This window comes from Neopelma chrysocephalum, unplaced genomic scaffold, assembly GCF_003984885.1.
Source record: "Neopelma chrysocephalum unplaced genomic scaffold, ASM398488v2 Primary Assembly neopelma1_62, whole genome shotgun sequence".
Classification (NCBI taxonomy): Eukaryota; Metazoa; Chordata; class Aves; order Passeriformes; family Pipridae; genus Neopelma; species Neopelma chrysocephalum.
Window position 1 is genome coordinate 1,992,690 of NW_020897719.1, and position 144,179 is coordinate 2,136,868.

At 38.4% G+C, this 144,179-nt stretch overlaps 1 protein-coding gene and 1 long non-coding RNA gene across 4 annotated transcripts; one reads left to right on the plus strand and one right to left on the minus strand.

Annotated features, from left to right (window-relative positions):
* Positions 1-34,984: 34,984 nt before the first annotated feature.
* Positions 34,985-39,030, minus strand: LOC113967012. The gene is made up of 3 exons (XR_003534050.1): positions 38,732-39,030; positions 38,591-38,649; positions 34,985-35,503 (listed from the first exon to the last, which is right to left on the minus strand). It is a non-coding gene; the product is annotated as an uncharacterized LOC113967012 (long non-coding RNA).
* Positions 39,031-39,250: 220 nt separating this feature from the next.
* LRIG3 (leucine rich repeats and immunoglobulin like domains 3) lies at positions 39,251-83,692 on the plus strand. 3 transcript variants are annotated; one of them, XM_027682257.1, is made up of 19 exons: positions 39,251-39,651; positions 46,804-46,875; positions 47,143-47,217; positions 60,831-60,965; positions 61,597-61,740; positions 63,941-64,084; positions 64,401-64,544; positions 64,960-65,103; positions 66,400-66,480; positions 67,147-67,218; positions 67,575-67,646; positions 70,191-70,354; positions 73,058-73,378; positions 73,927-74,208; positions 74,663-75,115; positions 75,318-75,476; positions 76,550-76,693; positions 76,780-77,055; positions 79,453-83,692. In XM_027682257.1, exons 1-19 carry the CDS (start codon positions 39,470-39,472, stop codon positions 79,695-79,697), a joined length of 3,309 nt encoding a protein of 1,102 aa, XP_027538058.1. In that variant the 5' UTR covers positions 39,251-39,469; the 3' UTR covers positions 79,698-83,692. The 3 variants fall into 3 exon arrangements, with proteins under 3 accessions (XP_027538058.1, XP_027538059.1, XP_027538060.1); XM_027682258.1 differs by lacking the exon at positions 39,251-39,651 and adding an exon at positions 41,775-42,098; XM_027682259.1 differs by lacking the exon at positions 39,251-39,651 and adding an exon at positions 48,697-48,797 and having other exon boundaries at positions 46,858-46,875.
* Positions 83,693-144,179: the final 60,487 nt, after the last annotated feature.

Genomic DNA, 144,179 nt, shown 5'->3' on the forward strand with positions numbered 1-144,179 from the left:
GCATACCCATATTTAAAGTTCCTATTTACCTTTCCCTTTGTCTTCTTAACAGAGATAATTTTGAGCTTTGTCCTAGCAATATAGATGCTAATTTTACTATCTGGGAAAATCACAACCTGTGACTATCAGGTCACACAAAAAACTCCACTCCTACTTTCCTATTGTTGGCATTGAAGATAAAATTTTGCGAATAATTTTCTTTTTTCTGTCTTCCTCTGACTATATACATTCATATTGCTAATGTTTTTCCTTCTTAGCACAAAGTAGAGAAAAATATATGAAAGCTGAAATTACAGTAGGAATCTGGAAAAGTTGCTTTATCTCTACAAAAGAAAAATATATCAGGTGGTCCCCTTGTAAACATACTAAAAGTTTTTATCAAGAAGTCTGTAACCTAGAAGTTACTTAATGGCCAGTCTTCGCGAACGAAGATTTGGGGAAAGGTCTTTTTACCTTTCCAGCCTACGCAATGGATTTTTTAGGCAAACCGAAAAATATACACTTAGAATTTACTTCAGGATGATACCTTCTTCTGAAATTGCTTAATACTGGAGAGATATAGTCTCATGTCAGCAATAACCTTGCTGGCACACAGAACTGATGTTGCACTTTCCATTCTAGCCAAAGTTAAGATTGTTCATAATTTTATAGTCACCTATTGCTCATTTTACTCCAAGCTCCACCTTCTTGTTCCATTACACCCTCCAGATCCACCAAGATAAAGTGTTTATGTAATTAATTTCTAACCCTGTTTGGTCAAAAAGATCCAAGTTATATGGCATTTAATATGTTGAAACTGATGTCTGTCTGAGTGAACTGGGTTAAGAAGCAATTGCACAAGCAGTTGTGACGATGGATCTGGGCTAGCTGCTGCACTCCTGATACACACCAACCAATCCCAATTCCTCTATTATCCCTTCCCCAAGCTTCTCTGGCAGAGGAGCCAGAGGAGAGGACAGAATTTGTCGAAGCTCCTAAATCTGCAGAAAATAGCCTCATGCAGATCTGGTAAAAGGGGCGTGACTGAGTAAGTAACTGAGAAGAAACAGGAAGGAGAGGAGGTGACGTTTAAGGAGGAAGCCAGATTCTGCAAACAACAGAGGTTGCTGTGGACAGGGACCTTCTCAGCCTGCCTGCAGGCATCCAGGATACCAGATGTGACAGACTGTGGAGCACCTGTCCCTGCATTCCCTAATCTCATTCCTGCCATATTGAGGGGCTTTTTGGCAATAGTTTCAAGAAGACCAGAACTGTACTCCAAGTGAGCAAGAAAGAGAGTGTACTTGGAGAAAGATATGATGAGGTAGTGGACTATTACAAAGAGGAATTTAGGTGCGTCCAGCGGCTTTAAACCTATTCTGCCATTGTTTCCACATGGAGTTCTGGAATAAGAGGAGGAATCTCCTGCCTGAAGTATTTTTAGCTTTGAACTCCCTCCTAAAGTGAGGACAGATATTGTCTCTCTTCCCTAGCTGGAGATTCCTGCCCTAGGCCACCTGCGACTGACTCAGTCGGTGGGGCAACTCCCTACCTCACCCCAAGAAAATTCAGCCCAGTTGATGCCAACAATCTGCACTTTTTGAGCTGATCTCCGTTGTTGTGCCTGAAGCAAATAAGTATGTTTGTGTTGACAGTCTGAATAAGGGTAGGGATGAGCAGCTGCTGTGAACCAGAACTGGCACCCTTGGACCCAGCAGAAAGAATCCATCCTTAATTGCAGGTCCCTAAACCAACCCCTTTCTCACAAAACACAGGAGGAGGAATCACAGAATATCCTGAGTTGCAAAGGACACACAAGATTACCTTTCTCTTATTCTACTAATAAGACATTCTACTAATGACTAAATCCCTCACCTCAGGCTGGGGAGACAGAGGTTTAATGCTTTTCCTGCAGAGGATAATGTGCATCTGCATGCTTTGGATGTTTAGTTTTCAGACTACTGAGCATTTCAGAGAAGGATACTTTGTTATTCCCTCTGCAACAAAATCTAAAGCAGAATACAGAAACCCTTACCACCATTTAGCAAAATTATTTTCATCTAGAGCTTGGCATGTTCACCCAGAATGGGAAAGATCAAGAGCCCAGGCTCTCCCCACCTCTCCAGTGAGCACTCACTGTTGTGTTTAACTTGAACACAAGCCTATTCCTACTGTCCCAAAACATTCCATGGAGAGCAGTTGATTGAAACAGCTCTCTATCAGAACAAGCTCCTCTTCATTAGCTTGCTAAGATAAGCAGTCAAGCAGAGAAGGAAATTAACTGCAGGATAATATTGTAATACTGTAACCACAAAAGTAAAAGGGGTATTATGTCATCACTTTAAATGAAGGGCAAAAATTAAGATTTGATCTGAGCCTGTTGACTGGATTAGACTGCGCCAGGCAGGCAGGCAGAGCGACGTCTGATTCATATACCTCAAATATGTTTGAAACCTAAGCTAAAGATGGTCACGTGATCATGTTTTGGCAACTCCAGAGTATGAACAGTTGCAAACACTTATACGTGGAAGAAATTTAACTGATAGAAACTTCAGTCCTTATAATAATCAACCTCTGCAGAGTGAAATGACAACCTAGGAGACCCGTTGAGGTTACGTATTTTAGATCTTCACAAACTTGAAAGGCACCCAGATAACTGAATCTATTTTGTATATAAATAATAAAATCCAATAAGCAGCTTTGGGCCTAAAGCATGGTCTCACCACCTTAGAGGACAGTGGCTGTATGACAGCTACCCTCTGGCACACGGTTTCAGGGAGGGTGGGGGTAAGGAGAGATCTGGGAGATCTCACTAGTGCAGTCCATCCTGCAGGAGATCTGACTGCCCAGCTCCTGTCTGCCTTGGTCCTTTGCTCCTTCACAGACAGTACTTGAAGTTGCAGTGACCTACAGTAATCCCACCCTTTGGATCTGGGGTTGCGCATGAGCAGCTCATTTACTAAACCTACAGCTCAGGCTTACTTTCTGCTGCCAGGATTTGGGGGCCTGTTTTCCACCAGCATTCATTAAGTTATCATACAGTGTGCCAAGTTTCTGTCAGCCCAGCAAAAACTTTCTCAGTTCCAAACCCTGTCTACACTCTATGCTGTAGACTTACTGAGTTGAGAAATCTATTTATCAAGTTAAATTTTCCTAAGAAGTTGATGGGAGCATACACACCTTAATAAGGCAGAAGATTAGTGGCCACAGGAACTAGTGTTTTTTAAAATCAAAACAATGTGGTGGGAAACTGTCAAACCTAAAAAGACAGCCACAAAAGCCCCAAACTATAGACATATATAGAATTTTGGACAGAGAGACCCAAGGCTTCAGGTCCTACAAATCCAAATCCTAATCCTAACATTGTGATCCTGAAACTGGTTTGCTTTTCATGAAAATCAGTGAACCAAACCTCTTCAGGTCTTAGAACAGAAATCAGTGTCAATAAACATTGCAAATAAAAATCTTTCTTTCCTGAAGGTTGGATATTTATTTTGGCAAGCTTCAATCCTTTTCAGCACATTCTGTGAGTATGCAGGTATCCGACTCCCAGCACAATTAAGTGAGTCTTTAATTCCTGTCCACTGAAGTAAACAGAGGTGAAGTCACTGATTCATCTGGGTTCTTAGCTTGCAAGGATGTGACTGTAACGACTAACTGCCTTACTAATACCTAGTTGTTTCATTTGTGAAGGGAAAACTGCTCAGAGGCTGTTCAGTGGGACAAGGTAAGTGTTCTAAATAAAGCAGAATTTCATGATTTTTTTTACTACACAGAGAAGATCTAGAAATCTGCATCGTGTTTTGAATTACGCAGCACACTTAATGACAGAGCATAATTTTGCAAAGAGAGCTGGAATGTCTTTATCAAATAGGAATAGCTAATATTTGAAACTGTCTCAACAACACAGCAATGAGAAATAGTTAATGTGACAAAGATTTTTAAAAACTTTACAAAAGAGATTAAGGAACTGCAGACTAAGAAATCTTGCATTCATATTAGGAAAACTGGTAGAAGCTTTTATAATATATCACATCATCAATCAAAAAGTGATAAACATTTTATAATAAAGAAAAGTGGACAGTACTTTTGAACAAGGAAGTCATACCTCACAAATTTACCAGTGATTTTGAAAGGTGCTCAAGAGCAGGCAGATGTGGGAAATACAGGTTATGTAGTGAGTGCAGATTTTAAAATAGTTTTAATAGCATTCATCTTCAAGAAACTAAGCTGGAATCATAGCATGGAAGATCCCCTCAAAAATTAAGATCTGATCCAAGTATAGAAACCAAGAGAAGGGAAAAACCAAGTGATTTTACAAAAAAAGGAGATGCCCAGGATCTGTATTAAGGCTTGCATTGTTCAGTATACTAATAAATGATTTAGAAAAGGAAGATTATTTTAAGGAAATTACATTTTCCATTAATTCAAGGTTTTAAAAATGAATATTCATATTACTTGCTGGTTGGGTAATGAACTGTCAGGGGAAATGTAATGCATAAAAATGCAAGATCATAAACAAAACCAGTCCTAATGAGATCTATGCAGTGGTGGGCTGTAAACTAAATGTTACTACTGTAGAAAGATATCTTGGAATTAGTGAATAAGTCCGTAAAAATCTGATCAATGCTCAGTACTGGTTATAAAGATAAATAGAGAAAGTCTTAGACTACAGAAAAAAAGCAAAATTGTTGTTATGCAATTATCATAAAACTGATAGATCACCATTTTTATTGTTATTTGCTATTCATGTCAAAAGAATACAGGTACAGAGGCAACAATTCTAATCAAAAGTATAGATTTCCTTCTATATCAGCAGAGGTTAGGTAGGCTAGAACTAGTAAGTTTGGAAGAGAGAAGACTCAACAGATTATGCTAGAAGACACTGGTGATGATTGTAAGTCAGAGAAAGTGAACAGGATGCAATTATTCAGGTGTTTATAGACAAAATTAAGGTGCAACAAATGAAGTTATCAGACACTAGTGCGGAAGCAAAAGGAAAGAGGGGTACCTGCACTGTATGTAACTGCTTAAGTCATTCAATTCACCGTAAAGAATGGTAGAGAAGCCCAAATCTGTACTGGTTAAAAAGTAATATTAAAAAAATACAGTAAAATAATAGATCCATGGCCTTAAATTACAAAGATACAGATGTGAGTTCAGGAAATCTGTGGACTGAAGAAGGCTGGAAGAAAAGGCAGGTGAGGTATCACATCATGATGCCTTCTCCCAAGCCATCCACTGCTGTCGTCAGGGAGAGACAAGGTGCTTCACTCTGACCCACTACTGGTTGTTCTAACATTATGTGCTTAATTGTATCATGCCAAATATCTGACCTTCTGTGGGAATCACATAAAAAAATAATTTCCTTCTGACAATAATCAAACTTTGAAATCTCAAGAAATGACTCAAGTCAAAACATTTTTTCTTGAACTTCTTATTGAAGCCACATTCAGATAAATTCCTTTTCACTAAAGGCAGCAAGAATACTTCTAGTGATTCCAATGCAGATGTCATAATTCTCCCTTTAGCATTTTTATCACACATATATCCACAATACTTTAAACAATACTGAATAGAGAAGGCCCTTCCTGGAGCCTTTTACAAGTCAGAGACAAAATTCTCATTGATTGCTGTGGGTCCAAACATTTTTACTCAATAGGAAGGGATGAGCTTTTCAACAATTGATTTAAAGACAGGGAACTAGAATATGCAGGTGTTTACACTTCATTGCTAGTTCTGAGAAACTATTATCATAACATTTTACTACATTGCTTTCTTATTACTAAGTGTGGGCAGAAGTACAGAGTGCCTCAAACGGTATGACGCTTTCCCACAAAAAATTAGCATTGTTCTTTTTCTTATCTGGGAGCTTTGCCACTGGTTCCTGAGCTGATAACTCCACAAGCACATTCTGTACATTGCTCTTATTAACCAAGGAGTAACATTTAAGGTAGGAAGTTTACTAGAATTACTTCTTCAGTCATGCCAACAGATTTACCAGATTTATGAAGAGGCTACCCCATATGGACGCATTCTCATGAAGTCTGCATAGGTGAGGAGACTATTGTAGCATAAAGCTAACATTGAAATACTATAATCAGACTTGAACAGCTTACACTAAATAACTTCTGTTCTCCTAGCTATCTAGCCAAGACTGAATACCAAAGAGTAATCCCACTAAATGTAACTTCCTTTCCTATCATTTGAGGGATAGCTTCTTACTCTCTGGGACAGGCTACCTTTAATGTTGACAGCTGTGGAGAAAAATCTCAACCCAGTCTTGCATCCAAACTCTTTGACTGAGTGCCCACAGTGGGCTGAACTTTTCCTAGGACTCCATGAGACCACCACCACTATGCAAGACTTATTTTGTGAACCCTGGAATCTCACACGCCAAGCAGTAAAGCACTGCATGTGGCAACATCTGAATCAGCTGAAATCAGTAAGGGTAGTTGGTGTCTCTTCACCAAGGTATGACTGTAAGGACTTCATGAATGATGTTGAAGAAGCTGATCCTCTGAGTTCACACAAGAAATTTTGTAAGGATTTTGGGAAGTATTTATCTTATAAAGTCATCTGTCTCATTAAAATAAATAAAAAAAGATAACTGGCTGAAAACAATACTCTCTGTGACTCAATTTATATTCTCACGATAAAGAAGATGTAATAACACTGTACTATGCTGTGCAGTGGTTTTAGATTCAGTGGACTTTACTTAGGTCTTTCACATAAGAGAGAGAATTATCCTATCCAAAATTGTAACGGTCATGTGAATTGGATGGGAGCAGCTAATATTACTGTAGAGTGAATGTAGCCACTAGCTTGTAACTTCACAATATTTCTTTACAGAGATAGCAATGTTACAACTGAATGCATCATAAGAAACAAAACGCATTGTAAACGAGGTAGGAAAATACTTTATGATCCTAGAAAAGAAACCTAATTCATCAAAACTTCTTCTTTGCAGCATCTTATTAAACATAAAACTGTTTACAAAGTACTCAATCATGCATATTATACAAAGGCATGGTGATTTAGAAGACTAAGGAATGTTCAGCTAAGACAGTAATTCTCATTTGGAAAAAGTAATGGGGAATTAAGATCAGGATCTCTTTTCCTGCAGACAGGCCACACTGTGAATATGTATTATATAAGATAGGAGATATCCAAAACTCCAATGAATTACAGAAGGGCAAACAGAGAAAGGGTGGACTTGTATCAGGGGGCTGATCAACAGCTCCCATCAGTTCTTACTGCAGCTGGTTAAATTGTGGCTGCTGTCAATCCGCTACACTTCTCTGCTTCATGATAAAATGGCTGTTTCTGTTCAGACCAGATTCTTACTCCTTGTGTTCACAATCTAGTAGGTCTGACCAAGTTCAGCAGAATGAGTCATGTTCTCTCCCAGGGACCTTGACATAGTTGATTGGCCACCATGCGGCTTTTATGCTGGAGAGTATCTCTTATTTTAGGACAAACAAACACAGAGAAAACAAGCCATGAGACAGTCAATGGTTTGCACACATCTTCAGCTTACTGTTAAGTGTGCCAGTAGCTGTAAACACAAATTCACTAAACTGCTCTAGTCTTCCTCTTTTCCTGTCCTCTCCATTCCACTTCAACCCAGAGATCTGTCTCCAGCCTACCTCTTCCAAAAAATTCTATGTTTATCTGGATTTGTGAACCAGGGCAACTTTCCCAGAGAATGGTGTTTTCCCAGACTTGTTTACCTGTCTGGGGAATTTGCACTAAACTCTCACTGCAGTGATCTGACAATATAATATGTAGAACAGCATTGAAAAGAGAACTTTTTTTTTTTGAGGTGAGAGGTGGTGAGGGGGAGTGTATTGGGTTTGGGTTTTTTTTATTCGTTTGGGGATTTTTTTTCGCACTTGCTGATGTTCTAACATCTAAGACATCTAACATCTAAGACATACTTTTTGAAGTTTCCAGGTTTCCTAGAGCTCCCATCTGAAACAAGTTATCACTATTTAATACAGATAGCATAGAAACACTTAAAGGCTGTGGAGAATAGGATGAGAGTTCCTGTCTCACTACCCATTACTATCTGCTTTTTTGTGAGGAAGCAAGGGTTGCAGCCAGGAGACTAAACCATAGATGTATGAAGTTTTAAAGCATAGCAGAAATCTGAAGTAACAATATTAAGATATCATATTATTACAGGTAACATGCATTTGTAAATCTTGGGGGAAAAAATATAATATTATTAATATTTTCCATTGATTCTCTTCGACATATTCAGTCAGAACAAGTTCTATCTAAAATTTGAAATGGATGTCCAAATTTTGCCACAGTCTCAGAGAGAAGTACAGTCTGTCCTAATTTCCAGGGCTGTCTCATGTAAACTACATAAATTCATTAGGTGACACCCTTCTTAGCTTAAATACTTCCAAGGTATTTACCTTTAGTCTCCCATGTATACCCAGAAGTGGAAAAATGGATGCTTATCCCTCACCTACTCCTCTCATTTAATGGGTTAGTTGGATTGGTACTTGAACTCAAACGTCCCCAGAGAAGACTCAAACGTTAATTGTGGCTAGGATTACAACTAACCACATCTGATGCTATGGTAGCATTAAGTGTATAATTGTTTAGTTGCTAGAATATTCACCCAGGAAGTGAGAGGACCAAAATTTAGCTCTTAATTATCCCAAGGGAGCAAACATACATCTCCAGCACACCAATGGCACAGTACCAAGCAACAGGACAACTTAGAGAGGACCCCCTGGGATGTGCAGGCAGGAGTGCCAAGGCTAGGAGAGCAGACTGGACTTGTCCTTGCTGCAGACCATGTTTGAAACTGCTCCCTCGATTAGGAGGGTCTATGCTTGGCTTCTAGCCCCAACTTCCAATGCCACTTTTGTTCACAAAACAGTGACAGTTTAATATAAAACACCTATGCATTTCAAGATTCAGCTGCATAATACCTGTTCTGACCTGACCACTGTTTTAGCATCTGGCACAATAATTTTTCATCTGTTCTTGGTAATATGGAAACAAGAAGATGAAATGGACAAAGACCCATGTTATGTCCACTGAATAGAGGGGCAGAGCTCCAATTCCAGTGAGATCAGCAATCAAACTTAAATTATGAACTCAGATCCGCAAGTTAATGGCAAAAGTGATATTAGAATAGAGGAACAGTTGGTAGGATTTACACACAGACAAACCAGTCATACTTCTGAGACATAACTTCGCTTACACAAAGTTGTGATCAATAAAAACAACACAGAACAATTGGGACTATTACAGTCCTATTTCTAAAATCTAAAAAAATGCGTCCTGAATTTTGTACAGGCCACATGCTTGAAACATGGGTAGGATGCTTTGCAAAGTGCCAAAGGTTCAATTGAAATTCTGAATTCTGAAACAGCAATGTCATCAGAATCCCATTTCTTTTGTTTTACCTATCATGTCAGATTGCAGCCATTATTGTAGGGTCTCTGTGACATTTAGACTTCTCCTTAGGGAGCAGCTCCTTAGGGAGCAGCATAACTTTGATTTTTTTGTACTGTCACAGGGACCTTTTATGCTATGTAAATGGCAAAAAATTAGACGCAATCCTCTTACCTGCTTTTATATTTTCTATTTAATATAAATATGAACAATTCTACACTCAGTATTAGCACTGAATTTCATAGAGAATGAAATTCTCTCTCTCCATAGAGACCTGGATTCAAGCACATACAATATTTGGTGAGGGCATGAAAGTCCAATGTGCTGGATTCCAGAACCTGCTGCAGCAGCATCCTCTATAGAAGTCTGAGCTACTAGAAGGACATTCACAAGATGAGCATCCTTGATCACAGGGCAGGGGTAAAGTAAGACTATGATACTCCAGATGAAAATGTTTTGCAGATGGGTATCTTTGAGGGTCCTTCAAGGTCCAGGGAAGTATAAGTCTAGCTGCAAAGTCATGGCTCCTGTGTTGGTGCAGGACTCCTTGAAACAAGCACATTCTTGCGTGAAATGAAACTGCAGCATTGGTTCTGGAACTGACCTGTGAACATCTCAGTCATCAGCACTGTGGCTGGAAAGCAGGGAGGCAGGAGTGGGTGCACAAATCCTCATACAGACAGTTTAAATCTTGTTATTTAGTATAAAATAGATGAGTCAAAACCCAGAATACCTCTTTTCCATATGAGTGACTAACCACCAGACTTTAAAGCCAGGTTTGCATGGCTCACTGACTTGTGAAATTGCATGCTTCAGCTCCAACAGAAGGGTCTGTGAGCACTTTGTGTGCCTTCTTGCTGCTCTGCTCTTCATTCTCTGCCAGTGTGTGGCCAGGGGGGTTCACATTTCCCTGAGATATGCATATGAATTCTTTCAGGGTGAGAAGCAAAATTAATTAAGTGCTTCCTTTGCAACTGCTATAATCCCCAGACTATTATGTAAAGAGGTCCTTGTCCAGTCAATAACTTTCAGAAGAAAAGCTGAACCGTGCTCAATTACTTAAGGGAATAGTTTCAAGTTTCCACTGTAGAGGGAAGGGGAGTAAATGACAGATTTTAAATAGACAGAAGCACTTGTTGGCAGACATGCATTAAGCACCTCAGAGTATGCCATCTCAATATATATATATGACTTCTCTACTGACCCTGAGCAGGGCTCTGCATAGTATAAGGATTTAGGGTTCCATGGGAAGTATCTGTTTCCCGAGGCCTGTCAGGGGAAATAAATTGAAACTTTTGGATTTCATTCTAAACTTTGGACTCAAAACAGTCAAGTTCTATGGTGCCTCATTTATAAATAACTACCTATTTTCTTCAACTGAGTACTGTCCTCTTTTAGTGTATATCAAGCACAGTGTTTGAAACATTGGTATTTTAGAGAATTAAGACAGAGATAAGATTTAATTCATGGCAATGAAGTAGTTTGCCATATTTTCATTTTGTGAGAGATAGGGAGGGAGAAGATAAAGCCAAATAAGATGAACTGTCAGTGCCATATTTTCATGTAATGTCTTCTAATGCAGATACCAATTCAAGGAAGCAGAATGTGCCACAGATTCTGATTTGTAGGTATAAAATCATAGTTGGGACATGTTTGTGGACAGCATATATTAAAAACAGGTAGCTTTAAATGATGCTGAATAAATAGTAAGCTGCTTTTTGAATCAGAAAACCAGAACCAACAATGTTCTGCCCTTTCAGCTGAGTTTTAAGAGTCACTAGTCAGAATAGAAAAAAAACAGTAAGAGAATCATGTCTTCCAAGTGCTCTATAGACTTGGAATATATTGTCTCAACAACCCTTCTTAACACTAAACTCAGGCTTTTGTTTGATGATATAGTAAACCCAGATTACGGATTTTAGTACCTTGTTCTAAAAATATCTTGGCTACAGTATAAAAAACCCTTTAACATAGCCTGAACTCAACCACTGCAAATTTGCTAAAAACAAAACAAAACCTGGGGTTCTTGTCTGTCAGGCTTTATGCAGAATCGGGTATTGTCTGTTGCTCCACTCTAACTTTGTGCCAGATCAGGTAGCATCTTGCAGCACCTGCAGCTGCCAGAAAGTCAGCATAGAAGCATAAAGTCAACATACTTTGTTTGTTGTGTGCTCTCAGTAATTCAGCACAGATGTGATTATTTCCCCATACCTAATCTCTATCCTATTTGTACTGCTAGGTCACCTGGTAAAGTAGAGGCTCTGTAAGAGTTATCATGAAAGCAAACTCTTATTTATCCAGCAAGGGAAGGGAAAGGAAATACAACAGAGTGTAAACAAAGCAGAAATTAATTACAAAGCCCACAGGAGCTTAAGGACATCTTTTACAAATATCTCCACTCAAAGGTATTGCACTTGTTTACACCTGGTTCACACACTCATAGCTACTGCATATAGGTAGAGAAGGTCCAAAGAATCGATCTTGCCATGTGAGGATATCATGACTGCTTGACACAGCATGTCTGGCACTGGACCAACCACATGCTGACTCTGAGGATCTCCTCAGAACAGCCTTTGCCCCTGGGAGTTACCATGTGGAGAGCACCATGTGAAATACCTTCAAGATTTGCCCTTCACATTTGTGTGGATGTGAAGAGAGAAGTGCTATTTCACTAACTCCAACTCGGAAGAACAATACCTTCTTCCCCTCTTTGAAAAAGGTAGTTAAATGGAGTGGGCAAAAAAAACCAACAACCACATTTTCATAGTTATAAACCTATTAATATCAACTGTGCACTGGTAGAATGCATGTGTTTTTTCCTTATTCTATGTGGATGGCTGTTTTCAAATGCTTTGGAGTCTTGGTCCATTTTTTTCAGAAAATCCTTTTATTTTCTCATCAGGCCTCCTATCAGGGAAATATCTCATTTCCTTCAATTTTTTCCTCCTCTCTCTCTCCCAAACACATCCTAGGATATTTCTTCTGATTAGAGAAGTCAATGCATCACTCCAATGCTCTGGTGTAGTTTCTAATGTGCACAACTTGGAAAGTACCTTAGGCTGGCACACTCCTGGATCTGTTCCCTTCTAGATGAAGCAAATCAAAGTGAGACAAACTTTAATGCCCTGCTGCTGTTGCTTCTGATGCCTCCTGCATTCACAGAAAAACAAAACAAAAATAAACTTCTGCTAAAAGCTGCTTCTGGGTAAACTGAGCAGAGAATATACATTGAAGGCATTAGTGAAGCCAGTCAAAGTAACCTACACAAAAAAAATTTGATTTTTTTCCAGTGTGCTGTATTAATTTGAGGTTAGTGGTTAAATACAGAAGATTTACATCAGCGTTTCCACTTAATGAAATTATTTGTGTGGATGATGTCTGTTTAGTTACCGTTAATAGGGATTTTGCAAGATGTAATTTTCAACAAACTATCTTATTGACTCTATTATCAAAAGTTCATTAAATTATGAGTGTTGATTGTGATACAACAGAATTGTCATTTCTGATTTCTTATGTTTTTTTGAGGCTGGAAGAGGAATGCATTACTAGAGAAACAGATACATCTACTGTTCCAAGAGCAAAAATTGCATCTATGACCTGAATATCCTGTACATATAAAAAATAACCAGCTATATAATCCCACTCCATGGTAGATGTGATAACATACAGGAAATATGAAACTGGAGAAATCTTATGGTTCTGCTCTAATACATTTATTATGGTATCATTAGAGGAGGCCAGACTGAATACAGGAGACAAAAATGAGGAGTCACGTAGACATCTCTTCTAGTTTTGTAGGAATGACTCACAGATGCCAATGTCTGAGGTGTTCAACCCTGACCATCAGGTGGAGTTTCTGCCTTTACACTCCTATCAGCACTACAGTGCTTCCTCTCTTGTGCTTCCCAGAGAGTCAGGCTGCTAATTTGGGGCCTGGTTTAAACTGTTCCTGTTAAAGCCCTACATTGTCCATATTGCCCTCAATCAGATCCTTTTCTTTGTATACTTCCCAGGTTCTTGCCTTGTCACAGCTCCAGGCAGTTTACCTCTGCTTTACCTTCTCTCTACAGAAAAAAATGCCAAGAGGCATTTGTCTGCAACAGCAATTAAGTATTTAATAGGAAGTGAAATTATGGATTTGATAAAGTTAACAATGTAAATAAATCAAATATTATTTGACAGGACATCACATAATGTTATCAACAATAAACTATAACGCTGTAAAGTTAACAGGGCACACAGTAAATAGATTAGAAACCAGCAGATCTTGAAGTGCAGCTATAAACACGGAGTAATTTTTGAGTAAAGTCCCACAGGGACAATCTTTTACCCTAATTTTAATGTATATTTTAATTAACTAATTAAACCAGAAAAAAACCCAAACAAACAAAACCCAAACAACGTAGAGATCACCACAGTTTGCTTTTGGCATTAATGCGAGAGGAATGTTATAAAAAAAGATGCTGGTTTGCTGGCATTGTTTTATTTCATTTGCTTATGTAGTTATACAATTTTTGTCATGATCAAAAGTAAAATCATGTACTTAAACAGGAAGACTAATGACCATTCTCCCAGGACTAGAGAAGGGGAACCAAGAGGAGGGGACTTCTGCATCTGAGCTCCTGGTAAGTTAGACTTCCCAAAGTGATTGTTGTTACCAAAAAAAGGATAATAGAGCTCACTGACATTAAACAAGGGGATAACAGTTTGAAGTGGGAAAATTTCTCTGTGATATGTTGCAGTTGAATCAGACTTGAAGCAGGAATTAATATACAGCAAATTGCCTTTGTCATGTATGAGGTCAGGTGAACAGTCTCTTCTGGTCTTAAAATATATTACTTTATGTATAGGGGAAAAAAATCACCCTCACAAAGCTTTATCCAGACCCGAGAGAATAAGTGGAGAGTATAAGGAATAGTAATTAATTTTCTAGTTATTATTTTAAAAAGAAAATTGCAAAGCAAATCTCAACAATTTTTCAGATAATTCAAGGTTTTCCAAACTGGAAATACCAAAATTTCAACTTTTTAAAACTTTGCATTCCTGTCTTTTCCCTTCCTGCCTCCCTTCAACCAGTGAATGAATGATGCTCGGGGATTTTACTCCATTTCTAGTCCTCTTCCCATCACCCCCTTGTCTCTCTGTTATTCTCAGGAATTCCTCAGTTTTGAAAACGTTACAGAGTAGTTCAAGGAAAACTGAAGGTCTCCACTCTGGAAGGCCCTGGATGTTTTCCCCAAGCCTCTCTCTGAGCAGCATTGCCTCTCACCAGCTGCCAAGACCCACACAGGGAAATGGCAGACGGGCAGCAACCAGACACCCACAGCCCCAGCAACATCTTCTTCCTCCCCTCTGTACCCTCTCTGCTGGCAGCCAGCTGGAGCTTAGTTTAGAAGCAACTCCTGCAACCCACCACCACTTGCACTTTTCCCCAGGGAAAGGGATCTGAAAGTTTTATGGGGTGATTTGAAGTGGCCAGAGCACTTTGGAAAATCTGGGCATCTGCATTTCTCTCCTTTTCCCTCTTTTCTATGAGGTATTATATGGCAAATGCAAATTGTCTTGAACAGAAAAAAAAATTAGGAACCTTGAACATGTCTGTAGAGTGAAATCCAGACTGCCTGACAAAAGGACCAACAATAAGTTAAATGATTGGTATAAACCAGGACTTAATCGTATACTCACAGGTTAAAAAAAAAATCACACTGTTGTCTTCAGACAGTTTGCTAATACCCAGTATGAAAAGCTTTCTTTAGAGTTCTGTGGGAAGAGGGTGGGAGAAATGCAGAGTCTACCATTTAGGAGTAGTTTTATCAACAGTTGGACTATTGAATCTGTGAAAAAAATCACTCCAATCCTTTCAAATTGCTATGTATTTAATAACAGATGAAACATTTAAAAGAAAAAAAGGTATCACAGAAAGAGTTATCTTAAACTAGTACAATCTGACATTGAGGAATTTCGAAGGTGTTTTACATGGATTTTTGTGGGTTTTACCTGGGTGGCTAAAATGTACTACATTAATTTTGAGTCTGCACTTACAGACTGCAACAGAGTGGAGAGTAAACAAATAGGCTTGTTTGCTCTCTGAATTGTGATACTGTGGGTCTTTCATTGATTTAAAGGTATTTGGATCATAGTTTATGCTTTGACAGCACCTGCCAATCCAAGATCTCAAATGCTTTACATCAGTTAGTCAGCGAAACCCACAGAATATTTCTCCCTCTTGAAGCCACATACAGTAATGCTGAAAATGCAAATTCTTTGTGTGTACTAATGAAAAAAATGCATAGTAATGAAAAAAAATCTTTTACTGCGAGAGGTGTTAAGAATACTATTTTGTATACAGAGGTATAAAACAGTTGATAGTCACAGTCAGTTAGCAGCAACGCAACATATAAAAGCTATAACCACTCTAGCAGTAACCACAACTGGGATATGGCTTTTCAGAGGCTCCCAGTGGCCAGTTATTCCTGTGCCTCCTCAAGTAAATGCCCAAATACAAACAACCAAGCTGAAATTTATTTTAAAAGCCATCTGGTGGTTCCCTTTAGCTTCTAAACAAGGTTCCTCCCAGTCAGAGATTACAGGATATGAAAGGCTTGCTTCTGCTGTGATGGTAATAGGAAAATGCGACAAGGAAAGGATGAGAGAGCATGTGCTGCTCCAGGCAATGCTAATGAGGGGACCACTCATTAGCACAGTAGCCTTCCCTGTCATAAATCTGCCCTGATCTGTTAACGTTTGTTAATATGTAGTTTACTGTAATAAATTAGAATAAATTGTACCAGCTAAATTGCCTGTGGAGTTGCAAGACTGAAGTTGCCTGTTTAGTTCATTTGCTTGTTCCATTTGGTCCTGCTCCGCTCTGTGGGGCTCCCTGCCCCAGCTCCCCATTACAGATCCACATGAACCCAGGAGGTCTAAGCAGAATGAAATCCCAACTATTGAGTTTCACTTGGTTTCATTCTGAAATCATGCAACACCAGACACCTTATCTTTAGAGCAGGTACTGAATGAAGTTACAAAAAATAGGTTTCTAAGAAGATTTCAGCCAGCCTGGGCTGGGATTTGAAGTACATGGGTCCAGACTGAAATGTTAAGCTTAGACAGTACTCAAGTACAGAAGTACCTCAAGCTCTTTTACAAGTGGATACAATAAAAAAATTAAACAGTTGCTCCTTAAGTTGTTCCTTTTCTTAGGATTAAGTTTGACATTGCAGACAATAGCAAAAGGAATGTAAAATTACTATTTTTGTTTGGCTGTGAATTTCCTCATACCATCAACACCTACACGATGCACATGAGTGGGTTCAAGAAACCAAACAAGAAAAATTTCTCTTTTCCCCCCACAGGTTCAGTATGCTGCTGACCCAGAAAGCTGAACCAGTTCATTTAAGAGTCAAACGATTCACTCAAGTCACCCAAAACATCAGTGATTATGAAAGAGGAGGTGCCCTGCTCCTCTGATGAAAGAGGAGCAGAAGGAACAAAAGTTGAGTGGTAACATGTCTTTCTGTAAAGAAAAATTGCACCCTCAAAAATCCTATTTGTTATTTAAATAGTCTGCAATCAATGACATCTTTATGTAAATACCATTAATAGAATCCAGATGTAATATCACAGAATCACAGAATATTTGAGGTTGGAAAGGACCTATGAAAGTTATCTGGTCCAACCCTTCTGCTCAAGAGGGGCCACCTAGACATGGCTGCACAGGACCAGGTCTCCAAGGTCAGAGCCTCCACAACTTACCTGGGCAACTTCTGTCAGTGCTCTGTCACCCTCATGGTAGAAGGTGTTTCCTGAAGTTCAGAGGGAACCTTCTGTGTTTCAGTTTGTGTCTATTGCCTCTGGTCCTGTCACTTAGCACCACTGAAAAGAGACAGACTCCTTCTTCTTTGTACCTTCCCTTCAGATATTTGTACACATTGACAAAACCCCTCTGAGCCTCTCTTCTCCAGGCTGAACAGTCCCAGCTCTCTTGGCCTTTATCCATGCGAAACATGCTCATAAAATTCTTTGAGAAAAACTGTATATATTCCTTCTCCCGTGAGGTCAGGTGATAGAAGACAGGATGCAATATGCATTAGAATCTATGATTTGATTATACCGAAGTGTCTCTATAATAATATGAAATCTTACGTATATCATCAATAGAATCAAGGGAGTGATTCATCCTATCTTTAAGTAACTGTCTGAAACAGGTGAGATGAACTATGGTCTAAAATTCCTTTCTTCAGTAAAGGAGAATAAACGTATTAGTGTCATAAGCTACACATAAGCTACATAGACCCCTAAAGGAGAATTTGTTACAACATAAAATAAAAATACAACTGATGTGTTTATTCTGCACTGAAGGTATGCAGGGGGTATTCTAAGGTGCTAAATTAATATCGTCGTCCCTAAAAATGTCACATCATTTTTTAAAAAATCTGTTCTCAACTGCAGAAATCTCATGTCTTTGACACAACAAGATTTACAAACAGACCTCATAAAAATATTCCTGTGGTAAACAAATTTACTACAAATGCCCTATTATTTGGTTCATGGGGAAATGTTACAAAAGTTAGCCTAGACCACAAAAGTTTTTATATCAACTACTGTTTCTGGGGTCATTCATGAAGCAGGATAGAACACAGGATAATTGTTGTTGCAAGAAGGATATTTACTGCATTGGATAATGATCAGCTAGCAACGTATTGTAGAAACTCAGTTTTAGTACACTACTGTATTTGTTTTGCTTAATGAATAGCCCCTGGTTTGTCTGAAACTTTTTGCACATGAAAGAAGCATGTACAGTGGGGAAAAGGAGAAATTATGGATGAGCTTCAGAGGGATTTTGATAGGATACAGATTCAGCTTCCTTTTAATCATCTGGATATCATCTGGACAATCATCTGCTTCTTCACAAAAGAAAACAATTTTGGCATAAGATTTAGGTTGGCTGGTATTAAACAGCAGTTGTAGATCAAGCCCCTTCATAGTAATCCCCCCCCATTATGATCCTAATTTTAAATATTTGAGTTCCATGTAGATGAGATTCTGTACTTCTGGAGACACACTCATGCATTTGTTTATAGAAAAGGGATTGAGGTGAATTAGGTGTGTTTTGTTATTTGAAGACTTATACTTCGCCTGCCAGGAAAGGTTTAGCACTGTAATTAATATTTCCACGAATCAAACACAGGAGTCTAGTACATACAGTGACAGTATTTAAGTAAAATATACGATTGCTCTATCAACTGTTTAACAGACTTCATCAGTTCATATTTCATGTTCATTTTGAATATTAGTGAATCTCTGGTAGTTCTTCCTTTAAAATATCATTGTTGCATTGCATAGGAAAGAAATGTAAACCTATTACTGCAAAGAACAAGAGAGTCTTTTTGATATTCTTCAATTACTCAGAATATTTGACATGGAGTTTAGGCTCAGATATGAATCTGGGATAGCACCTCTAAGTGTGCCTTTTTGGTCCTTAAAATAATTCCACTGAAAACACTGAATGTTGAAACAGCACTTTATACATCCTATTTCCCTTTAAAATATTGAAAATAATACTTAAAGTATTTTTGTTAGTTTACAAGGATATAGCCAAGTAATAGCTTATAGTAACTAATAGCTAATAGTAACTAATAGCCAAGTAGACAAACATGCTTTACTGGAATATCTGAATTCAGGTTTCCAAAATCTTAAGGCTCCGAAAGGAAGAGAAGAAGTTATCAAGATAGTTCAGTGCCTACACACTCTCATTATTGTCAGTAAGGTCTTTGACATGTGGGAAAACTTTAAAAATCCAGATACTTCTGTACACGTAATGAGAAGTGATAGATGTAAAAATCCATTTGATAAAGTGAATGATCTTTCAGTTCAGTTGACAGTCAGTGAACACTAATCAAAAGGATGAATACAGCTTGTTTTGCTCTCACTTGTTGTTCTGTTATCTGCCTGCAAATTGGGTCTTGAAAAGGTTGTGACTTCAGTGTTTCTCTGACATTCGATCTGGAATAACTAGAGAACTCCACAAACTAAAATGTTTCCCTGAGTGAAGAGGGCTGAAATCAGACATCATCTTTCAATATTCTGAAAGATAACAGTGCAGCAGCTGAAACCAAAAGGAATGCAGGAGACCCCACAAGCGACATCCAGAATTAAATGTGTATAGAAGATGTCTTAAGAGGTTCTACCATTCAGAAACGAACCACAATGTTATTTTCTTGATAATAGATAAGTAAAGAAGCATAATAATGGCATGCAGGAAGATAGGGTCATGCTGACAGGAGGAGATGGATTTTAGGAAGACAAGGGTAGGAAAAATATGGTAGATTACAGATAGAAATTAAAATGGAAATCCAATACAGAATAGGAGGAGAGCATTCCTTATTTTACCATTTCAACATTGTTTTCAATGGTTTAAATCCTTTACTCCAGATCACAATGCAGAGTCCAGAAACAGTTTCAATGACAGAGCTGAGGGTATCTCATCACAAATGTACTGCTTTTGAGATGAAGAGTACAGGACTAACTTCACAGACCATTCCTTAGGGTTATAGCAAACAGAGGATGTTCAGAGGTGAAGATTAAACCTTTTTTATTGAGGGAGGAAGAATGACGATGCTTTGGTTTTTTTTAAGTTTTCATTTTCAGAGAAATGTGACACAATTTCAGTTACAATATACTCCATATTTCTAAAGCCACTTTCCAAAAGTATTCATGACTTCACATTAACCAGTTTTGCCACATACATTTAACTCTTTTTTTACTATTGAAGCTATTAACTAACTAAACCGACATTAAATTAAGAAGCTATAAAAAGATGATTTATTTTGAAATGCAAGCTTAATTGAACATATGTTTTTACCCGGATAGGTAAACATATGTTTGTTTACCTGTAGCCACACAATGTGGTGAGATTGCCACATAAATGGACTGGGTAAGTGAACGATGAATTTTGTCTCCAATATTTCTGACCTTTCATTATATCAGTAGGGACAATATAGGCTTATCAGAGGTATAGAGTCAAGTGAACTTATGAAGGAAAAAGCAGTAATGAAAACTGGAAAATAACAAATATATGAAGATTTTAGAACAGATAATAGAAATAATTTCTTTCCATAATTTTTTCCCTACATTCTTTATGATTCTACATTCTAACTACTTTTCAAGGCCAATGATTTAACTCCTCCCATTTTAATCAGGAGAAATGTAAAAACTCTATAATGAAATAAATCAGTTGGGTACCTATTCTCCTCTTTTTCATTCCTACCAGTGAATCTTCTATGTCAAAATAACATGTTCCTTGAATTGAGGAATAGATTTCCTTAACTACACGATGGAGTGATTTGGTATACAGAATAATGCAGAACATTATTCACATTGTATGTAACTTAATCTTTAAAGAAACAGACTTTTCCAAACAACTGTTTATAAACACAAGCCGTTGTATTATTACTCCAGGGCCAAAGAACCAGATTTTGCTCTAAAGTGCATGCGAAATTATTCCCTCTTTTGAAATACGCAGAGTCAACATAAATTTGCACCAGAAAACCTGGGAGTACTTTTTCCCACTGTACAGCACAAAGCTATTGCATGGATATGATCAGACATGTTGAAGTTGGCATTCATGGAGGCACAGCATGCAGAGCTGCCACTGCTGTGTGTGACATGCCATGACACCATGCTGCCAATGGCAGTAACAAAGAAGAAAAGCTTTGATGACCCATGCCTGGATTATTCAAGATCTGTGCATATATACATAAACAACTATGCATCTGCATCTCTTGTGGAAAGAAGAGAAATTTCAGGTCACCTATTTCTCAGGAGTCTAAACATTCAACTCTATGAAAATCTGAGGAGTCAGAAACTAGGGACTGAGTAAATCTTTGTTTAGCTGTCTGCAAGTGAACGCACTTTTTGGGACAGACAGTTCTCTTCCATTATATGTTCCTTGTATGAGAATAGAGACTAATATAAGTGATTTGAATAACTTTTAAAAGATGTTACATTAACTGTAAGAAATTTAGGTTTCTACTTTCAGTGTGTAGCTTTGAATCATACCCAAGCTAGATACTTCAGTCAAAAATCTGCTCTACAACCTCTCTGGGGAACTCATTTTGGATGAAAAAAATTACAAATTTCAGACTTGTGACGGTGGAAAAGTCTCTTCTACAACATAACCAAAGACTGTTGACAATATAATAATTCAGGTTTATTCTGTTATGGTAGCAATAGTGGAAAAGTTATAATAAATGGACCTGAAATTTATTACCATAAAATTCATTTAGAAAAAAGAAAGTGGTTAAAATATTTTTAATTGGACTACATTAACATACCCTCTGTTGCTATAGCAACTGCAGAAGAACAATGGAAAATGGGAAAATACCCCAATACTGAGAGTTTAAATACAATTGGTTTGCATGATGCTAGATAGAAGGAACACAGCAGAACACTATTACACATTGCTCATAAATTGACTTGATTCAGCCACAAAGTTAGCTCAAAAGGGATGTCTTTGCAGTCATTTATTAAAGAAAAATATGTTTTCTACATTCATGCTACATGAGCAAGTATTATGGATGAGTAGATAAAAACTGTTGCAGTACATACTTTGGTGGTGTTTATTTTGGGCTACTTCTACTCTGATTCTGTGGAATAAATGCCCATGTCTCAGTCAAAACTGATAGTCGGTTCAAAATGATAGGAGATGATCATGGAATATCCTGACTTGGAAGGGACCCACAAAGATCATTGAGTCCAGCTGCTGGCCCTACACAAGAAAAACCTAACTCTTGATGATCTGACAGACAAAAATACAGAATGACTGCTCACTCCTCAAAACTTCATTTCCTTAGAAAAATGTAGAATAAAGCATCAAAAACATTACCAAAATCACAGCAGAAGACTCAAAAAGGTATCTACTTTTTCAGAAAATAGCTTACAATTTAAGATCTTTCTTGAGAGAGAAATTGAAGTTTACTGAAAACTTCCCAATGTTCTGGACAGCTAGAACTGCACGTTCTGGAGCAGCATTAGCACCACATGAAAGCCCAAATTCATGTTCTCTGGAAAGGGATGAGTTAGTGGGATGCATGGTCTCATTGCCAGTAACCATCACAAAGAAAACGCCCCATGCTGCAATTCAGATGCTAGCATTACAGCTGCAAGGATAAGGAACAACTCACTAACAGCATTACTAATGAGAGAGATATACATCAAAACATGTCTTCTGGAGACAAGCATTCTTACAGCTCTATAAAACAGAAAATATCCACAAAATAAAATACTTTTGTTTATCTTTTGAGACTGTTGAGAATGGTAGACTAGAAAATTTCATACCCCAGAGACAGCCATAACACAGGAGGAAATGCCTCAGGAAGTTAGTCTCTATGATGGACAAAGTCACAAGATGGAGTTGTGTTTAAAAAGACAAGATAAAGCAGTAGCTCTATAGGATTTGGAAGTTGGCACAAAAGCTTGAAACACATGTGCAAAGACACATTTCAGATGAGTTGAGGTCACATCACAAGCAGAAATGCTAAACCAGTAGTGTACACAGATGTATGCAAAATTAACCCTAGTCAAGCCATCAACAGAACCAGGAGATTTATAATAGATCTTTTAATTATTAAAAGTTACATAAATTACAAGATAGCAGCAGATTAGTATTCCATTTTCTATGAAGTGTGCTGAATGGAGGGCAAAACTAAGGTCACAGTCATAAATGTCTGTATTGCTTATAAAGCCTGTCAACTGGTTGCTCTGGTTGTTGAGACCTAACACTATGCTGACCAAGAGTTACTGCTTCTTTGCACTCCCCTATCATCATTTCTACTTATATGCACTGACTCTCAGTTTACAAATTCAGGCAGAGACTCTTTTGATCTTTGAAAGATGTGTAGCAAACCTGACTCGTTGAGACAACAGGCCTCCATGCCCTACGGTGGAACACAAATCAGTCAGTGTCAATTGGGAATTTAAGCACAAATTATCATCTAATCGTTGCTTTGAAAGCAAATGAAGATAGAGTTCCAAGACATCCTAGAGTGTCACAGTAGTTACCAGCCATACAAGGAAAAGGATGCATCAAAGAACAATGTTTTTGTTTCACACTAGCAGAAGAATGAATGACAGAACAAAAAAAGTGGTAAATTACAGGGGACAATAACGATCCAAAGATCCAAAGCCCACGTACTCAGGTCAGCAGATCTGGGTACAGCCCTCAAGAAGTGGAAAAATGCAAAAACCCGAGCTGCACTGGAACAAAGTGCATGGATGACACATGGCAGATTGCCCTGCAGTAGGCAAGGCAAGCAATGAAGAGTTATCTGTCACTTTGCCATATGCAGTTATGTCAAGGCTAGGATCTGAATTTTACAAGAATCTCAATGATCAGTGACACCCAATGTTTCTGATTTTTCTTTAACATTTGCAAACAACATCAGATAATAGCAAACATCAGAAGGAATCCAGAGATTACATTAAATAGAACCCAAACAATTACACAGAGACTAGAAGCATGATGATATGAAGGGAGAGAGAGGATGGCTCCCTGGAACATCTGCACACTGATGAAGTCTGGCCCCAGCAAGTCAAGAAAGGCTTTCACATAGAACACACAATAGTTACTAAAGGAACTTGTACATACAACTCAAATGGAGGGATATGACCTGGAACTGTTCACAAGTTACATCTTAAACTGTGAAAAGAAGTTCCCTTGCAGCAAAGCTATCAACAAAGTATATGCTAAGCTAGTACTAACTCAGTGGAGATAAGTTATAAACAATATGCAATGAAGACTATCTATATTTTTTCTGAAAAAGGTATTAAGTTGTGCATTCTGCAAAAACAGCATCCTAGAAACACCTTCAATTCAAACTTCATGCTTTGCATTAGTGCTAAAAGAGGATTTTCGCTGGGTCTGTCCATGAATCCACAAGACACTTCTGATGGTCATGTTGGAGGCAGCTAGCACTTTTCCTTCTCCATCCCGAGGTGAAAACAAATAGTGTGGAAGCACCCCTTATTAAAACAAAATAAGATACTATATGGAGCTTTACACTGAAGCAGATTTACAGTAACCAAATGAGGGAAGTGCTGACAGATACAGGGAGATGGTTAAGAAAGTCATCACAAGTTTTTCAAGTGGTGGGTGCAGATGTTTGTCTACGAGTAACTATATTCTGAATCCTTGCTTAGTGAATTAACTCCTTACAAAAAACTCTTCTTAGTGTACTAGGATTCTCCAGCAATCAAAACACAGGCAGGATTTTAATAACAGTAGTCTTCGGATTAGGAACAATTTGAGGTACCTGACTGCTTGTGTGGACCTAAGTCACTTACTCAATGGTGTATTGAAGACAGTGGAAACTGAGTTTTGACTTATATGCTAGAATTCTGTACTGAGGCTATCCTGTGATGGAATGGAAGCTCAGGTGTGGTGGTTTGAAACCCTCAGAAATCCAATTTTCAAGTTTAAGCCCCCCTCCCACAATTTGCCCCAATGTGAGAGAGTTTTCAGACAAAACACAATTATTCAGCATTAGGGGAAGGGGAAAATACTTACAAGGGTTTATTTACATACATATATATATATATAGGTAACAATTATGTCTTCTACAATGAAATAATATATTTACACTAGATTAAATTTTCTCTTTTTCTTCAATTAAGAGTCCAAGAAGAAAGGAGAAAAGTCTTTCTGTTACTTGTCAGGTCACAGTTCCTTCATTTCAGTTTCTGTGATATTAGTTAGTGTCTTTCATTTTTAAGGTAGCAGATTTAAATATTGCAGTCAGGATTTTCTGTTCTTACTGTGTGAAAATTCCAATATCCCTCAAGCCCAAGCCTTCGGGAGACTTCCTTGGAGATTTTCGTTCCTCCTGAGTTAGAACATTTAGGGCAGCTCTCAGTTCAGTCTTTGCCCCAAGTGTCCTACCAGAACTCTTTTGCCCTGTCTCAGTTGCCAGCGTAGCAGCAGCAGCAGCGGGGGGGGCAAGGCCACCTCCTCTGCATTCCATCCTGGTCCAGCTCACAGGACATCTCTGAGTTCTCAGCTCTTCTCTCTCTGTTGCTACTGCATTTCGAGACTCTCTAAAAGTTTGGAAGTTTACCCCTCCTCTCTAGGAGGTTTTCAGGGTTTTGGGAAAGTGATTCAGTCTTACCCCCCAAAACAGCTCTGCTGAGTTTTCTCTGGTCTGTTGTCAGCTCTTGGATGCAGTGGGAGATGCAGGCCTGGAGCTTGTACTCCCTCTCCTGCAAAATTCTCTCTGAGTCTTTGAGCCTGGCTCCACGCCATCTCAGCCGCCGTTCTCTGTTCAGTGCTGCTCCGCTGCTGTTTTCAGTGTCTTCTGCTGCTGCTGACAGTAAAGAAACTCCCCCAGCCCTTGACCATGGGACCCGGTCCAGCTTTAACACTATACCGGGCCTCCCGTAGTCTCAGCTGGGGGCTGGGGGGCCTTGGCCCCCAGTGGGGCTTGCTGGCCCCCTACCTCCTCGTGGCTCAGATCATGGCTACCTACCTTCTAACTATCTCCACTTCCTTCTCTTCCGTTTCTGTGAGTATATAGAAAATATATGTGCAACAGTGTCCTTGGTTATCTTAAAGCAGAGATAAACTCTCTTTGTCTTTTTTTCTGAGAGTGACTTCATTCTATTTATCACTTTTAAGTATGTGTTTTTCTTTTTTTTTTCTTTTAGTTGTTTGGGAGAGAAAGGCAGGGAGGAAAGGAGGGAGAGGAGGACATCAGTAGTTCCCTTTCTAAATAATTTTGCAAATACAGATTTTACTTTTCTGTACATAAAATTTTGATGAACTTGTAACATCCATTTTGCCTGACTCTTAAGACAGTCCTTTCTGCTTATGTAAGGGAGAAAACTGAGACTTACTGGATTTGTATACAGATATCTATAGTCTTTCCTTATGTCTCTTCACTCTGTGGAAGCTTCTACCTTTGGATAACACAATATTTTGGAGACGGAAAGCAGGAGAGGGAATCCATCTGCTTTCAAGAGTCACAAGAGCTTCCCCTGATGACCCCTAACATTTCCAGTTGGAAATCCAAACAAGAGTTTATGACTGCTTCAAAGCATGAGGCCCAGATAACTTTGATTTCACTCTACCTGGCTGCAAACCGGAGCTGCTGGCCTCCTTAGCATCTGGCAGCCAGTAAGACTAGGGTCTAAACTGGACCCTAGCTTTTCTCATTCCTGTGAATCAAAGAATCACAAAACACTTCTCTATGTTTAGACACAAACAAAGCACAATACTCTATTGTTATTGAAATTTGACAATGTTATTCCAAAAATGAACTCACACCTCCACAAGCAATGTGATTCCCAGAGAGCTCTATGTCACTGCTCTGTAAGACCTGATTTATTATACACAGGTATGAGGTAATTACCCTATTTATTACTTATTATTTTATTATGTGTTTATTTTGGAGAGGCAATAGACTATCTGCAATTAGGTTTGCAACCATTACAAAGCTCTTATTTAAGCTGTTTTATACATTTGACTTGCTTTGGCTTGAAAATTACCACATTCATTCTGCAGGCAATGAGGAATGAGTCTCATTTAGTTTGGAAAAAATGTTTAGCGTTTCAGTTACTGAATTTCAACTCAGAAACAGCAAAGGAAGTTACTTTCCCCACTTATTTCATTAGGAAGGCAAAATATATATGGTTTGTCCAGCTTTGACAAATTTTCTATGAAATCAAAAGCCTTACTCCAGCCATGAATTCCATCCTTTCAAAAGTCTGAGAAGTCACAAAATCTGTATGAAGTAAATGGGCATCTGGCAATCCACAGTTCAGCCTTCAGGCTCAGGTTTATGATCTGTTTTCTATTTCTTTCACAGGCATTGTCCACTGTCTGACAGATAGGCTATTTGGTCATAAAACAAGGAAATAAACTAGTTAGAACTGAAGCTCTGCAAGGTCCTTACTGGTACCCATTGTTGCACTTGAATTGTAGGGTTTGGTTTTATGCTTGTTTGTTCATTTGTTTAGGTGTTTGTTTGATTTGGTTTGGTTTTTTTATAAATTATTCTCTTACCAAAAGTTTGTGTGCTCTATTTTTCTTTATTTAAATGCAAAACCTTATTCCCCTAAATAAAGTGTTCCATTTTTGGTGGTAGAGTGGTGAAAAGTGAAACATTTGATTAATATATTCCTTGGTAATTTCACACCAGCATAACCAGAGATAGGATTGGTTTTCATAATAATCTTTTCCTTCAATAACTCTTACCAGAAATACCCTTACTTATCCTTTTCTTATCCTGCCAGGAACGGGCAAAAAACATCCCATGGACTCCAATGAGAGCACGGCCGGACTCCTTCGGCCCCGACGACACCGCAGGGATAGCGACATCGCTCAGCGCGCGGGCCAGACCCGCGGAACCGCACTCGCCCCGCACTGCCCCAGGCATCGCAGTATCCCCACACTGGGAATTAAGTGCCTCCTCCTTCAGCTCCAATTAGTGTTATGCATTGGAAACGGCTCCTGAAAGTTCCTCAATCGAAGGAAACCTCAAAAAGCCAACAAATAGCAGAAAAACAACTTTTTAAAAGCCCAGTTAGAATTATTATTCAGTGTAACATAGGAATGACCTCCCTCTATTTAAAAGCAAACCTAATAACTTGCAAAGGCTTCTTAAGAGGATTGTCACACCCACATCTTCATAGGAAGTTAATAAAAGGAAAATGTCAAATGTCCCGTTGGGTGAAATGAGATCAAACCTTTCCTCTGTGCTGCAGGTCAGCTAAGCAGTGCACTTCCCTGGTCTGCCACTTGTACACCTACTTTTGTCTTAATTTTCTTGCATTCTAAGTAGTCCTGTCTATTGTAATCTGATTTCAAAGTACACTTCTCTATATATATTGATTTAACATTTTGTACGATTAAACTTCAGAAAACACCATGTTTACGTCTTTTGTGACTTTAGATATGGGAGTAGTCTGCTGGAATTAAAAGACCACTCACATTCCTGAAATTAAACAGGTTTACAACTATTTGCAGAACAGAGGCCTACATTACCTCATCTGTATTTCTAATATCTACAAGTTTCATTTATTGTTTGCTGTTATCCATTGTGTTTACAGTCTTTACCAATTATAAATATACATAAAGTACTTTTTTTTCCCATTCTTTAAGGCCAAAAATGAAAACAAGGAATACAAGCCTTGACATTAGGAGTTGGATTTTGGTGATCCTTGTGGGTCCCTTCTAACTCAGGATACTCTATGATTCCATGATCCTACAGGACATTTTTCTTTCTCCAGTGTTTATCCAGACCTTTGTTTGTCTTTCCTGAAGTTTCCAGCTGAAAATTTGATCTGTGACAGATCAATTACAAAAAAAAAAAAAAATCAGATTTAGTGATGCAATGCATTGAGTTCTCTATTTAATTTCCCAGAAGGGACCAAATATGTTCCCAAAATAATTCACCAAATCCATGGCAGCTGTAGAACTGTGTTGAGGTCACTCTAAGATAATATGAGGCAACACTGTACTATTAACTGTGGGGCAGAACAGCATCTTTCTGATGGCAGAGAAATGCCTAGCCTTTTCTTTCATGTAGAGAAATACCAGCCTCTTTAAAACCACGCAGTAAACCACCCATTAGGTTCAATGTTATCCTCCTTACTTGATGGTTGTTTTGGGTTTTTTTGTACGTATGGCAATAACATATATTCCAAGTTTAGCATCAAAGAGACTCAAAGTTGCAGTCCTATAACAATTTGGTGAGTTTGGAAGAGTGACGCAAAGGTTCCTCATCTGGGAACTTCTAATGCCTTAGCAAAGGGGATGTTTCTATCAACACAGCAAATCACAGAAATCCGTGGGGTGCAGCAGGATTTGCAAGTTTTCCTGCCAGGGTGTTGAGCCTGAGGCTGACAGAGAGTCTCAGTTGGAGGTGGCACTAGCTGTGCTTGGAACCTATTGTACTTCTGACAAAAACATATGCAGTACATGAAGTTAAATATCATATGCACAGAAAGTTAAAGAACATATAAAATCTACTTATCTCTACATATGAATTTACAGGTGCAATACAAAAATGGGGGTCTGAGCATTAACTGTACAGCATTCAAATCAAGAAAAGAGGACAAAATCGTGCATTAAAGAACTGTAGCATGCATGTAAACTTTGTGGCTTCAGACCAGCTTTAGACAGCACCAGAAATGGAAGAACTTAAAGTATAAGCAATGATCCACGCTGTTGGGTTTGCTTTCAACTATTTTTCAGTTTTTGAGGCCCTATACGTTACTTACTGACATTATGAATGTCTGCCAGGCTTATGAAAATGAGATCATTTTTCTTGTACTGCAGGTTCCATAATCATTAATATCAGACCTGCGCATTATTAGAGTAAATGGAAGTGCACATTGAAGACAGATCAGGTGTGAATACACAATTGCATTCCTTTGAAAAACAGATAGATCCATTCTGATTCTGCTTAAAGTTAAACCAGGAAGACAACATTTGAGACAGTAAAGCTTCAAAGTCTAAGATGCCTATGGAAAAAATATTTAATTTATTTGAAGAGGCAGAGTGAGTTTTTTTAAGTTCAAGGGACTGTAATGTTCCTAGACTCAGACTTGGCACCCAAAGACTGCATTTACCACCACATTAAATGAGATTCTTCAGGCCACAATGAATTTGAAATGCTCTTTTCAGTGGTAACAACCACTTGAGGTGCACCCAAGACCCTTAATTCCTTGTCACTTGTTTCCCAGTTCATATTATGGCACCTGGCATCATTTGTGGGGTCAAATGACAAACCAAACAAATGAACAAAGTCAGGTTAAAAATAACTCCAACAAAAAAGTAATGATCTAGCTTCCTCTAAGGCACCACAAGCAGCTGTGCTCACACCATGGAAAGGGTGGTTGGGGCAGGTCTGAGCAGGCAGTGTGCTGGGTGGGAAAATCTAAAGCCGCGGCTGTTTGAAAAAATGGTGTGAGGAACTGTTCACAGGAATATTCTGTTTGCTCTACACTACCTCATCCTCCCCACTTGAAAAATTGTCCATGGGTACAGAAAGGTCCTCAGGCCACAGACAAAAGGCTACGCAGGCAGAGCTGATTTGCTGAAGGAGTAGTGCTGGAGACAGCTTAGGGAAACAGGCTCAGAATACTCGCAGCTATAATGACTTTCCCCATCGACTGCTGTCAGGTCACCTTTGTCACAGGTCGCACATTCAGATCCTAGTCCATGAAGGGGTCTTGGTCAGTAAGGGTTCTCACCATTCATCCTTCTGGGCTTTCTGTTCTGTGTCCAAACCTCCTTCTTAAACACATGCTCAAGTGCTTTTCTGAATCAGGTAATGTTACAATAGTCTGTTTCAGCTCTGGAGTTCAGTATATGCTACTAAATAAAGATGACTACAACAAAGGATCATTTGCATTTGCAACGTAGTCAGTTGTAGCTTCTTCGGTAGAATTATTCATTTCTGTGAACTGCTCTTACATATTTTATAATAATTATACACTTAATTTCAAAACATCTGTTTAGGAAAATTAAATCAGAGAATGAAGTATTTGGAAAGCATAAGAGTAAGTTTAAGAGATTTTAAAATGCAAAAGAAGTCAGGCAGCTACACTTTAAAATCTACTACTTCATATTTGTCTTTTGCCATTTATTAGACAGTGCCATATTTTCAAAAGTCATGTAGGAGATTATGGTTTTAGTTTTAACTCTGCTCTCTTCTTGTTGATCTTATTTTAACATACTTTATGGTTTACTTTATATGAAATGCAGTCATATGTGTAAAAAGCACATTTATTTATAATTTATGAGATTAAATTATATATGAACTGAAATACACACAAGGCTAAATTTCTTCGCTTGATTTCTTTTGATACTATTTTTAAATAGTATTATTTTACTAATAAGATGCAAGTCCAAGGGTTTAATGTTGCCCAGGAGAATTACAGTCTCTGAGGCATATATTGCTCACAGCTGCAGTGAAATATCCATCACTGAAGATTTCAGCACTTTTAATTCCATCTCAGTGACATCAGTGGGATAACTGAAATATTACTCACATGTGGTACTCAGTAAGGGCATGTACAATTTTATCAAAATTCTAGAAAAGTAATTTTGTGTTTATCATTAGTAGTTTTTCCTAACAAAAAATCAGAACAAAAAATATTATTATGGATAATGTGGTGTATTTGTGGTGATTTTTTTTCAATACGATTAAAATGTAATTTTCCCAAAGTTTAAAATGATCAGCAAACCTCTTCTTGTTTACTTCAGTTTTTAGCTTCTTTTTTTTCTCCCCCCACCAAAATTGGGAAATTTCTATTGTAGCAGTAGCTTAGCCAACCTTACAGTGACTTTATTATAAATCACTCAAAAGATAACTCAATTATTGAGTGTCTGCAATTCAGTGAAAGCCATGGTTTCTTAATCACCGCTGCCAGACTTGAGCCCAGCCTGATCATGCATGTGGTAGTACTGCTTTGATTTTGTCACTGTTCATGTGGGCCAAGACACATAATACCCCACACTGTGGCACTGTGTCTTCTTATCCACCTAGGATGTGGTAGGATGTTGACATTCTTGTTGATGTCTCTCTAGAAAGTTGCTTTTTCTAATGCTGAGGTCAGTACAATCTGAAGAGAACTGTACACTGAGCTATTTGCCTTGTAGCAATGCTAATGCATTGCAGTCTTTTATCCTATTTATTTCCTCTTCATAAGCTGAGCAGCAACAGAGAATACAACTGCAAGAAGAGTCCCTGAACCAGAAGTTTCTTGTTTGGAGATGACAGCACACAACCAGGAAAGTATTTCAAGAGTCAACATGTGCAACTCTCTGCACTGCTGACTATTTCCTTTGATAGATTGGAGAGGCTGGTGAAAGGGAGAAATGACTAAGAGGAGAAGACTAGGCTTCAAACCTAGGAGGGAAAACAACAAAGGAAAAACTTCACAACTGACAACATTGTGGAAATGTGTGCTGTGGAAAGCTTACCTTATCAGAAAACCCACTTGAAAAAGTTACTGATGGTTAAAAGAAGTGCCATGACCATCAGGAAATGGGCAAACCTCAGCTTTCCAGTGGCAGCTAACAGGGCTATTTGGAAGGTGACATCTGCGTTTCAGAGACTTCCCCTACCGTGTTGCCTGAATGTCAGAGATATAAAAGAGGCCACAGAAAGTTTTGCTTGGATAAGGTTCCCCAAAAGTGTCAGAGCCATGAACAGGATTCATACCAGTATCCCTTGCAGTTTCTCCTGATTCCATACTAACAAGATCAAAGTAAAGAGTGTGTTGCAGACCATTGTTCACCAGTCTGGCCAGCTGGTGCACAGGGCTGGTGTTGTTTGCAACTCCTGCTGGGCTGTAGCTGGCACACAGCCCATCCAGATCTGCACGCTGTGTTTGCTGCTGTCGGATCCAGCCTGCTCCTTTGATGCTCCCGCTTGGAAAGTCAGACTTTATTGGCAAACATAGCTATTGCAAGTAACCACTTGAGCAGCTCTGGAAGTGGTGCAATGTGTGTTTGGCCAACTTCTTACTGGGATAGTGCTTGCTTATTTTGTTTTATATAATAATTAGGAAAGCAAGAGGCAGCAGACAGCAGAAGGGGGGGAGCAAGTCCAGACGACACTACAGTCTACTATGACTCACTGGTTTCCCAATGATGGCAATGGGATAACTTTGTGCAAAATCTCAAGTGTTGCTTGCTGTGTTGCAACACTGGGTGTTCATTTTGTGAGAGCTGGAAACTCCTCCTGAGCTTGCTACCAGCTTTCTGTAGCTCTCTCCGATCCTTTCCTTTTATATCTGACCCCCAAATGGGATATAATATTTCATCTCTGCCCTCACCAGAACATTATTTCTTTCTCTTACATAGAAGACTCCAACTGGTATACCCGAAAAATGCCTTCTATGATGTTTCATTGTTGACACATACTTATATAGTTTGCGATGCATTACTAGATCTTTCTCCACATGGTCCTCATTTTGTATTTGTACATGATACTAATGCATAGCACTCACACTTCCCCTTTGTTTTACTAAATCTTGTAAGATTTAATCTGTTAATAAATCCTTAGTAGAACTTGTTACATCAGTGGAAAACAAAGCAAACTATAACAGGGTTGTAATAAAATTAAAAACTACAGTTCATATTTATGATAAATTTTGCAGTGATATTTAAGGCACCTATGATAGAAAAAAATTTTAGAAACATACTTCTATATTTTTCTATTAAGTTATTTAACATGTATATTTGAAGGCACAGATTGAGAATCATCTGAAAATCCAGAGTGTAGCCTAAACTAGTCCTAGGGCTCTTTCTAGTCAACGGAGAACAAGAAAATCGTCCAGAGACTGATTCATTCTAAATGCTTTGATTGCCTATTTTAGAAAGGTAGTAATCACTCCTTGGATGTTTCTTTCTCCACTGACTACAGAAGAAGCCAAGACAACTGCTTTAGAATAGATACCAAACTTCCAAATTGCTAAAATTACACAAGATGAGTCCCAGCTGCAGCTCATTCTCCCCCTGGAACAGACAATCAGACAATAAATTCCTCAAAGATTTAAGGCCTGACTCCCATTGATTTCTCACTATGATTCTTTAAGAAGTTGACTTCAATGAGTTACACACCTAAACGTGGTGAATACTTAACATGGGGGCCGCAAAACATTGACAAAAATCTCACCAAATTGGCCTCTGACTATTTAAGCAGATAACAACCTTCAAGCACTTTCACCTCTGGCAGAAATTTCAATCCCCGTTGCAGAAAGGAACCTATGTTTGAGCTTCAAGTACCATAACCCACACCCCAAGGAAGAGGAGGAGGGGAACGCTGAAGACATTACTGTCTGGGAGAGCCACTGCTAGGTTCGACAGAGCACCTCTTTCAGATTCCCTTTTTGGCCACTTCTTGATCTCTCTTACCACAAAACGTTTGCTTATTTAAAACCCCCCAACAAACTAAAACAACGGGTAGAACAGACCTGGTAGGTGTTTTATTACAGTAGCACCATCCTGAAATTACATCTCCTTATTTTTATTCAAATTGACAACATTTCAATTTGAGTGTTCCTTAATGACATAAAACTAAGTCTTCTTTTTCCCTCTTTGAAGTTACATCATTGTAGATGTTGACTGTTTAATTGTCCTTGCAATCATGCACTAACTTCCCACTTAGCCCCACACAGGACATGACTTGAAAACATTAACAATCTTCACTAATGTGGATTGCCTTAGGATGTTTTAAGTTTATTTGTAATGGAGGCAAACACTCACTGTTTGGATGAATTCTATAACAGCTGAACATATTCTGCCCTAGGCAAAGTTTTCAGAAAGAGTTCATATGGTTTTTCTGTTTGTAATCAGTGCATTCAATTATGCATAATTTGGTTTTCATGGTTTCACTGTTGGATCACATAAAGTCAAGTATAATTACTACCCAAAATAAATTTCTGTATGCACCGTGGAATATTCACTATGGACTTATGACACACTGGTAGGAGATTCACAATTACTGGGAAATTATTTAAGAATATTTTATTGTTTTCCTTAATACAAGTGAAATTGCAATTGTTAATCATAGGGATTGAAAGAAATGGTCATAAGTCTTAGTGCTATTATAAATTAAAATTAAAATTAATATCAATTGCCATACCAAATGGGCAGAAGAAAAGGAGGGTGGGAAAGCTCTGCATTTAGAGTAATTTCCATGAAAAATATTCCATGATATTGGATGAGATTGTTCTTTACACACAAAGCAAAGAAGTGAAAAGGGTCTTCTACATCCAATAAGGAGTTTTTGTGGGAGTCTCTAGTAACTTCCAGACAGGTGTCTGAGGTAAAACTTCCTTTTGCCTATTGCAGGTTATTTAATGTATGCAAGCAGCCTCCACAAAAAGCATGTCCTGCTCCACTTTTGTTTTTTAAGCAGGATGGGCCTCACTAGTTCATCTCTCCCTTCAGCTGTGGCTTTAGTAAGAAGTTTTGCTAGCGTTAAGATTTTTTTTTTACCGGACTATATTGGAGAACTTGCAATAGGGAGTGATGATCTTGAGAGGATGACCTCTTCATTTCCTTCTCCCAGACAGCCTTAAACATCTTCTTTGACTAGAAATAAAATGGAACTGTGAAAGTTTAGGAATACATTGGCAGTTAATTCTGCCAATACTCCTACAGAATCATTTACTGGTAGGGAAGTCAATAAATGGGCCACTATTTTCTATATCACTCTATCAGAACCGAGATGCGTCAGAGTATAAGTAACATCATTCTCCTTTGCTTCTGCTTTTTGCTGCTGAATACTAACAAAACCACTTTATTTACCCATGAAAAGTAGAAAATCCAAAATGAATACTAGACATAGAATTGGATTACAACATGATCCAGGAGTACAAGGGAAGACTTTTAATTCCTGAGGTGGCCTTAATGGACAAAATCGTTTAGTAAATGTAACTGTTCACTCCTTTTGACCTTCTGACATAAATCCTGCAGATTTAGCTATACATACATACAGCTATATATAATTGTCTGATGTAGTGGCTTGAGACTCCTTTAAAAACTGAATAAAAAACTGTATTTAGATGAATAAAATTCTTACTTGTATTATAAAAGATATTCTAATTTAAACTCAAAAAATGTATAGTATCTTAATTTGGTTTTGTTTAACTTAGCAATTGGTAAATTATTTTTAATAATCTGCTAAACCCAGTCTGATTTAGGGTTGAACTTTTCTGGAGGTAGGTTACTTGAAAGCAGTCCCTGATTTCAGTGCGTTAATGATATGCAAAAAAATCGGACTGCTTCTGGGTGTGTCTTTTGCCTGAAGTGAATACATATTTTAAACAACATATGTTTGGACTTGAATCCATAAACCTGTGTTTATCTGATTTAAAATAATCAGAGACTGAAAATGACATCCCAAAGAATGGTCTACAGATCTCTACACAACCTCTTCTGCTCCACTCCCAACTCACCCAGACTACTATGCTTGGTAATCTTGTGGAGGAAATTAATCTCATTAGCCAAAGAGAGAGCTTGAGGGTCTGGTTTTACAAGAATTTTTCTGTGCAGCCATGCTTCCCCCTCCTCAACATCATCCCTTCAGGCTGCCATGGAAAGGGCCTGCCTTTGCATAACCACCTTCCTTCTGCAGCTACATGGAAAACTGGAGGATGAGGAAATTACTGTAACTCAGAAGTGTGTGTGTGCGCGCGCGCACACAGTATTATTATTTTTTAAGGGAGTTCAGTCAAATCAGTCCCCTAAAACTGTTGAATGTGCATTTACACTAATGTTAATGCCAAACAAGGGTCGGCAGACATCCCTTGCTACGTGTGGAGATAACTGGGTAGAGAAATGGGAGACCTTTTATTTAGATATAAGCTGACTTAGGACAGGTATAGGCTAGCCACACCTGTGAAGGAGGGATTTGTATTTGTTTATGTACAGTCACAGTGCACTCTCAACCTAAAACCAATGATAAAGAGACCCCTGGGATCGGGGATGGCCAGTCCTTACAGTGTTCATTCGAGATGCAGAATCAGTCCCTGAGACTTCTGAAGAGAGCAAATTTCCCTGTGGGAAGAAAGACTTTCTGTCATGGACTCTGAAGTGCAGTATATAAGCATTTTAAGATTCATAATATATAATCAATTTTAAAATGTTTTATTCAGAATTTTGAGAAAAGAAGCTGCAAAGACAAATGGATTTTCTGAATTTATTTACCTTGCTTAATTTAAAACAGCTTCATATATTACCAGCACTAAATATGCATTAGGTTTTTCTTAGGCACAGTATTCCCTGCCTGCATGAGTGGTTTTCAAAATTACAAAACCAGAAGTTCCCTTTTCATCTTTTTTTTCTACCTTTGTTTCTCAGATTCTCTTGTTTCATGGTTCACATATGCACTGCATATATTATTGACTGCTATGATAAAATAAGTTCAAAATACTTTGTTTCTAATTTTTCTTTTCCTTGGATATTAAAATTGGCAGATTAATGACTCTGTTGCCACCTATTAGTGAATCACTGCCCTTGACAAACTCAAGATAAGACAAGCTCACTTTTCCCAGATAATTGAGGCCCTTTGCTGTGCACTCTAGGAACCATAGTACAAGGCTTAGTTACCTCAAATCCACTTTAATTTTAGTAGATTTTTCAATAATCAACCAGAGCAACATAAACATGAAGATCTTCCTCTTGAATTTTTGATCACTTTGCAAAAGTGGCAAGTATGGCACATCTTACCTAAATATGAACAAAACATATTCAAGTGTCTCTGTACCTTGGTGTAATGGTGTGAAACACTTGGACAGCTAGAACAAATGCTGGCACTTTAGAAAGAGAAGGAAGCTTTCCCATTGACTTCGATGGGAACAAGCACAGACTAATGAGGGATAGCTTCAAAATTTGCTGCTGTCCTACTGTCTGTTTAGAATAGTTCAGTGTTTCACAGGCTTTGTTGATCTAATGTCACCCTAATATTTTGCAAAGGAAGAAGGCTGCAAAAGCCACTGAAATATTGACATGTCAATGCTGCCAGGACAGTTTTCATTCACAACAAATAAACGAGAGGAACTTGTAAAGACATACTAACTAATTTTTATCCCATATTTTGTTTCTTTACTTGCTTGCTTTTATAGCAAAAAGAAAAAAGTGTAGGAAAAAAGTGTGCTCCTGCAGTATTTGTTTGTTTTCCCACAATAATTTCCTTAAGGAACACCAGTGGTCAATGGAGCACAAGCTGACAAAACACTGCACAGCTCTGCTCACCCTATGCACCCGGAACAGTGTCTAGAGTGGCATGTGAGTGTTCATAGTTACTCAGGACTTCCTTGCTTGGCTTGCAAATTCATGATTCCTGACTGAAATGTAGTTTTGTTTCTTTAACAAAATCTCTGTGTCCGTAGATACACATGGAAACAATAAAAACAGGGACAAAGTTTCAGCCTTATAGATCTTGATATTGGAGCTGTAAGACTTTGAAGGGTTCAGGTTCACCATGTCTAAGATGCCTGCAATCTTTCAGGTGAAACATACAAACCTGGGAAGGAAAGAATAGTGTCCGTGAGCAGTTTGATGGCTGCTGCTATGGAATAGGGGTGTGTGAAGCCTACAGTAATTGAATCCATTGTAGGGTCCGGCCTTCCATGTGGAACTTGAACAATAGGTATTTACTTAAATTACATAGATTACCTCAGAGATGTGGAATCTGTCCGCCCTGCCCACTCCCCTGAACCTTTGGAGCTGGGATCCTGTGGGGAACATAATGGGCTTAATTACGGTGTCTGGACTAGCCATGTAGAACCCGGAAGGCAGGAGTTAACCTCACTTCACCTTTTACATGCCAGTGACCCCAGGCTTGGCTGGGAACCCTCTGGGGCCTCTGGAGCAGCTTTTGGATTACCATGACATGCGCTAACTGGCGCGACGGCAGAGGGAAATCCCGCACGAGCAAGACCACGGTGCCCGTGCCTTCTCACCTTAGAGCTGCCGCTCTAAGCACCCAGGGCCCGCTGCCCGCTCCCGCCCGCCCACGGACAGGCCGGGGACAGCAGCAAGGTCCCACCGTAGCGCCCGCCGTGATGCGAGGCCGGCCACGTGCCGCCGCCCGGGGCAGGCCGGGACGCCGGGGGTGCCGCCGCCACGGCCGCGAAGCAGCGGGGCGCCACGCCAGCCCAGGCCCGCCACCCGCTCTCCCAGCCCCCGCCCCGCGGGGCCCGGCCGCGGCGGAGCGGGCAGGGGCTGCGGCTGTCACATGGCAGGGGGAGGGGGCTGCGGCGGGGCGGGCGGTGCTCGGGGCTCCCCCGGCCGCGCGGAGGCGGGCTGAGGCGGCGGAAAGTTTGCGGAGTGGCTGGCGGCGGTGGCGGCGCTGCGGTCCCCTCCCGCTTTCTGTCTTTACTTTTTTCTACACCGCCCCCTTCTCCCACCGCCTCCCACCCTCGGTGGCCACTCCGGGGTATGAGCGGGAGCAGCCACCCGCACTGAGAAGCAGGAGATCGGGCCGCGCCCCGCTCCGCTCTGTCGGTGGGGAACGCCAGGGACGGGAGCGCGGGCAGCGGCTCCGAGCCCGCCATGCCCCGCCGACCCCGCGGGGCGCCCGCCGCCCTCCCGGCGCTGCTGCTGCTGCTGCTGGGCGGCCGCGCCGCCTCCGCCCGCTGCCCCGCACCCTGCCGCTGCGCCGGGCACTTCGTCGCTTGCAGCCGCCTGGAGCTGAGCCGGCTGCCCGAGCGGCTGCCGCGGGTGGCGGTGCAGCTGTGAGTATCGGGGCGGCGGGCACCGCGGGGGGCTGGAGGCACCGGTCCGCGCCCGTCCGCCCGCCATCTTCTGCCCCCGGGGCCGCGGTCCCGTCCGCGGGCGGGCTTTGAGAGGCACCGCGGTGTCGTGGCGGCCGCGAGGTGCGGGAGGGGCAGCGCCGGGGGCCGCGGCCGGGCTGTCAACGGGCGCGGCGAGGGCGGCGGCGGCCGCAGCCGCAGCAGGACAGCGTCCCTGCGGCGGGCTGCGGTCCCGGGACGCGGTGGCGATAAGTGCCCGGGCGAAATGGGGCCCGGGAGCGCTGTTCAGTGTCGGAGAGGGCGAGGAAAAAGTTCTGTTGACTTTCATGGAAAGCATTCAATAATCATCAGGCTAACGCTGATTTGTGTGTCAGGAAAGCTGCTATCGCGTTTCCTCGTGTAGCTCTTCGCCCCTGTAGTTTTGGCTCTAGCAATGGTGCGCGCACCGGAGCGCTCCCGCTCGGCCAGCGCCGCGGAGCGACCCAACCCAGGTGACAGCTGCGGAAATCTATTTCCAGTGAAAAACTTTTATGGAAAAAGTATAAATTATGTCAGCTTTCTAAAAGCCTGAAAATAGCTGAGGGACTTGTCACATTTGTTTTTAATCCCTTGTCACTGAATGATCTTCTATATTAGTCGTATTAATTTTCGATTACATTTTCAAAGCAGATTGAGATAAGGGCTTTAAAGTAAACAGGAAGACTTTCAATTAGTTGTGGCTAATTCTGTTCAATTGCCTTGTCTGGAGGTCATGCTGCTTTACTCATGAAATGTGGATGGCTGTATTGACACCATATGGAACTGAACACAGACATGGCTCTGGGAGTTGAATATTTCCAGGGCTGGCGTAGGAAAGTGTGAGAGGAAAGAAACTTTTTTTGTTGGCTTATGTGATTGAAGCTTACGGATCAAACACTGGATCTGCTTTGCATTCAACAACTGGTTTTGCTTCCTATTATATTTCATTCTCCTGTTCTTTTGAACTATTTCAGGATGCTCACAAGTTTTCTGACAAAACCTAAGGCTTTTTTTGATACTAAGCTAAGCTTCATAGTTTAGTTTCTTAGCTTAGTTTACTTTAGTGCTATTAAGTTAAAATCCACGTGTGGTAAACAAAAGAACAAGGGGAAAAATACAAAACTTTCGTTTTTTAGACTTGCCTTAAAAACCATTTTGCATTAGCAGTAATTCAAATTTGTCTTTTCCACTTATGTTCCCGAGAGACAATAAAACGCATTGCAGGGTTTTTTTGTTAGCACAAGGGAGATTTTTCTAATTAGAATTCCCTTGGTAGTGTAAATTGTCCTTATGTAAGTTCACATTCCTTTAAAAGTGTGAGAAAATAAGTTCTGCTTGTATAAATAAGCTTTGGCCTGTTGTAAGAAACCCTGCTGTGATTACTCAGTGGACAGCTGTGTCATTTGCTTTTAAACTCACAGGAGTACATCTTTTAGGTGTCACCAAAGGATGTGGTCTGACCGCTTTTGTGTAAATATTTCTTTTGATTGTGTCAAATGCCTTAGAAGTATCCAGCTTTCTTCCTTCCCCTCTTAATAAGAGAACACGGAAGAGTGTGGCGTTGCCTGTTACCTCTAGCTACCCCAGTACTTCGAGCTGGGATTGTGCAATCTGTAAGGTTAATGCGTTCATCTTTACATGCGCAAAAAAGGTTTGACTAGTCTAGATTATTGTTGCAACATTACAAATTGTAAAAGACTGTTTATGAATTTTATTGCTATATGTTTACTGTGTTTTCCATGGAAGTCCATAGCGGGTATAGCCAAAGGCTAGTAGTTTAATTGCAGGCTTTCCAATCCTCTTGAGAAAACAACTATTACCCCATGTTCGCTACACACACAGGTGAGGTCTCCCAAGCAGCAGAGTGAAAGCTCTTCTGCCTAAGAAGGTCTAGACCTGTGTTATGCTTTACACCTTCCTTTGCCCATCTGTCTTACTTGCCCAGATGGTGAGCAGGTTTTTGAAACTCTTGTTTCATTCTTTCATACCTTTTGTGTTCAAATCCCCTGTTGAAATAAAATAAAAGTGACCTCACAGTGGGCAAGGAGAGAAATAAAAAAAATAGACCCTGAGTTCTGTCCTCTTCTTTTTGATCATAAACATGAGTCTACTGCTTTGTACAGAAGTGGCTTCACAGAGTGGGGTGTAAACAGGCCAACTTTACTGTGATTTTAACCAAAAATACCATATTCTGTTACCCTGCTTTCATGGGAGATAACAGTCTGCTGAAAACTCTTAAACATTTTTAATGGCTTTGTGTACAAATAGTTTTGAATTTAGATTTCCATTTAATTCCAGGATGTGCGTCCCAGGATTGTAAGAATGTGGCTTTGTTAGAGCTGGTGTAGCAGAGCTGGAGGAGGAGGGATGGAGGGGAGGAAGAGTGTTGAGTGTTGGCCAGTGTCCCCCAGGTGTGCAAACTCCTGCTGGCATTGCCGTACCCTTCACCAGGTTCACTGAGGAATGCTGAAACTGTTGGTGGGATAGGAGGGAAAGTCTGAAAGATGGCTTTCACTTGTGTTTATATTATATCTTTAGTATTTATATTTTATAAATCCTCTAGTGGTCTACCAGAATTGCCAGAAAAAAGACCGTATGGTTTTCACAGCTGTTTTTCAATATTTTCCAGACTAAAACTTGAACATAGCAGGCTGATTTATGAGTCACTTTGGATCAGTGTCTTAAAACAGCTACAGCCTGGCTTTTTGTTTTTCAGCTCTGCTGATTTCTGCTGAATTAGCAACTCTATAGGCCCCAGTGGGACTGATTAAGGAGCTGTTGCTGGATTTGCATTTTAAAATTTGACTTGGGGCTCAGGTTTCTGAGTTCTCTAAGGAAGATGATAATTGTGACTAAGTGTTGTATATTAAGTTAGAGTCTAAAAGTTATATCTCTAAAATGTGTGAAGAAGCACTTGCTCGCTCTCTCCCTCTTTGCATTCAGCCTTCCTTTCACTTTTTGATCAAACAAATGTGGTTCAGAGTTACGTTTCAACTAGTGCTGAGACTTGTGACTTATGAAAGATGGTCATACAAACATAATGGAACATAGAAGATAGTTTCTTTCATGGGACAGGTTTTTAAAGGGCCTCAAAAACTGTGGCATGCTTTTTCAATTGGGGCAATTCTACTTAAATGTCCAATCACTTTTATTAGAACTCTGAAGTGAAGTACAGGTATATATGCTTATTATTTTTATAAATAATTTCTTAATATAAATCTGGTTTCTGAAGTTTCAGAGTGCATTCTTTATATCTTTAATGACTTCTGAAATTCTAGTAGCAAAAGTAATCACAGAGGAAATTTTCTCCCCACTTGTAATGTGATTTTAACAGACAAGGAAAATTCAGAAATGGAAAAAACGCATAGTAATAGTGTTCTAACATTGTCAGTTCCATTTCTATGAAGGAAAAATACTGCTTAATTTTCCAACTTTTTCTTCATACTTGTTTTAAGATATGTTGAGAAATGCATTGAACTGAAATGTACTTGTAGCTTTGCAACAGAGATGATAGATTTTTATATTTAAAAAATGTCTCCAGTCCAGTGCTTATAAGTTTGAGAAACTTCTGCAGGCTTAAGCTTCACTTAGAATGTTAGTAAAAGGCAAATATTTTAACTCTTGGTTCACTTCCAGCCACTCTGATTTAACTTGAAATGTGACTTGCAAAGCTTTTTCTTTTCCTAAAGTTTCTCATGCCAGTAGTACTAAAATAATGTTTAATAAAATATTGATAATTCATATTCTATCCAACTATGGGTGGACAAGCCTGTATACAGCTTTATGAAACAGGCAGTTCAATATTGTCTGGAGAGCTGGTGTTTTTTTGCTGTCCTTTTGCTTCAGGTTTTTTTTTTTTGCAGCTTGTATTTGACAACCTGCTATAAGTAAACCAGGCATGAAGAATTTGTATGTATGTATTTTTTTAAAGTAGATGCTACTTGGAAAATGTGAATGTATCTTTAGTGTTAAAAAAACAAACACAAAAAAAGTAGTTTGAAACTTAGTGTAAGTTACACTCCTTGATAGACTCCAGATGGAAGTGAGCTTTAGCTATGAGTGAAAGTGTCTGGTTCCAGTGTGGTGATCATGCACAGCAGTGGTTGTAATTGCAGGATTTTTATAGTTTAAGGACTCTGCCAGATTTTTTTTTTTTTTAACATGTTATAACTCCAGCAGAACAAATCTACTCACGTCTGTTACTGTCTGGTAGGTCCTTTAGGCAAACATGCTTTAAATAAACCTTTTGCAGGGTTTTTAGATGAAATGAAGAAATGCAGGTTTTTAGCAGTAATGTTGAAAGGTCTTTGTTGAAATAATTACTGATTCTTAAGTCTTGTCTGAAGCATGAAGAACAGTAACATATTGGACACTAACAGCCATAACTTAACTGAATTTTGGCTGTTTATTTGCATAGTTCTTATAATCCCTACAGATTAAAGCCAAATATTGAATTAGGTTTAAGGGTAAAATTTGTCTCTACTCTGCTTTAAAGACCTAAGTTAGATTCCTGTATAGATCTTTGTAACAGCATACTTTTTCAATATTTACACTTAAAAATGCAGTGTGAGAATTTCAAATCTGTACAGTTAAGGCCTTCAGATGTTAAACAAAGGGATTTTTCTCCAGTCTATGGCTAGGAGAATGTTTACACTAGATTGTTAAGCAGTGAAAGATGCAGTCTCTAGCTTAAGTGTGGTTAACCTAATTTACAGGAGAACTCAAAATCATAATGGTGACGTTAACATTTGTGGGTTTTAGGAAATGTTGACACTGTATTGGTTATCCATCCTTAAGAGGAAAATCTGTAGGGATTTAGACACCTGGAAGAAGGCACAGATTTATATTAGGTGCTTGAGTCCAGAGCTGAGTCTTTGAAAACATCCCCCTCTGTGGCCACCTGAAGGTGGTGGAGGATGTTCTCTTTCTCTAGGTGGCTCTCCTCCAGCCTTCAACCTCATTTTTTTGTGCTGTTTGCACCTGTGGGTCCGTCCTACGCACGCTCCTGTGCAGCCCTGGTTTGGGAAATGCAGCATGTTTTTTGTCTCTGCCCATGGCCCTGGGGCAGATGCTGGTGCCCCAGCTCAGCAGCCCACTGGGCCTGGTCCAGAGCACACCTCGTAACTGAGTATTGGTGGTACACTCGTAATACCTATATGTGCCTGGGATTATTTTTTATATTTGAGTTTTATTACTACTGTTTTTTTAACCACCAACTGCAGGGGAGGACAAAAGTGACAAATCTGTCCTGGCAATGTTGAACAAATCAGCTGGGGGAGACTAAAACACAGTTTTACTATCCACATGTGCTGTTGAAGAAACGTACGTGCCTGACTGGGTTGCAGCATTACACCTGTGTTTGAGGATATGCAATGGTGGGTGCAGAGAAATGAGTTTCCTGGTTCTGCAGTTGTGTAGGACTTAGTCACAGAGCGGAACACCTAGCACAGACATTGAACTTGGCTTAATTTAAGCTAGTTTTGGTCTGTGTGCATCAAGGATATGCTGTTCATCAGGTTTCTTCACTTCCAGAACTGTAGAGGGAGAGTAGACACATCCATGGCAGTCAGGCCTGTGTTTGGCATGCTCAGTACAGATGACTGTACTGAGTCATCTTGCCTGGAAAAAATAAGGAATGCTGTAGTTTACTCATAGATTTAACTTGAAATACGCTTCATGCCTGTGTGGCTTGGTGAGAACCCCAGGCATGTTGGATGACTGTTGAGTGCTTAATTAGCACAGAGAAAAGTGCCATGAAATGTGAGAAACTTCTTTTTCAAAAGGCTGCTTTTTAAAGCATCTTTTACCTGTTCACTGCTGAGATGTGCTGATTCATTTCTTTATATACCTGCATTACAATACTCACTGGAGTGAGTTTAAGAATTCCTTAAAAATAATGTAGTTTTTGTTTACTGGCTTGGATAAATGCAGTGTTTTAACATGCAAGAAATGCTTGCAGAGGGCTGGAGTGATGGAGGTGAGGTAGTGACAGTCTGTAGTAAGGGGACAGGGAAGTGCATGTTTTGGTGGATGAGTGAGAAGGGGAAGGCCTTCAACAGAGCTGGTCTTGGTTAGAAGATCAGTTGTGAGACTGTACTGCTTGTGCAGCTGTTTATAGATGTGCAAGTTTGTTCTGTAGTTGGCTCTGCGTTTTACTGTGTGGTCCCTCATATTTCTTTGTTATTTCCAGTACTTCTGAGTAAAAATTTCTTAAGTCTCTATTGTGTGGTGTCAAATGTTTGAGAGGACATATGGCAAATATGCATGATAATGTAAGGAAAAGCATTTCTTGGCAGTGGTAAACAAAATACGTTGCATTTTTTAGTACCTGGCTTGTTTTGCAGCACACTGCAAAGGTGCTAACAAGATTTTTTATAAATTGCATCAGTAGATATTTGGAATCTTCAGTACAAAGTGGCACAAGCTAAGTGCTTGAGCTGCTGCTTCAAGTGTAGTTAAGTGTGGTAATAATACTATTATATAGACATCTTAAAACTCATAACAGAATGACTCTTCCTATGTCTGTTTTCTTCTGATACTACTGAAGATCTCCATTAAATTTGGTTATGTAGAAATGGTGTCCTGAATGTGTGAAAGCATGAAAATACAATTTAGATTTATGGACAGTCCTCATTATGTATTTGTGATCTGGCTGTTGCTGTAAAGAAGGGAGTGAGAAGAGTAAATGGTACAAATGTTATGATTAGCCAAAGGAATAAGACTGCAATGACTATTGGTCTATGAATTTTCCTTGTTCAAACAACTAAGAGGTTGTTTTAGCCAGATCTCTTGTTGTGAAGGGATGCAGTAGGGGGGTTGTCAGTGTATATGACTCAGAATCTTAAGATGTTTTTCATGGGTCTTACATTCCAATGAACAGTTCTAAATTGTTCAGAGATAGAGAAATTTCTTTGACACTGCTGGCAATGATCAAGGTATTTGCACTTACTTATGCTGTGTATACTCAAATGAGTTTCTATTCTGATTTTGCTAATATAAAAATATCTTGTTACGTACTTGTAGACAAGTGATAACATTATTTGGATTGAAATAGTATTGCTTTACCCGATATTGTATGGCAAAACTGACAGGCTGTTTGTTTTTGTAACCTCATAGGGACTTAAGTCACAACAAGTTATCTTCAATCAAGACCAGTCTCTTGGATCACCTTCATAGTCTTCAGGAAGTGTAAGTTAATTTGTCTTAATTAAAAACCAAACCAAAACAAAAAACCCCAACCAAAAATACCTAACCTCTATTTGTGTATGCTAATTGTATAGCAATTTCTCTAGGGATAGTTGGTTAAACAACAAAGATGTTTGCTCTTCTGATATTTTACATTAAGTGAAACTGGAATTATTTTTAATTTTGAGGTGACACAGTTCAGCAATTTAGCAAGTTCAATGTACATACTTTTGATTAACATCAAAGCTAACCCTTTTGTAATATTAATAGGAAGCTGAACTACAATGAACTGGAGATCATTCCAGATCTGGGACCAGTCTCTGCAAATATAACTCTTCTGTCTCTGTAAGTAGATCTTACTCTTGTCCCTGGTTAGTGGAACTAACTCTGCAGGGTTCATAGAAATTCATACATTACAGAGATTAAAGTGAAATAATTGGAAATAGAGCAGCTTGTGGTTAGGAAGTTGATTATGTCATCTAATTTAGCAGGTTGTTTAAAATATGTATAATTGAGCTTAATCCTGGTAGTTTTTGTGCTTCTCTCAGATACAGACTGCATTAGAATTAATTTATGTTGTGGTAGTGCCCAGAAGCCTCAGTCCTGTTGCACTAGACACTGTACAAACATCAGTAATCATTATACAAACTTGTACAATGCAGTCTTTAAAACAAGAGTTATACTCTATCATTATGATAGAGTATAGAAGATGTTTAGAAGATGTTTTGCCAATGTCTCAAAAATGTCTTTCTGAGCTCATTTTAATGTGTGGCATGTTTTTTTATGGCTGCAGTTAATGCATATAATTGTGGCACACAATTGTGTCCATGTTCATTGTTTATTTGAAAGAAGTGAGTAGGTCAGTTGACATAGTAACGTCTGTAATATGAGTATGAAGTTGCAAAAGGCATATAAGGCCTGTAACCAAAAAAGTTGATTTTAAAGGAAATCTTAATCCTGAAGTTTTCACTTGAAATTAGTTGGGTTTTTTTTTTCTGTGATCTAGTTTCAATATGAACTTGTAGAAAAATAGTTACTATCATACTGTTAATTGGAAAAAAAAGAAAAGAAGTGTTTTTCATGCATGTGACTTGTGTTTTATCAATGAGAATCTGAAGTGTCTAAAGCTATCAATATGTAGCCCTCTGGCCAAATCCTGTCCTTGAATACAAATTGCAAGTTACCTTGCTTGAAGAAGCCTGAAGGGTTAAAACAATACAGTAAATTTTGGAAGGCTGTTCAGTTAATTAAATTGATCACTATTCAATTGCTTACATCTGGTGATTTATAGGGGTTTGTTTTTACTCTAGGCTCAGGTCAGCTAAGTCAGCTGGTGCAGCCGCTGTGTCTGGACTGCTCTGTTTGAATAAGAGCTAAGTGACATTTGATACTGATGTGGTTTCTTACAGATCAAAATCAGAAAAGAATGAAAGAAAAAGCAGATGGTTTCTGACAAATAAGTGTTGCATTTAAGCACATCTTTTATTTTGCAGTACCAGTGACATTATTTTTACACTGACATAGTATTCTGTAGTTTAAGCATCTAATTGATCTAAAGAATGTATACTTTTTTTACCGCCTTGCTAAGGTTCTTTTTACCACAAGGCTAGAAATATTAACATAATAAAGTGGTTGATTTCCTTCTGTTTTACTTCTGATGAATACAAAGTTGAGAATTTATCTTACCATCTCCTTTAGTTCTTCTCATGGAAACCTAACAAGTTTAGATGAACCTAAAATCATCCTTTGCGGTTGTGCAAAAATTTTTGTATTCCTTTGAGAGAATTATCAGACACTGTTGAATTGGTTATTTCATATCCTTAGGTCCCTGGCTTGGTTAATTTACTCAGGTGGTCAAACATGGAAAAATCTTCATTAGATCTGCTCTGTACTGTATATGCTGACATGTAAGAGGGGGAAAAAAGGTATTTCTAGAAGTGTTATCATACTAGCAATGCGGTTAAAGTTGGTCTGGTTGGATGTTAGCTTGTTCTTGCTCTAATTCTTTGTGTGGAAAAGGAGATTACTGAATATAACTGTGCTACAGCTGAGATTTAATGACTATTTTATGACTACAGCAGAGATTCCTTGAGATTAATGTGGTAGAAATTAAGTATTTAAATATTGTATGTTAACTTACGAATGTCACTGTACAATAGTTAATTGTTTGTTCCGTATGAAAACAGATGAACATAAAACATAAAATTAGAGTGGTATTGTTCAAAAATAAAGCATCTTGTTTGTTTTGCAAAAGTTTTCTTTAGAACATGGAATAGAATCACAGAATCTTTTAAGTTGAAAAAGACCTTTAAAATCATCGAGTCTAACTACTAACCCAGCGCTGCCAAGTCCACCACTAAACCATGTCTGAAAATGCCACATCTGCGCATCTTTTAAATGCCTCCCGGGATGATGACTTAACCCCTTTCCTAGGTAGCCTGTTAGAATGCTTGACAACAATTTCAATGATGAAATTTTTCCTAATTTCAATCTAAACCTTCCCTGGCACAACTTGAGGCCATTTCCTCCTGTCCTATCACTTGTTACTTCAGAGACCAGCCCCCACCTTGCTACAACCTCCTTTCAGGTAGTTGTAGAGAGTAATAAGATCTCCCTTGAACCTCCTTTTCTCACTGGTTAGATGTTATATATTAAATCTCATTTTACAGAAAATAATATAAATAAAGAGAAATAAACATACAGCAGTTGTCTTGCATAAAAATACATGTAATATATTGGTAACATAGAAGGACAAATATTCAATATAATGATACTTTTTTTTGGTAAAAGTGAAAAAATATGTTCATTTACTTTTTTCTATGGTGAATGTTATTTGAAGGGGATTGAATCAAACTGAGTTAATATATCTAAGTCATGCAACGAGAACACATAGGGAACAATTAGAATATAATTTTTAGAACCACTCTTCAAAGAAACATCTAATGACTTTCTCAGGATTTTAAACTTCTATGTGAAAGGAGCTTGTGGCGACTTTCCAGAGCAAACCACTGTTTCCTTGTTGCATCTTTGTTCTGACTTTCAAATAATAGCAGAAAAGAGGGTGCTAGTCTTCTGAAACTTGATTTGATTAAATTTCTTATGAGATATGTATATGTTGGTTCATTACTGTCAGTTGAAAAGCCAGTTGTTTTTTATCAAGGAGTCTTCAAGGAATGCTGTGAAAGCAGTGCCCTCTTTTCTTGCCAGTATCTTTATTGTTGAAGAAGCTCTCTCACAAGAGTTTTTTCTTACTTCTTTATAATTGTCACTCAGCTGGGGAGCCTTAAAATTTTACCTGTTCTGCAAGAATTTTCTTGCCCTGCAGAGAAAATTACACTGTTGATATGTCTGCATAATAGTATGGGTATCTCCACACAGCTGTGTATATCTAAATTCTTGGAGCAGTATAAACAAGCATAGGTGGATTATCACGTTAGTGTAGTTTCCATTTCTGGAGCTGCCTCATTTCTACCTATCTAATTCATCTATATCTGTCATGGTTTGAGATTGGCCCCCCCCTCGAGAAGAGGGGGACTCAGAGGTGATTGGGTGCCAGGGCAGTGTTCCCTGAAGAGCCAATCACCACTCATGTTGTTCGCTTCTGCTAAAAATTCATATATACACAGCCCACCAGAAACTGTTGGCAAGAGTTCTACTGTTGGTGTCTGCTGCGTGTAGGTGTGGAAGGCCGGGGGGTGGCTGGGCTCCCTCTCTCCCCTCCGGGGGGGAGAGGGGAGCCCTGCGGCCCCCCCCCAGCTCTGCCTAGGCCAGAGCAGAGTTAGAGGCAGCATTTTGAGTGTGTGCAGTGAGGGAAGAGACTCACAAGCACCTGAACCTGACCTGAGGTAAGAGGAGAGAGCCAGGCTTTTGCAGCTAAGCTCTTTCCCCCCTCCTTTTCTACAGCTAAGCTGTGGAGGGGGGCTTTTCTGTCCCTCCACTGTAAGTGGAGGAGAGGCTCAGCATTGAAGCTGAGCCAGGTGGATGGGCCGTGGAGGTAGGCCCAGCACTCGGGAGAAAGAGTCCCAAGCAAAATTGGAGACGGACCCCCTCCCCCAGAGAGAGAGAAAGGGGCCCGGAGGATGTCTCTGCCACGCAGGACAACCGAAAACCTGAGGAGAAATCCACATGCCAGGACGTGGACACTTGATAAGCAGAACCACACTGCAGCAGCCTACGAACCAAGGTATGAGAGAGAGAGAGAGAGATCACACAGCAGCAGGAGAGCAAGGACTCAGAGCTATCTTCCTGGACTTCATGAGGAGGAGAGACTGCAACAAACAACTGGAACTTGGTGAGGGGGGAGCGTTCAGGCCCAGAACACTCCCACAGAGGGACTGGTTACTTTCCAGCCTTGAAAAGGCTCTTTCCTGGACTGAACTTAAAGGAGGGGCTTGAAAGGACTGGTTGATAGAAATGTAATATATATATATAGTTGTTTTTAGCTCGTATAGTATTTATTTGTGTAAATAAATGTATATACTTCCCCTTCCCCTATAGAAGCCTGAAAGTTTCTCTTCAGTAGTGTTGGGATAATTGTGGGAGGGGGTGGAGAAGCCTGAAAATTGGATTTTTAAATTTCTAACGTGGCTCAAACTGCCACAATATCTAATGGAGATATTTACATACTAATGAATTATTCAGGGTAAACCCAGAGCAGCAGATGTTCCAGGTCTCATGGTCCCCGTTGTCTGTGACATGAAACAACAATGCCAGTATTTTGCTTTTACGGATGCCAGTTGAGAGTTGACAATCATGGGAGAGAAAAGAATCAGGCAGGCATACATCCCCCCACCACCCTGGGAAGACCTTATGTCAGTGTGAGCGACTATACAAGCATATTCAGGCACACTGTTATTACATGGCTGGAGATGCATCTATGATTTTATTAATGTGATGAGTATGTATCTTGTCACATGGAATAGGAGAGCTTGTAAACCTCCTGGGAATCTGGAAACTCCTGTGAGCTATATGGCTGGTACTTTGGGCTGAATCTGGTCAGGAGACCTTATGTTGTGAAGCTGTGTTGGCCTGCCTGATGTGAACAGATACAATATGTTCCAGAGAGAGCAAAGAGTAGGATTCATATTCCCTAACCTAGTTTCTTGAAAGTTTGACATTGTAAGTATGAATTACTAACTGTCGATCCTCTTAGAGTAGTGTAGGTGTATTTATCTATCCCTAGAAGAAAAATGTTAGATGTTTTCTAATTTGTGTTCCTGAAGTGCATATAAAACCAGTTAAATTAATGTAGAATTACTTTAAATGATTGTAGTAGAAAATTGTTCATTTGTGGGAAAAAGCAATTTACTTTTTACCATTTCAAGATAGGTAGATTGCTTTTGTGTCAGGTATTAAAATGGGCACTAATGCCCTCATTGCAGGAGAACAAGCAAAGGTTCTGAATTTGGTTTCCATTCTAATGACATTCCTCATCCAAGATACATCAGTCCTCTCCTATTTGTCCTGAAAATTGGCCCGAATTGGTGATGTTGATACATGAGAAAAAAACCAGTATTGCATTTTAGGTCTATCACAGTTATAGTTTTGTACCTAGGTTGAATCCAGAAATTGATAGAAACCAAGTAATATAAATAAAATAGCCTTGTATAGAAGTCCTGCTTGGTGTTTAACTAACAACTACCATTTGCATGGGAGATTTTAGTTTAAAGTTCTTCTGAAAGTGTTACCTACTTTTAGTGTTATTAGTGCTTTATAAGGAAGAAAGATATTGATTTGCAAATTCTGTGATGCTGTTTAAAGTTTGTTCAAGGATATATGGTTTAAATAAGAAACCCATGCTACTTGCAGAATTTTTAAAAATATGTAATTGTAGGCTCTATCCCACATCATCAATGCACTGTATCCGTGAGTAATGTGGAAAATGGAAGGCAGAAGTGACTTTGAAGAGACAGAACAGCTTTGAGTATTAAAGTATCCTGACTCTCTAACTGGATTTTATTGTTCTAATAAAAATGCATGTGTAGAACTAATTTTAAAAAGACACGTTTCTTATTAGCCATGTCCAGGTTATGTTAATGTAGTAATCATCTTGCTGTCTATAGAGACTAGATAAGCTGTACATAGCCAAGTCTATAGTTCACATAGTGAAATTCCAGCATTAGACTAGTTTTCAGCAATTGAGTGTTTTAAACTTGTGATTTTAGATTTTATTGGATAGAAAATATTTAAAGGCAGTAGTATATATGGTGCAGGTGATTTAAATGAAAATAGCCTTGTGGCTTATGTTGTAAAGACTGATTGTGTTAGTCTAGAACACAAACAAATATTTGGTCTTAGTAAAGCCAGACTAGAAAATGCAAAATTCATGGTGCGGAAGTTAAAGGGAGCATGGATGATTCACAATTCAGGAATGTTTTTCAAGTTTTACATTAATGTGTGGTTTGTATTAGGTTTCTACTTCACTTTTTTTCAGAATGTGAAATCTTGTGTTCATAAGAGAATTAGAGAATATGCAACATGGTAGAGGTTCTGCTGAGGAAACCCTCTAACCCCATCTGTACAGGAAGCCTTTAAAGCAGTGGCCATTCACTTTTGAGTTTTGATATAGCGAAAAGTGCTGCCAAAATTGAGGCAGTTTCTTGAAATATGTCCATGTGTTTGTTAGGTGATGGACTGAATCCACAAGCCCCTTTGCTGAAGGTTTTCTACAGCCTTTGGTTTGCAATGTCTTTCTGTCGATATGTGCTGACTTTAAATTCATCATCTGAAGACATGTCTTGTGTCCTGGATGTTTAAAAAGGTAAATGAACAAAAAGTATTAACTGAAAAGATAGGTCAGGAGATAAAAATAGGACAAAAGGACTGTAAAGTAGCCAGTCCTGGGTGACTGCAGGGGTCACAAGTTTTCATACTAAGCAAAATTGTTTCAACTTTACATGTACCTGATCAGCCACTGAGCAACCATTACAAAATTAGTCTCATTACTTATCTAACTTTATGTAGACACATAGTTACTGGAGAAAAGTTGATTCTATTTAGAAGGGAATTTTTTTTTTTTAGTATTGTATGTTCATTTCTGTTCAAAATGTGGAAAAGTATATTTATGTATGTTATAATGAGCATTGTAGATCAGGCTTCAGATAGTCATTTTGAAAAGTACAATTCGACTAATTGAAGCAAACATGCAAAATCTATTATGCATTTGTCCCAGCTGGCAATTTGGAAATAAGAGTAATAGTTTGCACTGTGAAGGGCCCTCTGTAAAGACAGAAGTTATTTTCACAGTCTGTGTGTGCAATGTTGTTTGGAATAGGGGTAGGTATGAGAAGTCTGCCTCTTTGTCATCTCACAGTAGTCTGGGAGTGGAAGCTGTGTGCAAAATCCAGGAGAACACTGTCTCAGTTTGCATTTAGAAAGCTACAGTCACAAGAAAGATGTTTAGATGAAACTCCTGAAAATGAAAGCTTACATTCAGTAGAAGTGGATGCCTTTCCCTTATGTGCTTGCCAGAGAAAGTGGTATTGTGTGTTTATAAAGCTAGCATACTAAACTGAAGTCTGGCTCCCAATATTAAGAAAACGTTGGTCAAATATTTTACATCCTTGTCATCTCTTCAGCTACCACTTTATTATGGGAAATATTAAGATTTGGATGGTGCCTGGAAGAGTTTGTTTTCAAGAAGGATTGAAAGAAAGGATAGAGGAATGCCAGACTGGGCTTCTTGGAGAATGTCCCGAAAATGAGAGTGGTGGTAAACCATGAAGTTGTGAGCAAAAAGCTAGAGTGAAGAAACTTACTGGAATTAGTTCTTGCAGTCTTTGACATTTGGTGTGGAGACTTAAGAGGAAGTAAAAGAAAGAATTTGAAAAGGAACCTGTCTTAGTCAGACTAACAGACATGGAAAGTCAATTTTTATGGGAGCAATTAGGCCCAGTGATGGGAAAGGGAAGAAGTATGTAGAAACCTAGTTTGTTGTAGTAAAAATATAAAGTAGTGAGAGTCTAGATGAATGCTTTTGCAATGAAAATGGAAAGGAATGCAAATTTTATGACCTATTTCCAGTGGAAAAAATCTGTCATGATTTTCTTATCACAGTGTTAAAGAAAATGATGAATTAAAAAGAATAATAATGGACCAGAAAAATAGAGAACACTGCTCTGGTGTGACAAAATGGAAGAATGGTAGGAATTCTACCAAGAAGGAGGTACAAGTTGTAGGACATACAGTATGGAAAATATGGGAAGTGAGAATGAAGCTAAGAGGTCAGGCATAAGTATTTGGATTGTATTTTAGAGAACTGGTATGTGGTCATTGCAGTAGAGCAGTGAAATGACTTGTGCCTTGAGTGAAAGAGAAGTGGATAGGAGAACATTCCTTACTTGTATTAACTGTTGAGGTTAGGGGGTAGATCTAGAAGAGGGTGCAGTCTAAAGTGCCTAGACTTTGGTCTGCATCCTCCAAAAGGGAAGTTGGCTCTGTAGCCATAAAGTGTAGGTGTTTTTACTTAGTGACTCTATACTTCAGATTAGAAAGATGATTTATAATACTGGCGGACACTAGGCTGGGTTTAATCTAGGTCATACTTAAAATTGTCCAAGGCTTTAGCATTAGCTAACAGTCACAGAGTACACCAAATCTGCAGTAGGCTATTATTCCTGTTTTCAGTTCACGCCAAAATAGTTATGCCTGCATTGCTTTTGTTTACAGTTGTTAAAATAAAGGAATGAACTTACACATTCACTTGCCCATCACACGCTAAGGTCATCGTGATTATTTTGGAAAAGCCAGAAAACTGAATGGGAAACAGACTTCAGGGTATTAAAAGAGTTTAGAAGGAAAGTTTTATTTGGTTCATATTGGTACGATGGAATGAGAAGAGAATTACTATGGAAGTATCATGTGTTTGAAAGTTTGGGTTTGCCTTTGTCTTATTTTTGATGATGGAAATATCTCCAATCACAGAGTTGTTTCAGTCTGCATCTTTCCCTTTTCCCAGTTTGTTTGATTTGGGAATCAATAAACCTTTGGTTTCAAGTTTTGGACAGGGTATCAGTAGCCTACAGAGTTCTGAGTTTTCATTTTCTGCTTTATACCTGCATACCATAAAACCCACAAAATATAAAAGCAGAGACTTGCTGACATCTGCCTCAAAAGAACAACTAGAGGTGATCATGAAATGAAGGAGACCTTCAAAAGGAAGAGCAGCTGCTTGCCTCGAGGAATGCAAGAAACTTGTGTGTGAAAGACGCATCAGACTTGTAGACCTACCAGTAGAACTGGAACTGAGCCAGAATTCTGGCTCCATTTCTGATGGCTTTATCTTGGAGAAAAACAGTATCACTTGAAATATTTCTATGTTTAACAGTTGCAAAGATTAAAAAAGCCCTAGATTTTCTTAATTCAGTGTGGTTAAGTATCTTAATGGTGAGATAAGCATGTAGTCTCATTAGGTATTTGAGATAACCTCAGTTGGTTAAACTTGGTGCTAGTAACAGTGAGGTCATTGGTTCAATCCCCTGTATGGGTCATTCACTTAAGAGCTGGACTCAAAGATCCTTGTGAGTCCCTTCCAACTCAGAATAACCTGTGATATCAGGGGCTTTTTGATAAGAATAGTATTCAGCTTAAAACCATAATTTCAGTATTTAAATGATGTAATTATTAATTACAATCTAGCTAATTTTAGCAGTCAAATGAGTAGAAATTGAAGAAAAAAAATCCTTTTTGCTCTTTATTCTTGTAGTAGTTACTGAGACTCTTCTGGTATGTGCTCCTTAAAGTTGTCCAGTCTTAGGCTAAAAGCCACAAAGCATGTATATTCCAACACTTTCAATTACAGTCTTGATCTTTCACCTTTAGTACCTTTTTTTTTTAATCTTTTTGCTTAAATTTGCTTCTGCTCGGTGTGTTGACATCGTTGTTTCTTACAGGAGTGAGGAGTTTGGGAGGGCAGGAGTGGGAGTACAGGAAACAATAGATGATATGCCAGGAGGCAGGTGATGTCAGTGGGTGAGTGGAGGGAAGAATAGATGAAACAACCACAAAAATTTAAAGGGAGACTGTGAGCTGTAGTGGCACGTAATGGAGACCACTGGGAACATTCTTGGATGTGGACAGTCAGGTCTGCTTTGCTTGTGGTCTGATAAGGCTGCCTCCAAAGTAGTTCTATTCTGGAAGCCATGCAGACGCAAAATGGTCAAACTAAACATCTGTTGAACCCCAGTGTCTTGGATTCAGCACTGCTCAGAAAGATATATCTAACCCTAGCAGAGTGCTTTTTTTCTCTTTACCTAGCCTCTTAGTCTCCAGCAAGAGACTCTACTGTGATTTCATTTGTTTGAGATTCAGATTCAATATATCTTGCCTCTCAAAGCTTAGTTGAGGGACAGGAGGTGTTGTATTAGTCCAGAATCACATAGATGTTAAAATACTTGTTTTACATCTTATGGTTTTGAGAACAGGCTGCACAAACACAGTTCTCCAAAATTGTCTAGTTTCTAGACAACTTGTTTATTCCAGATTGCTCCACCTTGAGGCTCCTACACATTTTCCCTGTCAGGATAAAACTAAGAGGTTTTCAAAGCACAGCACATCAGGATCTATCTGGAAGAAAGAGTTATGCTGAGGTGGAAGTGCAAGAGTGTTATTTTTATTCTGAGATTTCAAATAAAAACAAAAGATAGGATGTGAGGTTCTAATCTGTTCATGAGTTGCGTTTTCCATGTTACAGGATCAGAGTTATGAAGCTTACACAGTATTTCTCTGAGGTAGAAAACATTACATACTGATAACCTTTATCAAGAGATACTCAGTCATACTATCTCAGATCTTAAAAAACCTGGGGTTTTTTTTCAACACTTAAGAACTTTTATGTCTAAAACGTGCTAACTAGATCCTCAACAAAATGGTTACAGAAGTTTCTGTCCTGCTTTGTATTTCCCCAGAGGCAAGGAAAGTACAGTCAATATGTCAGATATGATGTAGCTGTTGTTTATATAGAATGAATCTTGAGATCATGATTGATAGGGCTCTTTTAGATGTTTTGGCCTAGTGGTGTGGTAAAGTTATGAATATTGAGAGGCAAAGCTAAGGTTTCTCATACCTGTAATGAAAAACTGATATTCTGTCTAAGGCTGGTATTCGCACAGGCTTAGGTAAAAGTAATTAAATCAGGCTGTATGCACTCATGGGTCATTGGCTTGTGGGGTATTTTTGCTCCAAGTCAGGGTATAGGCACTCAAATAGCAAAAGGCATGTTCAAATTCATGCAGATATTTTTGGTGGGTTTATCTGCATTGCTTGGTGCTCCTGCTGCTTTAGCTGTAACAGGAGAAGTTGAAAGGAAGCTGCAGCATGTTGCTGTTCCTTGCACATGAAGAAATAGTTATCAAATTGCTGCAGGTCTGCTTCTGGGAGAATTTGATGTGCTGCTTCTCTTGTTGCAGAGGATCTCTGTTTCTCTGATTTCCCCTCAACGTCTGTGAAATGAAGCCAATGGGCTGTGTGCAGCTCCTTTTGTCTGAGCACAGCAATAACAGCATTTCTCTGGGAAGGTTTTGTTTTGGGGTTTCTTCCCCCCAGCCTCCTCTCAGTGAACAAACTGTTATGTCATTGTGCTGACATACTATTTCTTTCTATCTTGATGATTAGATAGGCTTGTGTTTTCAAACATCTTCTTCTTGACTAATTGTAATGGTGATTTGGCAGTTATGAGGAAGATGATATGTTGTTTTTATTCTATTTGCTTAAGTGATGATTATGAAGAAAAATCAAAATAGAGTTGAAGTTTTCCATTTTAACTAAAGTTGGACCTTAAAGTAGAACTACTTGGATGTCTTCAGTGCTGAATAACCTCCTTCCAGGTGTGAATTATCACACTTAAATTTTTTTGAAGAGAAGCTGGACGAGGCTGTTGGAGCAATAGGGAGTGAACCATTGAGCTATTTTGGAATTGAGTAACTTCTACAAATATGAGTAAGCAGGAAGGTGCAGTGAGGGCTGGTTTGTTTTTTGACTAGGACTTTGATGTGTAGTGCAGTTTCAGTGAACAAAGGAAGTTGCTTTTCTTTCCACAATGTGGCCTTACCATCTCCGATAAAGAAAAATGTTCCCTGAAACAAAGGGCTGTTTTTTGTGTAACGTGGTCTGTGTCAGGTAATTTGTAAGTGCTAATCTGAAGGTTGTGTATGAGTTTCATTCAGTTCCATTAGGTCCAACTAAACTTTGTAATACAGGAGCTATTATCCTGCCAGTTGTGAGGAATTTCTGTTTTATGGAGCAGTGCTGACACAAAGATAGTACTGTGCAAGCCGTCTTATAACTGAACACTTTCACACTGCAATTTAGGAGGCGTGCAGTTCAGGAAATTGCTGGCTTCTGCTGGAGCACACTTTTACTGCAAGGAAAATTTTATTCGTCACTCAAGTAATTGGCAGTTTTAATACCTTGATAGTAATTACCTTATAAACAAACTAATGCATAAAGGCAAGGCTCTGTGACCTGTTATCTAACTCACAGTCTTATTTAGCCAGTGGAACTGACACATGGTGGTGGTGTTTGTTGTTTTTTATTAAAGTAATTTGTTTCCATTTGTTATAAATACTTTCAGCTAAGAGTTAAAAAAATGCAGTGTACCTCTGCAGACAGCCTGAGGAATGAAACATGATACAAGCTCAGCACTGAAGGGGCTGCAAGATCACTTACCCATTCCTACATGTGGTCAGAGGGCCCATTAATCTAACTTCTGGTTCAGTTTCTGAGTTAAGAAGTTTTTGTCTTGAGCAGTAGTCCCACCACACCCTTTGAATACGTGAGGGTTGTCCATGCTATCCTAATGTGTGGCTTACTATTTGATCCAGAGCAAGTATTTCCAATAAAGGCAAACATCTCCCAGCATCAACATTCTTGTTGATAGCTTTACTGAAAGTGCTTTTGCCTACAATCTCTAGGAGTTGGGGAAGCTCCGAAATTTTGATAGTTCATCGTACAAGGTACAGGATATACCACAGCTAGAACTGACTTGAACTTCCCAATGTAACAAGGGTCATTTCAGGTAATGTTTGTTTAATTGGTCACAGTCTGCCTTCACCTATGTACTGTTAGACCCCCAAAATAACCCTGTTAATGTCGCTGATATGCGTGTATGATTCTGTACATGCAGCTGAGATGGAAAAACTGGTAGATTGCCGGGTATGAACAGGAAGTATGATCGCTGGAAAAAGTACATGCCAGTGGAAGGGAAAGAAGGGGTGTTCCTTATAGCAGACTAGGATATCCATGTCTTTAAACAGTTGCAGACTTCTTGTTGTTGAATTGGATGTGATGCTTAGCGGAAGTTTGACCAGACATGAAGTCCATAACCCCTGTAATGAGCTCTAATCAGCAGAAATTTTGTTCTTTGCCAACTCACTAGAAAAATATATAGGATGAAATACTAGGTCTAATTACACAATTATAGAATGTTTTTCAGAAGGGGTGCACTATCCATCTTTTCTATTCTAGCTCTGCTTTTTTTCTGGAAATTCAGTCTTGACTTTCATGCCAAGGGAGTTTTCAAGAAACCCGAAGCACTATGTCTAGCTCCTATGATATTAATTTGCTTAAAATAGAAAACTCTAATTTCATTTCATTACAGTACTGTGATGTACTGTTCTATGCAAATACCAGGTATTTCTACTGTTCAGAAACAGATGATTATAGGGTTTTGCATCTTGTTTTAAAAGCAGTAAATTGCAGTAATTGGATTATATTGCAGTTTTTTTGTTGTTTACTGGGATTATATTTTAAGAAATATTAATGAACACTTAGAGTATTCCAATTTGTGATTTTAGATGGCTAAAAATTAGTGTTATGTATAGAGAACATAGTTTATTAGTTTTCTGTAACGAGAAATTATTTTCAAATAGGGGAATTAAGAACTAACTCTTGTCAGGGTTGTGTAGTTAACATGTGTTTACTCTGGAAATGACAGTCTTTTGTCTACTGCCCTTAAATTTCAGGACCAGTAACAAGATTGCCAATGTTTTGTCTGAACATCTGAAGCCATTTCAAAGTCTAGAAACTTTGGACTTGAGCAACAACAACATATCAGAACTAAAAATGTCATCATTTCCATCATTACAGCTCAAGTATCTGTAAGTGAAACTTAATATTATTTTATTTTTCTTTCAGGTTACTTTCAAAAAACTTTTTTGAAAACTTAGATTGGCAGCTGTTTGTTAAGGTACTCAAGTCTTTTAATTAGACAGACATTAAATATTGCTATTTTCACCTGTTCAGCTTAATATCAGCCGCTAACTTGAATATATGAGTTGTTACAATAAGATGTTTTTGTTCATAAAAAAAGCAAAGGCCATTATCCTGAGATGAAACAAATAGATGTATCTTGAGAGAAATAATTATGTAACAAAATGAATTTAAGTTCCCCATGGATAGGCTAGTTTGAAATTACATGGAGTTTGATAGACTTTGTGTGAATCTCTCTTAGTAATATTGCAATGCCGGAGCTATACTGAATGAGAATAAAGTAATGGTACTGCATCATATTATCTTCCTCTATTATCACACTCCTGCAGGCTAGAGCAGGAGTGGTGGTGAAATAGTATTTGACTATAGAATAAGCTGAGAAGCTCTAATTAATATGATAGACAAAATTCCATTTATAAATGAGTAAGCACCGCAAGAGCTTTGTGTCTTACTACTTGGTATTAAGAATTTAATAAATAACTGTAATAATTAAATAACTTCTAGGCATTGTTTCAACAGGTATCTTAACAATAATCGAATAACCTCCATGGAGCCTGGTACCTTTGATAACTTGTCTACCACACTTCAAGTATTGAAACTGAACAGGAACAAAATTTCAGCAATCCCTCAAAAGATGTTTAAACTCTCCCATCTGCAGCACCTGTAAGTGCAAACTACAATTTACTAATTGTTTTCAGGTTTTCCAAAGCACTGGCAGTGCTTGAACTTTAGCCTTTAATTTAACCAGAGGCAGAGTGAGACAGATACAAAAACCATATTACTACAACCCTTTGTAACTGCAGCATTGTAGTGAAAAAAACTAGTCTTATATGTTGGTGAGATGTGAATAGTCTTTGTGTTTAAAATTGTTTGCCTATTAAAAGAAAAAAAACCAAAAGGCTAGAGAAGGGGTAATAGCAATATTCCTGTAAAAAAGCATGGGGAAAATAGTAAGTGAAGTAAACTTTTATAGTTCACTGCAGCAGTCATTTACTTTTGTGCTTTCATGGTGAAATGAAGGAAATTTACTTGCTTTCGGAAGGTATGACTATATAAGCAATATGCTTGAGTAAATAGACCTTCAGCTTCATTGATACAATGCTGTCTATAAATGTTTTATCAAATAAATAATGAAGTTATTTAATATACTTTTACTTAATATACATTTACTTAATATGAAAGAGACTGGGCAATTTTTTTTTAAATAAAAAACTTACAAAGTGTCCAGGAAATGGGCAAGAGGATGGGCTACACTTTGCAAATACTGGATAATTAATTCCCATATCAGATAGTCAAGAGTTAAAAATTACAAATTCTCTTAGGTTAAACTTGAAAGTGAAAGGTCATAAGAACACTGAAGTGTTAGGATGCTTGACACATCTGGAAACAATGTCTCATCTGTATACAAGTGCAGGAAGAGTTTGGCCCAAGCTTCAGTAGAAGAGTATGAGAACAGTCCTGCAAAGCTCAGGCTTTATTATGATCTTGGTAGACTTTCTGATCTTCAGATTCAACTGAAATTTTGAATGTTGGTGATATTCTTGCCTAAAAATGTTCTACTCCTTCATAATTGGTATGCTGACTTAGTTATGTTAGGCAGCTATCTGCAATGAAGGCTAAAAACTTGTGTTATCACCCAAAAGAAGTATTCAGAGAGGAGCGTGAAAGAACTGAAGCCTGTTCTTACTCAATGTTCTTCACTGCTTATTCATATTTAAACACAGGAAGAGGAGTAGAGTTCTCTATCAGGTCGCTCTTACCAGGTGGATTTTGTATCAAGCTTCCATAGAGGAGAGCTGAAATTTTACAGGGCTGAGACTCTGGAAAATAATGGTGGCATAACTATGGGGAGAGAATTTTTTAGGCCTGGGAAAGTAAGTTTTGGAAGGAGAGGATTATTCTTTATTTGGTAGATCTAAGACTTTTTTGAAGGAGCAGATGATCACTTGTTGTCATGAAGGCCTTTTCTTAGTAATGTCTCTAATCTTGTCTCTTTATATTATGTTACTTTATAGTAGTTGTAACTAATAAATAAACTATTAATTTAGCAAATTATGGCTGTTTTACAATTTCCTGTTACAAAAACAGTTAACATTGTTCTTTGTGCCTGTGTGAGGCTAGACTTCCCTTTTCACATAAGTGAGAAAGCTGCTTGGAGTTGGTGCAGAGTTTGGAGTTAAGAAGAACCAGCAGGAAAATAGAAAATATTGAGTACTACTGTCACTGCAGCTTGCCCTCCAGCTAGTTAAGCCCTATAATTCCCTCACAGGATACACATTGCTCTCAGTTTTTGACCTGCAAAGGCTGTGTGTAGTGGCAGAAGGGTGAGTGCCAAGACCGTTTGAGAAAGAGGGAAGGTGTTTTTGTGTAACTAGTTGAGGAGAAGGAGGAAGAAATGTATGATGAGTGCTTGGCTCCGGATTAAGAAAGAGAGGGGTCACCCGTGACATTAATTTTTGCCTAGTTATCACAACTAAATTGTTAAGTTTTTCTTTCTGACCAATTATTGGTTGCAATTACAAGCTAACCTTAACAGCTCTACTGCGGGATAAACACCAGGAACTTGCTTTCACTTTTGAATTTGTGAACAGGCTTAACCATGACACTCTAGGTCTACAGGGATTCTTGAAGTCTGAAAATCAAGGAACTACCAAGTACTTGTCCTCAGTATCAAAAAGGCAGAACAGTATTAGCATGGTTAAACATAATGGATTACAATAAAATTTTTGATTTTTATTACTTCTTGTCTGTGTTTTATGTACAAGAAAAGCATTTAAATATGTTTTTTTTCCAGAGAGGGAAGAAAGGTTCTTGGCTTGCAGGTAAAATTACTGTGCTGTAACTGTAAATTTTATTGATGCAGGGAGCTGAATCGCAACAAAATTAAAAAAATAGATGGGCTTACTTTCCAAGGACTTCCAGCTTTGAAATCATTACAGCTGCAGAGAAATGGAGTTACGAGGCTCATGGATGGTGCTTTCTGGGGATTGACCAACATGGAAGTCTTGTAAGTATCAAACTTCTGCTGGGAGGTTCTGCTGATAACATATTAAGTAGAATTACACAAAATTAATAGAATTTCCTGGTAAAATTTAGAGATGTCTTTGAATTAAATTGTTCTGGTGTGGTTTGAGAAACAGCAAGCAGTTAATAGTCAATGTGTAGGGGAGCACATTCTGAATGCATGTATACAATTCTAGATGTAAATAGAGGCTGCAGCTATCTAGCTAGTGTCATGAAGTCAGATGTGGTCCTTTGACAAAGCATGCCCGCTGCTGAGTTTCTGAACCTTATGTCTTTTGTCTGCTTGTGTGTGTTTGTAGGCAGCTGGACCATAACAACTTAACAGAGGTAACCAAAGGCTGGCTTTATGGCTTGCTGATGCTGCAGCAACTCCATCTCAGTCAAAATGCCATCAGCAGGATCAGTCCTGATGCCTGGGAATTTTGCCAAAAACTCAGTGAGCTGTGAGTAGCTTTATTCTATTCCGGTTTTGAAAGCCAGGTACATGTCAAAGCATGAGCTTCTTACTACTGATCTGTGAATTTTTCATAACAAAGTTTCCAAGGTGACAGCAACTTTTCTGTATGAGAGAGTTATGTTTTGTTGAAAGAAGTTGTAGTCAACTGTGACTGCGTTATTTCACTATGGGGTTGTGCGAAAGCTGTAACAGTCACTTTGAAATTAAAGAAATTCATTCTGCAGTAATTTGTGAATTGTTTGAAACAATGCACAAGCGGTGTGGTCAAAAGTGGTGTAGTAGTTTTGTGATAACTGTAAGGGGAAAAGATGTGCTCCCCCAGAAATTCACCTGGGTTGATCTGAGTTAAATAAGCACTGCAGATGAACATTAAAATGCTTTTTTTCCCCTTAAATTTGCAGAGATTTGACATTCAATCAATTAGCAAGGTTAGATGATTCAAGCTTCATTGGTTTAAGCGTGCTGGTTGGACTGTACATTGGAAACAACAAAGTAAATTACATTGCTGATTGTGCCTTCAGGGGACTTTCCAGTCTACAGATTTTGTAAGTTGACAAACACAATTTGTAAGGTTAAAAACCTTAAGAAAAACCCTCAGCAATTATAGTTAGTTCTTTTCCTTGTGAAATATACAAGAACCTTTTGTTACCTTCCCCTTATCAGCGTATGTTTTTCTTACATCAGGATTTATTTTCAGAATAGTTGGGAAAGGGAGGAGTTCGTCTTTTGTTAAGGCTGTGCACAATGGATTGTGGTAATTATTATATGAATTTTCAGTAGCATTATTATGAGAAAGACCTGTTTCCATTTGAAGGCAGTGAGCAGCGCTGCTACGCACAGCTTTAGGGATCTGGATCATAGTTGTGTCTTAAATAAATCAACATTTTCCCTCATAGTACAAATAAGAAGACAAAACTCAAAAATGTGTATTACTATGGATGCTGATGCTTGTCTTGGCTGGACAATTGCTCTAAGCATTTGAGCATGTTTTGAAATAGCATTTCTTAAAGGAAGGGGAAGAACAAAGTAACTAATCTAAATATATCCTACTTCATTAAAATTGTCCCATTGTGTACAATTGACCCATCTGTTGGCCAGATGAGCAAAATGTTTGCCTTTCCCTCTAGGTTTTTAAAAACCCCTACTTTACTTCCAAGGGTTTGCTCACATACTAATACTTTGGGGGTCTAGCACAGATGCATTTCAAAGGGACGTATGCTATGTTTTTTTAAGAATACAGGGAGTTGTAGATCATAAAGAGAGGAAGTCAGAGAATTTTGAGTTGTCTAGGAATTGATAGGCTTTTCCTCCCAGATTTTTCTTTCCCCTCTAGTCCTACCCTGTTGATTTTTTGCTGACACACCACTCTGTACACAAATCTCTAATCTCTTTATCCTCCATAGATAACTGAATGTTGTGGATGTTTTGGGATGTAGAAATGATTCTCTGGATGAATATCATGAACTTAAAAAGACATGAATGTGTTTTGGGGATGATCCCTTCCCTTCCTGTGATGCTCCTTCTCTTATAATAGTCCTGTATCTGAATAGCCTTGGAGGGGGATGTGGATTTGTTTGCTAATGATTCTGAAAACTTTTGAGTTTGTGATCTTTTTAACTATCAGTCGGAAAAGTACTAAGAATCAGTCTCTCAGTAAAAATTGAAATAGTCAGGAAAAGTTTCTATTAAAAAAAAAACAAAAAACTACTAAACAAAAAAACAGCCTACCAGAAAGCTATCTTAGAATTATTTTTTTTTAATAAAATGTGCTGTCAGAGAATTATATACCTTGTTCTTTTTAATAGCTTTTGTGGTTTGATTTCCCCATCCCTCTTAAACAGGGATCTGAAAAACAATGAAATATCCTGGACTATTGAAGATATGAATGGTGCTTTCTCTGGCCTAGATAAACTTAGGAAGCTGTGAGTATTGCTACGATATTTGTATAGCGTCTTTCCTTAAAAAAATTAGCTTAGCTTGTGTGTGTTTCAGGGGACAAGCCCAACAGTTAATGATGTTATATTTTCCATAGCTGAGTTGATTTTTTTTCTCCTGTACCATTTTGTTCTGTATAAGATGTTCCTTTTCTATAAAAGAAATTTCAGATTTTTCAAGTCAAACTAATCTGAAATATTTTAATTATTATTACTACTTCTGGAAATATTTATCAAAGAATGAGGCTTTCCCATAATACAAAATAATAAATGTATCCTATGACAAAGGCATAGTGACAGAGATAGTCTTTGATAAAGTAATGCAGCATCCCATGGAAGTGGCTTCATTTCATTGAGATTTTCAAATGCAGATCTATGAAATAAAAAGATGTTTATATGTATATATTTAGAATAATCCATGGCACTTAACTGTACACCTTAAATGTCTTCTAAAATTATGGTAAAATCTAGATATTTATTCAAGGTGAATAAATTAATATCTTTTAGATTTGAGAGATTTTGCTGCATTGGAGATGGCTTAATAGTGAATATTAGTCACGATTTGGAAACAAATGCCAAAACCACAATTATTCAGCTCAAAAATAATCTTGATTTAATTTCATCTTCTTTGCATTATGTGCTTAAATTTTTCAGGATGCTCCAAGGAAACAGGATTAGATCCATTACAAAGAAAGCATTTTCTGGTTTGGATGCACTTGAACACTTGTAAGTAGTAGAAATTGACATTTAACCCAAAATTGGAAAAAAATAATTTTGATACTAATTGAAATAAAAGTGGTACTAACAAGCTTTACTTGTGACTTTGGATGAAATACATGGTTGCTACTGTGATCTTTAGAAGGTTCTTCAGTTTTGGAGTTATGCTAAGTATTTTGGAATTAATGCAAAAAGTGTTATATATTAAGCATGCTATAAAACTCCTTAATTGTGTCTCGTTCACTTTTGAGCTTGAGGATCCCTTGTATATCAATAAAATAGCAATCTATTCCTTGAGTCTTAAATATATTCAGTTTAATAAATTACTGCTTTCCTCTAATGTTATTTTTCTTTTGTTTTCCTAGAGATCTAAGTAACAATGCAATTATGTCAGTTCAAGGAAATGCATTTTCACAAATGAAGAAACTCAAAGAATTGTAAGTTTCTATCAAAAGGCATCACCTCTATTAAATGTATATATATATGTATAAATACATAAATAAAAGCCTTGTAAGATGTCACCTAGTGCAGTGATAAAGTTGTGCCGTAATCTCTCTAAAGTCACATAAAAAGTTTGTCAGTGTTTTGGGTCCTTTTGTTTTTTATAAGATGGGTTTATTTAAGTGTGGGATAGGAGGCATTCGTTTTCTGCTACATTTGGTGTCTACAAAGTCCTTATTTTAAATTGACTGATCTCTGATGGGTTTTAAATAAGGAAGACTGATGTAATGTGCTATAAGATCAGCAGTGCTATCACTGAGCTAAAGCTTACTGGACCAGTGAAATACAGGGCTGCAATTCTTTTGTAAAGACCTGGTTGTCAGTGCTTGTAATTGGGTCCTTCTGTCCTATAGTAGCAAAGGGACAGATCTTCAGAGAAGTCGTGAAGCAATCACTGGGAAAAATGTATTCTAGTGAGGATTTTCTTTTTGTCCTCTTACCATTTTTTTCTATTGATCGATGCGGAACAACATTGTCACTGCTCCCTGTGTTTTAAGTGCAGCTAATTCTTCTTCTTGCATATATATCTTGTGTCTCTTCTATTATTATCAGCCTTCTCTAGTCAAACCTTTTGCCCTGAACTGCTCTGTAGATAATCTGTCAACAAACTAAAGAATAACAAAAAGATGCTGCTCTCATGAGTAGAAACTGCTGGAAACTCATCTGGAGCTTTTCATTTGTGTTCTCCAGACTCCTATCAAGTATCATTGGGAGCTGGCTCTCTGTTCATCTTACAGAATTACTCCATGTTGAGTGCCATAGAGAAAGTAGCAAGGAACCTTGCATATTTCATAGGCTCAGAGAACAGCCCAGATTGAAAGATACCTAAAAGGGTCATCAGGTCCTACCTTTCCTTGCAAAGGTCAGCTAGATGAGGTTATCTAGAACCATGTCCAATTGTGTCTTGAAAGCCTCCAGTGCTGGACACTCCACCGTCACATGATTGTTCACACTGTAAAATATTTTTTTCTTGTATCTAGACAATATTTGGTTCATTTGAAGTTCAGTTGAATGTTACCCATATGGTGCTGTAGCTGCTCTAGAAAACAGAAGCCATGGTTCTACCTGTAGCCAGGGGTTTTCTGCCTTTCCTCTTCCTTCAGTTGGACGTGATTGTATTGCTTGATTAGTTTGCTGAACTCGCTCAGCCAGCTTCAAGACAGTTGCTAGTTTGGCACAAGAGAACTGGGAGCACAGTGCTGACAGTTAAGAATTGATACAGATGATTTGAAGAGTGATCAAATGTGATGGAAACACAGGCTAACACTGCTCCAGGAGGTGTAAGATGCTGTAAGATACTAGACTCTAAACAACTTCAATGAAATAACTATTTAAGAGTTGTTGGTGTTGTTTTTCCTGTACTTTTCTTGAAACATCGGGTAGGCACATATTATGTCTGAGGAAGATACAGACAGATGGTAGAGAGTAGTTTCCCACAAGTAAGATTATTTAGTATAACTTCATATCTAGTAATTTTATTTTGAGACCCTAGAGATTAAATATGAAAATAATATGACAGGTACCTAACTACTTCATCAGGATAGCAAAAAATTTGTGTTTTGTCTGCTCATAAAAATAACAAGAATGATTCTAAAACTTAAGTGAAAGATGACCTGTTTCATCTCAATGTGAACTGGTAAGCTGGCATCCGTAGGTTTTTATGTAGTGCTAGTGTGAGAAAAGAGCACAGAGACACTCTTCCTTTTCTTCAAGAAGAAAAAAATCAAGAATTACTATGTCTTCATTTATCTTTAAAGCTGTATATCTCCCTGGATCCATAAATTATTCTTGCTTTTCTTTGAAGAACAGGTGAGATTTGAAGAGAGGTATTTTACTACTGAATGTGTTTTTTTAATATTTTTTTTAAGGGTGATTTTGAGTTTTCAGCCAAAAACGAGAACTCTTCCTGCTTGAACTCCTGATTCTAGATGCTTACCAGAATATTTCTTTGCTTTTTTTATTTTTTCACTCTGAGTGTAGATATTCCTGTAGGTTAGGTAAGTTGATAACAAGTTCTGCACAATTTATTTCAACAAGTTACTATCTGTCTCCCCACTCCCCTTTTTAAATATTTTCACCAAGATAAATTCTGACTGAAGGGGAAATGAGAGAATGAAGCTGTCTCAGATGTTGACTTCCAGAGTGCCTGCCTTCTGGACTGTTCTCCTGCGTGCCCATTCCATGTGTCCTACTGCTGACTGTACTTTTGTACCTGATACAGCACAAATATGCCTATTTGCCTGTACTCATATTTGTAGCAGAAGCTGGGAGTTCAGGATAACCTGTCTGTTTTGTAGAATGTAGGAGTCATGACAATATTGTCACTTACACCTGAGCTGAACAATATTGCTGTCTTTTCTCTTGTGATACATGTGTTTAGCCTCAAAATTTAATTTGTTACTAATATGTGCTCATACAGATGTGTAATACCAACAGAAAAAACAAACAAACTGGCTTTGAGTGTAACTGCTTTCTCTCAGGCACTTCAACACATCAAGTCTCTTGTGTGACTGCCAGTTAAAATGGCTACCACAGTGGATGTCAGAGAACAGCTTCCAGAGCTTTGTAAATGCCAGTTGTGCCCATCCTCAGCTGCTAAAAGGGAGAAGTATTTTCGCTGTCAGCCTAGATGGGTTTGTCTGTGGTAAGTATAACCTCTATTTCTCATTCCATAGAAAAATTTTGCTGTATGCTTAGTTTTTGCTGTAGTTTCTTTGATATGTTTTGATTTCTGTAATAAAATGGAGAGGATTTGATATTTATTAACATTTTTTTCTGTTCCCAAACTGTGATGTAGATGCTCAAAACTTGTAGCTTTGTACAAGTTGGGGAGTGACGGTCTTTTGACTTTTATTTTATGTACAGCTTGCTTACGTAGTACGTAGCATAATGTACAAGTGAAAGCTCAATAGTTTGTGGTGGTAAATGTGTACGCCTCCATTTACACTGTTGATATTTTGTATTTCAGTTTACCAGATAGTAAATGCTAGTAAAATATTTTTACTTGAGAATTTGAGGTGATAGTATCTGCCTTAAAAATGAAAGTTTTCTATGTGTGTTTAGTAGCATTCATTATTCACCTGTATGTTGTGTTCTCTATTTAAAGCAAAGTGAAGCTAAGCATTCAGAGTAAAGATGTGTGCTTTGATACTGTGATGCATAAAGTGGGAACTGCAAAAATATCAGGAAATTAAAAGCTAACTGGATTTCATGTATTTTTGTTGAATACATTTTTTTTTTTTTACTAAAAAGGATTCAAACTTTGTATTCTTCGTAGACAAAACAGTAACTATCTTCTCAATAATTTTCCTCTCATAACAAATATAACTGCTTAATTTTTACTGTTGCTGCTCATATCCTTTTTGCAGTGGGAAAGCAGGTACAGAGTATAAAATAGTATAAAAAATGTTGTTTTCTCTCTTTCTATTAGCAGTCAAATATGTAATAAATAATGAGTAGGTGCTGGCTACTGCTGAAAAGGAGAAGTTGACAGTGCAGAAAATTACAGATTACTTGGTGATTAAAGGAGTATATATGAAGTATACATCCTTATTTATGAGAAACTCATTCTGTCAAAAAATTAAATTGGGAATTTAAATATATAACTTTTATTTGTTAAACCAGGGGCTTTAATGAATTGTGACCTTTCTTTTAGCTGCTGAATGCCATTTTTAATTAACTCATTTCAAACCCTTTAAGATGTATTAGCAAAAAGGATTGTACTAATAGTTGTTATATTTAATACTTAACGTAATTGTCATGCAGAAGTTACTAAAATCTCTTAATACAATCAAATAAGTGATTCATTTAAATCTTTAAAGTGTGTTATCACTAGATGTTTGGGTGTACACACCTCGCCTTATGAGTTTACAATGACTGCTTTTGCTTTTATAGAATTTTTAAGAGAAGTGTATTGACTCTTGTGTGAAATTAAAATGTGGATGTAAATGCGTGTCTCTGTGATACATTCATCCAAATACGCATTCAAATAGTTCTTTTCTGACAAAACACAGTACCTGTATTATCCTGGTGCGTTCTTCTGTATTCTATACTGTATGCTTATTTGAGTGACCTTTTTATCCCCCCCTTCCTGTCAAATAATTAAGATTGAAATATATTCTCCTATCCTCTCACAAGGCTAATTTAAGTATTTACAGTGCTTTACTTTAGTTATCCCTGTACAAAGTCAATGAAAGTATCAACTTAATTTTCAAATGGTATAGTTTGTCATGGAGGACTTAAGGCATGGGTATGAGGCATGAAAAACAAATGGCCTTGAAGATTCTTAAGGTCCTTGCTTAGAGCCCCAGATTCACGTTGCCCTGTCACTGGAGCACAGCTTCAGACCTGCGTGTCTTTTGCAGGCAGCTCAAGGCTAGGCTATCTGCACATCTTATTTTCTTTTGTAACACACAGCGTGAAAGTTCTTTTAGGAAATAACACTTTGACCTTGATATGTGATTCCCAAACAAATGAGATGTAAGGAGACAAAGGGGCTAGATAAAAATGGACTCTTGTGCAGGGAGGAGTATTTGGGGCACAGACCTTTTCATGCAGTTCGTGTGAAGTTTTTCAGGAGATTGGAGACATCTTGAAAATTGGGAATATGCTTATGCTTTTGCTTTTGGGAGACCAGGCTTTTAATTGCCCACTCCTTTTGTTCATGCAGTGTACATACAATTGAATAAATAATTCAGAAGGCAATTATTTCTATAAACTCACAGCATGTCACTTTGAAGGTAACTTTTCAATGGTAAAGAGACCTCCAGAAATTAATGTCTTGAAGTTCTTGTGTGCTGTCCTGCTTAAGGGATCTTCGTCCTCTTTGGACCAAACAGCCACAGATCACTGAAACACTGACTTTTGTACTTGATTTTTTGTTTATGGTTTTGGGTAAAACCCTTGACTATAACTTACAGTTTCTGATGGCAGAAGAACTGTGCTTTCAAATAAAGAAAAACCCACAGCAGCCTCAGGTGTTGTAAATATGAAGGGTAGGCTTCTTGACTGATGTTCAGAATAGTTCCTGCGGATGTCAGGGGGTAGTTCTTCCATCTTTAGTGCTGCTGTTAAACAAACTATACACATAGTCTGATTTTAAATGTGCTTTTTTTTCAATGAGAGATGACTTGGCACAATAAACTCATAAAATATGGCATCTTTAATGTGCTAAGGCTAGTGAAATTTAAAACTAAAGCATTGTGTATCCATTTTATAAGCAGTTATCTGACTCCTCTCTCAAACCTATAAAACAAGGCTTACAAACTCTTTCTGAAAAGAGTCCTCAGGCCTCACCTTTATTTTTTTTTTCTCTTGCCCTATGTTACTTTTTCTCCCTTCTGTGCAGATGATTTTCCTAAACCACAGATCACCGTACAGCCAGAAACCCAGTCAGCCATCAAAGGCTCCAATTTGAGTTTTGTGTGTTCGGCAGCCAGCAGCAGTGATTCCCCAATGACTTTTGCATGGAAGAAAGACAATGAATTATTGCAAGATGCTGAAATGGAGAATTATGCGCACCTCCGGGCACAGGGCGGTGAAGTGATGGAGTACACTACCATCCTTCGCCTGCGCAATGTTGAGTTCAGTAATGAAGGGAAATACCAGTGTGTTATTTCAAATCACTTTGGTTCATCTTACTCTGTCAAAGCCAAACTTACAGTAAACAGTAAGTATGTTACTTTTTGCTTGTGGCCTTAAAAGTAGAATGATTTTAATCAAGATATGTAAACATAGTTTTTCCATTCTCATCATCTGCATCTTTTAAGAGATCCGTTAAAATGCTGAGATTATTTCTTAAAATACATCTACTTCCAAGATCAGACCATTCAGCTTTACGTCTGGTCCCATTGTGTTAAAGCATAGTATAGGAAAAAACAAGTAATAAGATTCATAGTAAATCTTATAGATAGATTTTGTCTATCTTACAAGATGGAAAAAACATTATTCCTGTCTTCACAGGAGGTGAGTGTATGCTTTGTTTCAAGGTGCTGTGGAAAGGTCATGTAGGAGGCTGTTCACAGAAATGAGATTTGGATCGAGGGGGTCTCACATGCTTCACAGTTCCCTCCGTTTCTCTCTGCTGGATACTGATAAATTTAGGTTGTGTGCTTCTCTGGCATTTTTAGGCCAGCAAAGGGTGTTAAGAAAATATTGTGCAAAAAAAGAAAAAGTATGTTTCATGTATTTATTTTTGTATCACTAACTTTTCATTAGTGCTGCCTTCATTTACAAAGATCCCCATGGACTTAACCATTCGAGCTGGAGCAATGGCACGTTTGGAATGTGCTGCAATTGGGCATCCTGTCCCACAGATTGCTTGGCAGAAAGATGGTGGAACAGATTTTCCTGCAGCGCGCAAGAGGCGCATGCATGTCATGCCTGAAGATGATGTATTCTTTATTGTTGATGTAAAGATTGAGGACACAGGTGTTTATAGCTGTACAGCTCAAAACGCTGCTGGAAGCATTTCAGCTAACGCAACATTAACAGTACTAGGTAAGATATTTATTGGCAATCCTTAATGGCATAATCACTATTGTGATGCAAAATAATAAAAGTTAGTTATGTTTCTCAGCATGTTCGCAGCTCACATGCCGGGGGAGTGGGGCAAAGGGGCTTCTATTTACATTCAGAGACAGTAGATTTTGTTTAACTTTTGATTTCGTTACATTTTGTTAACAATTTTTATTCTAGTTCTCTGCAGCCTTAAGCGTGTATGATTTGGCCTTTTTGCCTTCTGAGGTAATCAAGCATTTAGGTCTGATCAATTGACAAGTAAATTGTGGGCTCTAAAGTCAGAGTCCTTGAGTTTTTTCTGAGAATCAGAGTAAGCTTCATTAGGCCTTACTGATGCATTTAATTTAGCTTTTCCTCTTGAGCTCTGAAGGAAAGGGACATGTTCTCATTTTTGCAGGTCATTTAGGATATAAGGCTTGTGCTTTCTTTTCAGAAACACCATCATTTTTGCGGCCTTTGATGGATCGAACTGTAACAAAAGGGGAAACTGCAGTCTTGCAGTGTATTGCTGGTGGTAGTCCTCCACCCCGACTGAACTGGACTAAGGATGACAGCCCTCTCGTGGTAACAGAAAGACACTTCTTTGCTGCAGGCAATCAGTTACTAATTATTGTGGATACAGATGTAGAAGATGCTGGAAAATACACGTGTGAAATGTCTAATACACTTGGGACAGAACGCGGCAACATCCGTCTTAATGTAATTCCTATTCCCACCTGTGATTCTCCTCAAAATATTGCCCCATCACTTGATGATGATGGATGGGCCACAGTTGGCATTGTGATCATAGCTGTGGTTTGCTGTGTGGTGGGCACTTCCTTGGTGTGGGTAATCATCATCTACCACACAAGAAGGAGGAATGAAGATTGCAGCATCACCAATACAGGTGTGTAAACTGAAAGTTTGCCTTGGAAAGGAAAAAAAATGTTTATGGTTGCTTTGCAAAGACTTTATTGTAGGAACATTTGAGTGCTTTGACTCAGAAGAGTGAATTACTTGTTACTTCAGTGCTTTGCTGACAAATTTATAAGTGCTTCTACAAACTGAAGTATGCTGATGGCTTTTGTATGTGTTTTGCATCCCCACAGATGAAACAAATTTGCCTGCTGACATTCCCAGTTACCTGTCATCCCAGGGGACACTAGCTGAAAGGCAGGATGGATATGGCTCATCTGAAAATGGCAGTCATCATCAGTTCCTGACATCTTCTGTAGGAGGGTATTTCTTGCAGCAGAGAGACAGTAATGGTAGGTATAAAATGCTAAGCAGATTTTCTATGTTGCTTGAGTAGCTGTAGTTTTGCTATTGTCTTTCTGACTAGTAGAAATAACACTAAAGAAGCATCTTTACTGGAGTTTGAGGATGTGAAATTTATTGCTTAGTATTGCTTCAACAAGATAATAACAGGAATTTGGATCTGTTCATCCAAATAATGTTATGGCTTTTATTAAATTATGAAGTTTTTCTCTAATTCAAGGGTAAATTTAAACTGATGATCACATTTCCAAAAGAAGAGTGTCCAAAACAACAGCATGTCTTCAGCTCTTACAGCTTGAAAAGGATCCTTTAATGGAATGTGGGCATATGTGGTAATACCAGTGTAACTTCAGTTTAACTCTTTAAACTTTCCAGTTAGAAAAGTCATTAGGGTCAGAGTCAGTAAGAGATTTAAAGTGACTGCAAGTTACCTTATGCTGCAGTACTTGATATTTATACATCTGGCGCCTGAAAATCCAGTGTAACATAACCTGCATTAGGGAGGAAAAGGCACTTTGCTGGGAAGAGGTAGGGATTGAGATACAATCAGGAGTTGGAACAGGTGGCAATGAAGTGATGGTGAGATAGTGCTACAATTGTAGAGTAGTGAGAGGAGCAGCCTCTTTGTGGATCAAGAACCACAGACCATGTCCACAGCTTTCATGAACATTTGAACTGAAAATCTCTATAGCTGTTCAAGCAGCCAGTGACTCCTTCAGATTCTTCCACCTGGGACTTTTGTGTCTGGGCTCCAAAAGGTATCTGTGAGACAGAGCATGAACCTGGCTTCCAGTGCTTTAGGAGAAGTCCCTGACTCTGATCCCTGTGATGGGTTTTCTTTTGTTATTTAGGGGTTGTATCATGAAGCAAAGTGTGACACATTCTCTGTTAAGCTAATTAATTGAACACTTGCTAGAATTAGAATTCTCATCAAAAGGTTAGGTTGAACCTAATCAAGCTCTAATACACTATGAAATGTAGTTGAACACATGGGGTTCTTAAGAAACTGTAAACCAAAGATTCAGAAAATATTTTATAGTGACATGTCAATTTTATTTTTAAGGCATTTGCCATCTAGATAACAGCAGTGAAACAGACTTGGAGGGTGTTGCAGATCCATTCCTATGCCACTATCTGGGGACTTCAGGGACTTTGTATTTAAAAGGAAACACATATAGTTCTGATGCATTTGAAGCATACAATGCAAGTAAGTTGGCAGGGGGGAAGTTTTAGTCCTAATTCAATCTTGTGTTATGATGAATCTATATAAAAACAATTTTTCATTTTCTTTAGGTTGCAGTCCTGACCAAAGAACAGCATGCTTGGATCCTTATGAGTCTGGATATTTAAGGAAAAAGGAATGCTATCAATACTTGCCTCCACTGGATGATCCCTTTGACCAGTGTGTTGGCATTATCAGGACGCAGGCTACAAGTAGCAGATGGATTAATTCTGTTTATACTCAAAATGAAGGAACTGGACTAAAAAGTAGAAGTCTGAACTTGGACACATTTGATTTAAACAGAAGTTTGGAACCCTCATCTATTATGAGTAACAGCACTTTCATAGGTATGTTCTAGCTGTTGTTTTTTATTCGAGTTTGCTGTCTTGCTTCCTCCTTACAACACTAAGCTAAACTGATTTCTCAGTTTTTTCTTTCCCAAATGTTTTAAGCTGAGGAACAGATGAGTGATTATAGTAAAACTGCGTGATGAGAATATTTAGGTTATTGGGATGTCTTAATAGCTCACACTTACATGAAAGTCTCATCAGTGATGTGATTCTTATCCTCTGTCTTAATATAGATGGCAAATTTCCATAAATGTTAGGATACATAACAGGCAAAAGGTATGCAAGATCCCAGGAGGGCTCAGAGCAGGTGGGGAGACTTGAACGTGTATGAGTATGTATCATGTAACACGGGGAGCCAGAACTATTTACCCTTCAGAGTAAGGCACTATGTAAAAATGCTCTCTCTACCCCTGCTTTGTCCTTTTATGGTTTGTATGGCAAAAAGAGTTCCCAAAGTTTAGTTCAGGGTTTACAATTTTAATCCAGATTGCAGGAAGAGATGAGGGGAAGGAGAAAAGCTTTACCTTTGAAGCTTCTTAAGTTTTGGATATCAGTTGGGCTGGTTGGTTTAAAATGCATATAAAACTCTCTCACATACTGCTCTCATCCTTGTGATATCTTTGCACCAAGCACAGCCCTGGTACCGTGGATTGTTTCCCGGCTGGTGTGTCAGCATTGGCTGATCAAGGCCTGGGTCTGATGGCTCTGCAGGGGGACCTGGGGGAATGTGCATCACTGGGCTCTTTGTTCTCAGGGGGTGGGGAGGGAGGCACAACCTCTGAAGTTTTCCCCCTTCAAAAGCCAGATGTTTGAACTATAAAATGTTTCAGATGCCAGGACATCTGGCAGAGGCCCTGTGACTACACATGGCCAGCCCCCTGGCTTCCTGCCGCTATTACTGTGGTGGGACTGTGCAGATAGGGCTCCTGCAGAAAGTAGTTCAGCTGTACATTGGTATACCCTGGAGTTAATGCCATATCAAGGGCACATAGTCCTCTTTTTGCCCTAAAAATCTATACAGAGCTACTCTTTTTGTCAGTTCTCTTAGCCTACTACCCCGCTTAAGTTGCATCATCACTGCCTTGGGTGCTTTTTAATCATTAGCGCTCTTGCCTCAAAGAACCTATGGCTAGATCTTGGAGGTGGTGGCTGTGGAAGAAGTTGTGATAGATTTCTTGTCCTTAGTTGTGAATCCACTTTTTCAGCATTGTCTTCAAATTCAACTCCCCTTTTGCCTGTACAATCACAATGAAGAAGACAACTGGAATTAACTTTACTGTCAATGCATGAATCAGGAAGTTCATAGCTTGGATTTTGGTTTTCAAGATAGGACTCATTTGTAGATTTGCTGTTGTGAGGAACATCCTTTCATATTGTATTAGGTTAAAATTGCTCTACAAATCATCGATGCAAATGTGGATCTTGTCCAATTCCATTTTTAGTAACTTCTCAGATGACAGTTTTACTTGAAACCCTTGCTTCTAGCCACTAAGCAAAAGCAGAAGTGTGGTGGTTTGGGTTCAAAATTTGTTAAAGATTGTAGTGTTAAGTTATTAATAAAAACTCAAGTTCTTAAAAATCAGCCTGTGGCATGTTTTCCTCTAAAAATGAGTCCTTTGAGCATCTCTTACAGACACTGATTTGCGATAGCTATATCAATGAAAAAAGAGAAGACCCTTCTTGCAGTGGTGTTGATGCTAATTATTTTCTGACTAGTAAATCCAGATAATTATTTATAAAGACTGAACTGAAATTGTGAATTCTCTTTGGGTTATGACTGTTCTCTTTGCCCACAAATGGCTAGATGATTATGAGTGGAGCGTGTGGCTAGCTGGACCTTTATTATTAATGAGACATGCTAGTCAGAAAAAGATTTCTTTAGCATTTGGTTTGCACTGTGGGACGATGTTGCATAATGCAATACAGTTCAGGGGTTAAAATTTTTTTAAAAACCTGTTTTATTTTTTCTGAACTGCATGGCAGATTGTATGTACCATTCGTTCACTGAAGAACAAAACAGGGAGACTGCTGTGACCTTTGCATTGGAAAGTGTCTTGTGTTTGCAGTTTGATCTGTGTTCCCACCTCCCCCCTCACCACCCTCTCCAAATTAAAATGGGTATGGAAGTAGTCATGAAAACAATAGAAAGAAAGTTGTGGGTGGCTATACAACTGCTTTGGAAATGTTTTTAATGTCTCAGGTGGCAGAGTCTTGCTTTATGCTTGTGATCACATTGATGTTTTCTTTTAAGGGATAAAACAACAGTGAAGTAAAATTTCACTTTGGTGAACTTTTTCTGTCAATCTTTGGCTTGCATTCCAACATGCAGCCCTTGGTGAGGCACAAAACTGTTAGCATCGGTATTTCTGTACTCACTCTTTTACTGTCTTTCAGGAACATTTGGAAAGCCTTTATGGAGGCCTCAGCTGGACACTCTTTCAAGTTGTAGGCAGCCAGCAAATTGCCAACTGAAAACCTCCCGTAATAATCATCATGCCTCACTGGACTTTGATACAGAGGCAGATGAAGAGGGAAAGGAAAGGACAGATTCTAGAGGAGAAAATAGCTTTTATACTTGCAAACAGTCATTTGAAAACTTTAGGACTTCTACTTTCCAATCCTGTAATTTGGATACATAGCTCTTTTTGGACTTGCTATTGATTTCTGGAACCAAAGAAATACTTTGACATATTACTACCTCAGTATGAAACTTTATTTAAAAAGGGATAAGGAAAAGAAGAAGGAAAGAAAGAAACCACATGATGCTATGAATTCTGAAGAAAACAATGTATTTTTATTCCAATAAAGTATAATTGCCAAAGTGCTCTACGTTTGTTGTACTGAGAAAACATTCCTTATAAAAATACTATATTTGTAATTATTTTATAGCTTTTTTAATGCAAATATATTTTGTAAATTAATGGTGTAAATAATACAGCATATGTATTTCTATGTCAGACTTCATTTTATTGAAATGAGCAGTAAGCATTCTAATTTTGTACTGTTACTTGTACCTTTTTACAAATGGAAACTCCATGCTGTTTGCAGGTATCATGCATCTTATTTGCACATTACTTTTAATAAAATCTGCTGCTGTGTGGTCTCTGACCCACATTAGTGTATGAAGAATGAACAGTGTGAATTACATTTCTAGACAGTGTTTTCTGATGCATGTTTGCACCTTTGTTTGACCTAAACTCGTACCTTTAGATTTACTGTGTAAAATATGTTCATCTTCAAAGAGTTGGTGTGGTCCTGCCATGGCTACTGGAAAAGTGGCTTGAAGCTATTTCAACCAAAATAAGTATGCAAGTCTTTTCCACTTAGCGAATTTCCACTGGGTGCACACGCTCCCAGTTTTCATGCACACAAGCCTGTAGTACCACCAGTTTTTCCATGCCTGTGTCGTAGTGTGCATGCATCTGTTGGAGGATATACACAGTAGATGCACAAATTCATATCACGCTATTTAGTAGAAGAAGAAAAAAGGCACTGTATATCTGCCTGGTAACACTGCTCTTTTCTGAGTGTTAATGTTCAGTGTTTGCCAAATATGCAGTGCGTGCCTGAGTCTTTGCTTTCCCATACCCTTTCTCCCTCCTTTTTTGCTTCTACAACCACTCCATGCCCAACATGAGAAGGTAATCCAAGTACAAGATAATGTTTACTTTGGTTTAATTTGTGCTTCTGTTCCTTACTTGCCTGCTCTTCTCTGGTTATAGATGAGATCTGTGCTTTATTTAATTGCTCAGTCAAGTTGAGCAATTGTGAATTCTTGCTGGATTATATTTGCAGTAATGAACACAATATCTTCAACTCTAAGAAGTTGGAGAAAGAGCATTGCTTATTATAACATAGTAACTGAACCAAGTGAAAACACTCTATTTTGGTCTTCTTTGTACAGATACCTACTACTTTAAAAATCTGTGAATCTTGTCATCACTGCATTAGAACAGTGAGATTCCAAAGTGGTTAGTACTATAGGAGATTGGCTTCTTAAATCTGCCTGCTTTGAAGGTGCAAACTTACATGGTTGCCAGATATCTTCTTTTAAACTAAATTAAATGCAGCTGTTAAAGTAGGCCATCACAGGCATCATGGCTAAAGCTCAAGCAAATATTTCATTGCCTGGTGTAGCAGACTAAGGGCTTTTAGTTGTAGCCAGAAACCTGGTACCCAGATTGCAATGCAATTTCCCTTTACTTTAGGCACCAGTATTAGAGACAGGAAGTTAATCCATCCTTAGTCGCTGGTGGTCTAAGCGTACAGAATGAATTTTGCATGCTTTAGTTGATCATATTGCCAGATTTTTTGACTTACTGTTAATTTGTCTTCATTGCTGCCAGATGTGCTGATGTGCTGACAGACATTGATATGGGTGTTTGATTATAATTAAGCGCATTTGAAAGAGATTAATTTTTCATGAGTTAAACAAAACCTATAAGTCAATAAGGTAAGAAATCTTAAATTATATTCACTCAATAACTCTCCTTTTGCTCCCCCTCGCCCCCCCCCCAGTGACCCCTTTTTTAGGGAGAGAAGAGCTGGGGGCTGTAATAACCTCCTGTTTGTAACCAAACATTGCCTTCTTGACATATTAAAAAGCACCAAAGTTATAAACGGTAAGTACATTTTTAATTCCAGAGTTAATGTTTATCCTTAATAACTCCATCATAAAAAACAAGCCTTAAATTTATTTTCTGTAGTGGGGGAGGGTTGAGAACAATGGCAATGCCATTTATTACTTTTTCATCTTCCTTGAAAAGATCCTAATCTTCCAAAGACTTGGATCTCTGTACCTGAATAAATGTTCAGGGTCAATGAATTTTAAATGCTTTCTATCAAATTTCATTTAGCAACCTATACATACAAATGACCTAAACTTTTATTTGATGCCTTAAGTACCCAGAAATGGAAGTGAAAGCTCCAAAGTCCTTTTTTCTGCCAGCCAGTTTTTGTGTTTAATTAATGGATTGTGCTTAAATAGAGTGGTAATCTGTAAATTTCAAGATAGTTGCAATATCTTAGTAGTTCTTTTAAGGCTACTGATGTAACCAAACAGCTGTTTTAAAGACTTGCAAGTTCACTTGCCTTTGTTCTCTTTTTCTTTTTTTCCCCCCTTTCTTTTTCCCCTCTGAAGATGCAGATGTTAGGGAGTTGGGAGTTGGATGTTTACACAGCTGAAAGCTAAATTTTAAGTTGATGTGATGGGAAAATAAATTGCAACCAACAGTAAGTAAATCTTATACTGCATCTCAGAGTCTTAGAATGAGAAACAAGTGTTGCTGAATGACAGACATTTTGTAGTTTCATGACCAGCAGCAGTTGAAATCTTGTCATGGACTCAAAACTTATAGAATGTTCTTTAAGCAGTATGCTCTTAATGCTTAACACAACAGAATGTTTTGCTTGTTGAACTCATGCAAGCAACTGCTGAGGTATAGTTTCTGCAAGCCCTGAATAATAACTTTAAAAATTTTAGATAGAGTTACTCATTTACCAGAATCTCTCTGGAGCAAGCATTTCCAAACAGTAACCTAAATGGTGTGCATAAGATAACACTGGTGGATACCTGTATACTGGAGGCTGTTACTATTTCAAATACAGAACCTTACAGAGTGCTACAGTATTTCAGCACCAAATGCTTTAATTTAAAGTTCTTTAAGTAACTGTAAATGGATCTTGACAAACGGCAAAGAGCTCAAGGTTTCTGCCAGAGAATATTGCCACTTTTCCAACCGAGGACTCATTAGTCACCAAACATTTCAGTTTCGGGGATCTCTTGAACACTTAAGCCTTATTCCTTGAACTGCTTCAAAGAAGCTTAAAACTAAGAGGTAGATTTGCGCTGCAAAAATTTGTGTTCTGCCAGCCTTACAGGCCAGGACCCTAATTGGGGATTGTGTTGCTTTTTGAATATAAATATAAGCAGAAATTGTACTAGCTACTTGCAAGACTTCTTGTTGCAGATGTGATACATCTCAGAGAATTACACTTTCTCAGGTTTTTGCCTTTTTTTCTCACTTTGTGTATTGCTTTGTCCTAGAAAACGTGACTGACTGCTTGGATGTCACTTTACCAGCCTTATGTAATTATTTTATTAAGAAAATAAGGGGAGAAAAGAGCCTCAGCCTGTCTAGTGAAGGGAAGAAACCAATGTATAACAAGATGCTGTTTTTGTATTTAACCATTTTACTCCAATGAAGAACTTACTAGATACCTTCCTTTATTATATTTCAGGGAAGCGTTACAGCAGGGGATAAAAGCAATAGTATCTTTGCTCACCAATGTGTGGCAAAAGGTGCTTCTCATGGTTGTTGTGCTAAAGTATTTAGGGGTCAGTAGTTTCACTGAAATAATATATGTGCACACCCTATCACTTACCAAAAGGCACACGTGGCCTCTCCTGTTTCCCAGGCTGCTTTTTTCTCAGCTCAATACTGCTCCCATGTCCTCAGGGGACCTTTGATAACCTATACTATTCTACTTCCAGTTTCTCTGCTTGTCCTATTACTGTGGTGTCAGGCTAGGACAAATGAATTCAGTTTACAGAGTATAGTGCAGTTGCAGGCAGTAAGGAGTGGTTGGATGCTAGAAGAGAGGAGAGGAATTGTGGGAAGACAGGCTAGCCACAGCATTAGGAAGATTTTGGTACAAATGTGCATAATTGAGGAGGCAGAAATAAAATATTTACAATAAGATACGTGCATTCTTGTCCTCTTTACAATGCTTTTTGTGTATTTAATTCCACTCATCCTCTGTGCTTTAAAATGCCAAAAGCAGCTGTGCACCAAAAGGCACATCATCTGGAGAGTTCCACCTTACTGCATCTAAAATCTCCTTTTCTGTAGGCTAGAAACAAGATCCATTTGTTATTCTGTGTTTGTGTTCAAGTCTAAATATTGCTGGTGCAATGCATAGTTTCCCAGAGTCATGGGGTCCACTGTGTCAGAATGTGTGTGATCAGTGTGACTCAAGAATGCCATGGGACAGCAGGACCTGGGAGTGAAGGTGATAGCATTTAACTTTACTGCTTGTAAAACAAATTTAGGCTTTGTGACTTGAGCTCAGGATTTTATTTCCCACACAACAGAGAACAGAACCATAAATTACTCTAGATTAGGAACTACTGATAGCACTTCCGCCTGATCCATTTCCCTCAGCACTCAACAAGACGTTTTGTATTATTCCCATTCAGTTTGGCTGTTGAGTGTGGGCTGTTTGCCAGCAAGTGTAGTGCAGGAGTTTGCAATCTGAGCACCTCTATATACTATGTTCTGAAATGAACGGTGACTAATTTTAAACCCTGTGAATTTCAAATATGGCACTGGAAATTATATAATACCCTCTCATTTGCCATAGCAATGTTCAGCCTGCTTATTTCCGGGACTTCCTTTGTAGATGTGCATGGGGAAGCTATGATTTGTGATTTGGGTCTGCTGCTGGATTATCAAAATCCAGGTATTGATTACAGAGCCATTTGAAATAACTTCTTGATCAGTGAGTCTTCAACTTCTTTTATGGCTAAATGATGAAAAACCACATCTGTTCCTATCCAGTTAAAGAAACTACCTTTGACACTCTTCCTGGTGTTCAGCCTACTTATTTTAGAAATAACTGAAAAAAAGACTGTAATGGAGGAATTGACATTGATGTCCTTGGGTTTTGTTTATGCTTCCATTTTGCTTTGCTATAACATGGAGAATTCAGGGCTCCAGCCTCTGTTCAAATGGTGAGGTTTCATACTGAATTTCATAAATGTGCCAGTACTGGACAGCCCTATCTAATTCTGTCCTGCTGCTAACATGCTGGCACACCATGATAGGGAAGTAGGCAGAGCTACTGTAAGGCAGAACTACAGAGATACCATAAAGTGAATGCAGGGGAGGAAGGCTGGAGTTCCTGTAATATCTTAGGGGGGTTTTGAATAATCCCCTTGTTCCAAGGGAATAACTTTTGCAAGTTTTAACATGTACTCCTCATAATGCAGTTCAATAAGCTTATCAAGGAGTTAGAGCTGCCACACTATTAGACCTTGAATGGGGCAACTGTGCATTTTCTGCAGGACACAGAGTATCTTGGGGGTTTGGAATTGCTTTTCAATCTCATTGTGATTCTAAACTCTTAGAAGTAACCAGAAAGACACAGTCCTTCATTTGGCATCTGGAGGTCCCTTGTGACCTGCATTACAGCATACAGAAAAATTTTGCAGACTATTGACTAACCAGAGAGCTCACACAAAAAGATATTTGATCCACTGGTACCGTATAATAATTGTTAACACTTCTCCAGATGAGGCTTTTGTTCTATGGATTTTTAATAGCTGTGGCTGACTAGCACAGCAATGAAGAAGCTACTGTTTGAGTAAGTGGTAGAAGACATATATAATCAAGCCAGCTCTTATAACTGAAACTAGCCCCTCTCCTAGCTTGACATAAACTGTATTTGTTCTGCTACCTGCTGCAGGTCGTTACACCAGCAGCATTAAGAAAGCATCAGTGCTACAGCAGCCAGCTGCCCATAGCAGGGCTTCTGCCACAAACTGATCGGATTCTGTATTAGTGTAAAGTTCTTTCTCTATTAACCTTCCCTTAGGAAAGGGGAAACACGGCCTCCATCGTAATTAGCTTACACAGCCTTCCATGTAAGCCAAAGAATGGAAAGTGTCAGGGGTGCTCGCAGCGGCATCATAGGTATTTGCTGTTAGCAGGGAAAAGTTAATCTGCTCTCAGATTTTGGCGAGGGCACAAAAACCTATGTCTAAAAATGTACTTAGAATGAATTAAATTTCACACAACTGTGACCACAGTAGGTAAAGTAGTAAAATGGTGGTGATGACGGAAAATATGACTAATCATAAAGTTGCATTAACAATGAATAAAATTATCTTTTAACATAAACTGAGGTTCTTAAGTGCCTTATTTTAAAAATGTGTTTGTTTATTGCTCTGTAGCTTGTAACAACTGTGTTATTTCACCTACCAGGACACTCCAACAGTTTTGTCTGAAATAGCATTTTCACTCAAAGTAGGGGGGTTTTAAAAAAAAAGAGAAGATGAAATCAAAAAACGACTCTGAGACACTGAGTCACTGCACTTGTTTTACTAAGTGGCTTGAATCAGAACGTGGAAAAAAAATCTGAAAAATAAAAATGCTTTGAATTTTCACTTTGAAATGACCTGTCTCAAAATTTTTTTTTTTTTTTTTTTTTTGGTTTTCCCTTTTCCATTCAGAACTGGAATATAGACTGCAGAGCTCTTTGGGTTATCAGGGCAGCACAGACCAGGCACACAGCTGGAGAGGGTAGAACTCTTGCTTGTTCTCTCCCTGCTGCACATCCCTTTTCCCAAATCCATTTGATCTGAGTTTGGCAGGTCCCTGTGGATTGATTCTCACTGCTGCCAGAGCATGTTTCTTTTCTTGATTTTTTCTTAGAAGTACTGACTCAACAAGTTTCTATAATCATAAAGAGTCAGGCTCTGTATTTTTCTGTATGATTAGAAATGTTCTGTTTTCTGTACACTTTGAGAACTGTAGGAAGCTGATCCCTACACTTTCTGTGTAACCCAAGGTGGATTCTGAACAAGCACTGAGCAACCTCTCAGACTTGCTGCTGTGCATGCTGTTGGCATGGGAGCTGCAGCGACAGCCTTGCTCTCCAGGTGCCTCCCAGCCCAGGGATGCCTTGCTCCAGCAGATCTCAAGCAGCACCTCAGATTAAGGAGCTGTGTGAGCAAGACCCAAATCATCTCTCTTGTTAAACTCATCATGGCTAGGCTTCGTGAACGAAGATTTGAGAAGGATTCTATCCACGCTTGCTACAAGCACGCTGATGGCTAAAAAGGCCAATGTGAGATAGACAAGTCCAGTTGCAAAAGGCACAGCAGAATGTCTCCTTAGTTGGTATTGGCAAGACGCAGTTCTTTTTGCGTTGTCTTTTCTCCTCAAGAATAATTTTGCATATGTTCTCAAAAGAAGCAGCAGCCTATTAAACTGAAGTGCAAATAAAAGGCTGCAGCTCCTTCATGGAGCTATCTTTCAAACAAGGCAGCTGCAGAAACTTCTTAGAGTCTATAATGTTTTATCGATGACATTTACTTTTAGAAAAACCAACAACTTAAACAACACTGTATTGCTGGAAAATGGAAGTCATATTCAGCATTCCCAAATGTCATCAGCTATCTTTCTTGCTTTCTTCAACATCTTGCTGTCTTGCAAAGAAATTGTTTGATAAGCAAACTGAAAAGCAAGTTATTGTAGGTGCAGAGGCTAAGGAAAGGGATCTGGGAAAGACATTCCTGCCTCTTTCCTCTGCCAAACCTTTCCAGCTCTTCAATACTGTTGGACCTCTTTTCTCCTCACAAAACATTCTTAAATGGAGAAGTAGGGATTTATTCATATAGCTCATAGCAATTACAAGGTAACTATTATATAAATTTGGTGGGATTTTTTCCTTTTTTTTTTTAATGGGGTCTTTCACAAAGGAGTTTTGAGCATATGTTGGCTTCCTGCTCAAGCGTCATATATTCCTTAGAGAAAAAAAAAGAAAAGGGTCTGCTTTTTTTAAGGCCAAGTGTTTTATACAGCTAAGTTAAGACACGCCTGAAAAGGCTGTGGTTATTCTCCTCTCTGAGCTTATTTCTTATTTTCTGCCCTCCTGTTTGTACCATTTAGCACAGACACTTTAAACATGCTGTTTATTTCTGTGTTTTCTGGTTGTGTATCTCCTACCACCATTAGTTTCTTTGGAACACTGAATTCAAAAGTGGACATTTCTTTCCTCCTCTTCCTCAAATATTCTTGCAGATGTTGCTGTAAGTCAATTGTGGGGCTCACACAGCATTTGGCTGCCTGACAAATGTGCCATAATAACGCAGCTCAGTAAAATGTGGAATTTCTGAGGTACTGCTTGTAACTTTCTCAGTGCTGTTGTAAATTCCCATCCGTGTTAGCACAGGTGGAAACACAATCATAAATAACTTGTGCGTGTGTGTGTGCGCCTGTGTGCACGTGTGTGAGTTGAGGGTGGGTAGTAGGGGTTGCATGTACTTATTCTTTTTAAAGCATAGGCGGTTCCCCTAGGTGGTTCACCGCTTCCATGATTTAATTCAGCTACTTGAAGCAAATTAAAAAAAGAAATACCCTCATTTAAATCAAATTAATCTTGCTAACACAATTTTAGAGAGAGAATGTGTGCACACAAATTGAAGCAAGGAGGCTGTGGTGGCTGTAGGTAGGAGCCAGCCATAGGAAGCCACGACAAGCTTAACAGCAGCCCTTTAGGTAATGATGATAGAGCCATTTCAGGAACCCACCATGAGCTTCTGCTTCTGAGAGGTCTAAGCTGAGCTGCTCTTTGTCTTCAAGAGAAATCAGCAGTGAACTGGAGTGCTGTGCTGATAGTTTGCAGTGCTGGGTAGGGATGGGAATGTGCATTGTCCCAAGATCTCAACAAATTAGGAGACCTCTACAAATTAAAGGCCTGGGCAATCAGCAACCAAATGAAGTTCAATACGAGAAAGTGCTGGATTCTGCACTCTGGGTGGGGCAACCCCAGATGTTCGTACAGACTGGGGAATGAGATGCTGGAAAGCAGTGCCATGAAAGGGGACCTGGGGGTCCTGATCAATGGCAAGTTGAACATGAGTCAGCAGTGCCCTGGCAGCCAGGAGGGCCAACCGTGTCCTGGGGGGCATCAGGCAAAGCATCACCAGCTGGTCGAGGGAGGGGATTGTCCTGCTCTGCTCTGCACTGGTGTGGCCTCACCTTGAATGTTGTGTGCAATTTTGGGCACTGCAATATAAGAAAGGAACGGGCATTGATCTCTTCTCTGTGGTGACTAGTGACAGGACCAGAACCCAAGGGAATCCCTGAAGTTGTGTTAGGGGAGGTTTAGGTTGGATATGACAAAAAGGATCTTACCCAGAGGGTGGCTGGGCACTGGAACAGGCTCCTGTTATAAGTTATAATCTGAGAGGGGAATTTTTCTTCCCCCTGCACCTCACTGTAAGAAAGACAAAGTCCGAATGGAAAAAAGTCAATTAGCCGTACAAAAGAATCTAGCTGGCCAAGCTGCATTCCTACCGAATGGCCCATCAGAGGCTGGGGGGAGAGGGGAGGAGTTTTGGGAGGGGGTGGCTGGCTCTTCTCAGAGCGGAGAGATCAGACTGCTGAGTTCTCTCCCTGGGACAGAGACAGGGTCTGTGTTCGGTGCATTTGGAGAAAAAGCCTGGAAGCCGGGCTTTTCTGGCTTCTTGTCCTGGTGAAGCCGGATCACTGGTCTCGGCTGGCTTTGCACACTGCCCCGTGACTCCAGCTGGAGCCTACTGTGTTTTCATCGGAGAGCTCTGTGCTCACTGAGGGAGAGAGAAGAGGAGCCTTGAGACACCGTCATCTGGGAACAACAGTGAGTTCCGTTGGGGGTGCTTTCCTTTCCCCCTTTCTTCCACTGGGGGAAGTGTCCCCCATTTTCTTTTTTTTGCTTCTCCCGCGATCCGAGACCACCCCTCAGACGCCCTCCCCGTGTGGTGACCGCCAGAGCCCAACAGCACCCCCTGCAGGTCAACACAGGGTACTGCAGGTTCTGCACCTCCAGCAATCCAACAGCGCCCCCTGCAGGCCACGATTAGGACTGCGCTAAAGGACAGAGAAGTATTCATTCAGATTTTTTGTTGGTTTTTTTTTTCTTTTCTTTTGTTTGAAGGGGACTTTTTGGGTACAGGACTATTGCCTAGGGTTTTTTTGTGTTCTGTTACTGTTCTTGCCAGCATACATATATCTTTTAATAAAGGGTTGTTATTTCTTCTGTTTTTCCACACTTCCTTGATTAAAGCCCCTTAATTTTGAATTCACAATTACTGAAAGAGAGGAGTTTGGTTTGTCTCATAGCTCATCCTCTTTAGCAAACTTTCCAGTCTCTTCAGACTGAGACAGTCCCCAGGGAAGTGGTCACAGAATCAAGCCTGAGAGAGTTCAAGAAGCATTTGGACAATACTCTCAGGCACATGGTGTCTAGATTCTTCAGGCAGGGCTAAGAGTTGGACTCGATGATCCTTCTGGGTCTTACTCTGCTCTACACTGGTACAGCCTCATCTTGAATATTGTGTGCAGTTTTGGGGACCACGATACAAGAAAGTTATTAAGATGTTAGAGAGTGTCCAAAGGAGGGCAACGAAGATGGTTTCTGTGATCTTTTTCTGTTTCCTTTTGTGATCAATTCCGAGAGGCAAGATGTTTGGATATGTTTAGGAATTCAGCTAATCCTACTGCATGGTCCGTGCTGACAAGGCAGCCCCCATCCAGCCTGCCTGGCTGTGTCAATCATACTGCCTCCTTGGTGGGAACTAACTTTTCACCTGAACACGTGCTGAGCCTGGAAAGGAGTTAGATCATCCTTTCCCCAAAAATAAGTAATTTCTGTCTGTTCCCTTTGAATCCATGAGTGTAAGAATACTCAGGAGTTGTTACACAATAGCTGAAGGCAAAACATTTGGAGGAATCTTAGAATGTAGTGAGCTGTTCATCTGAACTACCTGGGAGGAAAGCCAGGAAGAAAATCTGAGAACACTGATTTTAGAAGTATTGCCTCTTCTTACATTGAATGGTAAGAAGTATAACTACTTAACAACCAAATAATAAGCTCACCATAGAAACCTCTTTTTAAGCTATTATTTCAATCATCACAATGGAAACATGATTTTAATACCAACTTACACTACATAATAATATATACAGAGCACAGGTATGGTGACTAATGAGCTGCAGACAAAGCTAGTGTTAAAAGAATATTTTCACAGTTACAGACTTTAAAATCAGGTGTTTCTAAAGGTAAAAATGAGTATTTGGCCTTGTCAATGTCTTCATGTACATTCTGTCTTTAGCTACTTGGAAACAAAAAATTTCCTAAATCTGGTCATGTATGTATATTGTGTTTTCACGTCTTATATTTCAGATACAGTCCACCCACTAAATGCAACAAGATTTTCAACAGATAAAGATTATTAAAATTTTAAATCTGTGGAATAAATCAAGTATCTTAATTGAAAAACTAAACAGAAAGTATTTGGTTTTTCCCCCTGGTTTATCATTATTAGTGTTTATAGCAGCATTTACCAAAAAGAGCATGTTTAAACTTAGGTGCTCTCATCTATCAAAGTATTTGATTTTAGGAAAAATTTGTAATTATATTCTCAACAGACTTCAAAATCTGCCTACTTATAAAAATTATTACCCTGCGTGTTGCAAAACGGCATACTTAAAAACTAGATACTGTATAACTTAAAACAGAATTATCCAAAAGGTGATAAAAAATAGTGTAATTTCCCTTAAGTGGTGAAGTGGTGGCTCCTTGTTACTGCTGCTGTTCTCTGGGCTCTTTTTTATGTCAGTGCTGAGAAGCCACACAAGACTAGCTTCCACCTGGTGAGATTTCTGCCTTGAACCTCAAGCTTTCACAGAAAAGTCAAGGGCTAAAGTATGAATGTGATGTCGTGGGGTGGCTTGTTTGTTTTTTTTTTAGGAGCTTAGGGTGGAAAGAGTCAATAGATGTAGAGGAGAACAAATATAGGAAAAATGACAAAAGGACTTTTCTCTTTTCTTCCTGAACTCTTGTTGAAGAAAAAGAGAAATTTCATCTAATGTAAATTTATTATTTCATCCTAAAAAAAATAGTTAAGTTATTACCTATATATATATGTAAATAAACCTTGCAAGTATTTTCCTCTTCCCCCAATGCTGAGTAGCTGTGTTTTGTCAGAAAACCCTCTCACACTGAAGCAAATTGTGGGAGGGGGACTCGAACTTGGAAATTGGATTTTTGAGGGGTCTCAAACCACCACATTGCTTGAATTATAAACTTCATGTGGGAATGGTTACCTTGCAGCTATGCTCAGATATTTATGAAATACCTCTCTCTGTCTGTGTCCTGACATGAAGACCAAGCAGGAGAAGCAGGTTATTCTTTGAAAGGTTCATTCCTTCAGTAAGCAGAGACAGCCCCACAGCTGTCTGCAGAGCTTTCCCCAGTGACAGGTTATTTCACCCCTCAAGTCCAGCTTTGGGCACCAGATGCTTATTTTTTTCCTGTGATTCCTCACACTCCTCGCTATTTCACAAATAGGGCAGGTGGCTTTGCTCTGCAGCTGCAGGATGAATCTGCATTAGCTCAATAGGTACTTACTTCTAACTTCACTTTTGGTTTGACTTTTGCTTTTGTGTATTTGCTGAAGGATTTTGCCCTTATGTATTGTGCAGCCAGCATCATCTAAAGAGAATTAGTTTTCTTACAACAGAATGCTTAGTTCCCCATGAATACTTCCTTAATGGAAAAGGTTGTTCAAACCCCTCATCAGCTGAGCACAAAAGCACCTAGAGATAGAAGAAAATGTACAAATTAAAAAGAAAATTTAAGTCTTTTACTTTTTTAATGCATCCTATCGTTCTTGAAACACTTGGCAAGAGTGCTTTAAGGGTAGCATCGTCATCCATGCCTTGAAGAGACTGGCTGAGCTCATGGCCTAGACAGGCCTTTGGAAATGCCTGTGTTTCTCTAATGGCAATGAAATGTACTTATGGCAGAGATCTAGGAAAACATCTTGGTTAGCAAGAATCACTTCTGGGCTTTTGCTTTGCATTGCTCTTCTCACACATGATGAAGAGACTATCACTAACAAATATTCAAACATATATTCATGTATGAGATTCTAACAGCTAGGATTTCACTATTATAGTAGGTGAAGTGAAGAAGAGCTTGTTTAAGCACCCAAATGTGAAAACAGGCACAATTTTTGTCACACACCCCCCAAAGACCTAATATATTCAGTCTGATTATGAATCCTGAGAGGTGAGGGTAAAGAACACAAAGAATTATTGTATTTAATTTACTGTGTTGTTATAAAATGGTCCCCTATATAGATATTTTGTAAGTTTGAATGGGAAAATGATATTTTGCTGCTGGAAAACTCTTATAACTTTATACTACCAGACAGATAAATAAAAAAAAGATAAGGTGTCTTTTCAGGTACAAAATGGAAAAAGAGATTAACAATTTTTTTCCAAAAAAAATATTATTCAGTATTGATAAAATTGTTGACCTCCTCAAATAGGTGCAGACTGAAAAAAGTAATTTTATTTTGCTTTCTTTGTTCTAAGTTTGAATCTTTCAATTTTAGTTTCCTGTAGTGAAATTTTAAGGTGCTTTCCAAGCGGCGTCTTCAGGTTTTCACAAATGTCCAACCATCATTATCAGTTTGTCTCATAAACCAGAAATAACTGATATTCTGATAAATCAAAAGCCTGTCTTTCATGTATTAGAAAGATTCATTCCATAAACTTACACAGCAAAATGAGATTTCCACACTGGGACTCTGCAGAAGGTTGAGAATATCTTTATTGTCTTAATATCTCAGTTTCCCTGTTCAGACCTTTTTTTTTTTTTTGAGTGAACCAACCATTTCCTTCTGTGACTAAATTCAGATATGTTTCTGGGGACAACTCTGTTCGAGACTGTTCCCAGTGGTCAGATAGGGAAGGAGTAGCAGTGGTCCTCCTGCAGAGCCTTTTCACATGCCTTCAAATCAAGGTCCAGGGCTCAAATCATATGCCCTTGGCATTGCGAAGTACAACCATTGGTTTTATAGGCAGTAACACAGTCCTTATGTAATTTCAGGGCATTATATGTTGAAAGAAAGGCGGGGAGAGGAGAGAAGAAAGCGAGAAAGAGAGAATGAGAAAGAGAGAGAAAGAGAAAGACAGAAAGGTTGATTTGAAAAACTCTAGAAATAATGACATCTTAAACTCACAGAGATTCCAAATTGAGCCTGGACGTGACCCAGGCTTATAGCTACTCTGAAGAGCTTCTGCCAGGGCTTTGTATCAGAGCTTGTCCTGAGCAGCATGTACACAAGCCACACCATGTCACTTGATCTAGAGCCAGACATTGGTCCCATGGGTGGATGGCTCTGATGACTCTGTGTGGTGCAAAACAAGTACTGGCATCTCACAAGTTACAATTTAGGTCTTTGGCTGCCTGAATTCACAGCCTGGTCCCCATTAGGAGCTATAACACCATCAGTCTCCATGTGCAGGCAGGGAAGAAGGAGGAATAGCTCTAAGCATCTATTAGTTTGGGATTGTTTGGTGTGTGTTTATATCTGTTTCCACTTATTGAACAGGCCTCTAAAGAAAGTATATGATTATACTTTATTCTTAATAAACTTGTGGCTATGATCTTTATTTCCATAACAAAGACTTCTATTCAAATATGAAATGAGAAAAGAGAGGGAGAAGGTTGTGAAAGATCTCTAGGGAAAAAAAAAGACAGGCTGTCCCAGCTGAGTTCCCTCTCAACTCCTTGTGCACTCCCGGTCTCCTTGCTAGTGGAAAGAGTGAGAAGCAGAAAAGGTTTGGATGATGTGAAAACACTGCTCAGCAGTAATTAAATCATCAGTGTGTTACCAACAGCAGTTCAGCCACAAATCCAAAACATATTGCCCCATTCAAACTACTATAAAGAAAGTTAACTGTGTCCTAGCCAAAACCAGTACAGGAGGAAAAGGTAGAGATCATAATTGGGGAATATTTTTAAATTTACCCGATACCATCCTTTTTTACTTATTTTTAAATGCCTTTCCTCTTTTATATCATTGCAAGTTACTTAGAAGACATGCAATATGGCATCTTGCCCTAGGTAAAATAAACTATCTTTAGATGGGTCAGGATTTTTCCTAGGAACTTTTAAGGAAAAAAATTGCATTAAAATATAGAAAAGATTTTTGTAGGTAAACCTGTAAGTATTTTAACCTACTCAGTGACTTCACATAACCAGTGCAATACAATTTGGGAATGCAAATCCTTTTAAAAATGGACAAGAATTTTTTCAGGAAAAAAGAAAAAGTCATAGTTTTAAAATTGGAAAACAGCTACAAAACCATCTATTATATTCTGGGGAACATTTATTCAAGACAAAATAAATCAGATTACCTGAAATAATTACATTCAAGAAATAATTTGACTAGCTCTCCATTTAACGTGACACTAATTTGACCAAAAAAAAGAGACAAAACAATGTCATGTCCGGGCTAGAATCTTCTGTTTATTCTTTCTTCCTTGTTCAAAATCTCACAGATAATTTTTATTGGTAGCAATTTGGTGTTATTGGATAAACAAAAATTTATTACTAGATTCATGCCACATTGCTTCTTCAACTTGCAGAAACCTATTTCTTTCATCGATAAAACACTTTTTAATTTATCACCTCTTGAGAGCACTTAAGCAACTGTGGTTCAATTAAACCAGGGTTCAGTCTCTCTGCCTGTATTTCACACTTGGCTGATAAAAGAAAAAGATGGGGTACATTATAACTATTGATGGAGTATAGCTTATTTCTGGTTTCAACCTTTAAGTCTTTAGCAATCACCTTAATTTTGCATGTATGTGTGGAGTGCTGAGCTGATAAATGAAAGCTACAAGTGCAATCCACACATAGAAAGCAGAAACATGTTTTAACATTTTGTCTGTTTATGCAGTGAATTTATAGCTTGTGGCTTTGTCAGTTCTAGAGAGCAAATTTCCCCCCTTACATGCATAACAGGGATGTCACGAGCACTACTAGTGCAATCTTTCCTAAACTGGAATAGCCACCAATGCTATTTTAAGGGATTTTTATAGGGATTCAGTCTTTCATCCATTTCTGTTTGCTTCTCAAACTCCTGTGGCAGGCTTTCTGGCAATAATGTAATTTCAGCTTGTAATGTCAACTTATGTCGTGGTTTGACCAGCCCTCCCCCCGGAAATGAAAGATGGGTAGCTCCAGGGGTGGATTTCTGGTGTTGAGCCAATCAGAAGCTTGATAACACGTCTGCAAAATGACATATTTTTACAGGATCGGAAAAGAAGGTGTTGGCGCAGTTGGAATTAGAAGCCATGATGGAGAGAGAGAGAGAAGATTTTCCAGCGGGGGCCAGGCATGGCAGAGCAGCTGAGCCAAGCCCCTCGCTGAGACCTTGCTGCACAGAAAGAATTAGGGGTGGCCGAGGGGGAACCCTGAATTCAGGGGGGCCCCCTGGGCTGCAGCGGTTTCTCCACCATTTCCCCCCACTCGCATTGGGGGCAGCGGCGATTGTGAAGTAGAGATCAGAAGAATTTCAGAGAGAGAGAGAAAACTGCCCGGAGCAGCAGAGCATGACACGGAGCCAGACCCTGAGTTTGCAGCAACCAAAGCAGCTGAAGCAGCAGCAACAGCAACGAGCCAGAGCAGAGAAAGAAGCCTGCGTCCAGAAGCTGAATGAGCAGAGAGAGAGAAGCCAACTGGAAACGTTCTTGGGGTAGGGACTGAGCCAAAACCCCCAGAATCCTTGACCCGAGGAGGGGTGGATCCTACTTGAAGAGGGATCCCCCAAAATTCCTTGTGGAAGGAACTTCCACTTCCAGGGAGCAGAGAATGAAGACTTAAAGCTTTAACTTCCTGTACTCCATGGTGATGACATGGTGACGCGAGTGTTCCCTTGAAGCCCATGGTAAACCCTCGGTAGCATAGCCAAGTGGCTAGAGGTGGGGGCAGAGACTCCCTGCATTCCGATGAGAGAGAAAAGAGAGATAAGCTTTTCCAGCAACTATGAGCTGGAGCTGTGGCCCTGAGAGTGAAGGAGAAACTTCTGCTCCTGGACTTTATGGGGGAAGATTTTTGTAAATACATGGTTTTATCATCATAGGAGAATTAGTCAAGATTGTTGTATATATTACTGTTTAGTTTTTATTCTGTTAGCAATAAATTTTGATATTATTTCCCCATGCTGAGTCTGTTGCCTGTCTGAAAACTTCTCTCAACCTTTGAGCAAATTTGAGGGGGGTTTGAAAATTGATCCTGGGTCAAACCACGGCAACTTATCAGAAAAAGGAAAATAGTCTTTAAAAATTATGCTGGTGAGGAATCTGAATCAGATAACTCTATGCTGGTTTGTCCAAGGTCACATTGGAAATTTAGAGCCAAAAAAACCATTTTCTCTCTCTTTTTTTTTAATTTTATGTATGTATATATGTTTTAGGCAAGTCTGGATTTGAATCCAGAGGGGAAACACAAAATTTCAGAGGCACCTAGTTCAACTGAGGGAATGAAGAATACAAAGATGATAAATCCCAATCCTTTAAAATGCAAAAGGAAGAAAAAATAACATGATTGCACTGTTTTCAGTCTCTATTTAATCTCCTGTATGGCTCTTAGAGGGAAGCTTTGAAATAAAGAAAGAAACTCAGAACACAGAATGGGTTGGTAGATAGCGAAAGTTACTTGAGGTGCTTACCCTGCTGTCTTTCACAGGCTCATGTGAAAGGAGAGCAAACAGCTCAACAGCTCTTGAAGCTGTTAGATTGCAGGCGTTCACAAGGCAAAATGTAGGTTTTGGTTTTCTCTTTATTAATCAATTTGTGCAAAAGCCAGTTTTCAGGGACACACTCTCACAAGTACAGCTACCAAGATATCTCCTTGGAATCAAAGCACAAAAGCTTACCAATATGAACATATCTGCATGAGGCTTATGTGCTTACTAAGTCCTCCTGCATAGCCTACAGAAAAAGTTGGGTGAATTTAAAGAGTGCAAAATGTTCTTGTAAAGATAGGTTTAGACGATCATGAAAACAGTAAAGTTGGAACTGGTAGAATATTTCCATTTAAAATTTTATTTGGAATAGAATGCCTTTTAAAAAAACCTCAGGGGTTTTTTTTTGTGTCAGAAACACTGACTTTTTGATATTTTTTCCACTTTTACAAATATATTTTCTGTAGAAAGAAATTTTAGAGGAATCATACTGGGTTTGTTGTTAAGGAAGAAAATTCTTTTTCCCCCACAAATTCATTGTGTTCAGCAGGTAGCGATGAGGATGATGACACAAAAGCGTGGCTGAGCAGTGAAGTGAAGGTGGGAACCAGAAGGGCCCAGGGAAGCTGCAGTATTCTCACAGAGATTTCTAGTAGGAATTTGTCTTGAAGACCATGCCAGAATTAAACACCAACAATGATTTAATTTTTATTTTTTATAATTTTCTCAATCTTTTCATCATTGAAAAGATGTAAAGGTGAGGGCTTTCTTTTTTTTAGGTTGTTGTTTTTGTTGGGTTTGTTTTTTTTTTCTCCTGACTCAAACTCTCTTTTGTTTTGTTACTGCTTCTCATATTTTTTCCAGTTTATTTAAGACAGCTATTTGAATAGGCTTTCTGTTTTGCTTTGTATTGAGCTGCTGCTTTCTAGCTGTGGCCTCTACCTCTAATTTTGTACATAATGAACAGAATAGAAGCAAAATAAATACAATAGCAAAATATGTCATTATTTTTTGCATCTTTTCCATGCTTTTCGCTGATCATATGCACATAATTTGTCATGCTGCCAAGAGCATCTGAGCCTCAATCAACTACTTTTGGGATTGTAATTCTTTTATGATCTATTTTCCTATTTATTTTGTTCTGAATGGTTTAGTAGTAGAGGTTGGAAAAGATTTAAGCAAAGGTCTTTGGACTAAGTTTCTGTTGAATTAACATGAGTTATTTCAGATACAATTTGCTACTGGCCTTGAGAATACAAATCTAATTAATTTATTTTCTTTTTCAACTCCTGTCTTATGTAGGGCTGCAGACATTCTTATCACAAGGTAATGCTATACTAGCAACATGTTACAACCATAGAAGGGTAATGGATGCAAAAAGCTCATTCATCTGTGTATCTTGCTATTTATTGTACATATATTAGTAGAATATGGCCTCTACGCAGAATTCAATATATTTAGTTTTCTCTTCTTTGTTTCATGCGTATAGAAATATAACTGTGTTGCTTTTTCTTTTTTTTTTATGAGGAGAGGAAAGAGGGACATGATCTGCATTATTCATAGGGAAAAAAATATGACCAAGAGGTAGGTTTTGCAAATTGTAGGAAATCTCAGGATAAATAGGTAATTAAACTTAAAAATCTAATTAACATGAGAGCCCAGTATAGCTCTTTCTGAATGGCTGTATTTCAGAAGATGCCTTTATAGCCAGACAACAATAGTAGCTTTCGAAATGTCTGTACTGTAGGTATCTGTATTGTAGAAATCTATACCTAACCATATATTCCAGTCTCCTTTTGCAGATTGCTTTGAGAATGGCTATGCCTAAAAAACACCTCATCTCATCCTGATTAACAGACTTAAATAATAAATGTAAGATGTAATAATGCCATTTTCTCCCCAAAAACAATAAAAAGAATCTAGCTGAGTAACCTGGATGTACCTGCCTGCTGCATCAGTTATTAAAAGTTCACTGAGATGAATGCAACTCAAAATTTTTAGAATTTGGATTTTTGAACTATTTTTTAATATTGAGACAGAATTGTGTTCTAAAACATGGCATACCTCATGATGAAAATAGTGTATATGTTATGTATTTGGGATCCTTAACAGTTCTGCAGTGAATGAGAATCAAATATTGACCAGTATGCTTCAATACAGATATGAGATTTAATCATATGCTTGAGTATGATCATGAAATATTTATACCAATGGATCAACAAAGATTAAGAATAAAGTTAGCATGATACATGCAAAAATTACTTAAAAGTAAAGAATAATTTTCTTCTGAAGTCAAAATTAATAGTGAATGTATCTATGTATACTTGTGGATAGATCTTAGACAGAGACTTGCATCTGTGACACAGCAGGTGGTGAGAAATTTTGGCAATTGCTCAAAAATATCAAGGAATTGGCTATATAGCTCCTGACCATCTCAATGGTTGAATTAAAAATCTCTTACTTCAAGTAATGATATTAAAAATCTTGAACTGAAAATCCCTAATGTCTGTCTAGCTGCAGAATTTCTAGTTAAAGGGAGCAGTTGAGGCAGTGGAATCATGAAGCAATATGATATGAACCCATCACTGTTGGGGAGTGAGATTAGAGCAGATAGACAGTGCAGCAAATCTCTTTGCCATCTGCTCCTTCAGTTTCTTGACCAGGTTGCAAGGCAGGCAGTATCCTCCCTTTGGTGCTATTAAAAGTGACGAGTGCTGTCTTTTGCATCAAGGTATTTGATGCAGTCCAAACTTCACACGTTCTGAATTGAAATTCAGCAGAGCAGACTTGAACTGAGCCATGGGATGCTATCCTTCAAGGGTTGTCCATTGAAGCATTAAACTCACTAAATGTAAACTCAGAGAAGGCACTGTATAACTAAGATATAAGAACCAGTCTTAAATGAGCTAAAATGTGTATCAGAAGACAGTGATGCAGATTTTATTTCCACAGTGTTGGATCCCACTAAAGAAATTCTCTTCATCCAAGTCTCTAAGGTGATTCATTTAAAGTTAACAGGGGTATTTCTACATGGCTTTGCCCTCCTTACGCGTAGTCACGTCTTCAGCAGACTTATCCCAACTACGGCAGGGAATGTTTTCATACATGTGAAATCACTGCAACAGAAACATACTCCATGACGAAAAGCAAGGCAAAAAGGCAAGCAAAAAATTTAACTGTAAATAGTTTGCTATTTTAAACCTGACTTCCTGTACCAAAATTAAAAAACTCAATGATGTTCTTTTTAAAAATAATTTTCTCAGTTTTTCTATGTATAATCAGTATATCTGTGTATATTATTTCAAAATATCATTTTCTTTAAAAAAGCTCTCATTTTAAATATTTACAAATGTTTTGCTAAAATGCCAGAAACTAATTTTTTTTTTCAGACCTATGTCAGGGGCTAAATATTACTTAATGATCAGGTTTTTAATGCTGAAGATTACAGCCTCAGAACAAAAGTTCCTATCTCCTGGAAAATATAATTTTGAGGAATGAGTACTTAATGAATCTGTGTTGCGACATACCTGAGAAAACACTTAGAAAATGTATCTTTGTCATGGTTTGAGCAGGCCCAAAATCTAATTCTGATTCCTAGCCCCCCACCCACATCTCAACCCCATGTGAGATGGGTTTTCCAGACAAAAACACGAGACTCAATATGGGGGAAGGAATATATTACAAAGACTATATACATAAATAAATACTATAATACACTGCATACAATCTTAACTCTATATCTATCTCTACCATGACAATAATATTTACAATGGGCCCAATCTCTTCTCCCTCCAAATAAAAGTCCAGGAGAGAAGAAGAAGAAAAGACCCCTTCCAGTCTGTCAGCAGCAGGTCTCTCTCTAGGCAGCAGGTTCTCTTCTTCTCTTCCAGGCAGTAGTAGTAGTTGCTGGCTCTCTGCCAGCACACACGAGGGGGTCTCTAAGCCCCTCGGCCCTCCGTCCTCAAACGGGGGTCTTTCCGTGGACTACGTAACCCCAGACAAGGTCGCATCACCATGGTCATATCACGAAGCACGGGGGTCTTCGTGACAGTCTGGTATCCTCAGGGGAAATCAAGCTCCTGTGCAGAGCTCCCATGCTCTGACTCAAAGATGGCTGCCAGCTTCTCTGAAGCTGCAGCAAGGAGGGGGGGGGGGGAAGCCCAAGGTCACCCCCTCCACACACATTCCTTTGGCCGTCCTGGCTTTAGCTCTCAGGACAGTCTGAGCTTCTTGCTCCTCTCTGTAGTGCATATTGCACTCCAAGACTCTTTCAAGTGAGTCCAATCATCCTCTTTTCTCTCAGAGGAATCTCCAGTGAGTTTGGGGGTTCGGGTTATCCAATTCTTACCCCGAAACTCTGTTCCTGCTGCTGGCTCAGTCCTCTTTCAGGTGCTGCCTTTCTGCTTTCCTTTCTCCTCAGACATCTCTGTGTCTTCCATGCAGCATACTGGCTTATGTTCCTTTTTCTGGTCTTTATCAGTTGGCTCTTTGCCACTGCTCTTCAGACGCTGCTGTCCCTGCTGCTCCGTCACCCACTCGCAGTGGAGAAAACTCCTTCGGCATCTCAGACACAGGCACTTAGTTCAGTTCTGAGTCCCTGCAGCCCCCCAACCGGGGGCGGGGGGGGGCAGAGGCCCCCAAGGGGCCGGAGCCCCTTCTCCTCGTGGCCTCTACAACATGGCCACCTCTTCTTCTGCCAACAAGTACCACTGCTTCTCTTCCGGTCTCCAGAGATATGTTTATATTTTGCAGGAGCACTGATTGGGTCAAGCCCCAAGGGTCACCACCCCCTGGGGGTTACCACTTTCAGCTTCAGGGGGAAACCTGGTTCAAACCACTACAATCTTTAAAAGGAATATTATTTCAGTAAGTCTGTATTATATATATGAATATATGTAAAGAATCTATATTATATTTATAATTATATTTATTCAGCAAAAGGAAGGTGCTTTAGGAAATCCATTTAGTCAGCAGATTCTGTTCCTTGTTTTCTCTTCTTTCTTTTAATATTCTTTTCAAGGCAATAAGTACAAATACCTTGTCTGAAGAACAGTAAAGGAGGTGTGAAGAAATGGACAATCTAGGTGTACTCATCACTGGCTGAATGTTATATTAAGAGGCCAAAAGAAAAGAGAGAATCATGGTTACATAAAGACAAACTCAAGGGATGACACTTCCATTAACAGTATAGGGAACAAAGGTGAATGAATGAACCTCACTCATAAAAGATCAAGAGAGTGAGGTTGAGGACTAAGCGAGCATCTGGAACACAAGGTCTACATCAAGCAAACGGAAATATCTCAGCTGCAAGTACTTTATAGTCATTCCCCATTCTCTTATTATTTTCTTTGTTACTTTAATTGCACTGGGTATTGTTCCTTGCTGTGAAAAATACTGCTTCTTTCTTTGAAGAAATATCACTGGTTTTGTGGTGTGGGTTTTTTAATTTTGCAGCATATTCTAAGACTGTAATTTATTTTCATTTTAAAAAAAAGAGCAAGATTTTCAACCTGGGGCCGCAGAATCATCTGTAGTGGAGATTGTGCATTCAGTGAGTATTTCTTTGAGTCAGTAAATCAGAAATTTTTCCACTCTGTCATGTGGGAGAAAAAAAATATTCAAAATATTTGTAAAAATTTCTGTAAAACAGTTTCAGGGAGAGAAAAAATCAAAATCAAATAGTGCACAATTAAATTAACTACCCCCTCAAACTGTTATTAACTGCAGATGTCCATTGATGTGGTATGCTTTCATGGTGGCAATGCTTTCCCATGTTGTGTCATTCCTCTTGATGCTAATAGTGGAACTGCCTTCTAGCTTTGTAGGGTAGGATTTCCAGTTGGTAAAATGCAGTCAGTCTTTCTGATGTTGAACTGTGTCTGTAAAAGAAAAAAGCCAAGCTAATGATTTGTATGGGAAAGGCACTTTCACCTTTCCATCCACTTTTCAAAGGTGCATTCAACATTGGGTAAACAAAGCAAAATTCATGACGTACTGTTAGAAAGTAGCTCTTTTGCTGCTGTGCAGTAGTGCAGGTTCCTGGGAAAGAGTAATTTGTATTTCCTCTATTTTTAAGAACGCGATTCTCCCAAAGAATGAACCTTTTTGTTGTTGTTGTGCATAAAACAAAGGAAGAGGTAAACAAGCAGTTAATGAACCACAAAAAGCAAAATTCAACATGCTGTAATTCCACAAGACTTTCAGGCCAAGATGCATGGTTTTTGCCAAAGACACCAAAGATGAGACCAGAATCCAATGTATGGTGTTAGATTCTTTTCTATGAGAAGAAAGCACATTGCTTTATTTCAGGTGGGCATTTCTTAAGGCCTTGTACAGCACCCAGAAGTTATGTATTCTTTTTGTCCAATATTTATTAATATCACATATTTTTCTAATTTTAGAATATTTTATATTTTTATTATCACAAGTTTGAAATTTATTTTCATTTGCTTAACTGTCAATAGCAGACTACTTTCAACTCAGTAAGTGCAGTTAATTGTGTGTGTATATACACATACCAGAACAAAGCAAAACCAATCTATATACACTCAACTCACTTGGGCCTTTGAACCAAGCCAGTGAAAGAAGGCAGCTGGGAAGGCTTGTAGCAGCCAAATCTTGAAATGTTAACAGAAACAGCTAAAGAAACTCTCCCCAAGTCAGCAACACCACTATCCCAGTTGCATCCATAGCACTGAGTACTGCCAACAAAATAGATTACAGTGCTTGGTTTATGAGTTCTTTGTCTGCCAGGCAGGTTTTGTGTGTGATCATGTATGTAACAGTCAGTCCTTGGTGAAGGAAGGATGAGTGCCAATGCTAGTGCTCAAGGTGAGAATTTTCAAGAGTGTGTTGTTTCTCTTCCCTCAGACATCACTGTCTGCCATCCAGGAGCCAGGAACAGCACTACAAGGCTGGTCTGCTCGGTGTGGTCAGAGTTTCAGTTGTATGCCATGGTAATTGAGCTCTGTAATTAATGTGTCTACATTAAGACATCCAGCTGTTGGCTCCCCATTTTGCCCTCAAATGCATGTGTTTGGCTTCCTTGCTTCAATGGGAACAGTGTGAGCATAGCTGGGGATAGAATCTGAGTGTGTACACATTTGTGCTTCTGTATATACAATAGTTTCAAGGAGAAAGAGAAATATATTTTCCTGAATGATAATATTCATTAGCTTCCCATTTCCTTTCTGTACCAAATGTTCCTATTTCCCTGTAGAGTCTTGGGCTTTGCTGTGTGTCAATCTTCTTTGGGAAAGCACGTAGGTAATATGGTGACCCTTGTTTCAACCAAAGCAAAGCTTTTGTCCTAACCTCTAGCTGAGCCACAACCTGAACTGTTTAGAAATGTTTAAAGGGGAGAGAGAGAAGGCAGAAAAGGGAAGGGGAGGGGAGGGGAAGGGAGACCCAAAATTTTCTGTTTGTGTCTGAGATGGGAAACAGCAATACTGAAATGTCCCAGATAGTCTATTCTTACTGTACTAATGACCCAGCTGAAACAAAGTGCTTCTGGAAATCCTTCAAGAAATCCTGTTTGAGTTATTTCCAGTCTTGCATCCAGACCAGAGAGGCTTGGATAAGGCATTAAAAAGTTTGAATATTTGTCAGTTACTTCTTCCTTTTTCCTCTCCCCATCTAAACTAGGGCCCAGATTCATCATGAACTCTTCATAGATATGCCACTTCCTTCTGCAGACACCTCTGACTGGTTCTCAACCCATTCAGGTCAGAAAATTGAAAGAACTGAATTTAGCTTTTGTAACCATAAAGCAAAGCATGCTGAGACAGACAATGTTCTATAAGCAAGAGTTGATGGTGATACTGTCCTTCCTCCTGTGTTCCCTTTTGTGCACTGAAACATTTTGAATACTATTAGGTATCCTCTTTGGCTCAATGACTGCAGTTTATTGAGTAATATGACTATCAATTGTCTCTTATGCTGTATTTCTCTCTGAAGCTGCATCTGTGTATCTGCATGCAGCTGCACTTGTAGTTCAGGCAGCAGATGTGCCTGTTATTTTTACTTCATTTTTTCAGAGCAAAACTAAGAATATGAATTACTTGTTCTCTTTAGACTAAGTGACCCCTTGTCTTGACCTCATTCTTCACATGGTCATCCATGTTTGGAATCTGGGACAGAGGTGATTTATTTCATATTCTAATTGAACTGCTTTTCTCATTCCTAGTTATCTCAATAACTTATTGGATCTTAACTAGAAAAGAAAAAGTCAGTTTAATTAAGAACTGAAAAAGAGCACTATCTTTTTCACAGATATTCTGCTTCCTAAAAAAAAGTTAGTCCTTTGCTCTCTATATGTTTGAGGTATGTCATCCATAACTAAGCCTTGTAATTCTTATAGTCTAACTTTTGATTTTCATTCCTGCTAGATAGGTCCTATCAAGTCAAGACAAACCTTTTAAGATGTGATATCTTACAGAAGTCTTTCTCAAAAATATAACCTTAATTCAAGTTATTCAAATTCAACTTGTAATTCTGCTTGGTTTGAAATAAGTAGTATTGTGTGAGTCAGAGGTTATGTATTCAAAAATGGACTAGTGTGATTAATTACCTTGACCTGTGACATAGGACATCAAACTAGCCTGACTTAGATATTACTGGAGATAACCCTTTTTAATTTTTTTTCCTTACATAGGTATAAGTAGGCCAAAATCACTCCATAACTTCAAAAGATAAAGTGCCTGAAAGTTTTTTGTTATGAGTCATGGTTTTTTATAATCTAATTATTCTCACAAATCTACTCTGAACTCTTTCCAAATATCAATCCTTCTTGCACTGCAGGCAAAGGAATTTCTTTGAGTATTCTAGTAATGTTTACTTTGGGAGAAATATACAAACGTATTGACTCTTTACACTTACTCGGTACCCCCCTTTCACCAAATTCAAGATGTTGTAAGCCTTTTGAAACACAGAATCTTATGTGAAGCTCAGATCAATTCAGAGCAGGACAATCTGCATGGATCTTCCCAGAATTACTCTTTCCTGTGCTAGCATTTCCTCTTCTGTTAGTATCATTTATGTCCTTTATTCTTTAGTCCTTCTCTCTCTCTTTTTTTGCTTGTTTGAATCAAAACATATACTGTTTGCAAGCTTATTGCTTATCAAGCAATCAAGATTGTCCTCTGTTAATAATATTTCTTCTTTATTATTTACCAAGCTCTAGTTCTTCCTGGTAACTTTGTTAATGATATTCTTATATCATCTTCCAGGTCATTGATAAAAACTCATTAAAATATATTCCGACAGCATTACCTATGGGATCTCACTAAAAGCACACCTGTTTGATGATGATTTCTCTGACATCTGTCATTTAGTTAATGGATAATATATATAGTGTTCACTGTGTTAGCTTTGTAGCATTCTGGTTTTTAATCAATTTGTCCTGCTATACGTAGTCAAAAGTTTGACTGAGCTTTGGTTATGACTGAACTTTGGTTATATACAGTAATATTAGTGCCTTTGTCAACTCAACTTGTAATCTCATCAGAAAAAGAAATTATGTTAGCTTGACAGACCTATTTTCCGTATGACTAGTTTGAGTGGTATTAATAATATTTTATTATTTAATGTATCTGTTCTACTGTTGGGTTTAGGGTCAAGGACAGCCTGACAGAATATCTTCAGGTAGGTTGTCCTGTTTATTCCTTTTAAATATTGGTGCAGCATTAAATTTCTTCTGTTTTCTGAAATTATTCCAGTATTTCTAGAGTTATTGAAAATAGCAGTAGCAGCTTAAAGAAGATTTCAGTCAGTTTTTGGGATTTATAATTTTTGTAGTACTTAAGTCATAGTTCATGAACATATAAATGCTCTTGAAAACCTTACTCAAAGGCCTGGGATGCCGAGTCATAAACTACAAATAGTGTAGGTGTTATTAATAGAGAAAAGTAGTGTGTTTGGGGTTTTTTTTCTTTTTCACTAAATCTTTCTGATATTTTTATTCCTTTCTCCTTCCGTAATGGGATAAACCTTCAATATTCTAACATAGTTGAAAAGGAAGATATTTGTAGCTAAGACACTTAGCTTGGATGATACAAAAGAGGAGACTTGTAACTAAGTCTCTAAGTTCCAGGTTCTAGCATTATTTATAGTCTCAGCTATTGGTCTCTCAGAGCATGCTTGCCTAAATAATTTCAAATACATTAGTTAACACTGTCTGAATCCAGCCATCCTTTACCAGATCTTCCCTGGCCAAATGATGCCTTGGTGATACATATCCTAGTTTTAAAAATATTTGATTATTGGCACAGAATATAATGAGGAATATTTACTATGCAACCAGGAAGAAAAAGGTGGTGAAGGCAGTCTGGCCATGGTTTCACACTGCAGCTGAAGCAAAATTGGTCAAACCTTGACTAAATGGTTGCTATCACCTACTCCTGTTCTTGTTGAATTTCATTAGTTGGTTCCATAAGCTATTTCTGCTTTTCCCCTAGTTTCACTGGTGGCAATTCAGCTAAATGACAGAGCAAAACATTGACCAGAACAAGACTGCAAGGTCATGAACAAAGGCAGAAAAGGAGAAGGGTCTCAGAAGAAGGCAGGAGAAAAGGCAAACATATGGAAAAGCAGAACAAATGAGAACTATTCCACTTGGGAATGAGTTGATATATGCAGTTTAGATGTTAAGACAAAAAAACAAACAACAAAATAAGAACATGCTAGCTGGTTTTGAATACATACTTTACTTTTCTAATAACATATGTACCATCATTTATTAACTACAGATTAGACTTAGACTAAAGATAAACTCCAGGTTGTGTACTAAACATATGCTTTTAACTTTTTTTTTTTTTTGGTCATTAGCTATAAGTAGAATGAGCAATACTTTTTTTTTATTGCAAGTTTCAATAAAACAACAAGAAACATGATTTAAAATAGCACGAATTCTAAACTACCACAATTTTACCCATATCAGAATATCAATATGAAATGCATGAACCATGAAAATAGAAATAAATCTAGTAATCTCAAAATGAGAATTTATTTCTCCTTTACAACTCATGAGCACAATTATAGCATGGATAAATCACAGATATAGATGTGCTTGTAATAAAGAAGTGTGCAACCTAACAAAAATATGAACTTGATTAGAATAAAGTTTCAGAAAAGTCACAAATAATGTATTTGTTAAAAAGACTTAAAGGAAGCAATATATAGTATACTGTTTGCATATTGCAGTGCCAAAACAAACATGACCACATAAATGCAGGACTAATTTAGAGAAGCAGTTTCTAGACTGTAATTCTGATGGTGAAACCTCTGATTATGGGTGCAATCCTGCAATCCCCAGCAATTGTACTAGGTTTGTTCAAGCCAGTAATTGAGTTGGGCATTCCCACATTCTGACTGTTGTTAACTTCTTCTGACTCAGCACACGTAAAATGTCTAGGCTCAATGTTTTCTACTTTCTTCACAACCCCATGGCTACCACTTGGGCAGTCCTGGACTTGATATCAGCCACCAATTAATTTCTAAAGAACATGCATATGGTTTTATATTGTTTGTCATATTTTTGTCATCTCTACATGTTTTTTTCCTACTTTGATTATTTCTCAAGGTTTCCTCTCACCCTAAGCAACCTTTAGTGCCTTTTACAATCCCACCTTTCAGGTTCCAGTAAGTTATGATTCTAGTCTCTGTTCTGTCACCATGACCGCTTAAGAGTGGCCATAATATGTCATAGCATTGTTATCTTTATGTTCCTTGTTGTGTTTTTCCTCTCCTTTCTTTCTTCCCCAGTAGGAAAAAAAACCTATGAAAACACACTTCTGATAAGATAAGGCTATCAAAACCAGCAGGCTTAATTTGTTATTTTCTGCATATACTGCGATTTGGTCGACTGCTTATTTGGCCCCTAAGGATTGATCTGTAACATTTTCCTTTTTGCAATACTCAGTAACCCCCCAAATCCCATATATTTAAAAATTTTAAACTTGAAATGACGACTTATGCCATCATGGTCAGGTCTCTGCATTTGTAGACACTTAGAAACAATGTTACAACCAAATTTTCAAACACAAGTCAACAAGAGGGACTGATGACGTAAATTCTGTTCTAGGTCACTGCTGTGCGAGAAAATTCTACAGGTGAAAACAGTTGAAAATGTTACTTGCAACAGGGAAAGAAAAGACCAACCTGTCCACGTGCCTCTGCATATAATAATTGGCCCTATAGTGATTCTGGATGCAAGGGGAAAGCTTTGATGAATTGCTCAAATAAATCAGGTTGAGTTCATGTCATCTACACTTAATCCTCTGAAAACAATGTATCTACTTGTGTAGACTTGTGTGAGAGTCTGCCTTTCTCTCCTATAAACACTTCTAAAGCATGATTAATCAAGCAAAAATAAATACATTTGAAACAAATTAAATAAATTAAATTCTGACAGTGCCTGATTCTCCCCATCGAGTACTTTATTTATCTTATTTTTCTAGAAGATACCTAAATATTAAAATAATAATTGAGTGACACTGTTATTGCTGCTAGCAACTTTCCATTGATTGAGAAAGTTTCAGGTACTTTTGGTTACAAAAAACTTCTCTCTTCCATGAGTTCTTGTCATACCCATCATTCCATATTCTCAAAGTAATCGTACTGATGATGCAACTATAAAGACATGTAAAGATATTTTGCTAGAGGCTAGCAAATAATCATCTGTAGGGGTTCTCTACCCAACTAATGAAAGTGTGTTCAACACAGACAAAGAAAGAAATAGAAAGTAAAATTTATCTCCATATAAAGAGTAAAAAAATAATTGTTAGTCAAGTCTGCCTTCTTTGACAAGAGTTGCAAAACTGTCAGTGACAAGTGAGGGTTTTTTAAATGATTGAAAGAGATATCAAAAAGTTATTAACTATTTGGGTCTTGCTGATTCAATTTCTTGAGAGCTTGAGGGGAAAGAAAAAGGTATATTATTTTTCTGCTATTTGTGAGGCAAATACCCAAGAGATAGCAGTTGCATCAGAATATAAAGAAAGTGCAATTTAAAAAAAAAAAAATCAAAAAAAGTGACACAAATTTACCCACTTCCTTTCTTTCAGTGACTCCAGTGACTCCACAGTTGTAAATTTAGGAAGGGTTCAATTAAAGTAAGTTGGAAAGTTAGAAATTAACTTTATGAGCTTTAAAATTAACACAACATGGTAAAGAAAACCAACAACAAATGCCCTAACTTACAGATGTTATGGAAATTAGGCATTCCTGCTACCATAACAGGGTTCAACTCTAGGTTTCTGCTGAACCAATAAGCCCAAAAGAGATTATTCTATAAAGTCCTTCTTATTAATAGCACTGCAGCTCGATCCAGATGCCTCTGAAGAGGGACTTTGAACAAAGAAAGCCCTGATCAACTGTACCATTACAACCTAAATTCTCTATCTCTTATGCAGAAGTTGAGACCAGTTGTAATATTTGGGTTTGGGATCTTCCCATCACTGGCTCTTTCATTGTCTCTAGGTGAGCCATTTCCTCTCTGCTTTCTAGGGTTGCACTTCTGTTAATCACAGAAGCACAGAATATGCTGAGTTAGAAGGGACTCACAAGGATCATTGAGTCCAACTCCTGGCCCTGTACAGGACCACCCAAAATGTAGCTTTCTTATTTGCTGGCTTGAACTGCCTCTGGGCCCTACTTTTACTTGACTAGATGAAAGTTAATCAGACCTAGTTGAAAGTTAGACCTGGCAGTCCAAGGTCCTAATTAATTCAGCAAATTTAGCTACTAAAACTAAGAAAGTTTTGCTAAGCAAGTTATAAAGGACCAGTATACCAAATCACACAACACAGAAGATGAGTAGAAAAATTTAAAACAGTCCCAAAAGGAAATAATATTTAAGATGGGAAATAGTGTCACTCTATGACATTGAAATCCATGTTTGCAGCCCGAATTTTTATGAGTGTTTTTGGGAATAATTGTTACTGTGGACTTATTTTCACATGTACCTTTTTTCTTTAAGGCACATGAAAGAGCTTAGAGTACCTTTCTTGAGAAAGTTGTGATTTTTGTGACAAAACTAACACTTATTTCTTTGTATCAATACTAATTAAGTGAGCCAGCATGTAGCTTAAAACATTGTCTGATCATTTTTCTTTCTCTCTGTGTCTGTCTGCACAGCTGTTTCACAGCACAGGTGGGTTGCTACAATTTTCTGGAATCAGAGAGATGTGATTGATTTTATTAAAAAGAAAAACCAATACGCATACATATACCAGAAAAAAACCTTGGGTGTGTGTGATGTAAGGTACTTTATCTGTGTAATGTAATCTCCAAGTGAGGGCTTACAGTCAGTTTTCTCAAGGGCAGGCAAATTACTTTAAGAAGTTGAAGTCTCTGGAGGACCTTTCTCACATTTTTCACTCCCTGCTGAATAAACTTTAAAGTCCACTTACCCTTCTTGATGTTAAGTACAAAGTAAGGTGGGTGGCACCAAAAATAACCAGCCAGAAAAAAAAAATTAAATATGAGCAATTAGTTTTTCCACTATCATATCAAGCAGCAGATAGGTGGGATACAAAGTATGGAGTTAACTGCAACAAAGTCTCATCACTTTGCTTCAGAGGAATAGGGAAAAAAGTCACTAGGTATTTTTATTATTGATAGTCTAAATTTTACTATGTTTTTCTTATGGACTTAGAATTAACAGTAACTTTAGGTATTTTCATAACTTCAGGTAAACAAGGGCTTAGTAGGTCCATACAGTATTCAGGCATCAGGAATATGTTTCAAATAAGGAATGATTTTGCATCATTGAATTTCAAGTAACCAAGATCCAACTGCATTTCATAGTTTTACAATACAGCAAAAACATGGAATACGTTGTGCTATAGAGAAATAAAGTTAGAAGCTGTTTGTTAGAATACTTGATTTGGATGGTGCTCAAGGGAGAAGGTGCTGGGTAGAAAATATGGTTGAAACTAGAATCACCAAATTATTGCACTTTAGCTTCCTGCCTGCCAAGTGGGAGAAATATGCTTGTAGTTTTTTGCATTTTCTCTCCTCTTGCCCATTCAAACCTGAATCTGTTTTGGTGCCATTTTTACTGTCTGACTTTAATTCTGGCTATAATGTCAAACTGATGACTGACAATTCTAGAGAAGGAACTGGGAAGGAGATTTCTAGATCTAAGCAAGTACAGTTTGTTGTTCTTACCATGGGTAAAGTAGTCTACAGGCTTAAGGTGAATCATAACAACCAGATCTATTAAAAAGGGAACTTCAGGCCACTCTTAACTGTCTGGTAAAGATAGGTATGCTGTTGTTTTATGTCTCCAGAAGCCCTCTACTAATGTCTACTAATGCAAATGTAATGCATTAATAAATGTGGAAATTCTTTTTTAGATACTTGCATAAATATTTCCTTGAAATCAGTCTAAAAATAAAAAATGCTAATGTAGAAAAAAAAATTTCAATAAATCCTAATGGAAGAAATATGCACAAAGTAAAATTTTCTACACAGTGCGAAATAGTACAGTGCTCTACGTACCTCCTGCGTGTTATACATGAATTTTAAATTGCAGAGACTTTCAAAAGAAGAAAGAGGAGAAAATAGCAAAGACTTTCTTTCTCTTCAGCTCTTAAACACAACTTAGCTCAGAATATCCATCACTGTTCAGAATGACACATAAACCAGCTGCTTGGCTCTTTTTACTGTACTATAACTCATCTTTTCCACGAATTGTCACCACTGCAACAACTTAGTTTTCCCTTGGCTTCCTTCTCACAAACAGTAGCTGGGGAAAATGATTTACTGCATCTGCAGAGGCAGCACCAGAGGAAGAGGTCTCTCTCACAGTAGTGCTCTGATGAGCATGACGTGCTGATTTTACAGTGCAGCAGCCAGCATGAAGGACCTACTCTTCCAAGCCCAGTTTATTCCAGAGTGACTGCAGCAATGCAAATGTTGTTTGGGAGTCTGAGGATAGTATTGCTATCGTGGTAGCCTTTGATATCTGGTGAGCATGACTTTATGGGTCTGGACCTGGGCTTTTTAGCAGTGTAGAAGTGTGTGTGTGTCTGGGGCATTACCGGTGAGTTCATTTACTAGCTATGACATTTAACTTCATCAATTTTATGAACAGTCAACTCTGGCCCCCTTCTCTGGGGTCTACCTTCACCCAACCCATGGCCCAGGACCTGCCCTGCCCAGACATGGACCTTTCCAAGCTGGGCCCACCTATGAGCTCGTGTCCTGCCTGCCCTCTGCACATCTCCAGGGAGGAGCCTGATGCCCAGGTCTTGGTCTGCCCTGGCACCTGCCATCTCTGTGTTGTGTGTACATTCCATCAGAGGCCATGAACATATATGTGTTCAGTTTGCTTCAGTATTGCTTGATCTGATCCTCTTCCAACAAGGGTACATCTTCCTTGCTCCTGATTATCCTGCTTGTCTCTGGGACCTGGGAGTCCTGAGGGCCAGTCTTGTTAGTAAGGACTGAGGCCAAGAAGGCTTTCAGTACCTCAGCCATGTCCTCTGTTACCAGATCCCCTGATTCAGCAATGGGCCCCCATTTTCTGCATTCTTTCTTTTGTCACCTACATACTTACAGAAGCCTTTCGTGTTGTCTTTGATATCCATGACCAGGTTCAATTCCATTTGGCCTTTAACTTTCTTAACTTCATCCCTCGATGACTGGACAATGTCTCTGTATTCCTCCCTGGTTATCCAACCTTGGTTTCACCCTCTGTGTGCTTTCTTTTTGCATTTGAGTTTGGGAGTTTGTGTTTGAGTTTGATCATCTCAACTAGTAACTTCATTGAAAAACTCCTTCAATATTAAAGAGAATTGTCCTGTCCTGTCACAAAATTTGTCAGTTAAGGAAGTTGTGTAGCACCTTTATTGAGACCACAAGTAACTAGAGAAATTTAGGTATGACTTTATTTATTTGTTCCAAATCATTTACATATATAGATTAGTTCCAAGGAATAGAATTTAAAGGAAGTTCTAAGATTTTCAGAACTAGGACAAAGTTAAAGCATCACATTGTCTTCCCAAGTGAAACATCTGTCTTAAGCATTAAAAATATGGAAGAGGGGAACTGGAAGCATTGTGGATTTTAGTCCAGTTGAGAACTTCAGCTAGAGAAACATATTTAGTTTATTGTCCTCTCTAGGACTTTTCTTTCGGTACCCAACTTTTGGTTTCTTTAGCAACTAGAGATTGCTTTTTTCAAGCAAAATATCCTTTGATTTATTGCTTTTCAAAGATTATCTTATCTCATATTTTTTGTTTTTTCTGATCTTGATTTATTGTTTGGACAAAAAAGAACACTTCAGAAGATTTTCAATGTCTTACAACAATGTCTGTTCACAATTACACAAAAAATAATGAACCATCTGGTTTATTTGCATGACAGCATCATCATGAATAACTAGTAAAAAATGAGGGGTGATATGCATATACTTTATACTTGATATCATTAGCCATGAATTTTGGACTCTACCCACATTATATAAGGTAAAATTGCAGGCCCATTGTTTCTCATTCCACATGCAAAATGCCTGTTTACATCATTCCAAGGACCTTATAAGACATTTACTCATTCTTAGCTCTTTTAACAAAATATTTTATAACCTGGCTACACCATAAACTCAAACCAAGAAAAAGGTCTCCTTTATTCTTTAATATAGTTTTTCTTTTTTTTTTTTTTTTAATTATAAATATGGGAAATAAAAGCAAAGAGAAGAAGAAGGCAGGAGCATGCTGACCTTTGAATATCTGCCTGTTCCTGACAAGAAATGGTGTCAGTGTACGGCTCCAAGTGAGGAAGTGGCAAGAATTGCCCTAGATTCTCTTGAGGGATGTAATTCTGCATTTGAACGTAGTCTGCGGCATGAGGAGCTGCTATTGTAGCCAAGGATGGATTCTTGGGTTCCCAGGTAAGGAAGCAGCAGAAATGCAACAAGGCATATTGGTATTGGGTATTAGCAGTTCATTTTACTACATGAGCCTGAACTGCCTATAGCACAGCTGAGAAAAGTGGAGCATTGATGACTCATGAAAACAAAAACACGTTCTTCATGAAAAAAAAGCTTATTCAATAACAAGCAATTGGATTAATCATGCAAGGACACATATTCTGGGTGGGTTTTCTTTTAATCAATCAAAACCTACGAGTTCAGCAGGTTTATGTTTAATTTCCCCCTCAAAAGGGAATTGTGATTGGACTTCTAAATTATCTTCTTAACTTCTAGTTGAATTTCCTTTTCTACCTAAATTGCTTATATTATTCAGATGTCAAGAATATGGTAACAGACATGAGAATTTTTGACAAGTTATTCTTGTCTGTTTGATAAAAGTGGAATTATAATTGTCAGTGATACTTCTTGGAAGCTGCACAAACTAAATGCACTTTGAAAGTGATTTTGCCCCACATAATGTGTAGTTCTATAGCAGATATATTCAGCTGGTTAGATTTCCAAACAATATTCGTTCTTGTAAGATTTTCCCTGATGTCAGTACCTTATCCTGAGGTTTTGTTCTATGTGTAAAAAGGTTGCAAAGCGAAAATGTAGGGGCCTCTTAAGGCAATTAAAACAGGTTAAGTACCTTGATAACTTGCATACCTGATAGGAGGAAATCAGACACTTAAAGAACCAGAAGGCCTCCACCCAGACAGAAGGGCTGTTTAGACTTAGCCAGTAAGAAATATCAACTAATAGACCTGTGTCTCTGCTCTCCACTCAGAATTCAGAACATGGAGGTTTGGGGTTTTTTTGTCACTGACAATCATTTGTTGTGGGCTTATATTTTCTAAAACAGTTTTTATGGAACACAAATGGAAGGTCTGTCCTAAAACACGAGAAGACACACACCTTTGACACTGAATGCTATTGTTACTCCATGATGGACGTCTGAATTCAGCTCCCTTGTCAGATAAATTCCTCTCCCTTTATTCCAGGTAATGCCCCTGTCACCAAGCTGTAAGCTAATCCAGACAGGGAAGCAATTCATTGCTCTCAGTGAAGTATGACTGTAGAGCCAATAAGTGTGGTTCTGGGCCAGCGTGAATCAAGAAATGGAACACGGTGGAATATGACTCAGCTTCGCCCAGTTTGCTGCTTAAGAGTATTGAGCTGGCAGGTAAAAAATCTGGCTTCTGATCTATGGAATCAGTACTATTACCGTTCTTATCCTGTCCTGGGGAAGAACCAAGACCCTTTCTTTTGGAAAGTCTGCTCTTTATTCCTTCTTCTTAACTCAATAGCTCCCAGGTTTTTCAGTTCACAGCAGCAGGTTTTAATTGGATGATGAACACTACTAGAATAGTAAAAGCATCACTGGTGTGGTGGGAATTGTAAGTCAGAACCTCCTCAAGGTGGTGAGGGGGTTCACAGAAATCATTGATGATATCCCATGTTAATATCCATTAAATTATTACATAAAATAACTAAAAAGAAAAGAGTTCTCACTGTGTAATTTCCTGGGATGAAGCACCTAAGGACCTACCTAAAGAGAAGATGCTGGACTTTGAGTCCCAAGGTGCACTCTGTGTAGCTAAATCCTAGGGTAATACTTACACATACACATACTGATGAAGATCTACACACAGCTTTCCTTATTGTTTTCTTCTTGGTGGATGCTTCCTTTGCCTCTTGTTGCTGTCCACTTCACTCTGAGATGCTTCTTTCTCTGCCTCCCCACAACCTGAATAGAAGTATGGTTATTCTGTGTGGTATAAACCTGGTCTTCTAGGAATTAACTTAGGGTATGTTGGCATAGCTAGCTGTTGAATCCAGTTGAAAAGATCACACTTTTTCATAAACATGTACGTTTCACATGAAAACAGATATTGCTTCTTATAAACTAATCTTTCTCTCTCTTCTGCATTAATTGCAAAATACTACCAGTGTACCTGGCTTTCCTGTTTGGTGTATTTGGGTTTTGTCCAAGTCTGGATGGACTGAGAAGAAACTGTATAAGAAAATCCAAGACCTTATCCCCTCTGTGATTTTCATTGGACATATCCTGAGTTAAGAATAGTAATAACCTGAGGTAACAAGCTGCGTTGCACTTAACCCTGAGTGAAAAATTCTTATAGTAAGCCAAAACTCAAAGTGTTTATAATGCAAAGATATACTCTGTATTGTTAGATAAGTGATGATTTTCAGGCAGTGGCAAAATTCCGTAGGATTCCTTAAAATATTTAAGATGTATAAATGAATATGCCTTCTCAGTAGTATAACCTACTATATATAATCTATATAATTGCCAGGATCATTAGAACTTTACTGAAGAAATGTGATTCATAGAGTCACAGCAGTAGATCTAAATGTGATAGAAGATATGACAATGAGATAGACTTAATCAAGTATCTTACTGAGCAAACAAGTTAAGTCAGTAATGCAGTCTATTTGCATGAAAAAACGTATGGCTTTCAAGATCATGTCATTCTCTAGTGTAGTGAACTGAGTTCTTTACTCAATTATCTTTTGTTTCAACCTCAAATATGGAAGTAGAGTGAAGCAAAAATTAAGTAATGAGGTCATTCTGAGACTTGAGCTTTTGGTGTCTTGCCCATCATTCAATATCGATAAGCACTGGCAAAAAGAATCATTTTAAAGAGCAATGTCAGAAAAGTTTGCAATGGAAAATGGCCTCATAGCAAAAAACTTAGCGGGAGGAACTTCCATTAAACTGAAGAACAAAAACAGAACTGTTAAATGTTTTGACATAACAAGTTAATTTGGGTTAAATAGCACATATATCCATCATGTTTGTGGGTATAATATGTCTGCAGGATACACTGTCTCTAATCATGTAGACTTTATTACAAAAAACCTACTTCTTATGTTCTTAGAGAAACAAGAAAATAAATAAATTACAGTCATTTCTAAATTTTCAAACAGAAGATTTGACTGCATTTTGGAGGCAGAATAACTAAAACGTTATCTTTTAATTAATAATCGTATTTTCAATGTTGGCATTTTTGCCCTAGTAAAATAAGCATTTCAAATTTCAGTTCATGATTAAAAATTGGCAGACTGCACAAGGCAGACTGAGTGGCTCCACTTCAAACAACATAATGAAAAAAATGTTTAAATAATATCATATTTAAGAGTTATATTTGGCATAAACTCTACCATTGTAGAGATTGGCTATGTCCCCACTGGACTTCCCCAGAGCTCTCTAACTTGATTCTGGTAATCAGACCAGAAATGCATGAGAGGCTATAGGCATGGAGAAAATAACAAAAGTCAAAACTGGTGCCATTCCTGCATCTTGGAGGATGATCTGAGTACTCATGTGAGCTATTCCTTCCTTCCTGGATGTTAGCATGTTATTTCAAAGCAGCAATTTGATCCTACCATGCTCAGTAAATAATCCCATTGTAGTCACAACATATGTTCTTTTCTGTCCAACCGTGTATGGGAGGAGGCAAATTCGGGAACTGACACCCACCCTCACACACCTCACACATGTCCCAGCCTGACCTGATCTTTTCTATGCTCCGAGAGTGTGGCAGGACTACAGAATTCACAGCTAGATGTCAGAAGTGCGTAGCACAGCTCAGAAGCTCAAGTCTCGGTCTGCAGACTCATGGATTGCAAACCAATATGAGTGTTTTACTGTGATTTGGTTGAAGCACCTACCTCTTTCATGCCCCCGAAGCAAGGATGCCATTTGCAGATGTATTCCTGCTGCACTAAGAGGAAGAGGAAATGAATGTCAGAAATCAGGAACTAGTTTAGTCATTGCTACACTAATAGAACACAGAATGGTTTGGGTTGGAGGGTACATTTAAAGTCTAGTCTAACATCTAGTCTAACCCCCCTGCCATAGGCAGGGACAAGTTCCACTAGACTAGGTTGTTCAAAGCTCCATCCAACCTGTCCTTTAACACTTCCAGGGAGAAGGCATCCACAACTTCTCTGCTCTTGGCAGTCTGTTCCATGTCTCACTATCTTCATAGTGAAGAATTTCTTTCTAATATCTAATCTGAATCTACACACTTTTAAATCATTACTCCTTGTCTTGTCACTTCAGGCCTTGGTAAAAAGTCTCTCACTGTCTCTCTTGTAGGCCCTCTTTAGACACTAGAAGGCTATTCTGAAGTCTCCCTGGAACCTTCTCTCCTCCAAACTGAACAGCCCCAACTCTGTCAGCCTTTCCTCATAGGAGAGCTGTTCCAGCCTTCTGGCCATTTTTGTGACCCTCTTCAGGACCTGCTCTAATAGCCCACATCTTTCTTATTCTGGAGACCCCAGAGCTGGATGGAGTCCTCCAGGTGGGATCTCACCAGAGTGGAGTAGAGGAGGAGAATCACCCTCCTTGACCTGCTGGTCACACTTCTTTTGATGCAGTCTAGGACATGGTTGGCTTTCTAGTGCACATTGCTGGGTCATGGTAATTTTTTCATCCACCAGCATCCCCAAGTCCTTCTTCATAGGGCTACTCTCAATTAGTTCATCCCCCAGTTTGTACTGATATTGAGGATTGCCCTGACCTGGGTGCAGAACCTTGCACTTGACCTTGTTGAACTTCATGAGGTTCAAATGGGGCCACTACTCAAACTCTTCCACATTCTTCTGGATGTCATCCCTTTCCCCGAGTGAATCAACTGCACCACACAGCTCGGTGTCATTTGCATATTCAGAAGTACTCTGCTGTTGGTTTATAGATACAAGACATGAACTGTTCTTAAAGCAGAAAACTATTTGCAACAAGAGAAATATATGGTTAAAGCCCACATGAATTACAATAGTAATCACAATAGTTTGAATTAACTTTTCTTGCCACATGCTGAAACTATGATACCAAGAAAAGAACTCAACAAATCTTAAACTATCTTTGACAAAGAGCACACAACCAACATTTTACAGGTATTAAAAGGGAGTACACATACAGTACAATAATGGGGGTGTTAGGAGGCAAATTACAAGGATTGATTAGGGACCACTCATCCAGTTTACAGCAGGTGATTATCTTCATTTTCATCCCACCTTCATAGCTCATATAACATACTAAAAATCTATAGCTCTATTGCTGAGAACGTAACAAAGTGTTAGACTGAAACAAAGCCTTACACCACTTTTTCTTTTCAACCTCTGAGAGACAGTGCTTACTGCTCAAGTAGGTCTCTAGTGTTTTTACTCATCTTCAGAACATATGCTGTCCTGTGCACTGAAATAGCTCATGCTCTGAGACAGATTTGAATGTAATTACATACCGTGTTATAAGACATATACATGAAGAAAAAGAAATTAGGATTGTATGTAGCCAGTACCAGACCAATTCTGGTATTTTCTAACTTCTGGAGGATTTGGATTTGGACTAAAATAGTCTTTTAGTGCTCTTCAGATAGTTTATTTTTAACGTTCATGTGCCAAAATGTCTCTCCTGTTACTCTGAGTTTGCACTGACTTAAAAGTTTGGCTTCTAAGCCATATTATTGGTTAGCTATATTACCAAGAGTCAAGTCTGTGCAACACAGCACACTAGATCCATCCACATGTAAAGTGACTGAAATAGCAAGTCAGCATCTACGTCCAGGTCATGAAATTTCAGTGATTTGGATGGAAAATACTGGACTCGCGCAACTACATTCAAAATTGCCAAGTCCAGAGGAACTATTTCAGTGCTGGCTCTCCATTTTGGTACACAAGCTTCACTGCAGAGGCTTGGAAGCTGTATAAAGGCTCAACTATTTTAAGGAGCTTTACGTATACAACTTGTGTGAAACATGATGAAACAGTGTGTTTACTGAGTTCATTTCTACAAGCAAGCAAGCTCTTGACCAAGGAATCCATTCCTGAACTCCTTTACAAAGTTGGGACTAGCAGTCCCGTAGCCAGAAATAGTCCTCATTCAAAAACTTAGTCCCTCAAATTTGGAACAGAGATTTAGACCAACAGTCACATATGTGGGGAGATTTTCACTATCCAGAAAGAACCCAATTTCTCAGACTGACTGAAATTGAAGGAAATAGCCAAGGAGGAAGGCAAGTCTCTGGAGAGTAAGCAGAAAGGAATGGTTGAACCTACATGGACATTTAAATGTACTTACTGGCCACTGGGGATTTTCTCAGTGCGGTTTAGATTCATTTGCCAATCCACAGAAATGTTACACTATTTCCGATGCACCATGGTATCCTGTCAGACTCCTGACTGATTTTGTAGAAGAGTCCTATATAGATACTATATGATACATCTCAGCCACAGAAAACTGCCTCACATCTTAGCGCTGTGTCTCACATCTTAGATGCCTGTGCAGGCAAGTGAACCCCAGCCAATGTAATATTTTATGTGTTTCCTTGCATTAAATCAAAATTTTTGCATCACTGATTTTTAATTTTAAAGGACTAACTCAGGATACATGAACCCCTGGCATTAATTTTTAATCCATTGTGGAAACCTCTGGAAATGTTTTCATTGTACAGCCAGATTTTCTGCTCACTAACCTGGTTAGATACAGATGCAAAAAATCAGCATCTCCTTGTGTTGCAGGAGACTAAGTGTTCTTTCCCACTGAGTAGTCCCATCATTGTCTTAACAGCTACCAGGGTTCACTCAAGAATGCATTTAAAGGAAACAGCACACACACAGAAAAACAGCTGACCTGCTGTTTGATATTACCTTCACAAATGAATGCTGACTGTCTTTGAAAAAAGGCAAAAAATGCTGATGGAAGTACTGTTAACAAACAAAGGATTATGAAAAAAACGAGTGTCACTTGGACTGAACTCAGTAATATTTTTCTGTGATATGTGAACTTGCATAGAAAAATCTGATAATTTGCAGCTTTCTCTCTCTCTCAAAAAAAAAAAAAAAGCCATGTGAGTACTTACATTTGATTTACTAGCCTAATTTGTGGCCACAGCAACTGCTACTATCAGCTGTATTTATGATAACTAATACATCACCCAGAAACTTATAAATGTCAGCACTGCAGCTCCCTGTAATAGAAGTTTTTTACTGATGGAAGACCACAGACTAATTACACAGCCCAGGGTTTGCTGTTATTCGTCTAAGAGAGAATTGTAAGGATACTGGTTACTGAGACCAGTGAATTTGCATAGCTAATAAAGGTACTTAGAAATTCAAAGTTCATATGTGGAAATGTCATGTTTTCACCAGCACTTTTGAAATTTCTCACCAGCATTTTTCTCCATCTACTAAAAGAAGCAATAGTGACAAAGTTTAAAAAGTGTTTTAATAACAGTTTACAGTTCAACTGATCTGTTGTAATATCCCCTTTTGAAGCTATTCAAATAAACATTATAAATATGTTTGCTATTAACATACGGTGCTGATACAAGAAGACTACTTAATTCACTGTGTTATTTTTGCAGCAAAATGTCCTAATGGTTCCCAGACTAAGATGAAAAGCTTTTGTGGCACCAGCCATGTATTAGATAATGTCTTGGCACTTTCCCTATTATACTGTTATAAATAAATATAACGATTAAACCAGGGTGGTGTCGGGTGCATGAAGATGCATTTTTGTTTTGTCACAGTTTCCAGACCAGACCCACCCCCTGCTGGCAGGAGGCTTCTTTACACGTGTCTGATGGAGAAATAGAGCCAATAAGCAGAGCAGGGGTTGTTTCAAAGCCTTTTGAAGCTAATTGATGGGTTCTAATCAAGCTGACATGTCCTTGTAGTGTTGCAATGGTGACATATAAAGGAGCGGTATCAAGGGACCTACCCTGCTGTTAGATAAATAAATGAGCATGATTTAGGTAGGTCTTATTTCAGAGGAAAAAAAAATTAATCTTTTCTCTCATATTGTTTTTATCTGCAGAACATTTCCATTATTTTCTCTCTAACTCTTTGCCCCCCTTTTTTACCTCTCTGTGTGAAACATCTCATCTCTCTTTCTTCTTGCCTTTCAGAAAAGCAGAAATAAGCAGGTTTGAACCAGCTGTGAAAATGAATTTTCATTATATCTTGCAGCTATACAACATAAATATTAAACATATGAAACAAGAAAAATTTCCATCGTGGTGTTATGCTAAAGACAGGGAAAATGAACAGGCAGCCATGTGTGATAAGTTCAGGTATCAAATGGCCCCTTTAACTGCCTGTGTGAATACCTGGACTCTGTGGTAAGTCTGAGGTAAACAGCAATGAAAGACATTCCTGATATTCAGAAATGAGCTAATATGCAGAAGCTTTTACCCAAAATCATAAAAGCAGTTTCATACACTTTATTTCATTCAGGCTGGTGCTACCATTTCCTGATTTGCATGAGCACATCCTAAAGAGAATTTTTCATGGTCTGCTTCCTGATACCCATGGATTAGCTTTTGTTCAGCTGGCTACTTCTCTGCAGTACACAATCCCATCTTGGGAGCCTTTGTGTCCTGGACACCATGTTGGTGGGGACAACTGGACCCACTGGAGGCATGTAATGCATCTTGTAGAGTAAAGATCCTGGCCAGATGAGTTTTAGGCCCATGGCTGAAGAACTGAGACCTAAGCTGCTAATGTTCAGTTGGTCCTCCTGGGTAGAAAGGATATAAGTGCTGCCAAGAGGAAGGCAGTGCACACTAGGGAAATCAAGGGAGGGAAGGCAGATATTATCACTCTGATCAAAATCATGCCCTGTGTTTCTGCATTAGCATTGAAAGACGCAATCTGAATTAGCATTAAGTCAAAAGACAGAGAGAGGAAGGGCAGGTATTATCTATGATGTCCTCCAGCTTATGAATCCCAGACCTTTCCCTAATCATAGTTTTGCTGAAAGCCCCAGCTCCACTGCCATCAGCACTTTTGGTCTCACTGTACCATGCCATGGATGCAAGCTTTCAGATGCACAGATAGCAAATGCTTCCCCAAGGCTGAAGATGTGGGATACATTTACCATGAAGATGTGTTGCTTTTTAGTGAAAGTTTCATTTAATTAGGTCAGAGAGCAAGAGGAGCTGAGCTGGGACAACAGAATTTTTAAATGAGTTCATAATTAGAGCACACAGTCTCCAGGGCTAGGACAGGTATTTTAGCTTGTGCTCTGTTACAGCAACAAGTTTTAGTCTGTCTAAACCAAAAAAAGGATACCAGCATTATAGCATCCCACCTTCCTGTTGTTTCACAAGCATTTCCAAAAATACCTAAATCAGCAAAGAATATTTAAATCAAAATGTTGAACTTTGTGCTATTCCATGGTATACCAACTGAAGGCTGTTGTGGATCTGAATTAAGGATTTATCTAAAAATGCACAAGCCTCTGTTACTTTTGGCAATTTAATTAAAATAATCCATATCTTTAGTTACTGCCTTCAACCACAACCCCCTCTTTTTATTGTCAAATTCTGTTTGGATAAGCACATTTCCTGCCCACTTGTTTCTAGGTAGACCTGGCTGAAATAAAAAACAGTGCCTGTGATGAAGAATATCTATTTTAGCAAAGCATATACATTTTGGAAGGATGTATGACTCTCAACAAAACTCATCACTGAATTTTTTTGCAGGGCAGAAAAATCTAATAATTTTTCACCAGAAAGTTAGTAAAAAATAAAGAGAAATACCTGCTTTTTAAAAGAAAAAAATTAGTCTTTTTGACAGTCACATTTTATGAAAATGCCTGAAATTTCTTGATTCTGTTCTAAAGTAAGATGTAATGTAACACGATATCCTGAATGGTATAGGAAAACAAGGTTCTTTTCTTATGGCACTTCTAAACAATTATATTATTTAAAATAATAATAAAACACTGACTTCTATGTTCTCTGTAGAACACATGGGAAGATTTAAAAATGCAGAGGAAAAATAAAAATGCAAAGTCATGATAAGGAATATGACAATTATTTGCTAATGTGTTTGTCCTTATTATTTATTGATGATATTTCTAAGGCTGTGAGTTTGTCTACAGTTTGCTAAAGAAAAACACAGACCCAGAAACACATTACATGTACCTTAGTTGCCTATTAGTTAAATATCTAGTTTTAAATTAGTTATTTCCACAATCAACAGAGAGGGACAGAGAGTGAGAATGAATAAGAGAACTCCAGTGGAATAATGGGAGAGACTAAACTAGCTTAAATTGGACATCTATCTTATCGGTGTCTAAACACGGGTGGATGAATTAACTTGTCCTAATGTGAGTCTCACATTTAATGTAATTAAAATGCTTTTTCTTGGCTGGATTTTTTTTTAAATTATTACTACAGAAAGTAGACAGCTGCAAACAAATAGCTAATTCCAAGAAGTACTTCTCAATTACAAGTAAAACTATCCTTGGTTGGAAAATTTTCCGTGTTAATGCCTCTATATGTTTCCACAGGAGCTTGAAAAAGTGGTTTGGTTAGAATTTAACATTGAAAAATAGATATTTAGGTATTTAGAGAATTATTGTCTCACATTACCGTCAGTGCCTGTCTTTGGAAGAGTAAGAGCATTATCTCCTTTTGAAATTTTCTTCTTTCTTCTTTTTAAATATGCAACTAATCTAAAAACCTTACAAGTAGCAGCAAGGACTCAAAGGTCTCTCCTACTTTCATTAATGATTTAAATGAAAACAATACTGATTGACAGTATACAGCTTGTCTTCCCCTCAGCTCTTCCTTGTTCTTCTCTCTAAGAAGAAAAGAAGGACAAAAATCATTTATTTCTCTCTTACAGATCTGGTAAGGTACATAGCCTTTTTTTTTTCATGAAACCAATTCAGGCCAGTTTTTACAGAAGTTATATTAGATAACCAAGAAAATTTATGTCTCCTAAAAAACAGTGTCCATAAGGCTTGAGAGAACAGCTGGGTCTTGCCTCTTCTGCAGTGCCATCTGCATTTTCATGATCCTAAAATAAGCTGCACTTCATTGCCATGCTTTTAACACTTTTAAGCAGCTGAAATCAAGCTGTTTCCTGTCCTCATCCATCATCCTACATTTTTCAAACCTACTTATTACCAAAAATTACAGGTATATATCTGTATACAGAGGTGCTTGTTTTTCTAACTCTTTCCCTCTTAGACTTTTAGCCAGCACCTCAAACCACAGCCCTTCATTTGTATCCACCCCACTACCCATATCTGCTATGTGTCCATGCAGATCTTCACAACTCAAGCATCATATCTTAGTGAGAACTGGCAGAAATGCAGAAATCCAGAAATTTCTGGATTCAAGTAGAAAACCCTGGGGCATGGAGCAATCTATCTCTAGAATAAGATCTGGATTAAAATTTCTAGCCTTGGAAGCATCAAAATTTCATGCTTATTATAGAGTATCTCCTCGTACTATCCCAACATACAGATAGAAATATGAATGTGCTAAATTCATGCCTGGGGATTCAACGCAACTAACCTTAATTATCACAAAGGCAATATCTAATCTAATCTAAGATGGTTGTGTCAAATTTATTCTGCAGTGAATAGAAAACTGGCACCTTAATAGAAAGATTTCAGTCATCCTAAAAGAGGTATCTGATGTAGGTGGGATGAATTGTCATACAGATATGCTTCTTTTCATTGACTGTAAAGAGAATTCCAACAAGATAAAGCTAGACAGCGAGCTTTCATTTAGATCACGTAAAACAAATCATGACAAGGAAGTAAGTCATAAAACAGTAGGTGGATATAAGAAGCCATGTTCAAAATTAGAGATCAGATGAATCTGTCCTTCACCCATTTCAATAATACAGACATACAGAGAGAACTACATGAGTCTTCTGCATGTGTGAGCATTTGAATGAAAGAAGCATGACACAAGAAAACAGAATCTGCATTCATTTCTTTACCATGTGTTTGCTGTATTTGCTGTAAGTACAGTACACAAAATTGCTCTCGCAGTTTCTCAGTGCATTTAATGCAAATGCTTTTTTAATACAAGGTGTAATTAGATTTTAGTTCTACTTTAAGACCTATTGGTGTGTTAATTAAGGTCCTAGAAGGAAGTGGTATTTAAAAGTCTCATAAATCTCCCTGTAGTACTGGGGTGATAATCTGCTTATCATGCAGGTGTTTCGGCCTCCACATTTCATGCAAAAACAATTTTCCAGCATGCAATTTCTGCTTCCACTTCCTCCCCCTACTTCTTCTCTTCCCCCCTACACTGCACACAATTTTTCATTGAAGAGGGAGGTGGACAGCTAGGCCAATACATTCACATAGTAGATTTTTACTGAAGAGCAGTTGACTACAGTAGCCTTTGATTAATTTCCTCCTGCCTGTTCCTGTAAACACCATAGTGTATGTACTATTATTCATATTATATCGCATTTTTAAAATGCCGTATTTATTTAGGGTTTTTCTCCCTCCAGCTTGTTTGCAGATTTGAGATTTGGCTCTTTGCCAAAATCATATTACCTTTGTCCTTAGGCAAAAAGCAAAAAAATTGAAGTTAAGCTAACATCAATTTTCTTTTGACCTTTTGGACTCTGTGCTATTACTTAAGTGCTGTATCGTGTCTCACAGTTACAGTTCTAGGGTGGTACAAAGATTTGGCATCCAGAAATGGAATCCAAGGAGAAAACCTTTCCTGGAGATTAGAGAAAAAGAGAGCACTAGCGAGCACAGTGAAGCCTTGATTATAGAGATATAAATCTGCCTTTTTGGGTTGTGAGGTTTGTACTTCTCCCGAGTATTGATTCTGACTTTTCCACTTGGCTCTAATTCTGCTCTTGGTTTTTCTTCAAAGAACTCTCCAAAGGAGCAGACTTGTACATGACTGGAGGTAAAACTAGAAGGGAAGTTTTCCAACCTGGCTTTTCTGAGATTTATGTGAAGAATATCTGTACTGCATCATGCCTTCATAAATTAGAAAGGAAATCATGCCAATGCTACATGTGTGCCTATGTGCATGGTCACAACAGTCTGGACAAAGTTTAGTAATAGACGAGGCCTTTTTACTGATATGCCCTTTGTGGCAGTAGGTAGTGAATCCATGCTGCCTTTGACAGCTGATTTCATGCCCAAGTTCTCAGCGACGGGTCTTGTGACAATTCTGTCCATACTCATTGTAGGGGCAAGCTTCGATTAGCAGATACTCTTTTCCTACTTTTCCCTGCCAGGTGAGGCAAATGGATGACCCCAAAGCACAGGAAGAATGATGTCAATGTGCTTGCTCTGTGGACCATCAGCTGGTTGGATTCACTCTGAAACTCAAAGCTATACTACATGTATGTCAAACATAACTAACTTGAGCCCCATTGATGGTGTCCCCTCACTGTCTCCAATCATATTTGAGCATGTTGGGTCATCTTGAAGAATGCATGCTGCATGCAGTTTGCTGTGTAGTGATTGTGACTTCCCTGCTTCTCCTTCTACACAAGCCTTGATGAGCCAGGCCTCAGTATGGTCACCACCTGACTACTGCAACCACATGAAATGGGTTTTGCCTCTAAGCTCCCAAATAATTGCTATTCACTTTTATGCAGATAGAACTTTCTTGCCTAGAAGTTTGCAAAATGTGCTGTGCAAATGGGGTGCAATTGCTAGAAAATTTCCCCTGTTACTCATCCAGTCCTAACAGCTGTGAGCTAATCAGATATAGCACTTTAGTATGCTGAATAAAATGCTATATGTACTTGCCAAGTGCAAATACCAATGGTGAACAAGAAATATTTAATATCATTAGCAGGGTTGAAACTATGAGAGATAAGATTAAAGAAAGATATAATTTTCACCTGAATAGGATCTCTAAGTTGTAAACATCTTCTAGAGGAGATATTTTGTGCATTTTAAATTACACTGGACACAATAATTTTCTGGACTATATAGTCATGAGTAAGCCTGAAATGGCATGGACATACATAGTTATAGACTGCACAAAAATAAAGAAGAAATCAAATTGTTCTTTGGAAGAGAAAGACTGTTATCCTCATGGAATGTTCTTGAGATGTTAAATGAAACTTTGAATCAAGATTCCAAAATTTTCAGGTTGTCTCTGAACTTAAAAAGTAATAATAATAAATTGACATTGGTTTTGAGCCAATTCCAGCATTCACCTGAAAAGCAGAAGCAGAACTGCAATATACTGAGCAAACACACGGGTTTTCAGTTACTGCATGGGTAGGATTTCTATTGCTGCACCTGTGAAAGGGAGTACATAGACACACCTTTCTGTGGATGAGATCACTCCAACACTTTCACTCCCAGCTTGGCAAGAAGAAACTGTAAGGAACACCATTCCAGCCACAGTAAAAATAAACCTTGGGATCTGCTAACTTTCTGCGCTCACCTGCGTGTGAATTCATTCATTACCACCACACTCAAAAGAAAGCGGGGGCAGGAGGTAACTTAAAAGGGGGGGGAGAGCCAAGCACCGAAATTGAATTTTTCTTTTCAAAGAAACTTGTTAAGAAAATAAAACTGACTTCAAAACAAAAATTGAAACTAAGTTCAGTATAGCAACATAAAAATAGTAAAACTGGAAAGTATTTCCTTAGCACATTTGCTCTAATGCTTTTTAAAGATATAAACTAAATCCAAAATAAACAAATCCCAGGTGTGGAAATGTGGTTAACCCATGACTCAGTTTAAATTTAAAATGTAAAATAAAACAGTCAATGTTCACCAATTTGCTCTAATTCCAGACAGGCATTAAATAAAACAGGAGAGAGATCCTTGCAATTCCTTCAAGACAGCCCAGTGCATGGCTGGAGAGCTGTGAACAGCCTGGTAACAAGCTATATAAAACAAGAACATACCAAATAGAAAGACCTAAACGCTCATAGCTTTTTGTGTCTACAAACACACAAGAGCTACAGTATGCTCAGAATTTTACCACATGCAGAGAGCTGTAAGGAGATTATAGTAACATTTTCTTTCCCTATATGGACATGTCAAATCATCAGAGAGGAAAGTGTTGACAGAAAAGTGCTATTACCTCTCCTGCCTAAAGATTGTGTGTGGGTAGCAAATAGCTACAGTCTTTAAGTGGGAAGAAAAGATGAGAAACATATGCTACCAATTCCTGAGAAGGATGGGTAGCACTGTGTCACGCCATGGCAGAAATAGAGAGGGTACAGGAAAGTTCATTCAAAGCTTTCCTTCGGCAAAGTCTCCACTGTGCTGTTTTGGAGGTGATGAAAACGTATAAGAGTGACATATATATTATACTTTACGTGAACTGAATTGGAACATGTCAGCTTTAGGCCCAAACAAACACTTCTTCTGGACTTTGTATATGCAAACCAACAGAAAACTCAGAAATCTACTGAGCAAATGACCAGCAGTCAGTCCTTGCATTGCTAAGTAACACATTCTGCAGAACGATGGCTTTTTTCCCAGATGGTGGAAACTTTGTTAGGCCAAGCCTGGCAGGCCTTGGTGTCATGTGTTTATCTTTGACCACAGGTCACTTTGTTAGATCCTAGGTCTGGGCTGGACTACAAAAGGTCATCTAGTTTTCCCAAACCTTCATAATTTCCTGAATCACCAATTTAAGCCTATTCTTTCTCATCTTATCTAGCAGAAAAATTATAGGGCACATATATTGATGAAGACTGTGACCATTCTCAGGGATATGGTAGGAAAATTAGGAGGTCATTAAAAAAATAAAGGTAGAAACTTTTTGAATGATGAATATTTGACTCAAAACTGTGGATGGCATCTTAGAAGCTGTGCAGAGGTATGTCACTCTGGTGCATGATATGAATGAAACTGAGTTTTGAGGCTGAGATGACAGATGAGCTGTCATCTGGTTCCCAGTTTTCTGTGCTGTAAATTTTAAAGTAATTTTCAGGTAACATTTTGATAAAGTGTTTGGAAATCATGCACATTCTACAGCTTGTGGTCTACCTTTAATTCAGATGTTTACTTTCTTTCAAGACCATGGAGAAAAGAAACCTCTGCAAACGTGTTTATACAGAATTTCCATGGAGGTTGAGAGCAGTAATTGATTTAGTTCAGAAGTGAAAGGCCATATCAGGGACATACTGATCTTCACAGTTAGTCATGAATCCAGTCACACTGTAAAGGAATTACTGTTTTGCTGTCCAACTCATCCTCTAACCAAGTATGAACACAGTGTTTCAATAGGTCAGATTTTCCATTTTACATGCTTTGTGGGAACAAGATTCTACTGATACAACAACTATATATAAAAGTGTGTTTTCTTGATACCTCTTGGATTTTATTATAGTTGTTCCCAAAGGCTCAGATTTCTCAAAGAACAGAATAATCTATTGAAAATGTAAAGTTGGATCTCAGTGGATGCATATTGAAGTACCCATGACGGTTCCTGAGCAGGCAGCCCTTGGAGACAATGAATGCCTGCCTTCCTGCTCCTTGCCTCAGCTTTTATATCTGAGCTGATGTCATATGGTATGGAATATCCCTTTGGTCAGTTTGAGTCAGCTGGCCTAGTTAGGTCCCCTCCCAGGATCTTGCCCTCGATGAGGAAGGAATGTTACAGTGCTGATGCTGTGCTGAGCAGTAGCCAAAACACTGGTGTGTTATCAACACCCTTCTAGCTACCAATGCAAAGCACAGCACTGTGAGGGCTGCTATGGGGAAATGAACTCCAGCTCAGCCAGACCCAATACAGCCTTAATAAGACAAGAATAATCTTCTCTGAGGAGAAGACTAAGTTTGGATTCAAAATAGGAAACTTTGCATCCATATTTGTGTCTATAGGCTCTTTAGAAAACGCAGTTTTTTGGTACATTCCTCTGTTTAGTATTTTCTATTATCTTGTTCAATGATAGGTTTTTTCAGACCGCCCAAATTCTTCCCGTTCAATGACAGTAAACATAAGAGCCTCGAGGTATTAGATTTTAGTTATCTCATTCTGTTTTTTCTATTCAAATCTGAGAAACAGGAACCTACAAGGTAAGCATTATGGCATTTTTGAGGTCATGAATTTCTGGGATTTTGTGTCTTGGACTGTGTGCTGTATGTATTTTAAAATACATATAATTCCATTGGTATTTGTCTTTCTCTAAAAGCTTTTCTAATGCTTTCACCCACTTTCTTATCTGCTCTTTATATGATTTCTTTCTGTTTCTTTCCCTTTATGTTGAATTGAATTCAGAAATTACTTTGGTGTATGCTTAAGGAAAGCTGAAGTCAACACCTGGAAGTAGTTAGTACAACTGATCTGCCCAAAGGCAGACACCTGCACCTCATGGGATACATTTACTTTCAAAGTGCACATCTAAAATACTTCCCATGACTCAACTGCAGTAAGAGTCCATTTATTCTGTTTTCATTATAAAAGTCACACAAATTACTAAGTCAGATAGTGTCATCTATATCACAACTCTCTGAACTATATCACTGAAAAAACCCAAAACAATAAGGAATAAACAGGATATGGGGAAAGTAAGTAACAAAGCTGAGATCATACTGAACTGAGGAACTATTTGCTAGATAAACTACCTGCCAAGCAAAGGAGGTTTGCAGAATCTATCTGCATGTCCCATGTTCCCATTCAACATCTCCAGACTTCCATTTCCCATATCTATTTCCTGACATAGTAATCCCATGTCAGTATCTTACTCTTTACTTCATTCTGTCTCCCTAGAAAGGTCTTTGCTTTCATGTAAAATCTTCACTAATTCACTTTTATACTACTGTAACCTGCCGAAAACCAAGCAATTAGAAACCACCTCTATTTCAAACTCCTTGTGAAAAATTATCAGGGAGCATAACGTTTATTTCCCCATGGACTCATACCTGTGAGTTTTAAACAGCCAAATCAAGAGCCCTGCTAATTCTGCCTCTACACTCACACTAGCAAGAAGAACACATATCTATAAATATGATGTTTTTCCAAATGACACACTTTCTTAATCTGAAGGCCTGCCTCCTCTCAGACCTGCCATAAACAACCTTGGCTCATTTTATAAATAATCCTTTGTATAGGTTAACCAAAACAAAATTTTTGTTTCCAACTAATTTACTTCAGAATCATGATGGTCTTGTTTCATTTGACAATATTAATTTTAATTAATATTTGGTGAATAGGTTATTTATAGTATTGCAAAGAAACTGAATTAAGTTTTAAGCAGAAAAGGAGCAGAAGAATGAGCCTTGTGCCCAACCATTAACCGAAGCACTGGAGGTACACTTTCCCTCTCACCGTTTTCTTAATGGGGCAGTAGCAGCCAGTGGAGCAGTAACAAACAGCTGGACAGCGATGACGTCTTAAACCACTGCAATTCTTTGTTCAGTGAACACAAGGTAAATCTTCACCCCTAAATTAAATACATTTTTTAGGGCAAAGAAACCAACAAGAATTTGAGAACAGGATGAAAAAAAGCATGGAGATGAGATGAAAAGTTATTTTATCACCGCTTTCTCAATGCAGAGAGAAGAACTTCAGGTTGAGTATTAATGAAATATTTGCTTTCTGGTAACAAGTTTTATATTACTTCTCATGCCTAGTACTTACTCTCAGCCACATCATGCACTCTATATTGCTTTTGAGATAACATGAGGTAGTCTTTGTTTATAGACCTGACATAGCCATGAAATGTTTCTAACTCCTGTCTTATGGAAAGAAAGAGTCCTTGAACAGGTGTTTCTTTTGCTTAAGTTTGTTCTAAGCATAATAAATGCATATGCCAAATATCCAATAAACAGAGTTTCTTGAAACTTTTCATTGTTCAGTCAGAAATGTATTAATTAACAATGAATGTGATTGCTTGTGCTCTAATACATTTTAATTGGTTTTATTCCCGTAACCTTGGATCATTACTTTTTAATAGTCATTTTTATCTCATAAAAAAAATTAATACTGGCATTTTCTCAAACACACATAATATTAATTGTTACTTTAATTAGCTGAACTCTCTCTATATGTTTCAAAGAGAGTGACGTTATAACTTGTTCTCTGTTCTATTTAGAGAGTTACGCAGACATTGTCATTTAGAAAGACTGTATGGAGAACAGTAAATACATGACTGGGAAGCCACTATTAGCACGTAGCCACCACCTAGCAGCAAATACATTTTTGCTCACTCTACATTGTTGGCTAATTATGTCATTTTTATTTGTTCAATCCTCTTTTAGACATGTTCCCTACATTTTACTTTTATATTCTGGAAATAATCATTATTGCTAACAATCATTCAGATTTACTACCATGTGCACTCACACATACTGTGCATTTAACATTTACGTGGATATTTAGGCTTTCAGTCACCTAAAGTAGTGTGAAAAAAGTTCTGCCCCTAATAGTATAAAGCCATCATTTGACAATATTCTGGTTTTAAATGAAATATGAATTATACAATTTCCATTCCAGCTCCTAACCTGATCAGTGTTGCTATTTTTTCTCCCTCTATTCAGGTTATTTTGACACAGATGACTGTGAACTATGCAGTAAATGCAGTAATTTAAAATCAACCTTTTCCTGACCTCCAAAATAGAAAAAGGTCTTTCTCTAACCTGGATCATTCCATGGATTTTATTTGCTGCCTGGCCCTTCAAACAGTTGCAGTGGTAAAACCGAATAGTAAAGAGTTATTGAATGAGCCCACCAGAGGCAGGAAGGAGGCATGAAATCCATCAAATGGTATCATTTATTTGACTGCCAGTATCATGGAACAATGATCTCAGTCTAACTCCTGAAGTAAGTGGAATTATTCCTGCTTGCAACAAAGTACATTAAGCTTTATAATTCTGATTTTCATTGTCATGTTTTGTCTTCCCTTTTAGCCCATCATATCATTCCTAAAGCAAATATACCAAAAGAAATGAACCAAGTAATTAGAAAAGTGTCATGGAAGGTGAGAGCCCAAGTTTAAATTTTTGCTTTGTCACAAATGTCCCACTCATTTTGAGACAAGCTGAAATGGGCTCCTTAATTTTGAAATAGGTCCTTGGCTGTGTGTGAGGGGCATTTACGGTGTTGATATACTGACAGGGTGATGTTGAAAGCATAATTTCTTCAGTCTTCCTACCTTACTGGGTAAGCTTCCTGCAGCTTTAGCTGCATAAGGGACTTATACACTTATACACTGCATAAGAGAAGAAGCAGAAACAGCAAGCTGGTGCAGAAGGTGGAATAGGAGCACAGCTTTTGGCAGCAACTTAACTTCAAATTGGTTTTCCATTTACTTTAAACTGTACCCTCAATTACTAATTGATAAAATGGGAATAATAACACTTTCCTTTCTGTTTTGTATTAAAATTTATGATGTGTTTATCAGTTACAGGGGCCAGACAGTATCCAAAATATATTTCATTGCTGTGATAATAAAGAAATGAAATTATGATTCTCTACAGTTTTGTATTTTGTGGCAAAAGTTCTAACTTATCCAAACAACAGATTAGAGGCTTCTAGTCTAACCTTTCCTTTTCAGTTGCTTGAAATTTTATCAGATGTAAACTATAATGCAATATAGGGTCAACAAAGTATCAGTTTAAAGAATTTAAGACACATTCCTAAGTGGTAGTGAGACAATTCAGACACAAAAATAGACTCATGTTTTAAAATTTAGCTTCACAGTTGCCTCTTCCCAGTGGGATTGCTTAAAAATACATCTATTTCCCCTAATAATTTGGTTATTTAACTTAATCTGTGATAACCGAGGTTCATGTTGCAATTTGTGTGGAGAGAGTCATAAGATAAATTTGTAGCACTGGTGTCTCAGAAGAGACTGTGGCAGAAAGGATATATGAGCTGAATCTTGCTTTCTCTTATCACAGAATCACAGAATCAACTAGGTTGCAAAAGACCTCTGAGATCATTGAGTCCAACCTATGACCTAAAACCACCTTGTCAACTAGAACATGGCACTAAGTGCCACATCCAGTCTTTTCGTAAATACCTCCAGGAAGGTGATTCCACCACCTCCCTGGGCAGCCCATTCCGATGCCCAATCACTCTTTCTGTGAAGAACTTCTTCCCAATGTTCAAACTAAACCTCCCCTGGTGCAGCTTAAGACTGTGCCCTCTTGTCCTACTGTTGGTTGCCCAGGAGAAGAGACCAATCCCCACCTGGCTACGACCTCCTTTCAGGTAGTTGTGGAGAGTGATGAGGTCTCCCCTGAGACTCCTTTTCTTCAGGCTAAACAACCCCAGCTCCCTCAGCTGCTCCACAGAGCTCCTGTACTTGAGTCCCTTCACCAGCCTTGTTGCTCTTCTCTGGACCTGCTCCAGCACCTCAATATCCTTCCTGAACTGAGGGGCCCAGAACTGTGTCCAACACAGTACTCGAGGTACAGCCTCGCCAGTGTTGAGTACAGAGGAAGAATCACTCCCCTGGTCCTGCTGGTCACACTATTCTTGATACAGGCCAGAATGCCACTGGCTTTCTTGGCCACCTGGGCACACTGCTGGCTCATGTTCAGCCGGTTGTCAATCAGCACTCTCGGGTCCCTTGCTGTCTGGCTGCTCTCCAGGCAATCTGTCCCCAGCCTGAAGTGCTCCATTGGTATTGTTGTGGCCAAACTGCAGGACATTTCGTCTTGTTGAACTGTTGGATTTGGCCCACCTATCCAGCCTGTCCAGGTCCTTCCGCAGAACCCTTCAGCCTTCCTACCCTCCTGCACTGCTGCCCCCCCCAACTTTGTTTCATTTGGAAATTTGCTTATGGTAGTGCGGTGGGTCTGGCTGAGCTGGAATTTATTTCCCCATAGTAGCCCTCACAGTGCCGTGCTCTGCATTGGTAGCTAGAGGAGTGTTGATAAGACTGCCATGTTTTGGCTAATGCTGAGCACAGCACTGTAACATTCAATCAAGGGCGAGATCCTGGGAGAGGACACAAGTAGGTCAGCTGACCCGCACTGACCAAGGGGATATTCCAGACCATATGACATCAACCCAGATATAAAAGCTGAGGCAAGGAGCAGGACCGGAGGCACTCATTGTCTCTGATGGCTGCTGCTAACAACCGTACTCGTGCTGGAGCCCTGCTTCTCAGAGAAGTGGCAGCCCATCGCTGCTTATGGGAAGTAGAGATTAACTGCTGGCTCCTGCTTTGTGCACGCGCACGCTGCTTTTGCTTTCTTTTCTTGCATAAATATAAACTGCCTTATAGCAACCCACGATTTGTGTTGTTTTCTTTTCCCACCTTACTCTCTCCCCTGTCTGGCTGGGAAGGGGAGGGATAGAGTGGCTGGGTGGGCACCTGGTGTTCAGCCAAGGTGAACCCACCACAGGTAGACTCAATCCTTTCATCCAGATCATCAATGAAGATATTAAACAGGACTGGGCCCAACGTGATCCCTGGGGGAGATCTCAAGAACCTATTCTTCCCTGAACCAACTTTTTTGCCTGCCCTTGCCTCATCCTGCAATCCAAGCTGACAAACTAGCACTTTATGATGTGCTTGTTTACTCTTAGTGAGTCACATGCTGAGGATCTTGGTCATTTGTGCCTTTGAAAACATGATGCAGAGAAACAACATATAAAATCAGATTCCATGGTGATGGAATTTATATAATTCTGGATCTCTTCACATTACTGCATCCTTTTATTTGTTATTATTCTAATTCACACTAAAAAGTCACTGATTTTCTGTAAATTAATATTGCTGATGAGAGAGTTTCAAGATTTACTTTAAAACAGGTACTTAAATATGAAATACTAAAATTCAATTTTTCCTTCTTTTTATCCTTACAAATGGATGTTTTCTCTCTGTTCTTTCATTTTGTTTCATCATTTAGTTACATTAAAAGTCCTTTTGGCCAAATATCTTCTGTAGATTCATCAGAGTCCTTGAGAGAAATGCCTAGAAAATTAGTTCCATGTACATTTTAGGAAATCTTGCTAAAACAGCTGCATTTTTCCATTAGAAATGGTTTCAAAGGCTACATAAAAATCCAAAGCCAAATGAGGCAAAGTTTAAGTGAGAAAACATGTGTGCAATATAAAGCCAAGAAAAGGGAACAGTTACTGAGAGAAATCCAGATCTTCCTTTGCAGTGCTTTTCAGAAAACGTATTAGGAAGTATAGGTCAAATCTTCATTTGGTGTAAATGTGTGCAACTCTGCTGAAATCAATGAAAGTTCCTTTAAATAGTAGAACTTGGGATCTGACCAACTTTCAGATTTCCAAATGCACATCAAAGAGCTGCAAGTACCTTAGAATGAACTGACTATATTCATTTCCTATTTTGAACTACTAGGAATAAAATGCTTAACTATGCATTGAGAACTACACACTTTGAAAGTATTTAGATAGCACATACTGGAAAAAAGTCTAGTGAAAACATTTAAAAGAGAAAAAAAGATAGCTTATACTTGCATCTGTTGGTCCCTTCAGCCTACTCTACCTTGTTTTTTGATGAATGAAGAAAGCTCTAACTCCAGTTTCTATATTATTTTGAATCTGCTTCTTTCTGCCTGGAACTCTGCAGCTGGAGATCTGGGATTGGGTTGACATCATCAGAGACAGCACTTGGAATTTTTCAGAGAGAAAAAAAGAGTTGCACAAATTGTAAGTGATTTCCTGAGACCAGGTTAAGAGAGAATGTAAATCAATCTGTAATTTGGCCTCAAGACTGCACAAAGACAGATTTTTAAAACATCACCTCATTTTTTCACACCTTCATTTTTAAGCACAAGTATAGTCTCTGTTTAAAAGCTTTTTCTTCCTTTTGATTCATTTATGTGAGCAAAGCCAAAATTACTTTATAGGAAGGCATGATTCTCTCTTCAGTTACAACACAGGAGGCAGGATATAAACTCACATGCTAGAACGAAGTGAATCTACTGTTGTACCTCTCCCAGTGAAAGAAAAAGTACAGCAACTGAGTCCATTGTCTTTGCATAGCAGTTCTACTTCTTTTTAATTTTTATTTTTCAGACTTCATTGGCCCAATCAGAATCATCCTGGGATATTAATTAAAACTGGTTCAATACAGAAAAACTTTTGCAAAGCTGTCTTAAAGGTGTCTAGGTTATTTTTTAGATTTTTTTTCTAACTGAAAAGTTAACTAGCTTTATAGTAGGAGAAGAAAAAAACAACCCCAAAGATTTGTAGTTCATAATACTGTTCAAAAAATATGCCTCCTCTCACCTTCAATATTTTCCTCTGTATTCTAATGCCTCATACTCCTTGTCTCTCTGCTTTTCTTGGCCATCTTTCAAGTCTTTCTACAACATTACCTTTCCCTGGAAAATTCTGGGGTTTTCAAATCATTCATTCTATCTGCCAAACTAATCAGCAGCTGACCTAATGTGCATCTTTAAGTTCCATCCCAAAACTAATCTTTTAACTTAATCTTTGCAAAAATCTGCAATCTCTAAGTCCTCGGAAATTTGCTTTTCCAACTACATTTTGATTCAAATTCAACCAAGAAGATTGAGGGGAGAAAAAACCAAACATGCAAATTGCAATCAAAGAATCATAGAAAAATTAAGGTTGGGAAAGACCTCTAAGATTATAAATTCTAACAGTATTTAGTAATTTCATCTTCTTGACAGCCCACCAACAGGGCTGTGAACCCCTGGTGCCACTAAAAGCTTTCCTGGTTGGCAGTTCAGGAGCCTTAATGTCTGGGGAATTGGAGAGCAAGAGAACCTGGAAGTCAGAGTCAAAGGGACTTCTTTGACTGTGTGCCTAGTAGGCTTCCCAGGAGATGAGAGTTTCTGGCAGGGTTGCCTTGGGTGGATAGACTGACAGAAAGCTGAGCAAATTTCCATCTGAAATCCACCTGGTGGTAATCAGAACTGATTTGCTGCAGTTAAACATCTTGGATATTTTCTGAGGGAAATAATTGAGATGCATCCCCACCTTCTCCCTGGGATGTTGGCTCTACATTGCAGCATTTTGGCAGCTCTGTGGGAAGGTGCATGTCCAAGGGCAGGTCTCAGAGACCAGCAGAGCTCTTGCCCTGGCTGTCCTCAGTGCTGAGGGGCTGTAGGTGTGGGAACATCGTCTCCTTTCCTCTCCTATTTCTTCCCCACTGACTGACTTGGCAGGAGAGAGTCAGCAGGGAAGAGAGACTCATGAGAAGCTATTTCAGGGTGCCTCGTGGCAATCAAGTCAGGAAGAAGAGAGAAAATAGGAGAGAAAATTGGAAAGGTTGATTGTAGCTCTGGAGGGCTCAGTTCAGCATGACACGATTCAGAGAAGGCAACCAAAAACGGATACTGTAATACAGAGTACGGGTAATCCTACACTTTTCCTGCGAAGAATTTCTCACCACTGCCTGATCCCAAGCTCATGTCTTTTACTTTTACAGGACATGTCGCTCGAGGAAGCCCTCAGCACTTGGCAGCTGCAGAATTCAGGATGACAAGGTGACCTCCTGCCTGCCTGGGGACATTCCCTGGTGTTTCTGCTTGTTTTCTTGTGGTTTCCCCTAGAAGTTGAGTTATAATGTAGGGCTGTACTAAATAAGCTAAAGGAGTGTTATGGAGCTGTATGTAGGAACAGAAGGTAGAGAAGGGACATGGGAATGGGAGAAGAAATCCTCTCCTTTTCCTCTTCCTATCACTGCTGCTTAACATGTTAACAAATGAGGCTCCTGCAGGCACTCTCAGGGTTTTTTTACTATATTCTGAAGGTGGTCCTCGGATACGTAATCACCCAGAAATAAATACACTGAATAACACACGGGAATCCTTGATGAAACCAGAAACAAAGAAAATGCAAGCACCTGCCTTGGTCTCCTTGAAGACAAGAGTAGATCAAAAATATGTTATCAAAGTTGTGCAACATCTTTACTCAGATAATATAATATATTGAAGTAATTTTTCCAAAGTAATCCCTTCCTCCACACAGTTTATGCTTCAGTTTCTTAATGTTTTCCAGTGAACAGACATTTTATTAAAAAAATTGCAATCTATATTTGCAGTCTCTACAGTATTTTGAGATACTCCTAGGCCTATTAAAATGATTTGTGGTTCTTTATGGCACAAAATTACTGTGGAAGGGTCTGAGATCTGGCTCAAAGAATTCTTGCCAGGTGAGAATTTGGCCCACTGTGTTGCAATTAACACACTTATTTCTTCTTTATGGAGTTCCTCTGAAAACAACCTGGTCTGCTAATTTTGGTATATCTCTGTAGCTACATTAACACAGAAGTATCAAATAATTTCATTATTTTCTATGAACTATATCCCTAAAATTCATCTTTATTCATGCACCTTGAGGATTTTGAAGCAAGGAAGAGCCAGAAGTCCCAATCACATCTTTTCAGACAGTATTACATTCTTCACAGTTATTAAGTAACATAGTGAGAAGACTTTGAGGCTTTAATCAGATTACGTAGTAAACTGATGTAAAAGCCATCAAATATAAATGAAGTTTCATTTACTGTGACAGAGGGAACACAAAAACATACTCCAAAATATTTATTTCCAGAACCTTTTATCTGATCATTTTCAGTGTAATAATAAAGAAAAGGCTTGTATTCTCTGTGAGTTAAAATCTGCTTACAGATTTTAACAGCCCGGAAACATAAAAGCTAGAAATCACTTATAAAAGTTAGGTGAGGTTTTTCAGTACTTCTCCAATATCTCAGCCATTCTGGGAACACATCAGCCAGAAACAGTACTTAATGAGACACCTCTCTTTTCCAGAGTTCAGTGTTCATCATGGCATGCTTTGGAAGCCCATCCTATGTGCTGACATAATTCTCTTATTGATTTCTGCCATGCTGCACTATTGAAAGATAATTTCACATTACATTTCAAGGACAGTGCAGAAGACAGGGACACTGTAGCGCAGAAAGAACACAAATTGAAAGAACACACTTAGTCACTGTGATACGCTGTCCACGGTTTTTTGAGGGGCCACTCCTCCGATGGCATCCCAAAACTGAAAACAGCTGTATGATCAAAGAGCACTTGAGAGTGGGTAGGAGAGGCTTAATGTGTGGTGTTAGGTGACAAGACCCTTACTACTTCTAGGTCCCCTCAAATATCTGAGCTTCAACTAAGTCAACCAGAATATTCAAGTTGGTTTTTATTTTTATTGCAAAGAAAATGCCCAACCCTGCTGGCGCATCCTGGCCAGGGCTCTAAAATTTTTATTCAATCTCAACACTATAAGTTTTTGGTGATGTACATACACCATGTTCACAATACTGGGATTTAGGACAGGGTTGAAGTCACAATGCTCAGGAAAGCAGGCAGTGTCTCCAGGAAATTGACAGGCTGAATTCTGGTTCAGGCAACTATTTCAACACTACAGCAATTTGAGCACTGGATTGAAGATGTGTTACAGCTTGTACCTTTTTATTTCTCATTGCACACAGTACTCTAACTTAAATGTAGGAAATGCCACTATGATAAAGATATTCTGAATAGTATCTCTTAGGGAAATAAAACGTATTGGTTTGAAGCAGCTGCAGTTTGGGTTAGTAGGTGATAAACAGAATTTTCCATTGCAAGAAAGGTACCTCTGAGTTTTAATACCTATCCAGAGCTTTCTTTAACCAGTTACAAGAACACCTGGTATCAAGAACAAAACTCTTTCTTCTGCAAAACTGGAAGATGTTCAAAAGAGAGTTCTGTCTCTTCGTGAAAGTAAATGCTGCCAGATTTTTTTTTAACATGGTTGATGCAGAGACTCTACTCGTCTTTAATAATAAAGCATACACAAATAACAAGTTAGGGTGGCTCTGAATGGCATAATATCCAAAGCATACTGCACACCTACAACCATGAACTTTTGGAATTTTTTAGCTTTGTGTGAAAAAAAATGAACTTATGAAACAATCCTGAGTACATTTATAACCTACTTCAGTCTGTGAAGTCAAATGTGCAGTTTGTAGGGTCTTGTGGAATCTGACAACAGGTATAATGAGGATCAGCAACCGAAAAATTGCTGTTAGAAACTCATGAAATAAAAGTACAAAAACTTATTAGAGTTTGCCAGACTATAGAGCAGAGGTAGCACAGCTTTTACGACGCAGCCCTGTTACCAAAGAGCAAAATCGTAGGAATAGGGAAGAAAACAAAGTCTACAAAGTGAGATAACATGTAAGACAGCAGAAGGTGTATAAGAAAACCCATACTAAGCACGTCCAATCTTTAGACAGAGCTGAAGAAGGAAAGAAAGAAACAAACAAATTTGCAAAAGAAGTGAAACTATTTCTAAGAATACCTGGCAGATATATTATTAGCTTGGATATAAACTGGAAAATAAGTGAAATCTTGATTATTTGTGAGATGAGTATTGGCACTGCAGTTATAAAAATGGCTGAGTTTATATTAAAGGTTATGCCTGTTTCTCTCCATTAATTATAAATGGATTCAAGAGGGCTAGTTCAGATGAAAATGCCTAAAACAGAGCTATAACGAGGTAAGGTGTATGTACCTCCCATGAGTCCCTAAAAGAGGTGCCATTTATAAATGTGGGGAGCCCATGAAAACAAAAAGAAAAATATAATTTAACGTAAACAAAAGAACACATAGCAAGAAAAAATTTCCTGAAAAAATAAATGTGCCCTGCAAAGACTTACAAGCTGAAAACTTCAGTGTTGTTAGAGAATGTAAATTAAATGGCAAAAAAAGTACTAGTCCAGTATTATGGGTATAGGTAAGTTTAATGAAACTGTTGTTCTCCTGTCCAGGACTAGTGCACATTTGTTTATATGCACTGGTGAAAAATTGCATACTATTTTTGCCTTCTCATCATCAAGAAACATCATTATCAGAGAAAATGACTCTCAGACATGTAATCTCACAAGACTTATATTTATTAAATATTACATCCATGCTATCATAACAGCACGTAAAGGGTTACAATTAGATTTCTACTGGATTAAGTGCTCAAAAAAAAGTATGATTTATGAATATTATATTAATCTAAGACAGTCAAAATCTTTCGGTACTATGTAAAAAAGGTGTTGGAATTTTCAAAAGGATTCTTAGAAATGTAGAATAACATAATAGGCAAGGAATTGCAGTCCTAACTTGAACCTAGAAATGTGATTTCAAAACACAGTATAGATATAATACTGAATTAACAATTCCCCACAACCAAAATGGGGATGTCCTGTTGGTATTTCCCA

What these genes read in the sequence shown, in the direction of transcription:
- LRIG3 (XM_027682257.1), top strand. Translation starts at nt 39,470, where the DNA reads ATGCCCCGCCGACCCCGCGGGGCGCCCGCCGCCCTCCCGGCGCTGCTG. An exon ending in TTGACCAACATGGAAGTCTT is followed by an intron (nt 64,085 to 64,400) that starts GTAAGTATCAAA and finishes GTGTGTTTGTAG; the next exon opens with GCAGCTGGACCATAACAACT. An exon ending in TTGGATGCACTTGAACACTT is followed by an intron (nt 67,219 to 67,574) that starts GTAAGTAGTAGA and finishes TTGTTTTCCTAG; the next exon opens with AGATCTAAGTAACAATGCAA.